Genomic DNA, 105,117 nt, shown 5'->3' with positions numbered 1-105,117 from the left:
TAACATCTCCTGTACCTCTTGGGAGAAGATTAGGTGTCGGGACGTGCTCTTTAGTTTATTGAGTTTGCACTAAAGTCTGTCATTTAGTACACTCCAAGCTCTACAGTACCTGACAGAAGATTTTGCATCATCACTGCAAGCCACAGCTTGTGCCGGACTTGCACTTGTTACTTGGAAGGATAGGCTCCATCCTTCCAGCAACCCTGAATTGATTAAAGTGGTTAGAAAATGGATGGATGGAATACTCAATTCTTCTTTTTCCTCGGGAGAGCAAATAATTGTAGGTGGTAACGGTTACAGTCTTTCTGTTTGATATTTATTTTTTTCCACTCAAGTGTTCTAGAAAATGGAAACAATTTAATAACATTGGAAAGGTGTAATTAAAGTAACATTTTATTGTGGAACTGACAGATTTCCAATTAAAAAAGCAACATACCTAGAAGCTATTGAGACGTGACACTTGTCTCCCCGTTTTCATGTTGAATATTAAAGCTTCGGAGAACATCAGATGACTTTTAAATGCGTATAATTTCTTTCTGTTGCTACCTGAGCTGTGTGATATATTGCCATAGATTTTCCTTCTGAGACCCAGTTGTGGCTCCCTTTGATTTTATTATCTGCATGTATTGAATCATTTATCAAGTACCAAAATCATTTTATTTTCCCATCCATCATAATTGTCTTCACAAAAACATGCAGAATTTTTTATCCAAGCTTTTTCATTGCCCCACATTTCGCTCTGTATCTGACTGTGCACAGACAGCACATACCTGCTGATTTGGGAACTTTCCCTTAAGTCATTTTTCACCCTGGAAATTGAAAGCCAAGGCAATGATGTTCACCCTTGTTAAAAAAAAAAGATTAAATAAATGTTGTGTATTTTTAAGGATCTGCTTTGAACCAAGAATACAGGCAGAATTTATGAAAAAAGAACAATTATTTTCACCCTATAAAACTATGGAGAACAGCCTTGGGGGTGATTTAATCACTGATACAGTGCAGTGTTAACAATACAAGGCTGGTAAGAGAGTATCAAAGGCCCTTGATGTTTGGATTTCAGATGTGTCGTATTCCTTTGGATAAAAGTGATCTCCCATCATAAGATAAAGTCCCTGAACATAATTCTTTTAGTCCAAGGTAACTCTCAGCCATCTGAATGATAAAACCTGGACATGGACATTAAAAGACAAAGATATGCTTAAAACTTTGAAGTAGGCCACACAATGACTATCACATTTAGAGACACCTTAACTAAATTCCTGTTAGCTGCATCATCCAGTTAGAACAGTATATACATTTCAGAATGTTTTTCCATGACCAATTGGGAAGAGTTGAGAACTTTCTGACCTTCTCAGGACAGGGATATAGTTAAGATAGTTGGTTAATTACTCAGAACATTTTTGGATGTATCTATTATCTACTGTGGATCATTCAAACTCGATATTATCAGATGTGTGTCTATAACGATTTCCATCCACTCATTTTCTAATCTCTTCTTCCAATTTAGGGTCCCAGGGGAGCCAGAGCCTATCCTGGCAAACAATGGACACACGGAAGGGTACAACCTAGACAGGATTCCAGTCCATCGCTGGGCAGACGCACAAAAACACACACTCACACCTAAGGCCAGTTTCCCTAGAAGCCAAGTATGTACTACCATGTTTGAGAACTGTGGAAGGAAACGGGAGAAAAAACATACAAACCCCACACAGACAACATCTCAGGTCCAGAATTTATCTCAGAATTGAACAAGTGCTCCAAGGCCGTAATCCTAAACAAGCCACGGCCATGCTGACTTCTAAGAAGACTTTTGACAGTTCATTATGTAAAAGAAGCATTTAATTCAAGGCAATGCATTTACAATATTATTGATTAGGACTGAAAACTGGAATGGAAACTTAACCAAATAATTTGATTAACCAAATAATTATGTCATTATTATTGGGTAGAATAACAACCAACAGACCTAGCATCTCTCTATATACAGTACACATACCTCCTTTTGTACATACAATATTCAGAATTTGTGACTTGAGAATTCAAGAATTTACCATTTTTGTTGTCTATTTACCAGTAATTTACCAGTTTTGTTGTTTGTAAGTGGCTTAATGTACAATAAAATGAATACTCTTAAGTAAAAACAGGCTTTGCGGGCAAATGAGGCTCAAACAGCAAAGTTCTGAAGTCATTCTCTAATCTTCTCTATTTTAACACAAATAGCACAGAATTCATGGCAGGAGAGGTAAAAACTGTTCATGTTGGGTTTTTGTGTCTCTCTGTGATGGTACTTGTTAAGAAGCTTATCTTGGGACATGCACTAGTTAAGCTAATTCACCTAGAATCCACAAGGGTCTGTATGCTGCTTTTCTCACACAGGCTTTAATGTGGTGCCTCTTCCCAACAGTCCTAGATCAAGAACTTTCTTTTCTTTTGCCAATTAACAGTGGGGAACAGACCATCAATGTTGTGTTTGTCAAATCCTGCGTTTCTGACAACCCTGCTCAGTATGAAAAGCCGGCACACTTCATTTCATTTGAGTTTAACTTTACTGTTCTTTCTCCAAGCCCTTTTCCCTGAAGATCTTAAACAAAGCACATACAATTACCAGACTTAAAAAAATAAAATATATTTGGTGAAAAGACATTGAGGTCTAAGTCTTTAGTGTACAAAGAGCTTTGCTGTGCTGGTGTGATGAGCTCGTCTCATTTCTATGTGGTTTTAGCAGATTTGTGTTTATATACAGTAGAAAAGACAGTGCTATCATGGCACACTGGGAATTGCCTTTTTAGGTCATTTTATGCCTTTAAATAGATTATATGTACAAACACAACCAGGAGTGAAGTAAGACCACTAGTGTCTTGCTACAAACGGAGCTCATTTTAAACAGGACTAAATAGTATCCAAAACAGAAAAGACTTGTAAGGACACTTCCTTTCACTTGGGAATTTCTTAGGAATCCTGCTTAATCTCAGTTCATATCTTCAAAATGTGACATATGTCTCATAATCACATGATTATTGTGAGACGATGTTTCAATTTTGCCAATACTGTGTATAAACAGCTTAATTCTACATTTCATTTTTCATTATTTGTGTCTGTATGCAAAAGGAAATTATCTTCAATGACCTAAAAAATCATTAAGGTTTTTGTTTTAATGATTTTGTTTTAACTTCACCAGAGATGGTGAATCAAGAATAAGATTCTGATCCTCGTGTTCCTGAAATTATATTTGAATTAGTGTCCCCCTTGAAGGACTGTGACTTTATGATGTGTGGCTTTTTTCACCTTCTAACCCATATAAAAATATGAGCAGCAAGAATTCGAAAAAGCCCTTGAAGAAGGCTTAACAATTTATTAAACTGTGGAAGAACCTCAGGAGTACAGACACTGAATAAGAATCATTTTCCATTTGCCCCTTAAATAAAAGTAATTTGCCATGATCTTCCTTCAAATCAACTTCCAGCTCACATTCCCCTCTGCCCAAGCCCTGCAATTACAAAATTCTTGGAAGACATTTCTTTATTATGATTACAAAATTCAGTTTTCATATCCATTTTGGTTGGTAAATTCTAAAATGACTTTTTTTTTACAAAAAGAAAACTGAAGCATAAAAGAAGCAAAGAGAATGTAACTCCTCAGGACACGCTTTGTTCAGAAGCCCTCTGTGAAGACACACTGCTCATCAGTGCTTGTAAATCCAGCTGATGTAACTGGGTGCCAAACAGCAAGATGCGTGTTATAAATAATAACAATGCATTGAATTGAAAGATATTTAGAACTATTCAACACTGTTAAATTGAATTAAGTGTCATTGTCCCAGTTGCAGCACTCTGCCAAACACTACAGCAAGTGTCCAACAAAACGTTTACTTTTGTGAATGTCTTGTTGCATCATTGTAACCCATATTGCCAGCCACACTGCCATTGCCACATCAGGGATGTGTGGTTGCTGTCAATTTTAAGGAGGGCAGTTATCCCTTAGCAACCCATTTAGGAAAGTATGTAGTCTGGCAGTGAAATGTGGGTTCAGACCTCTGATTCCAGGCTGGATATCCTTGTCCAGGGCTTTGGCACATATGGACTGTTCACTCTTCGAGCCACGAGTACCTGCCTTCTGTCTCTCCTGCTCACTCCAGGCACGTGGACTTCCTCTCGCACCCGGCTGCTGCCTCCATATCCTCCGTAAATATTGTCCTGGTAGACTATCTGCCGGTCACTGCACCTAGGAACCAGGGCATTCTCTTCTGGGCAATGGCCAACACAAGGGAATATGTCGCACATCTCCTTGGAGTGCTCATAAAATTGAGCAGGGCCCTGTGCTAGAGGCCCCATGTACACTGGTAAATCAGTGTATGAATTCAGGTAGGTGGAGTAGTGTCTGTGGACCACTGTGGAGGATCTCCGCAGGGCAGCAGCGTTCTGCAGGACAGCCTCCCTGTAAGAGGGCAGCCGGGTGGACTGTGAGTACTTCAGCTTCTGTGCTTTGTATGGGTTGATGGGTCCAGGGTACTGGTAAGCACGCTCTACTGCCACAGGGTAACATAAACTGTTCCCTGTAGTGCTATACAGCTTAGATTTGGGGTGTGCCACTACACGGGGAAACAAGTCTGGCATGTCTATTCTGGTAGAAGAGGAGGTGGAGGGCTTCTCATCCAAAGGCCTGATCTTTTCGCTACCCCAGGTGGCCTTGATGAAAGAAGCCCGGCGGTTGAGCTTCTCCTTTCCCAAGAGGGGGAGGTCCTCCGGCTCTGGCTCCACGTATGGTTTGATGCAGGAGTTACAGGTGGGTTTGACTCTGGGGTAGTGGTTGTTCATGCAGGAAACAGCTGGGACATGGTTCTCCATGAGGTGGTTAGCCCTGAGTTCAGCAAAACATGTCGGTGGCGCTTCAAATTCATGCCTGTGCCTGGGCTCCGGAGACTCCACCAGGTAACTGTGGGACTTCTTCCGCGCCAATCCGTCTGGACACAGCTTTCGACAAACAGGGTCCTTGTGTTCCACGTAAATATCTGGCACCTGTAGCTCCCTATAAGGGACAAAAGGAGAGCTGGGATGCCGGAGCTGGTTCTCCACATACAGCCTGTTGCTGTGGTGAGGGTTGGTAGCAGAGGGAGGATCTCTCATGGCTATATGGGGGCTGCTGAGGCTGGAGATGGGCAGCATCTTGTCATAGAGGTGGCTGCCTCGAGCCGGCAGGGTGTACCTGACGGGAGTGGGTCGTGCCATGCCTCTCTGCTTCTCTAGCAGTGGCTGGCTGGCATTCTCTGCATAGTGTACCGTGAGCGTGGGGGTGAGAGCCCGCTGGGAGAAAGGGGAGTGGTTGTCTGTAATGCTCGAGATGTAAGGGTGGCGGCCAATGCCCACAGATGTATCAGACGTGGCTACTTGGGGAACCCGGGTGGGGATGCCCCCCTTGATGTGTTCACTGCGTCTGGTCCAATTCTCAATGGTCTTGGTGGCATTCTCTAGAGAGTTTTCCACCTTGGCAGAGGAGACAATGTCTTTGGCTGTTTGAAGCATTTTCAGCATATTGGCTTGGGCATAGTTGGTGGTTACATCTGGGCTCTGAATATTAATGGACCTGTCAGACTCCTCCACACCACTGAAGCAGCTGTATATGCCCTGCAATGAAACAGCAATAAGAGGCAAAACATTTCAACTGTGGATCATTTTCAGTTTGTTTATACCTTTTCTAATTTTTTATTTAATCAATTACATTACTTTAAAAAAAATAGTTGGGTAAACTGTTTGGTATAGCTCCAGTTTGAAACATTAATAGATTTCTTCTTTTTTTTCCTGAGCAGTAATGGACTCTTAATAGAAAATGCTCTACAAACATTTAACTATTTCACCAAAGCAGTCATCTAGATCAATTAAACCAAAGACTGACTCAATTAAGCTATCATGGCTTCAGAATGAATGAAAACCAGTAGGCGCCTCCTGCACCAGGAGTGAATTTGACTGTTGTGGAATTGTGAGATAAGCCTTAATTAATGCTGTGGCTTATCTCTGAATATTTTTTAAGTCCTAGATGGAAGAGTGAGAGATGAACTTAAGATGCCTCCTCAAGACTCCACTTGACTTTATGGACTATTTCAGTCCCACAACTATTGATTGCTTTTTTTGCTCTGCTGTGCTCCCTCTGCTTTTTGTGTTTTGTGTTATTTTTGCCTTCCACTTATTGTACTTCCTCATTGTGCCCTACTATCTAAAAACATCTGCGCACTATTAAGTAAATATTCTGTAGTTAATTTTGAAAAGCCTGGTTTTACAACTGTTTACAGATACTATTACTGCTCTTTCTACTACTACTAGTAATAACAATGTAGAGGATATGCGGTACTTGCCCTGCTGATGGCTAACAGGAAGTCAAGGCGGTCTGACTTGCGCACGGTGTGTCTCAGTTTCCAGTACAGCAAATGCTCCCAGGCAAACACCAGCAAGCTGAGACCCATGGCTACCAGTAGCATGTAGAAGACTCCTGCCATGTTGTCGATGTCCAGCTTACTGCTCATCACCTCATTCTTCTCATTTTGGCAGATTCCAGACAGCCACACGGTCTCCAGCCTTTGGGTGTCACCTAAGGGGAGCGTGCACGGAGGCATTACTCAATGGAGGACTGCATCACTGCATTCAAAGACATTTATCATCATCAATTACTCAGATTGCTTTAGCAAAACGACCTAGTGGTACAAATGGCTTCACATGTACGTCACTTTGGATAAGAGCATCAGCCAAATAAAATGAGCAATAAAATAAATGCACCCATGGGAAAAAGACAGAGATGGAAAAAACTAGTGTACTGATACTATACAGTATGTGTGACCTTCTCTCCTAAACTAGCTTAATCAAGTTATTTTTGCTGTGTGGAATTTTATACTTTCAGACACACTATGAAAATTATTCAAAGGATACATTATCAGCATTTGTACATTTGTAATGTTGCAGAATTTGTCAGGTACAGTACAGGTACAACATCATTGCCTGTTTAGAAAAACCTCTCTATTTGAGGACCCTGTCATAGCATTTGATCCCTACCTACTGTATCAGTTAACTGAAAAACAGTTTTCTTTGTATTTCTAAACAGCCAACTTAGAGTATTATATTAAATGGTTGACTCATCTATATTTATGTGAAAATTTTCCTTACATCCTTATATAAGCTCAGGGCCTTTTCTACATACTATCTCATCCATGAAACATCGTGGAAACCAAGATAAGCCCTGTCCTGATGTGGTTTGGATATAGAAATGACCTAGTAATGTACTCCTAGTGTTCAATTGTAACTGCTTGTTTGCCTATTTTACTACATTATTTCACTTCTGTTTTAATGCCCTGGGTAACACTACTGTCCTTTGACTCACATTCACTACTTTCACTACCACTTCCAATAAAAATCGGTATAGCTCATATTGTGCAACAGCAATGTACACTGTGAGGTAAACACTTAAGTCAAAAAGGACGCAAGTACAGTTAATTCGTCTTTTGCTACTCAAAAATTTGGAGACCAAGTGCTGGGAAATGTATATTGGAACTTTCTGCATTAGAACCAGAAGATAGGTATCTCACCTAATTTGGAAGCTGCCGCTTTCTCATATTTTGCAATGTCGTGTATAAATGGATTTGTTTGCTCTTATCTCTTGGTATTCACAAGACGGATATAGAGACATAGATATAGAGATTTTTTCCTTATTTTCTTATTTACCAGGATTTCTGTGTCTCGGATTGTTTTCCTATCAGTAACCTCAGGACTCTCACTGCTGTCATAAGAATGCTACCTGTTGAATTATGCAGGGTAAAGCATGTCATTAGGACAAACAATGAGCTTTAAATATGATTTAAACACTGTTGTGAAGGCCACATATGCTTCAGGACAGAAATTTGTTTTTCTTCTCTTGGTTTCACACAACTATGAATCCATCCATGTTAACTGAATTACAAGAACAGAGTCCCCTTGATTTATATCCTACTTTGCCAGCCCAGCAGTAACTGCATCATACATACTGTATGACAAATAAGCACAAATACTGCAGGTCAAGCAAAAGTTTGGGGATCTTGTCAGAGAAAACATAAAGAATTCTTGTCTTGTGTAAGACTTGTGTAAATGAGATGCAAAGAAGAAGAGACAGGCTGTTTAATGTTGTCTCTGTAAAGGACTCAGTTACTGCCAGGAGAGCAGGCTGATGGTTTTCTAGTATTGATTTACCATCCCCCAGGAACTGGAGAAGAGCCAGGTCGATTGGTCGCTTCCACCTGGAGTCCTTCTGCAGAGCGATGCCATAGCCGGTGGTAGCAAACACTTTCCCACTCCCAATCGTCACCAGCTTGCAGCCCTCGTCCTTCCCCGCCATGTAGTTCAGGACAGCGGCATCATAAATAAAGGCATCCAGCTTCCTGTAATACAACGATCACCATGACTGAAAGCAAAGACATCAGTTCCTGTTAGCTCGATGTCTCTTTACAGTTTTAAACAGAACCTACACAAGGCCTCTTTTACTCTTTTCTTGTAGCATGATCTTTGAAGAACTTGTGATATGAACATAAGAAAGGTTACAAAAATGATAAGGCCATTCGGCCCATCTATTACCACTTGTGGCCCATTAATTAAATTTGGCTCATTTGGTTGCTAGGAGCTAATTGATCTAAGGATCTCATTAACATGACTCTTTAAAAAAGCCAGGGTAATTCAGCTTCAGCAATATGGCTGTAGCTTGCTCTATGCTCCAACAAACCGTTGTGTAGAGCAGTGTGTCTGTTTTCAATTTTGAATGCACTTTCCAACACTATAGTGAGTAGTGATTAGCATTTGTAGTGTAGATCAGTGTAATGGAACGGTACAGTTTTATATGAAACGATCAAGACTCTGGCTGACTAAGATTTTGTGAGTCTGTGAAGTCTTCTGGACCTACAGTACAAGCTGCAGGAGAAAACGTTGTATTAAAGGGTGACTTTGCTTTCATGAGGTGTTTCACACAATCTACTGTACATTGTGGATTTATTTCACTTCTTGTTGCACATACTGTACCTCATAACCTTACTGATATACATTTCTATTTGGCTGTTTGGCTTCAATTTATATTGACCATGTTAACTACAGTATGTACTGTAGGTACATGCTAAACTTTCCAAGGAAAACTAGGTTGATCTCGTAAGTGGAACAGTAGGTGGTGCTCCTCTGTCTGGACCAGAATTTTCCAACAAATTCCCCAGAATGGTAATTGGAAACACTACGTTATATGTGATACTATCTTTTAGGTGAGCTATTAAACCAAGGTTCTCATTATTTGTTAATGAAATAATCCATTGCAGTGTTGTGATGAGTGAGTGAGAATGTTATCTTCGGTGTCTTGAGTAAATTTCTTGCACTTCCTCTCTCCTTCCTCTTCTACCACATGTCCGTAACCCAGCTTTATTTTTTCCAGCTCCCCTCCCACCACCCCAACTTCACCCTTGCAGCTGCCTCCCTGCTTTATTCCTCATATGTTAAGGGGTTTAGATAGCACTGGCTGTCAACCAGGGCTGTCATTTCCTGAGCCAGGCGAGTTAGCACCAGACTATAGAGTATTAAGTAGCTTATCACTTTAAATTCATCATAATTATTTTGTCATAATTACTAGTAATTACATAATTAATTTTTGAAGTAGTAACTGGGGAATCTTGTGTGATCCATTTCTTTAAATGCTGCATACAATATCGGTATAGCTGGAACAACCGGGGTCCTTGAATTAAATTGAGAACATATTTATCACAACTGTGACAACAGCAGATAGGTGCTGTGTTAATCCCTGGTCCCTCCAGGGGGATTTGTCAAGGAGCCTATTACTGTATATGAGAGGCCTCCGTGAAATTTAACTGGCCTGGCTACAGCAAGTAAGGCGAACATATATTCATCTGCTTGTTTCGTTGTAATTAGAATTTGACCAAACTACTGAAATGGCTGCTGTACATCACCATATAGATGAAGTATATAAAGCACGTTGTATCAGATAAATAGCTCTACATAAATGCAATTAATTAACTTGCTGCTCAACAGAAATCTTAAAAATAAAATTGTCACCTTGAAATGCTGCTTTGGAAGGCACTGACAATTCTGATTCTGTTTGAATAGTTGTGTACAGTATAACTGGCACGGTAAAGATCCCATTAGCAAATAAACCAATTTCTTTCAATGTTACTGAAAGACCAACATACAGTATACTGTATGTTCTTGTGTTTGCCTCCAGGTTAGCATAATGTAGTAACCAAATTACTGAATCATATCTATCTGTACACCAGAAGGCATTAAAAAAATACTAAGGGCTTGGTGCTGTTATAATGATATGTAAAATGTTAAAAAAATACCATAAGAATAAATATTAAATTTAGCTGTTTAAACAACTGCACTAGGACACTGAAAGTTTGGTAATCCTCTCTACTTAACATTTGACTGTTGGACATACAGAAACCTGTGAGTATCTGATGTTGCATTACACTTAATGGAATTGAATGATTAACTAAGTCACCTTGGACAAAGACATCAGGCAAATCAATTATTAATCAAGAGTCTGCTGGGCCATGACGCCAGGAGTGGAGACTACAGGTAAACAGAAGATACCCTGTTTTGAGGCTGTTGAGTGCGTCCTCCACTCCGCGCTGGTTGTATTTGATCATGTGGGTGTGCATGTCAGGATAGTTGCTCCGTATGTTTCTCTCCGTGCTGCCGTTCGGGACCGTGCCAAAGCGGAAGGGGGGATACTGCTCCTGAGGCTTCTGGAACTGTGAAAGAGAGGCAAGAGAAGGCAAATCAACCACTGCACCAGCTGGGCTGTGAAGATCAGTGTTCGCAACAAAGCCAACAAGGCACGTTCAGTGCCACACTCAAAGCCCCAGGTAGTCTCACCTTCTGCAGCCTTTGGAGTTCACAGTTTGGGCATTTACATTAACTTGTTAAAGGATTCACAGGTGCATCCCAGAGGCTACTGTTCAACCTGGGCAATGGATTTCTGTATTGGGAATTCAGCAGTTGTAAAAGAATAGCAAAATCTGCAGTCATCTCATCATGGGTGCAAATTAGAAAGTGTAAGGGCAGTAATGATGCAAAAACTGGACAGGAATATAAATTATTTAATTAGCCTTTTGTTTCTTAAGTCTTCCTACCACCTTTCCCTATTTCCTGTATAAATTAATGTTATAAAGTACTCAGTGCAGTCTTGACCTCATATATGTGAACTCTGGTCTTGTGTGGGTCAAGTGTAGTAAAACTCAGTGAATACTGAAATAACAGTAAAGCATGGATAGACATGCTAAACCACAATGAGGCAAAGTATTGAAATAAATTAATGTAAACACATTTGTTGCTTGCGCTGGTTATCTTTGATCAGGATTTGTCATTATATATTCCAATCCCCAAAGTCGAAGATTAGGCCTACACTTTCTTCTATGCCAAGCAAATCTTTCATCAACAGTATCTTGCAAAAACCTAATTAAAAAATTAATTTGTTTCATATGGTGGTATAGTGGCTAGTGTTACTGCCTATGAGCTCTTAGGTTCTGGGTTCAATTCTGGTTAGGGTGTCTTCTGTAGGGAGTATGCGTGCTTTTTGGGTGCTCCAGTTTCCCCCATCTCATGAAAACATGCTGACTACATTAACTGGTATCTCCAAATTGTGTGTGCGTATTCCCTTTGATGGACTTCTGTCCCCTCCAGGGTGTCCAGTCAACTATAGTTCCTGTACAGGAGGGCTACTGTGTCAGCAGACTCTTTACAGCAGCAGAACCTGAAGTACTGGGAAAAGTTGTCAATTCATCCCCTTTCTTCATCTATAATCTAATAACAACCTGATTAAGTCAATCAAGAGCCGAGATGGAATGATAACCTTAACCCCTCAGGATCAGAATTAAAGATTGCCCACATACAGTAGCTCCCCCTTGCACCCAACGGCTCTGGGATAAACTCCAGGTTGCTGCAACCCTAACCAAGAATATGGAGCTCTCTAATAATGGATGAAATCCATTTGTGTTAGACCAGCTACAGATCTTCATACTATCAATTGCTGGTTTTATCAGGTTTAAATATGTACATGTTTTTGGATATACTCCAACTGGTACAAATTGTAATAGCTATAATTTAAGAAACACTACACTCTACATAGAGTGCACAGCGGCTCTAACTCTTGGGATAAAAACACTAACAAGTGTATGAAAGATCCTCTGTACTCCTGCCATGAATTTCAGAAACTTGTTTCGTATTAAATTTATATGACCATGAATAGCTTATCTTTTCTTTTTTAAAAGTGAGAAAGACACAATGCATTAAGACTTATCTAATGCTGGTTAAGGTAGATTCTTGTTTTAGAATCCCTCGTAATAAACCTTGACATTCGGGAAAGCCTTTGTAGTGCATAGGAAAGAGTTATGCAGAGCATAATGAGCAAATAGATAAGGAGAGTGGAATTAGAGTCTAGCTCTGGAGATTACAAATCACGGTGGACACTGAATTTTTATTAAAAAAACTCTAATATCTGAAAGTCCCAATGCAAAAGTGTGGAGGACTTTTTCTCAGTTCTAGTCTTAAAAGACAGCACTTCTTATCTGTCTTATTCTCTAATTAGATCACCTTTAGCTGTGTAATGAAGATGGGATTTAGAGCCCTGCTTTCATCTGCTCTTAATTTTAAATACAATTATTCCTAAATTCACAGAATTCATTATATAAAGTATTATTTAAATTTAATTTCACTAGTTCTTTTAAATTTACAGGAAACACAAAGAGCCAAGGTCATTGCAAAATTGTATTTCCACTTAACTTCCATTGATGAAGTTCAAAATTAAGGTAGTGGTTGAGTTATTGTTAAATGCTTTCATTCAAATAAAAACTCCCTCAAAAGCAAAACTCCAGGAAAACAAAAGATAATGTCACTTAGAAAATAAGAAAATATAATTTATAGAAAATAAAGAGTTTTTGTGGAGAAATGCCATTGTTTTTACATTCATTTATAGTTTTGGAATTATCTAATATAAGAATGTGATATTTCTAGGAGTTACCATCCATTTATTTGATTACCCACCCATTTTCGAACTGCTTATTCACAGTTGCTATGGAGCCGGAGCCTATTTCAGCAAGCAACAGGTGTAAGGCATGGTATGCCCAGTCCACCACAAGGCAGTCACACACAAACACAAACTTGCACTAGGGCAAATTTTCCCAGCAACCAGTTAATCCCAGCATTGGGGCCCAGGGTTCAATTCTGAACCAGGGGTGCTATCTGCATGGAGTTTGTATGTTTTCTGCTTCTTTGCATAGGTTTCATCCCACAGTCCAAAAACAGATCGGCAACTGTTTACTTGGAAAACTGACACTGTTGTTGTGTGTTTCTATCTTTGTGTCGCCCTGCGATGGACTGGCGTGCCTTCCAGGGTGTACCCTGCCTTATGTCCATTGCTTGCAAAGGCTCTGGCTCCTCCATGACCCTGAATTAAAAAAAAGTAATTAGGAAATGGACGGGTTGATGGATGATTTTTAAGTCCTTTGAGATACTGCACCTGAAATACACTGTATAAAATAAAGAGTGGTATAATAGAAATGCATGTTTATGGTCAGTGTTCCTTTGTGTGTCAGAAGTGATCTCCTACCTTCTTGTCACTTAGCCCAGAGACAGTGTCGATGTACTGCTCCTGGATCATGAAGGCAGCCAGGTTGGCAGTGTAGCTGGCCAGGAAGATGACAGCGAAGAACGCCCACACTAGTACCATGATCTTGCTGGTAGTGCCCTTGGGGTTCTCAATGGGGACAGAGTTGTTGAAGACAATGCCCCACAGCAACCACACCGACTTCCCGATAGTGAAAGTGGGACCACCGGGCTCTGCAGAACAAAAGGGAAAGTTTGTGAAGGTTTAGAAGAGTGAGGGTGGGACCTTTGATGAAGAATGGTGGTTCAATTAAAGATGACTTGCCCCTAATCCCAGACACCTGTAATCCAGCTACACATCTTAACAAATAAATACACTATCACATCCTAAAACATTATCAACATTGTTGATAACATTATTAACATTATCATTATTATCATTATCATTAAAAGCAACTGGGTTTATGGGAATAATGACACACATCTAATGAAAAGAATCAGATGAATCTGTTTAGGTAGTGTATATTGAGCAATTAGGTACAGTACAATGAGATTTGACTTAACCCCCCTGACTGTAGGATGAGGAGTCTGGGGCTCCCATTGAGAGTGAGTTAACCAGAGGGAAGCTGAAAGGGTGGCTGGAGGAGGGATGCATGAGACAAAATTTAATAAAAGAATGATTATGATATGTATGATATAGTGTGTACAGCTTTTGAGAAATAAGATTGGGAATTATTATGATTTACTGTAGAAGATTATCCCACATTTAACAACAACTAGAAGATCTTTATATTAAAATGTGCAATCTTCTTTATGTATGGTAGGGATTTGGACATGGAATGACTTATCTATGTGCTGATCACCTGTGTATGACCTTCACATTTAAATTAGACGTTTTTGTTAAGGCTAGTGCATTTTCTAGCAATCAAGCCCATTTAGAGATTGAAGACTGCTGAATTGGGAGGAACATAAAATTAATAGCCTCTGCTCCCACGTTAGTAAATAAATAAATGGCACAAACACTGATACCGTTGTTGGGAGAAAACAGCACAAACAACTCAAGTGAGCAGAGCTGTTGTTGCTGTAATGACTTATCTATCACTTGTTACAGATTTGCAGGGTTTTCTTTGAATCTCTGTCTGTAAAAAAGTTTAGCACAGAGTCAATGTCAGCTTTGTGAAGTCACAAGCATTAATTAAACACAGAGGCACAGCAGGCACAGCAGGGTTTTGGAATTCCTGGATTAAATAAGTAAGTGCTGCTGACTTGCTTTTCACTTTGGGTTTCATTGTTTTACATCTACAAGTTATCAAATAAAGGTGCTGTCTTTCTGAACCTCAAGGCTTGCATTCTTTTCTAGGTGTTCCGTGTGCAAGCCCAGTGTATTGCAGACAAGCACACGATCCTTACCTTTCGCACTGACGAGACTGCGGTTGTAACCAACTGGACTGAAGTACTCAAAGACGAAGACTGTTATGGCGACCACAGTGAGGCACATGACAAACATCATTACCCAGACTGCTGGACTATATGGCTCTAGTGGGGAGGGAAAAAGTAAATATATCATTGGATGACCTTGGCTCTCAGCTGAAGATATCTAAGTAGAATTCGCAAAAATAAAAATTTAAGTTGCTTTTTGTAGTATTTTTATGCAACCTGTTAATGTGCAAGATATTTGCCCGTTAGCTTTACTGCCTCAAAACTCTTGTTCCCTTGGTTTGATTCCAGGCTGAGGCACTTACAGTATGTACGGAGTTTGCATGTTCTCCCATGTTCACAAGGGTTCACAAGGGTTTTCTTGAAACAAAGTCATTACTAAATTAATGTTAGTTAATATCTAATGAAAATGCTGAAAAGGGAGATATATTCTATGTTTGGAATGTTGTACTTTATGATACCTTACTGTAGCATTTTCTGAGCTTTAGTTTTAATATAGCACTGATTTTGAAGATGCTGATGACAACAATTATTCATTTATTGGCTACTTTTCTCATACATTTTTCCCAAAGGTGATGTACAATTTTACTTTGCAATTACAGCAAAAATAAGGGTTCAGAGTTCCACAAGCAAGGTATGTTGCCAACAAACAATTGTTGCATGTGTTTCATTGCAATAATTCCTAACCACTGTAATGATGGCAGTTGAAGGTAAGGAGAGTGATAAGACCAATTGGATGCTACCAGGGTAATCTTGCTACCCTGTTTAAAGCAAGCAGTGTTTAAGACTCCTCCATTTCCTGCACTCAAAAAAGTTCAAATTATTCTGGTGTCACTTTGCATCTTAAAACAGAAAATTTAAAATATGCATTTGCAATTGCATGGTAAAAGACATCATTAACCAGCTGCAGGCACTGCTACGGTATATCATGCAGTATGTTATGTGAATTTCATTAACATGCCATTTAAATGGCTGGGTGGACTGCTGCAACTGGGGTAAAGTAACTTACTCAAGGTACAACAGCAGTATCTGCACTAAGGACCTGAATCCACAAACCACCAGTTCTGAGTTCAGCGAATTAACAGATATAATTGTATTGTACACTAATTGTGCCCCGTTTTAAAATCTGTTTGAGATGGCAAGTCCTGAAAAGGCAGAACAAAATGATTTTTGTGCTGTACAACACCTGTCTGTGTGGTGCTTGCATGTCCTCTCAGTGTTTCTCAAGAGTTTTCTCCCAGCCCTCAAAGACATGCTAGCTACTGTATATGGCGTGGCCTGGTCCACCTCCAGGCAGAGAGCAGCCGTGTTTTCTCAGTCATGCATTGCTCCCTTTGCTTCCACAATAGGTTGTTGCTTGCCATGACGCTCACCAGGATAAGAAAGGTTGTGATAATGGATGGTTAAAAGAGTGAATCTTACCTAAAAAGGCAGAGGGTGACACTGTGCCATTGCTCCTGGCCACCATCACACTGATTCCAGTCTCAACAAAGGGCACAGAGAAGTCAATGATCTCTGATCTTTCCTCATTAATGGTAAGGGAACCAATTGCCATGTCTGCCCGCTTGTAGAAAACCTACAGATATAGGAATATAATTTACAAATAAGATCTTCATCTCTGTGTTTTCTCATTACAGTATTAGAAAAGTAGGCCCAGAGAACAGCAAAACCTTCTCAAATCACAAACCCATACATGCACAACTACTTTTCCGGTCAAAGATTTCAATTAACTGGAAAAGTTAAAGGGGAACTGCAGTCCCAAGTTCTCAGATTGTTTTTTAAACCTTGGTAATAAAATAAATTAATTGATGCTACTGAAAAAATGTACACATTTTAAATTAAGCACAAAATCATGAGCTTTGTGAAAGTACTGTAAATCGCCATGTTGTTGCAAACAAGTTTCCACAAATTGCGACACTAGTTCCCATAATGACTAGCATAATGTGATGTACACGCAAGTAAGTACAGGTTGTGCAGCAGAACTTTCACAGCAGAATCCAATGTGATATGCATGCAGAGTTCACAAGTAGTATTTGTTGGCAAAACCATCTCAAAATCGAGAGCAATATTCCTATTGGATTAAAAGTGAGGTATACACAATCCTGCTTATTTACAATGTAATAAAGCTGCATCATGGCACAGGAAGTTTTGTTGTCTTGTTCAGAATCGCAGAACATTTTGTGATGTAAATTGTAGGTTTTACAAGTTACTGTGTACATTTCACTTTTATTGTGGTTTGAAATGCACTCATCAATGATGATTCTTTCTAACCCCGAAATATAAAAATAGCGTTGCAATTCCACTTTAAGCATCTAAATGTTTAATTGGTACTGTTTCTTGGATTAAGTGCATCCTTTAAATCACCAGCTAGATTAGACCCTGAACATCGTTTAAGTAGTGCCCATCAATTTAGGAAGTAATCTACATCGATTAAGCAATTTGAAGCAGATGCAACTGAAACAAAGTGATTTTGTGATTCGCAAGGACTGCATTTTATGAACTGCACTCATGTTTATGGAAAAAAATGTACTGTCTTGGTCTACCCTTACGTAGGTCTAGAATTCTATGTCCTGCATTCATTAGTGTTGTTTTTGTAATTCCTGGAGTATATTTACAGTACCCATTTCTTCACAGAAATGGCAAAGGGAGGGGACAAGTGTCAAGTAGTCTGGGATAAAGCACTGGGTTTGAGATTGCATCTAGAGTGGCAAATAACTGCATCTGATGTGACGTGTGAGGATAAGTACAGTACATTAGGTTGTTGTGCCAGTTTATCCTGAAAACAAGGAGACATCCCTTTTCAATAATAATAATAATAATAATAATAATAATAATAATAATAATAATAAGGTCTGAAGCAGATGGTGATGATGAAGGGTGAAAACTACCACAGACAGGCAAGTATTGGAAACTTCCATCATTTTACTTATTTGTGAATACAATGCAGTATATGTAGTATACTAAGGACTGGATTTTTACTATTTTGAACTCATATCTTTGCTGCTTGTACATTCAGTGATTTTAAATAGCAGCTGAATATCTAACTTATAAACCCAGACAGAAGGCATCTGTTAGTGTGATTGAAAAAGTCCCACAGACAAGAAGACTTTTTTTTCCAATAAGTGTCACAAATCGTATTATTTTTCTAATATCTCTTATTGTCGTGCATCTACATAGACAGATTTAGCACTGGTACTGCATTGCGCCTTGGTTTTTCACCCTACATTGAATGGCTCATTGAGCTGAATTGTGCCTCTGTATCTTGCACTGCCAAGGAATGCAGCATTAGATTGAATGTACTAACCCCCATTGTAACAGACCTGGAAAAATGTATTAATTTGATGGTGCAGATTGTTTACAAGGACGTACAGTTTACCGTCTTCTGTTCCAACTTCAAATCTCTTCTCTATTCTCTCACCTCATTAATTTATAAGAGTCCCTCACTCTTCCTTCATGGAAGCTTTATTTTGTTACATTTTTTACTGTCTCATGTTAACCTTAAAGGCGAAGCTTACCTAATCTGTAAAGTTTGAATAATAATGTACAGTATATCGGTCACGTGTTGCACATCTCATGATTTAAGGGTATTGCAGTCACAAGATACCAGTGTAAGGGATTCCTTTTGCAAAAAATGTTTTAATAAAACCTTTAAAAATAAATTGGTTACAGTGATCTATGCAGTATATTGATTCACTAATTAATTTATTTTATGTAATTAATTAATATTTAAAATATAACATTACCTCTTAAATATACCCCCCCCCCATGTCTTAATTGTGATTAGAAAAAAAGGTAACCCCTTATACCAATAATTTGTATAAGCAATGGTAATGGACAACATTTTAAAAGTATTTTTACCAACATTGTGTATATACAGGACAGTATAAACTGAAACAACCAGATCACCATATTCTACATCTACAGTACATTCATGGCTTCAAAGGTTCATGTTATAACCAGATATTCAGCAGTCATTCTAAACCTTCGGGGATTTACTACGTATACTGTATGTATTCAGACTGTAGCGGGAGCAGCAGGCAGCAGTCCATGATAACTTAATTGACTTGCCTGCTTTGCGAAATATTAAAATTCAGTGCAAATTGAAAGCATACACTGGGGTTCTCTGCAGTGCCCCTGTGCTCACACAAAAACCTGCACTCACTCTGTCTTATTGTTATGCCCACCTGTTCATTTTACAATCAGCCTCTCCTACTAGACTCACAGAATAGTAAGGGTTGCTCACTTCAGGGCTTCCCTTTGCTGACTTCTAGATTGTTTTAAAGTAATAGAAAAGGTCAAGCAAACAAATCAGTATGAGTCCTGTCAGAGTACAGTAATTCCTTCTTCTCAGGCAGTTATGGCAGGGTGTTCATGATTGGTGATGCTGTGTGTGTGATACTCCTGAGTAAACGGAGTGCATAATGAAGGCATGGGAGATAAACGCTGTCCCAGTTCCTACCAATCACCTGCTCATGGGATTTTGCATATTCCATCTCACCACCCCTTCACCAGTGCTGCAGCTCTGTGGCTCATGTTATACTGGGGTTTGGACTGCCTTCTGGTCAGGCTGCTTTCCCTCAACCAAGTCGTCAGAACCAAAACATGTTCTTACATTTTCCTTTCAAGCAAATGCCTGACTTTGTTGAGATATTGCATACATCTGCTTAATGCTTAATGAAATGTTATACAGTACTTAAATTGTGACAGATACGGAAGTGCTGTTTGCTTGTCAGTTTTTTTCTTCACTGGCTGTGACTGAAGCATATCGTACACCTATCAATGGTTTACCATCAATGGGATTCTTCCCCAGATTGGATTAGATCACTGTCCCAACATTCTCCCAGTCCCCAAGACACAGAGTACCCTCTGACACTGATAAATTCCACTATGCCAAAAGGTCAGCCTACTGCCAAGGGTGAGTTTTAGAGGATCACATCATCAAAACAGTCTCATGTTAATTAGAGACATTTTCTAAATGATCTGAGTCACTGCATAACTGTGGCATTCATAGGTCATACTGTGCTGGGATGTGGTGTGCCTCAGGCATACTCCCAGTTTATATCTGGGACACCTGTCTGTAACAGCCATGAATTCCACTGTATCAAAAGCCTAGCCTCCTGACATACAGTACAGTTAGTCAATTTAACGTTAATGAGAATCTTAGAGGATTATGTTAGTATATGTTATTGAGATCTGTAAAACATTAAACGACAAAAAAGAAAACAAGATTACATTGCATTACAAATTACAAAAAAATACACACTTCCAGGATTTGTTAATTGTTAAAAAAGAATGTATTTTCTAAATGAACTGCTGTTATTTTACTTGGTCCTTCAGTGTTGGCTTGCTGTATTTTTTAAATATATTAAGCATGGCAAATGTCATCAGATACACAACATACAACATGATATTTGTGTTATCATGATATACTATGTTATTGAGACACAATATAAAGTCCTAATGTACTGTAAATTGTGATAAAATTAGAAGCTCTATTAGAAAAAAGTTTCAGAAATACAAAAGTCACCATCTGCCCACCATCACATTCCTATGATCTTCTGAACGGGGTATTTCTTTACTTTTGCATGTAGGCCGTAAGGAATGCTATATATTAGAAAAGTAATCACAAAAAACGTCTAAAGCTTTCAGAAGGAAACAACCATATATTGAACCTAAAAACATTCAATAACACTATAATGCTTCATTTAGGAAACTCAGGCACACTTTTGGTTTGGAAAAAAAGATAACAGCCTTTTAATCAAATGAGCGCAAATGGCATGGAAATATGACTAATAGACTAATTTCTGGGCTTAGCGTTCTTGTAGCATTGTAGTATCTGCGTCATTTTCAGCCTTTCTGTGAAGGATACAACAGCTAAGAGAGAGCACATTTCTTAAAGAAACAGGACATCACAGCCATGAGGTTGGCAGGGAAGTGCCCACTCACCTCTCCAATCATGCCATTCCAAATGCCACGGACCTTCTTGCCATGTTTCCCATTGGTGACCAGGTAGAGGTCGTAGGAGAATTTGATGGTTCGGGACAGCTTCTTCAGGATGTCGATGCAGAACCCTTTGCAGCACAGTTTGGTGTAGGGTTCTGTGTGCCCAACGAACCTGCAGGACACAGATTTACTGTAAATGCAAAAGGACTAAGTTATCCTTTATTCCCAAGGCTATTTACCGGATTAATTTGGACAACTGATTATATTTTTCACTGCATTTATTTTTCATCATGCATTTGTCTTCTGTATCTATTTCACATACTGGTGACCCAGCTTCTTTGTTGGTCTTTCTGAATTGTGAGGATCAGTTAAAGCCGCTAACTTGTTTTTGTGATCTTATGCATGCCTGTTTCTTATTCGTAAATGAGTTTATGCTGTGTTAACTGTATTGTGTACTATCCTATGTCTTTTACCTGCCTGCACAGCAAAGTTCCCATGTGGGACAATAAAGGAAGTACAGTAAGTACTGTAAGTAGGGGGCTCTCTGTTTCTAAATGGGACATGCTTGTCACTTTTGACTTTACAATATTCATCAGCAACAGCTGGTCTGTACCCTGGGCTGTGTTTAAAAACTGATTGAGTGAGTCCCTGGCTATACCTTACATTTGTCATTGCTTTTGACTGCAGTTGATCTGCAAGTAGAAAGTTTATACAGTATTTCCATCACATGGCTTCATTAATAAAGTAAAGTGGTATGTTTGGGTACTATTAACTTGCTCCTTTGCAAGGAAAAGAAAAATAAATAAATTAACTTTAATTCTTTATATTTCAGTGATCATTTTCTTTTCCCAAATCTAGTATTTTCCAGGCATCACATGTCAAAAACTCTGATTGCTCTACAAAAGCTTTTCTATTAACATGAATGAGTTATGATATTGTGAGATGTGGTCAGTCTGGACCTGCAGTTGCACTATCATGCATTTTATTGATCTTTTAGAGGTTTTATGATGTAGATTCCTAAGAAACCCAATTCTGTTCCCAACAGCTCAGAAAAATGAAATAGTCTGGGCACATCAGAAACTGTCAAGTATGGTTTAACTATTTTTTTAACATTCTATTATGGAGTTTTCTGTGGCCTTTCTAATAACCTTGCTCCTGTACTGCTAAATGTTAGTTAGCTCAGCTCTGACTTCCAAGGTATTCCAACTCTGTCATATCCTTACCATAATTTGCTGTTATCTACCCATGAACGTGCACAGCAAGTTTCAATCAAGCAGTAAAATTTGATTAGACGTGCCCAACAATGGTTTCTCATTTTTTATCAATTGTTCAAAACATGAAAGCCTTCTACAAGCACGGCAAAGTAGATATGGAGTCGAATTCACTTTCTTACAGATTAAGAGACGTCCACAATCATTACTATACAGAGAACATGATTGTCGCTGAGAGGGATGGGGGAGGAAAGAGGCTCCGATCTCACATTTGGGAAGGAACACATCAAAATAAGATTCCAAACAGAATCTTGTAAGGGCTGAATAACTAGCAATTCTTAGAGTACTACTATTAAGAACAGAACTGGTCTTACTTTTCTCATCAGTTTTTGATTTACTGTAGTTATAGTCTCAGTCATATCACCTTAAATGCCTATTAGATATAGTCACATTTTAGTCACACTTTTAAGTAGACTAAAATGTCACTCTTTCAGAAGTCAAAAACTGAATTAGTTTTTGTCATATTTCAGTTGCAAAGCTTAATTAACTGTACTGATATAAAATGTTAAAGTTTTAGTTAAATTAATTTTCAGTCTTTTCAATATCAAGGAACTTAAGATTCCACGTTAAGGAATGAGTGCATAAAACAGATTAGGAACCTTAACTGTTACTTGACGATAGGAGAGCCCTGAACTAATTTACATTTAAACAGTGACTTAAACCATTAAACAAATCTTAAAATGCAATTTTAAGGTTTTATTTCGCTCTTCAGGGGTCTGTAATGAGTTGAAAAAGTGGACTTTTGTTCCTTTGTTCTGTTATAGAGCAATGAAAAACTCTCTGACATAACAGTTGAGCTCTTTTGAATACTGCGATTTAAGGGTGCAACACGGCTGCTTGTCCTGCTTTAGGTCCTTTTAAAAAATAGACCGCTTCCCCGTGCTCTCCGAGACAACTCAAAGCGGCAGCCCTCGTGCCAGAAATCGAGTCAAATCAAAGGACTCCTCGATGCTGCCACGCTGACGTCAAGAATCAGAGAGGACAGGGCAGCTCGGCAGGCCTCCGGTATTATGTCACGGGGCTGACAGATGGAGTGACAGCCGGGGCTGACCAAAACAAATCCGACAAGCAAAACAAAGGGAGGAATAAGACACATCGCTGGATTACTCGTGCAGCTAACGAACAGCTCACCCGCAACTGATCAGCACTGCACAACCTTTTAAACAACATCACGGAGTCTGAGCACAAAACAGTTCCCCAACCTCGTTTCCTTACTGTTAAATTTAATTGAACTGAACAAAACGCTGTTAATAACTAATAAGGCCTTCTTGTAGAGAGAGAGAGAGACAGGATGCCATTGCCTTGCTCGAGGATAAATGTCAGTTATTATGAGCTACAGCCCCTTGTAGTTTTACATGATGAAATATTAGTTTGCCCATACATACCCATCATTAGTTAACAAGCCTTAAATTCATAAACCGAGTTCAAGCAGGCAGCTGCGTCAGCATGCGTAGGCTGCAAAGGAACCGGTAAAGGTTTATTCTGTGCTGAAAAGAAAAGAACACGTTTTGGCTGTGGAGCCTTCTGCAGATGTGGCTCCATAGCCGAAACATTGTGTCTTTTCTTTTCAGCATGGAATAAACCCATTCCTGTTCCATATATAAACCAACACCAACTGCTGTATTTTGGAAACTGGATTGCAGGTTGTAAAATCTGAAATGTGAAAGAGGGCTTTGTTTTTTTTCTCTCTGGATTTTCAATCAGCCGTATGTACTGTAGGAGACATACGCTGTGGTTCAGTGCAGTACTTGAAGGGTCTTGATACACAACTCACACTACTCTAATTAAGTTAAAAAGGGATAAATTGGTTGTATTTACAGCTCAGCAGGGAAACACAGAGAGGTAAAATCGATAGTAGTAAGTTATCAGACAGATTCGCGCAAATGTGATCACTGGAATGTCTTTTGGTAACACACTAAATGGATTAAAGGGTTGTAGAGAAGAGAGGGATACAGTATATTACTAGTGACATTCATTTTATGGTGCAGTTTTTTTATTTATGGGCTAAGAATTCAATATTTAAAAATTGGATATGTTTATTATCAACACTATTCCAGGAAAAGCAAATTTTACTTTCAATGTGTTATATCTTGCAGTTCCTGTTTTCAGACTGTGGAGGTGTCATCTTTCACACAAATGATAACAGATGCATTCCTTGTGCTGCAGCCAGACGGGGAAAGATCTTGTGAAGTGCAATCAAACCAATACTGCTTGACGCGAGAAAGAAATGTTTCACTACTGTAGGTCAATTTATTGCAAAGCAAAGTGAGGTGAGAGAAAAATGATAAGAGAATGTTGTGGGGCTTTAAACTTGTGATGTGAAAGAACACTTGAACAAGGTGAAGAGCAGATGTTTTTAATTTTAGGCTTTGAATTACAATCACGTGAATCTATTTCAAATGAACACTGGTGTGGCAGTTAACCTTGCAAATCTTGGGTCCTGGGATTGAATTCTGAATGGGATGAATTCTTTGTGGGGTTTGCATGCTCTTGGGTGAGGGGGATCTTCTCTTGTCATGTTTTTGGGGTTCGGGAGCTCCTCTGTGGGTTAACGTGCTAGCTAAGTTGTGTCTTTACATTGTGTACTGTATGTACTGTATGTGACCAGTGATGAACTCGAGTGTCCCTCTGTTGTGCTTTGCGCTTCTGTGATGCACTCTACACTGCACATTTCCTTTCTAGAAATATGTGGTTTTATGACAGAGGATGGATAAATATAATGGCAATTATGACCTTTTGGACCTTTATGTACTAGTTTATATTATCTGATGCAAGCTGGAATAAGAAATAGCTTCCTGATGTTAAACTACAGAGCCCTGCTATTAATGAAATGAAATGTCCAGATAAAATGAAAATGTACAGTGTACAGTATGACACAACACCAAGCACAAAATGGAGTAGTTACATGCACAGTAAGTATCTGTTAGCTCATCCTTGACAAAAGATGGAAACCCATACTGATACTATTGTACAAAAGGCTGGTGTTAATGCAGTAGGCATTAAAGTGTTTTTGTAAAACTGGAAATTTCTGTTATGTTCTGGAGTCTGTTTGGTAGCAGTAGTGAGGGTTCTGTTGTGTGCAGCTCAAATCAGAGGTGAAGCACAGATGCTGTACACATGCTCCAGGAAGATATCCAGCTGTAAAAATGGGTACAATTGTAAGTAAGATAGAAGTGTCAGCCCAATAAATCAGTTGTAAACAGTTAGCTTTACATTTTCATTACTCATGATAATCTGCGCTCAGGTCTGCAATTATTTGAAGCTCCATCAAACAAGTAGAGTATGTCTTTCTCCCTTTAGGGTCTGTATGCACATGTGAACAGAGGCTGACACATCCTGGATTTGTTGCAATGCACTTTTGATTGGTTAAGTGGTTTGCCTGTTAGGAGAAACTACTTTCTCCAGCTGGGAAAAGCTAAGGCAAAAAGCAAACAATAGTACCTCCATGGCAAGAACTGTTGGTTAATAAAGCTGTGAACTCTCACAGATATTGTCTGTCAAATGAAAACGAATTTGAAAGATTTGAAATCAGTCCTCTTTGGTTGATTTTAGCTGACAGTGTTCTTGTTGCTTGTGTTGAGCATTGAAGTGAAAAAATAAAAGAATGTGTTTAGATAATCCATTTCATACAATCGGTCCTACTGTACAGGTGTACCCTGGAAAGATTTTGCTCATGAATTAATCTCTCGCAAAAACTACACTCAAAAAGTTACTAGTACAATGTCCGACCTTACTTCCGCGCTCATGCCTTAAGGAATGCTATTCTGAATTTGCAGTTTTTGCTTTTCTACTAATTAGCTGGTAGTGGGTTTTGGTACTGTATGCCTCCTGAGTGCTGACAGATCTTGCCAGCATCAAAGAGACTGAGCACTAGTGGGCTGGAAGGTTATTCCTTGATAGGGACCTTTTAATGCTATTTAATTTTGTGTGACTCTTATCAGAAAATGAGCTGCATCTTAGATTCTCCAAATCTGGAAAGTGAATTGACACAAGTTTTTTTTTATGCAAAGGACTGTGGGAGTCTGGAACAAGATAACCAGACAAGCCTGATATACAGTACTTGTTTGTTTGAAGAAACATCTGGACGAGATCCTTAACCCCTAAATTAAAAGCCCCATGAGTGGTGCTTCTGCTGTTTTATTTATTTTACACTACTGTCCAAAGAATGGCATTATTGTCTTGTATTCATACCTTTTACCATCAAAAATGGAGTTCATAACAAAAATTTGGGAGATAGTTTAGATCCTAATTTTGTACTTTGTGTTCACCTACTGTAAGTACAGCAATATACTGTATAAGTCTTGTACCCAGGACATCCCGTCGCCCATCTATCCTCAGTCAGGTGTTATACCAAATACACTATACATACAGTATCTTGTCTCTATTTCACATTCATTAGGATGTAACCAGACTTCTCATTAAGTTAGTTTTGGGAAATTTAAGACTTTGTTAGAGCCCATCTGAGCTTTTATGAGCAGCAGTCTTGTACAAAATGTTCCAATGGAGCAGAAAAGCAATATTTTATAGGAGTAATTAGTCTTTAAGCAGACACTGTTATTCAAGGCTGCATAAAGAGACTAGTAATTGAACTGTGCATCAGCAGCTGCAGCAGTATCCCTTATAATGGCAGGACCTTAGTCATTCCACTTAGCAGAAAGATCAGTATTTTATTCAGATTGACATGCAGTGAATCGCCAGATTTGATCTCAGAACCTGCTTATAGTAAAGCCTTTCCTTTAACCTCTAGACCACCTGGCCTCCATCATTTCAACTGTGCAACTGACCGTGCCACTTTACCGAATTTAAAGCAATGAGCTTGACGTATGCTGCACCTGGTGATGGCTTATAAACAGTAAGTGCTTGAAGTGATTCAAAATGCAATGCAATAGACATCTTATTCAATTATTTGCAGTGGCATTTATTCCTAGAGGACCACTGTTTTCTGCTATAAAATCTGTAGTGGCTTTGTATCCTTCTGAATGTTTAGCAGTTTAATGTGTGGTTAGTCTGCTCATATCCGTAATTCACTTCACATTAATAAACAGATCAAAGACCAGTATGAAGAACTTAATGTGTCTGGAGAGGAAGATAATTTTGCTTCCCTAGAAGGCTCATAAAATATGGTGACTGGTGATCTAACCACAATCATGAGATGCACTGCAGAGAAATACTGTATTTCTACACATGCATTGAAAAGGTGAAGGATGGTCATGATACAGTTTGTACTTGAACTTTCTTTGGATGGTAGCTGTTCAAATGATTCATTTCAAAAATGAATTTACATCTGCTTTCTCATTGGAAAGTCACACTTCCCTCAAACATTCCTCAAATTCTTACTAATATATGTGTATTACTAGGCGACTAAACAAGTGAGCTGGAGGCTGTACTATATTTTTTATGCAAGAAACCCATTACTGTCACAGTGCCAGGAGCATGGAGATCAGTAGCAGTTCAACTACTTTGGATTAGTGTTATTAATCAAGGTAACTCTGTCGTATGTTTTTCCTCTTTAAAGAGTTTAAAGTTAATGAAATTACTACTATGGTTCTTTTTCAGCAGTATAGTGGAACATTTGACATTTGCTCCTTTTATGTGATACTTCTGAACAGGGGAAATAACTTATCCAAAAGAGCATTGCATTTATAATATTTTGATATTGCTTTACATCATGTTAGTATCATGCAAAAACAAAACATCCCTTCATTTTCTTCATACCTTGAAATGACAATTATTTTTTACCATTATTAAAAAATGATTGTTATCCTTCTAATATTACAAATATGCCTTGCTTTTCATGATAATTGTCATGTGACTGCGTGGATAATATCCACAACAACAATGCACTTCTGGAATTAACACATTAGCATAATAGTTCTTAAAAATACCAGGGACAGTTTAAAAAGGGTAACTGTGTGACTGAAATACTGTATATAGTTTATACGTTTAATTTGTATGTGGTTTCCATTTCAAAGTCATGAAAGTCACAGCTTCTCATCCTGTAAATTTGTCTCAAGTTCTGTACAACACCCTTCAGGGATGCTGAAGACTGTTACACATGTTCTCCTTGAGAGTAAGTGCAGAGTCAACTGCTCTGCAGCATGAATGTTGTGAATTAAAGTGTCAGCTTACTTTTGCGTCAATCACCCAATTAAGCAGTAAATTACATACAGAGACCTGATGCCAACCTCTATTTTAGTTCCAGTGCCTAAATCGCACTAGGCCCATCTGTGATTCTGTCTGAGGGTGGCCAAAACTGCCGAAACCCGGCTTGATGGCTGTTTAGAGGAATCTTTCAAATTAGAGACACCGATCACAAGGAGAAAAAAGGAGCCATTCCAAAGCACTATGAACACCAGACATAGCGGGAACACTTCTGCATTTATTGTGTAAATATCAGTCATTGCATGATTCACATCACAAAATGTCTATAGGTCTTTGTGTTTTTGTCCGCTCCTGTTTCAGCTTTGTGTTGTGTCCTTTTCTAAAACCTTCCCATTTAATGTAACAGGGTTCTATGTTGGAAACAAGCATGTTTTTAAAGCAATTGGCATGAATTTTGTGGCTTACTTATAGTGGACATTTTTTTGTATATATTTTGTAAAAAGTACAAAAAGTCACAACAAAACACAATTACCTGAAAGGACAACATTTATTCTCGTAATTGAGGAGCTTGAAGTGGAGGGCAGTAGTGAACTAAACCACAAAGCAGAGGACGCAAGGAGGGAGCACAGAGTGGGAGGAAAACTAGTCCATTACAGGGGGTCCCAAAGCACCTTCCCTGAGCACTTTAAAATAAACTTTTAAATAAAAAATCAAAATGTTCCTCTTTAGCAGGGCTTTTATTTAATCTACCTGTATTCCAAACCCTTGTTGTATTTGTTAAATTCTCCTGTTTCCTCTCATTCTGTGCTTATTTATAGTTAATTTTTACTAGTTTATTATATTCTGTCAGTTTCATAGAATTACAGAATTCACAGAAATGCAGACTCTATTTACTAAATGTAAATGACTAAATGTTGAGCAGAATTTGTTGTGCAGCGATCAGGATGCTAGATTCCCAACTGTAAAGACTGTAGAGCCATGTGCTCAAAATATAAATGGTAAAACCAAGCAAGAAAACTTACCCCCCAGAATTACTCCTGCAATCCAAGTTGTGACTATTTCTGTTGAAATTAATACTAGACAAATAGGCAATTATACCCTTGGTAAGATGCTTTAAAAGTGTCAACCTCAAGAATATATGATTACGCTTTTTGTTTCAGACACATGTATTGCAGCAGTGTCTTAAACCACTGTGTGCTGAAATATTATTAAACTGTTCAATGTGAGGAAGGCATGGTGGCAGAGTGGATAGCATTACTGCTTCACAGTGCTGGGGCCCTGGGGTTCTATCTGTGTGGAATTTGTATGTTCTGCCCATGTTCATGGGGTTTTTCTCCAGGTGCTCTGGTCACATCCCACAGTCCAAAAACATACTGACAAGTTAATTACCTTCTGAGAAAACTGGCCCTGATGTGACTGTGTGCGTATGTGTGTGCCCTGTGATAGAGTGGCATCCCATCCGGAGTGTACCCTGCCTTGTATTCTTTGTTTGCTGGGAAGGGCACTAACTCCCACTTGACCCTGAATCGGAAGTAGGTGGATCGATGAATGTTTAATGTGAGAGTTGCTGCCATTTTTAAAGGGCTAACTGAATTAGATCGAGAGATGAAAAGTCTTTCTGCAGGAGAACCAGCTGGTGGAAGAGGGAGGGGCAGGAAGCTGGTTTTGCACAGGTGACAGCCCCAATCTCTCTCTGACTCCCATCATGCCTCTTGGCTGGTGATTTGCAAAGCAACTGTATACTGTGTAACCACTGCTGCAGACAATCATCCTCCTCAGCCAGAGTTTCCCTAATAAAGCTCACTATTGGAACCACGGCCTTTTCACTGCCATAATAAATCAGGCCGAGCTGATGAATAAAATGGAAATGGAAAGGTTAGTCTTTATATTTTAAATTTTATAACAATCGTAAGAATGTCAGAAAAGTACAGAGGACAAATTCAGTGAGGTGAGCTCATGCACAAGCTACGACAGACAACCTTTTTTCACTCCCCAACTTAAGATGGACGCCAAACCATTTGACCACTGATTGCAAAGCAAGAGTGCAAAATGACATGTACCCAGACCCCAGCTCTCACCTTTGAACAGTGTCATATTACCTGTCCTCTCTGATATCCCTTCCTGTTGGTGCAATAGCTCCAGGCAGCAGCAAACTTTTCGCCTGTTCTAGCAGCTTTAATTAAACACTCGTCTCTGTTCCCATCTAACGGGTGTTCTCTTGGTTAGAAATCACCTTGACAGCATGAGCCACGTTAGCGAGATGCCAGGCAGGCGACATTTGGAAGGGTTTATTTTCTGCAAATGCCAGGGCTAGTGAAGGACTGATTTCATAAGTAGCAGCGGTAAATGAAATGAGATTACAGGAGGGTGGTGGATCATGTGAAGGACCCAATATTGCAGAAAATGTTCAGTTTCAGAAAGCTAGAGATTTGTAGTTTGTTAGAGTTAAATATGTCCAAAGGAAAGGTGTTTCAGGAAGAGTGGATACATAGAAAAGCTAAGCTAAAAAGTTATTAGTTTTCATCTTCATTACACTTTTCTATTTTTCCGTGATTAATTGTCTTTAAACTGTCTCTTTATCTCCACATTAATCTTGGCAACAGTGACCATAAAATTAGACCATATTTCAGCAAATGGCTCTTAAGTTATAACACTGCTGAAATTGCTAGACTAGCATGGAAGAGAACTAAAAGGTTTTAAAAAAAAACAGTGCCTCTTATTGATTTTATGTCATATTGATTTTTCTTGCATTCTCTTTCAGCTTTTCTGAAATGCAATTATTTCCCTGTTATTGGATAAACAGCACTTTATCTTTATTGAAGCATTGTTGTGGGATTTCAGCTAAAAAGCTGTATTTTTAAGCCTCACTTATGTCTCTTAAGATGAGTACTTAAGATAATTGTACTTTAAGCCAGAGTAAACATCACAAAGTATAAGATGAATTTTCTTTGGTGATGTTAGTTGCAAGAGATTTGAATATATATCCAGAATATGAGTCAGGCTTATATACGAACTATGTATAGTACAAATAACATCGATAGCATTATGCTTTGTAAGAGCAAACACAAATCATCCATTACACCAAACAAAGCAAGCAATGATGTTCACACCTGTCTTTAGTTTTTTTTTTATTTTACAGTAGATGTTGCAGAAATATTTTATTTTCTGCTTGTAGTGTTCAGAAACAATCTGAGCAACTTCATCTTTACATTCGCAAAAAATACTGTTAATATATAATGTACTGTATATAGGGTTTGATATGCTACAGAAAACTGCAAAAAAATACAGGATAGTAAAATCACAAGGGATGTTAAAGAATCACTAAAATTGTCTCAGCTGAACTGAGAATGATTATTGTTGCTTTGAGCTGCTGTTAAAGGCACAATATAAAATAAAGAGTAATTTTTAATTAAAACAATCATTTTTTTCTGCTATGACTACTGATGGTATTGAAGTTCCATTGAAACTAGAAACTCTGGAATATGATGATCCTGACTGACAAAGCAGTTCCCTGCAAAAATTCAGAGTTATCTTGTCGTTTTTGCTTCTATTTGGAGAGTTCCAACTGATCTTCTGCTCTACAAAAATATTATTTCAAGAAATGAAAACAGAATTGCAGAATGAAGATCAGACCAAAAACCAAAGAACATAGGGAAGGCAAACCACAATGAGGTACTAAAGAGGCAGTATGTGTACAGCAATACAAATGACCATACTAATGCCCTGTTCCAGATCTACCTTCAAGGGAAAGCCAACCAGCAACTCGACAGTGCTGTGTTATTTAAACAGACATGTAGTATTCTCTTTCCCAGAGAAGTGGAAAATAATACCATCCACCACACCCAAGAATCTCTCAGTTGCTTCCATTGATAATTTATTTAAACAGACTCCCAAAACAGAGACTGGACAGTTGCCCTACTGTATATCTCCTATGCACCTGTGTATTTCGCAACACACATTTTCTATGGAGAATGTAATATCACACATACCTGAAAAGAGTCTCAACCTTAAAATGTCACTGGCATATAAAATCTGAACTTCACAATTGTACTGTTCTAGGATTTTGACACATGAATGAGCTCTTTAAAGTTTGATTAGATGCTAATTAAATTCACATGCATAATTAAGGAGTAGATCATTCCAGTGGAATTCGTTAGAAGCTCTCGTAATTAACTGCAACAACTATAGGTTGTTGTTATCATTGCAGCTGAAGCAGTTAAAGAAGCATATGTTGATTGCACAGCATGTTGGAAGTAAATGTTTGAATAAAGATTTAAAAATAACTAGGGAAAGTCACTTTTCTATAGAATAAAAATGTATAGAAGCTGCTTTCATTGTTTTTGCTTTATTCTCTGTGTTCATGCCGACTAAAAGTATGCAGTCATGCCAGAAAAATGCATATTCTTTCATTAGGGAGTGCACGCTGAAATAAATTAGATCCACCAATTCTATTTACAGAGAATGCATACTGCATATAGTACTGTATATACTTTTGAACCTGTCTCAAGAAATGAAAATTTCTTTTACATTATAATGTAAACCTACAGTATGACAATATTCAGATATGCTCAGTAACACTTTCTTTACTTCAGATACTGTAACCTTCAGCTACTGTAATTCTCTAAAACTGTGTCTAAGAAAGCAAGGATTTCTTTAGCATACTGAAGACATCTCTTGCTAGATTATACCTTTATACATTTACAGCTGCCTTGGGTAAAACCTTTGAAAATCAGCCCCTGAACTGGTAATACTGAGAATTCTTTGCAATTTTATGGTGCCTTTCATTCAAAAGGATCCCACAGCAATTTTCAAATAGGACACCAGCTTTATCTACTAAAATGAGGAGCTTCTCAGACATGGGTGATACAATATTATCACACAGCATGCAGCCATTATACCCAAGCTAATCCACTGCACAGCAAATCAGGAGAAAAAGAGAGAAATTGCTTCACTAATTACAATAAGGGAAGACAATGGTCTATGAGCCCACGTGGAATTCAGGGATTCATAGGATCTTTAAAGTCCAGGCAAAGACCATGCAGATAGAATCTCCATTTAATATAGACCCCCAGGTACTGTAGTTATATTCACCTAAACGTGTATTTGCTTTCAACACTACATTTTACATTACCAAAAACAACATTTTTTAATCATTTCTGAACATATCACAAATGCAGGTGATCTCCAATATCTTTTAAGCACAACCATTAAGTTTGTTTTCACTGCAATGATACTATTAATAAACAAATTAATAATGTAATGCTGAGAAGGGCACTTGAGACAAACTACACAACGGGTGAATAATATATATATATATTTTTACCAGCAAAATCGAAACACAACACAACAGACTATACACTATATCACAAGACAGCATTTTTTTTTCAGAAATGTGTTTAATAACTAGATACTTCAGCATAAAGCAAATTTACATTTTTTTCGTAAGAATATTCATCTTGCGTTTCAGTATAGAGAAGCGCGAAAGTAAATCGCTAATTTAACAGTTCTCCAGCAAAATGCAAGCGTAAAGGCAAAAACTCGCTAAAATACGTAAAGAAGTTTTTCCTTAATTTGAAAAAATGCTTTGATTTTACTCTGGAAATTCACAAGTTTATAAAATCAAAACATATTCCAACAAAGATGGCTACCGAAACCCCCCTTCATGTTCAAATCGACCAGTGATAGAAAAAACTACTTAAACTCAAACTAGCAGTCTTTCAGCGAATTCTGACCGTTCAGAGACATACTGTAACACCCTGCTCTCTAGGGCATGCATCCTAATTTTTTTTTTTATTTTACAAACCTGTTTCTTATGAGTACTGTTAAGCTCATAAATATCAGAAAAGTGCAAAAAAGTAAAATAAAGAAGCGTAAAAACACTTTTAACTGTAAACATTATAAGAAACTTTTCTAGGACCAGCAATATTAAAATACAACAGTAAAAATAGTAAATAATTTATTTTTCTTATTTATTTTACATTTTTTGAAAGGCTGATAAAACTCATCTTCATAAAAATATTGCAGATTTTTAAAACTTTAAATTCACATTTTTTATCCAAAGTAGTAGACGTATCAGAGAAGACAGAGAAAAATCCTAGGTACTACTGTAGGTGTACCACAATCTGAGAAATTGATTTCTGAAGAAAGACAATAAAATGCATTTTTTTCCTGTTTTTGTTCTGGATATTTCTTTCTTATGTGTGTACGAAAAAAATCTGAAGGTTTAGACAGGATACCGAAAGGCTTCTCTTTAATTTAAGAACCTTGCCAGGCATTTACTGTGTATGCTTTCCAAGATAATTCAAAATACAGTATTAGTGGATACATCCTTTCCATGAGGACATTGACCTTAACTTCCATTTGGGGGAGGAGCTAATGAGGTTATTAATTGAAAGAATGACACCTCCTACAGCACCCAGTCACCATATTAGGACAACTGAATAATTCTGTTTCGAAAATAAAATGTTCACTTACTGGCCACCAATACCACTTGAGGCAGCAGAGCTTGAACATAAGAATATCAGGTCAATGTAGGTAACCAGGTGGCATGGTGGTGCTGTGGTTAGCCTTGCTGCCTCACAGCACTGGGGCCCTAGGTTCAATTTTGGCTACCTGTGTGGAGTTTGTATGTTCTCCCTGTGTTCGTGTGGGTTTCCTGCGGGTGCTCTGGTTTCCTTCCCCCAGTCCAAAGACATTCTGGTAGGTGAAATGGCTTCTGGGAGAATTAGCCCTGGTGTGAGTTGTGCGTGTTCGTGTCTATGTGTGTGCCCTGTGACAGACTGGTGTCCCATCCAGGGTGTATCTCGCCCTGTGCCAATTGCTTGCTGAGGTGACCCCCCCATGACTCTGAATTGGAAGAAGCTGGAAGAAAATGGAGGGAGCCAGTTTCCCAGTGCCATCCCACAACTCTCGGGTACTCACAGATCTGTCTTGTTGGACTGTTTCCGGCACGGCACAGTGTTGCGGACGCAGGTGCCTGTGAGGGGGTCCACACTCTCCACAATGACAAAAGGGCGCTCCTCCAGAGTGGCTACTGTCAGGTGCCTGTTGTCAGACACGGGTTCCATCAAAGAGCCGTACCGCGGCCACACCGGGTACCTCGCCTGGAGAATCCCCATCTCGTAGTTCCCGACCTGGATTGGGAAATAAAAGGAGACAGCTCAAAGGTCAATTCATCAGTGAATTGATTAGCATTTGTATTTGTGATGCTCTTAATTTCATGAGACTGACAATAATCCTTTAATTTGGAGAATGCATTACGGCTTAAGTATTTACTATTTCAAAAACCAAAGAACTGACCAAGGCACACAGGAAACACTGGACCGGGGAAAGGACACTAAATGAGAGCATTTATAATGAACACCTTTTACAAGCTGCCATGAAAATTGCTTGTGTTTCCTTGTAAATTAAATCCTCAGAATGAAATGCTGACAAGACTGATCAAGCGCAATAATTTAAGCAGGCTACAGAGCTGCTTTCTAGTGCATACCACTGCATGAAAACCCCAGTGAATGACCTTATGGACTATTTTCTAGACAGAGAAACATACTCTTGTACTCCTGTACTTGTACTTCTGTAAGTATGGGTCCGTATTCCAAGCAGCTAGAAAGAAGGTAAAAATAAAAAAAAAAATCAGTATCTGGACACTTCATTCTGTGGATGTGTGTATGTACAGTACACACAACTTTGATGGATTTAAGAACTTTTCAGAGAAAGGGCACTTTTTCTGTCAGTGACAGCAAGATGTATTGTTAGAAGGATTTGCTTAGGATTTCATGAGGAATATCAACATCCAACATCAGGTGCTTCTTAAATATTTATTAAGTATTTTAAGTACTATAGTTTTAGCTTATTGGTTAAAGGGCAGCTCCTGGTCACAGGACGAGCAGGTTTCTATAGAAGAAGTGCGGAATTTAAAACATGATTAGCAACTTGCTTCACATTACCCATCACCCACTTCAAAAATGTCATACACCGAAGGGAGAAAAAATATCCTTGAGCACTTATATTGATAATCAGGAAGAAGCAAGGTGATTTTAATGCAAGTGAAGTCTATTCTGCCAGTTATGTACAGTAAAGTACAAACAATATTTACTAAAATCAAGCTTTAAAACTTAATTAAAATCAAATATGAGAGTAACAGGTAGATGCCACCAATGCAAGTTTTGGCATATTTTTAGATTTCTAAATCTTTTAAAATTGTGCTGTAAAATGCAGTAGAGACACACAATATTAATTTTAATGAGGACACAGAGGTTTGTGTTAATATTTGAAGATATACAGTAGTGCTCTCAATGACAATCACCAGCAAACTAAAGGTAAATGGATATATAGATGAATATAGTTCCTTGTTTCCCTTTAAGGCAGTGAAGGTTAAGGTTTATTTTCATCTTTATCATCTGAGCCACAGTGCTCATTAACATATGATTCAAGGGCTGCATAGTGTGTTGAAAATTAATTTCACAGTTCTTTTCCTCTGTGACCTCTTATATATCCTACAATCTAATTGCAGCATTTTCATAATGTAAAACACTATTTCAAAGACAATTACATTATATTAATACTGAGAAAGAGACAGATTTAAATGAAACCATTTTGGAAATACCATATGCTTATGCGTAAAAATGGCAAGTTTATGATTCTTGTCTATTACAATTATGCATGAGTGAAAAATGAGGAAAAACTCCATCCTGAGATAATTAGCTATTCTTGATTTAAAGTCACAACAAATGTGTGATTTTGAATCATCACTGGAAATATAACACTGCTTTCAATTGCTACACAGTAATTATAAAACACTTTCAGTTCCTGCTTTAATGTAAATATTTTACAGAAGGAGAAGCATAATCAATAGCTCTTTGTGTTAATGAGTTTTCAGAACATTGGATCCAGGAGCAAATGAACCTAATGTACAATTTAATCTCACAACGTCAGTGCCAACCAGGAAAACTGTGCCGTTGGTCTAATGCACTCAAATGATACATGCCCCTCTTGCCACTGAAATGAATGCTTTTTTATTATTTTAAGACTTTGAAAGTTATGAGAAACTTGTGCATATACAAGTATGACCAATTACCCAAAATCTGAATCAGTTAGACAATAACTTTAGAAAAAGTCATAAAGGTAATTGAGCATAAACCCCATCAAAACAGTTTATATGGCTACACCAGAGTAAAAGAGACCTTAAAAAAAAGAGATACAGACTCTGCTGGCTTTTCAAGGAAGTGAGCTTGTCTAAATTTAATGTCTTAAATTTAGAAGGAGTTTTCAATGAATAGTTTAGCTTGGGATGGTGTTTGCAAAAATAGACTGCATTCTGCTTGTGCATACTGTAGGTTGCTTGAAGTGCTTAATGATTCAACTAGAAATCTCTGCCATTTAGATCACAGACTGATCCCAGCAGTCCGACTTTTTGGTCTGATTCTGGTCGTTAGCCGAATGTGACCAAGATAACTCAAGTGATGGAGAACAATCTGTCACCTAAAGAATTGCCAGTTTGCGGCTCAGTAGAAACAATTGTGACTTACTGTACAAAACAAGTGTGCTCTTGCAGTGCTGTCACCTGGAGTCATTGCACTCTCACTGTATGGGAATTGCAGGACATGCGTCTTGCTGCACATTGTCATCTTCCCTCTGTTGGTGTATTTTCCTACATTTTGTTTAAAAGCCGTACTGCAGTATTAAATACTCAGTATCCAACTAGTAAGCAGGCTTAATACTATACAATGTGTTAATGCTATAAATGAAATTGATTGGTTAAAATGAGGTTTTAGAAAGTGGATTCTAGGAATTTCTTGGGAATCAAGTAGACTTCCCTGTAAAATATTTGTTCATATTGTAAAAAAATGTGCATCTCAAATTGACAGTACAGCTTTGGAACAAGGAAATTATAGTTCTTTGTTTCTGAACACACAGGAGAGCAGTGATTCTCAATGATCATGATCATCTCCTCTGTATATGTGTTTCATCTGTCTTTATAATTCCATCCTTTTTGCTGGTTCAGCTTTTGCACATCGTACCAGTACAAAATCCTGTCTTGTTCTGTTACTGATTAAGCTGCATTTGAAGTCTCCAAACTCCTGATTGAGAGCTACTGTAATTCTGCTCTTGAGCAGAATCATTTGAAAATAATAATAATAAGTGCAGAAGAGAAAATAAAACATATAAAAGCTGTACCTTCTGAATTAAGGCTTATTGTTAGGTACTACAGTACAAGAAACCTATAGTTAATTCAGTTTTAATGTATTGTTCAACACAAATTGTTGTAATTATTTAAGCAATAAGTACCAATACTGTAAATGCAGTCAATGTTTTGTCTTACTAAACTGCCTTGCACATTGTTTTATTATAAACCGTGGTGTTAATTACACAGTGCATGTTTTAGTAGATGCCTCGGTATTTATGTTATAAATATTGCAATGATAAAAGTATACATTCCTCATAAAAACTCTGGGGGAAGTTACAGGACCCTGTCTTTTTCCCCTGGGTGCTCGGTTGTGTAAAATTAGACAGTTGAAAAATTACCAAACAATAATGTCTATGATTCTCAGTTGGAAGGGATGTACAGTAAACTTAGGGTGAAATAACAATATTCTCCTCTTGTTTATCGCTAAGAGGTCTCTAGTTCGAAGGCTCTATACAGACCGGCAGGTAAATTAATTTTGACTCAGGGACAACTATTTATGAAAACATATTGTTAAGGGACATTTTGCAGAACAAGTCTTTTTTTCCCTCAAAAATTAAAAACAGTACAGCAATGGCAGCTGCAGGATTTAGTTCATTGGAAACCTTTCATGCAGCCTTTATTTACTGTCCTGCTGAAAAAAGGTCCTTGTGCAGCCATTTGTGAGAGTCAAGAATGATTTGGGGCTGTGATTGTTCTGCTCTTGGAATATCTTTTGAAGATATTCCAATGGAAACTGAACTGCATATTGTTTTCTTACCCTGTACAAGTTTTCACAGTGATGAAACCACAATTACTTATATATCGAAAGTCATGTCTGATTATTTTTGTTGGTACGGCATTTGTATAAAACACAATGAGAAGCCATCTACATAAATTATATCAGTACCTGAAGAAAAAGACTTCAAGATCAAATAGATGAATTAATCTTTTTTCTTCCATACACTTACAACACCGAAGCACTAGAAGTTTCCCCAACTGTTACAGTGGAAGCATTGTCCCTTTCTGTGTGGTGTCTGTCTCTAAAGATACAGTAGCTGTGATTTGCTATACAAACACTTGCACACAGAACCTTCACCTTTCTGTTTGGAAAATAACGGGTGCATGCTTTGTGATAGAGAAGTGGGAAATAGTGGAGTGATCGGGGTACAGTATTCTACTTTGCTCAAGGATACAACAGCAGTGTCTACAGCAGGTACTTGGACTCACAACCTTTCACCTGGAAGTCCTAAACATCATTCTTCACCTGCAATTTCCCTCACGGGATCAAAAAATTATCTATCTTTCACTGCCCACTCTTAATAAATAAAACATCAATACCTAGACACAACATAAAAAAATAAGAAAAACTATTTGCGAAATTATGTGAAAACTTTACTTTGGCAAAGTTGTGAACACTCTTTGAAATAATTTTTAAGCAATCTAGGACATGCTTTTAGAAGGGTGTAAAAGTTATCATGAAAGTGCCATCTGAACAGATGCTGAAGTTGTGCCACAAAGATGAAACCCACGAAGCTCAGATTGACATAACACAGAGCAAATGTCTAAGAAAAGTTTACTGGGATGAAATTGCATGGTAATATCCTCTTACCGCAATCCTCATGTAAAATGTAAAATCCAATAAGATCTAAAATAGAAAATGTTCTGTTGAATTTTGGCCATCACATTATGAAAAGGACATTGCTGTAGTGAGAAGGATGACCATAATTTCTATCTCAAAGGCAGGTCATTTATAGATATATACAGTGTCTTCCAAAAGTATTCATTGTCATCCCCCCATTCAGATTAATGATATATGAGATGAAAAAATGATAGCAGACATTTTCTCTCTTTTATTAAATTGGCACTATAAAAAATAATAGACCCACTATATTATGTCATTACTATATTATGCAATTTAAATGAAATGTTAAATTTTCTTTTTTACATTCTGACTAATGCACTTTATTCCTTCCAGTATTTAGGTACAGTAGTCCAGTTTCCTCCTACTGTCCAAAAACATACTGGTAAGTTAACTGGTTTCTGGGAAAATCAGCACTGGTGTGAGTGTGTGCATGTCTGTGTGTGCCCTGCGATAGACTGGTATCCCATTCAGGGTGTAGCCTGCCTGCCTCCTGTTACATGCCAGGATGTTCCTGCCTGGCTCCCCCTTGACTCTGTATTGGATAAAGTGGTTAAAGGAAGTTACGATAGACACAAAAGTTTTACTGAAAAACTTTTCCTTTATCCTAGCTCCCAGCGCTGTCTTTTTTAATGAACATTTAATAATTGTTTCATGGGAGGCAGTCGTGTTTTTTTAAAAGAAAATGTCATTAACATTTGGAAGGAAATGTTCCGGAAAACAGGAACAGCAGTGTTTCAGGAAAATCATTGGAGATTTTAATTTCAGGCGTTTTGTTATTGTCACTTAAAATGAGATGCAGTATATTGATTTTTCGGGGTCAGCTACTGTGTACGGCACACTTCAGCAATAAAAAGTGTTCCCATATGAAACATTTGTCTAGTACTCGCATATCCTAGGTACAGTTTGACTGCAGTACTATCTGCTTTCACCAATTTGTATTTCTCAGATAATGTAAGATTCCTGCTTCTCTGGTTTTAATTGAAGAAAATAGATGTTTTAAATGTTACAAAGTCAATTATGCTAAACCTTTCAGGACCATTGGTTGACTCAAACCTCTTAAAATACATTTTGGAGGTGAAGGAGGCATTAGTCTATGGCTCAAGCAGCAGAGACACTTCTTAGGAATACGGGTTGTGCATTATTGTCCAGATTTTCTTGTTCAATGTCTCAGCCATGGCTAGGGTTAACTGAAGACAAAACATCTGGCCTGAGTATCTGAAAAAGCAGCATAATGCAGATATTGCTTCTCTACTTTGCTGTGGTGTATTGCTGTGAAGAACAAAAGCACAAAGCAATCCCAAGCTATTGGGGAATTGCACGAGGATCACGAGAGGGTGGTAGTTTCCCTTCTGTTCATGCAACGTTATGTCTCCATCGCTTTCAGTATCATTGGGATTTTCCATTGTCTTTCAAGATTGAGACAAGGTTCCTCCTGGCATTGAAATTCATCTAAACAAGCAAAACCCCAAAAATCAATTCAAATTAATGCCAAATACAGTGACAAGGGACACTGTGCTGATTGGCTGCATGGTGGTGCAGTGGTTAGCATTGCTGCCTCACAATGCTGGGGCCCTGGGTTATACTGTACTTCTGGGTGTGCTATCTGGATGGAGTTTATATGCTCTGGTTTCCACCCAAAGTCCTGAGGCATACTAGTAGGTTAATTGGCTTCTAGGAAAATCGGCCCTGGTGTGAGTGTGGGCATTTTTTGTCTGTGTGTGCCCTATGATAAACTGGCATCCCATCCAGGGGGTATCCTACCTTGCACCAGTTGCTTGCAGGGAGGCACCCCTGCAACCCTGAGTTAGAAAATGGACGGATGTACACTGTGCAGATGGAGGTGCCATCCTTTGAATGAGATGTTAAACCAAAACTTTTCGTAGAGTAGAGATGTTATGTTCTACCCACTGTGGGCTTGTAGAGTATTTCCTACCTATTATAACATTAGTGAAGCTGCTTGCTGGTGCATAATTGTTGCAGCACACGCTGATGCCATAGGTTTTCTTCTATACGTGAGTTGCTTCGAAATCCTCTGTGATGAAACATGCTCTCTATATTTTAACTTTTAATTAATATTTCACTGTTCTTTCCATGAACATATGCCAAAATCCACATGTAGTATCTGAATTTAGCAACTCTGAATGTTGTGATTGCGGGGAGCTGTAGTCTGCTTTACTACCCTCCCAAACCACTACTGTTTATATTTGTGACATCTAATATATTCTAAAAGCAAACAGTTAAAAGTGGTAAAACGTTGCCATGCCCTAAATATTGAAATCCTTGCTGACACATGGTTATTAGGGAGACAAGAAATGCAGTTTTGTGAAATAGCACCTGCTGTGAGTCATTTAATTTTGAATTTGAATGTATTTAGTGGAACACTGTAGTTCCAAATATCTATACTATTTTATAGTTATTTGCAATTCATGTTTTTAATAATTTAGCTAATTAATATAACCAAACTTTTTTAACTCAATAAATCTATATGCTCAGCCAAAAGCCCCAAGACAACATATAGTATCTAGTAATACACTGTAGTAATATAGTAATCCCCAAAACAACATATTGTATAGTATCTTCAACATATCTTTCAGCCATTGTACATGGCTCTGATAAAAAATGTTTTCTAACAAAATAATCATTATGAGGGTTGAATCCAAAGTGTGAAGGTGGCAGACTTAAATTTGAGAGCTTTAAAAAGCTGCTTTATGTGGATTTCTGATGTAGAGAATTATGAATTATGACTGAAAAAAAAGACATCTTCGCAATATTTTACTTCACAAAAATGTTCCTCTCCCCTGTTCATGCTGTGCTATTTGGAAAATGTATCCTGTCTATGAAAAACAGAAAAAATGACACTTTCCCAGACAGCATAAAAACCCCAGTTCACCAGCTGTCAGGGAAGCAGTATTTGAACAGCTCAAGTCAGTGATTTATACCTGTAATAAATTAGTGACATGTCATATGTAATGTGCTGGCTGTGTTGGAAAGACATTGGATTAAGCCTGCTATCACAAAAAGGAGGTTATTGAATTTGTTGAATAGTAAAAGACACAAAGCTGAATAGCTAATGTATCTATTGATATTCTTTCTTTTACATTGAAGGGGTTCTCACTGAAACAATTATTGTTACTAACATACAGTAAACGGCTTATGCTCAAAGAACAATTAACATGGAACTTTATCTTGGACAGTTAACCTATTTGCAAATTATTTGATATTTGCAGAAGTTTTAGATATATACAAAATGGTTTTAGCTGTGCCTCATAATGAGAGGAATGAAAAGATTTCCAAAACAAAGTAATCCAATACATTGAGGCTAATTTGGTAACTCCATCATTAATATTTTTTAGCTGCCATATTTCATTTTTTAACAGATAACCAAATTCTACTCAGTTGTCTTATATCAAGATATACAATACCCAGCATTGTATTATTTGTTTCACTTAAATCCTACACAGTTCTTAATTTAAGCTATAACAACAGTCTAGTTTATCCATGCTTCAAACATGGTTATTTTTGCACATGGAAATGCTTTGGTATGTTAGGGTTACTGGCTTACTTCTTCATGGATCTCTGTTCAGGACTCACAAAGGAAGAAACAGGGTTCTTCTCTTTCTGATGGCATTTAATCTCCATATAATGTAGCACTAGACTACTGTTTTACACTTAACAAACCAGCTTGCTTAGAATTTAAAATTCATTGGAACAAAAATCATAATTGTACAGTTTAAAATTTTGTAGTTGAAGTAAAATCTATTTCATACTAGAACCCTAGTAAACATAATGCCACTTTTATAATACTTTTTCTACTTTTCATTCATATTTTTAATTGATCATAATTAAATTGTTCTAAGGGTTTAGAAATTGGTACTTTTAATGGTTAACTAGAAAGCATATTGTACTGTGTCTGTACAGGACAAAGTTCAAGTATATATGTCATCCTAAATTTTGTAAATAAGATCAGATTGCTTAATTTTTCTTCTCAACCAAAATTCATTTTTTTGTCAACAAAAATAAAACATTTACAAAGTAGGAGAACAACATTATCTTTATACTCACCAGTTAGCTTTTTTTTCAATGGCACTGTTTTCTTGAAAGTAAGAATCTGCAATATTTCCTGATATTAGCCTTGCAAGTAAAACATTTTTCTCCCTTCAGGCAACTGACAATCTTTTAAGAAAATGCAAGGAAGACTTCTGCTATTTGCATAAAAAATCAGAAGTGTGACTGTACTGTTAGTGCTCTATAGCAAACAAACTAAACCACATTGATGCAGTCAGAAATTACTTTAGCAAAAATCAATTATACTTTGTTTGAATGTAATTGCCTGTCAGGCAGTGTAGACAGATAACTAATTCGGTACAAATATCAGCAAATGATTTACTATGGAAATAAAACCATTGCCCTGAGTTTGTATTGAATAAGGGCACCATGCAAAGCACACTCTCAGGTCCTGAAGTTCTTTTCTGTTGACAATGATAACCTGCCAGGATTGGGTTATGGCATTTTATCATCGCACTGGGTACTCCTGAATGACATTTTGAAGGGTCCTGTACAGTATATCCTTGTCAGACAGAACTAGTGTCATCAGATTTTTATCATCTGAGAGGGATATTACTAGCCATTAAAGAAGCTCAACTGCATATGTCAAATCATGTCAACACAACCAACCTCTCTATACTTTCACCACAGCTTTTTACCCACAATTGCAACTGAGCTTGAACCGTGAAATAACGTGGGCACCAGACACATGCAAATCCAACTAACAACAGACACTTGACAACCGCATTGGACAGCATGACAGCATGGGGACCAGCCCCATCAGGTCTGATTGCAATGGAAGTCGCTGGGAAAATGCCAAGCAAGGTGATTCCATCCCATAAAGGCTTAAAAAAAAACTTTCTCTAGGAACCTTCATCAACATCAATCAACGACAACATCAAGGCTGCCTGCCCATAAGCCAATTTCAAGAAAGTGGTGGGCTTAGAATTCAAATCTGAACAAGAGATGAAAAGTATGAACTTGTTAATTGACAGGTACAGAAACACAGAGTAATAGAATAATAGATCACGTGTCATTTATGGGTGGCGCAGTGGCTAGCATTGCTGACTCGTAGCACTGTGGTCCTGGGTTCCATTCCAGTACCTGTGAGGAGTTTGTATGTTCCCACCGAGTTCACATGGGTGTGTGGTTTCTGAGTGTTCTGGCTTCTTCCCATAGTTCAAAGACATACTGGCAGGTTACTGGTTTCTGAGAAAACTGGTGTGAGAGTGTGCATGTTTGTGCCTGAAAATGGATGGTGTTATGTTTGCGAGAAGATTCCTTCCTGAAATGGGCATCAGACCTAGCTAGAGTGAAAGCAGTTTGTGTGCAGGGGTGTACTTACCCTATCCCATTGGTGCTCTCTGTCCAAAGTGATAATCACCAGAGCTGGGTTCACCAGGTATCCATTGCTGTTGAATGAGAAATCCTTGTGCTCCCAGGTTACGTTCAGCATGTGCCTGAAACAGTGAGAGTTGTGTTGTAATAACATATTTGATAAAGATGTCCAATAAAGTGTGTTTCATTCGCAGTATTAAACTCTTTCTGTCTCTGTTCTCTGTTACAAGAAAGTAGGTTGATAGGTGAGGACATACTGTACATAGGATGCAAAGTTTAGAAATGTATGCCCTGTGTAATATTGTATGGACATTTTAGTCTCAAAGCTCAATGCCCACCTAAAAAAAAGAAACACAAGAAATATATAAAAATACAGTATGTACTGCTGGAGTGTGATTCTATAGAACAATCTTTTTATAGACTTTCTACTTTCCCACCAAAATGATAACAAAATTGGGAACTGTTTTAGTTTTTCATACAGAAAGTACAGTATGAAATTTCATACAGCAAATACTCTGTGTCAAAACTTAAAAGCACACAAACCATTTCTTGTAGAGGGGTTAATTAGCTAAGGGTGTTACCCTGGTGTCCTGGCCAAATGTTTCCCCTTGGCATTTATCAATCATGGCCTCCTAATAATCCCCATCTATGAATTGGCTTCATTACTCTGTTCTCTTCCCCATTGATAGCTGATGTGTGGTGAGTGTACTGGTACACTTTGGCTGCCATCACATCTTCCAGGTGGGTGCAATACAATTGTGGTGGTGGAGGGAAGTCTCCATTATTAAAGCGTTTTAAGTGAATTCAGTAAAATGCTTTTCTGTCTCAGACAAATTGATTAATATTTCACATTTGCCATTTACCATTGAGTCATCCAACAAGCACCAACAAGGATACTTTCAGTTCAACAACACCATAATTTATTTTTAGAGTTTCGGTGGAAAATAATTTTAGTAATAGCATAAAAAAAGTAAATCAGGAAACTTCTAAACACAAAACTTGGCTCTTTATTGCTGCTGCACTTTTTGTTGTGGGCTTTCAGTCTTTTCTAGGATAAGAATTATTTTCCTACTGTATCATTCTCAGTCTTTCCTCTGAGATGACACACTAAATAGGAAGCACAAAAAAGTGTTTATTGAATTTATCAGTTCAAATTAGTTCAAACTAATAACAATTTGTTTATTGTTAGTGAATTTTTACAGTTTGAATTTACAATTCAAAATGTAAAAACAGATGTAACGAAACAGATTGAATTACATCATTTTTGCTGTCTATCCTATCTAAATCTGTCTCTATCTTTCAAGAAGTGCATTATTAATAATATTTTAGTCTCATCACTCTCTTGTTACCACTTCTCCTTTTTCTATGGAAGAAAACTCATCAATAGGAGCCATGCTTCAAACACACTGTGACCTGTACAGAAGCACATTGAACTGTGTTTTTCATCTTTAGGTTTTACTATGAAGAAAGAAGAAACTAAATCCTTACTTCATTTGAGACTGTTTTAGTTTAATCTGTGTACTGAACTGATAATAAATTATGATAACTCATAATTTATTTTTTCAAACAAAAACTATTTTGAAACCCTGCAATGGACTGGCGCCCTGTCCAGGGTGTACCCTGCCTTGCACTTAATGCTTGCCAGGTAGGCTCCTGCTTCCCCTGATGGTATAAAGCGGTTTGGCAAATGACATACTGTAACTATTTTGAAGCATCATGTACAGAACACAGTAGTATTAGAGCAAAAAATAATCTATAGTAGTTATGTCAAATAAAATGTATAACAATATTTTCTCTTATAAATATCAATGTTATTACTACTAATAATAATAGTGGATGTCTGGCAATGATACACATAATCTGCAGGTATGCATTTGTATTCTGTATAAACCTATGCCAATATTAACTCTATGAAAGAAACATGGGTGCCTTTTTAAAGAATATAACATATAGAGACCAGACCTCATGTACAGAACTGCAGCATAGCCTTTCCCTTCACAACTTGCTGGTTGTTACAGCCGACCACAGCCGAACAGCCCGCTCCTAAACACTCTTAGCAATGAAGAACAAGGCTTCATGCGAAAAGCTGATTTAACCTGGTAATCACTGTAATCTTATTAGCAGGTGAAATGAATGGCAGACATCGAGTCTTGTTAAAAAAATCTAATTTATGGATCTATACATGAAGGATAAAGCAACTCAATGGGATTTGCTTGGCTCTGAGGGATTGGTGATTGATGAGAGGAAAGCAGATACAGTAAGCAGCCATTTCTTCTGTTAGGCCAGTCCCCTACAGAATTCTCCCAACTTTATTCAGATTATTGTCATGCTACACCATTCAGTACTCTACTTCTTTGATATGCCCCAACTTTGCCTGTAGGTCAGGGCGCCCTGAGCTAAATAAATGACTAAGCTTGAGTATATACTGTATGTATACTGCAGAAAAATATTACATTTTCAAGGCACATGATTTGGAGATGAGCTGTATTTTAGTGTATTTCTCTTGAAGGATCAACTGATTAGTAGAGTCATCTAGACTAAGATGATCCCACAAAGTCATTTTTACCGGGACACTTTGACATACAGTAGAAAAAAAACTGCCTTTACAATTGAAAAACATTGATTTGTAAATTCAGCATTATGCCTTTGCTCAGATGTAAATCGGTGCTTAGAGCCCATGCATATTAAATGGGTAATACAGATCAGCTGTTCACTATAAATTCTAATCCACAATGACACTTTGTAACAAATCAGTAACATTGTTCAGCTGTTCTCAAGGTCTGATTGCTGGCAGGAATGCTGAACAGATGACCAGTATTACACATTTACAGTACTATGCAAGGGCATTGAGCACCAATTTTCATCTCAGCGAGGCCGTAAACTGCTGAATTTACAAATCTCTCACTTTAAGGACAGTTTATAAATCTCACTCTGTTTTAAAGTATCCCTCATTAACTTGCTTTGTATAAATGTGCATTTCACACTTTTAAGTTAGTTGGATGCAGGTATGTGAGCAGGAAGAAAGGAACAGCTTTGTGTCAAAATTACAAAAAGATTAAAAGTTTCCCGCTGAAAATGAGTAACTTGCGACTATTTAATTAAACCCTTGATGTCCAGCTCTCTATTTAATCAAGGCTTGGCTCAGAAGGAGTAATTACAGCAGTGGGATGCAACAGAAAGTTCTTCATTAGTCAATAACAAAATTAATTTGTCTCATCAACGCGAATATTGCTAATGCTAGCGTCCACAACTTTCCAAATGAAATTAGTCCGGCTCTAAGTAAATAAGTTCCACTGTAATGTCATTATCTGCATTCCAAGCATTGTGTTAACTGCAATAATATTGTATCTGACTCCTCCAGTGGCAAACTGCTATCAGCCCAATGGTGTTGTCACAGAGGGTGCGTGCCCTCCCTTCACAGAAGCTGGTAGTGCTCATTGCCAAAGAGTCTGATTCATCTTTCTGAGTTCAGCTTCCCTGGTGATTATTATTTTTTTTCTCTTGATCAAATAGGACTTACTCCTCCCTGGCACAGATGACAACAGATTGCTCTTTCAGCCTCAGCTGTTGGGCTGACACTGTGGTGTTTTCTCCCTCTGAGGCCAAGAACGGGTGGCAATGGGCAAACAGCTGGTGTGTGTGGAGCTGAGAGGGTGAGAGAACCAAATGCCCTGCAGGTTGTTTTGCAGGTATTCTAATACGAATGGCCATTACTGAGGGAAAGAATTCAAGAGTTTAGACATTTACAGTACAGTATGTCCAATATATGTGAAATGTAATAATACCTGCATAGATTATGGGAAGTCAGATTGTGCCATTAACAATTCAGTCCACCTGTCTCCATGCCACCCCATCTTTTTGATGTAACTTACACATTTTGTGTAAAGCAGTAGCTGTGTTCATTCCTGCATTTTGTCTATGATTATAATACAGCTTGAGCAGTTTTATGTGATTGTTATTAAAATGGAACAAATGTTCCAAACATACAGTACTTCTGGTATTGTGGTATTCCCTGACATTTTACAGTTTTTAAATAGCAAAACAGCCATACTTTAATTTATGTAAGTGTTAAATATTCAGCGAACATCATGTTTCTCCTTTTTAATCCCAGGCTATCAGAAGAACACTGCCGTCAAACTGCAGTGAAGCACCCTTTATTGGTGAACTGTCTGTGGTTTGAAGAACACAACTTGCTTCAATGCAGGTTCAACATACAGTAAAATTAAACACACAGCAAGCGAGGCACTAACAGTTACTTTGCATTAAGGTGATTTGCTTGATAATGTTCTCATTACTGAGGTAATGACTGAATTCAACATTGCTCTTGAAAGGCCTATGCAGGGCCTGGGGAATAGTCAACTATCAAGGGCCTAATGGCTTGTTGGTTTCACCTTATGAGAACATTTGAAAGAAGGTTATTTTGTGTTTCACTGGACCATTTGGTCTTATAGACAAAAGCCCGTAGCTGCAGAAGGGAGCTGTTGGAAGCCTGCTTGCTCACCTAAACAGTGTGTTGTTGGTGGTTGGGCCAATAGGGTTGTGGCAGTCTGTGTGGCCCTCAGGAATGTAGCCATGGTGTCTACGAAAGCTCTGCACCCCCTTCACCACTATGGCCACCCCATCTCTCACTCGCTGGCGCAGACTCATCTTCCAGCGGTCAGTGGTGATGCTGATTAGCCCCACAGGGAAGTTCTCTGGAGGAGGAATGTCCAAGTTGCCCACCACCAGACTGGGGACGAGCCAGATGTAGCCAGGGCTGATGAGGCCCACCTCTGAGGCCATGGAGAAGAGGTACTGGGCCTCCTCGTGAGAGCAGTAGACCATCAGCACCTGGGCGTCCACCTGCTGCAGCAGCCGCCGCGACCGGATGTCGTTGGCTCCCTCGGACATTTCGAAGGTGACCACTTCCTGGAGCTCCCACAGAAAGTAGCTGGTGTCCGTGAAGGATCTGATGTAATCAACGAAGTGCTCATAGCCCGGGTACAGGCTGGTGATGACGGCGAAGTTGCCCCAGTCGTACTCCTCCATCACCTTGAACATGGCATTGATCTGCTGTTCGATGGAAGACCCCAGCTGCAGGAAGGTGGAGCCATCCCCCTGGATATGGAAATGATCAATCGGTCACTCAGCCAATCAATATTCCATCTTTATTACTGGAAATAATGATGTGACAAAATAAAATTGTGGGAATAAAATGCACATTCCACAATATTGTGTAATGGCTTATGTGTAAAAATAAATCTTGTCCAATATCGTATGATATTGAGACACTGTAATGTCTTTGGTGTCACGCTAACCACCAGAAAGTGCCAAACTGTCGTAAGGAAAGAGTAGACAGGGATACCATTGCAGAGTTTTAAATATTCAATGAATCCTATGACTCTCGCATGACAACAGCATAGAAATCAAAGTTATAGACTGAAAAGGGGATTTCAATCATCAGATAGCAGCCTATTTGTATGTTTCACCCAGTGTGGTACACTATGCGAGACTCTGAGGGGTCAGATTCTGTTGACAATGGAAGAGATTGAAGAAGAAAAGCTATGTTTTCCAAAATAGATGACAAAATCCTCACTATGTTTTCTGTGTGATAGCTGAAGATCCAGTAGAGATCTTGAGATTACCTTTGTTACAAGCTCCAGACTTCTTTAAGAGCAGATAAATACAGACATTCACACAAAACACTCTCAATACTGTTCAGAAACCTTTTCTCCATCTTCACCCTTTGTGTTGTTTTACTTTCCCTCTTCAGCATGTTAGCAAAGGTTTCAGCAGCCTTGTGAAAGAAGACATTTAATCTGTCTATCAGAGTTAAGACCTTCCACAACTGAGAAGAGTATCAGAAAGCTTTCAATTGTTAAATTAAACAAAATAAAGAATTAAAGATGGAGACACACACATGCAATTTGATTTCCTATCCAAATAATTAAAATTAAGTGATAAAGGTTACTGCTGGAAAAAATGCCCGACAACACATGGACTGGATTCACCCTTTCATGATCTAGAGATTCACGCCTCCACTGTCTTTCTGTTGCAAATTAGTTTTCATTTAGCTTATTTACCCCTTTATTGAACATACTAGTGCTTCTAGCTCTAGTCCACTCTGACTCAATGCTGGTCTTATAGAACCAATGAAAGGAGAAACTAAGAACACAGACATGAAATCAATAAAAATCAAGTCCTATAAACATTAAAGATGTGTTTAGCACCTTGTCAAAAATGACAGTGTTTGTTCAATTAACCTTGAGCCAACTATTAGCATAGTGTATCACCAGCAGTGCACGACTAAACCACTGTACAACTGGGTCTCTATCTGACTTTTTAAGTCAGCCTCTCCTGTCTTAGAATTAACAATAACAACATGAAATGTAGTCTTACTATAAAGATATTCTGTAATTTAATGAATTAAAAGGATTTTTATTGTACCAGAGAACCGATTCTGAGAAATAGTGTGTACGCTTGGACTCTGAAAAGGCAGGAATCATTTAAACAGCGAAAGTGCATCCAGCATTTCACTGCTTTCCTCCATGCTGATAGTGAGGTGAAGAAAGATTATGTGAATGGCAATGCAGGGGAAAATAATGATGATGATGATGATGATGATGATCACAGCAACATTGGTGCATTTATGGGGCAGCACTAATTACTATGATTAAATGTAAAAATTCCAGACAGTTCAGTGGCGGATGCTGTTTAAGGTATACGAGTGCACAAGTTTGTATGACAGTAGCAAAAACAGACCAAAAAAACAAATTGGGAAATGCTGAGACAGAAGAAAATGCTCATGAAAAAAAGATGTGGGTGCTAATTTTCACCCATCACACCAATCCTCTGACTTCTTTCAAGACATGACTGGTTGTGATCCCTTGAAAAAATTGGCTACTAAATACCAAATGGGCTGGATGGCCAAATTATCTCTTCTCATTTAGTAATGTTCTTATGTTGTTAAAATCATTGTTGAAATGAATCCGATTTATAATAGTGGATGTGCAGCAGTGCAGAAATCTGGTACAGTGCTCTCTGGGGGAGGTCAGACTGGAGCTTATGTAACATTCTTAAGCGATTTTGCTTGAGCTGCAAATGACAAAGTGTCAGGGTGCACTTTGTAGCACAGACTCGTGTTGGAAACAACACTGGGCAAGGCTTGCTATCAGAAGCATTGGGGGCATGGATTACTGAAACAGCTGAATAATTTCCTTTTACCCTTTCCAAGGCTGCAAGAAAGGCTGGCATTCAGTATTCTAATGCAAGGTGCAGGAAAGCCATTGTCCAGTTAACTTTTGTTTCTGTCTTCGTTGGGCTCAGAACCTAATGTCTCCTGACTTTGGCAAAGCCAGTTCAACAATGTTGGAACATCAGTTGTCCTGCTGATTGCTTCAAGACTGTTGTCACTCCCGTGGGAAAATAAAATATACAGAATATTATAATTATTGCTGTAGCACTTAATTAATACTACCTTAAAAATAATATTAATAATTTGTATTGGTTTTGTCATATACATTGTCTCTTAAGTAAGAAGTGGTCAAGACAGAAAGGTATACGTGATTTTCCAAAACAATAGTAACACAAGTTTAATAAATACACATGATATTCTAGACAGTTTTTTGCTCCTTTCTCTTTTCTTTTCTCTCTTCTAACATATTCTAATTCAATTGCGAAAGCTGCTATACCTTCATTTCTAGGCGGAAGACTAGGCTGATACTCTACTTGAAGATTTCAGTACTGTTAAGATTCCTACAGTGGAAAAATATTGTTGGACAAAGGAGTTCAAGTGTTTTCCTTCATAGTGGGGTTTCTAGTCTACTGAAGGAGGTTAGGTTTTAACCTATGAAAGTAAGGGCTGAATGTTACCTTGAATGTTGCACTGACACCATTGTTTAAAACAGTTTCTGAGATAAGATAAAGATCTGCAATTGTAGAAGTACTGTAGGCAGGCTTTGTTCTATGATTCAGTGGGAGACAAGGAGGTGGAAGAAAAAGTGGGTTTAAAATTTCTCTAGAGCATCATTAACAACCAATGGGTTAAGAAGCCGTCTGAGACTGAAAACTATATTCTGTAAATCAAGAATATTAAAAGGAGTGAGAAACAATGGAAGGTGCAATAGGAGGATGTAAGAATAATAATGTTTGAATGCTAAGTGCTTTCTGTGGTAAAACATGTTGAGTATAAATGGAGCACAAGCCCACATAGAGAGAAAGGACAGTCCTGAGATACACAAAAAATCAATTTACATCTCTTCAGGAGTAGTACTTATTTAGTTCTTTCTTTTAAAATGTTTATTAGTTTATTGCTTTCTGTGACTGGTAGCTCTAAAATCACAGTTAAACAGAAATGAATGCAGAGTGATGCTTTGTTATGGGTACATCCAGGTTCTAAAATGTTTATTCATTAATTACTGTCTCTTTGCTGTCTTTGGCATAATGTCTGTTCATCTGGCTTAGTACCAGTGAGCCACTGATGCATCAGAGACTAGAAATATAACTCCATTGTACTTGTGTAGGTAGGTCACACAAGGGGTTGAAAAGATAATATAAATCTACTTTTTTCACTGCCTGCAGCATATCTGTCCAAGTTATTGCCTTTTCTTGCACACCACATGTTCTGGTGCTCTCCAGAAAACATTGCCTGGTGTGAGGCTCTCAGTTCTGATTTAACTTCCTAGATTATTACAAAAGCATCTAAACAAGCAGCTGCATTCATTTTGCCATCACATTGCATAATTCCAATTATGTTTAAATTGAAAGCAAGACTAATCAAAGTCTTCACATTATTTCTCTAAATTCATTTCCACAAAATGGAAAACTGTGCCTGAAAACCTTCAAAGCCATCATTTGCATACATGAATTATTTTTCCTCTAAGAAACTTTATGTATTCTTTCAAATGTCCTTTCATGAGGTTGTATACATCTTAAACAGTATGTGTACAGGAAACTTGTGTTTCTCAGTCTTGAAAAGGGCACAGTTAATTTCAGATTTCTACATGAAAAAGTAAAATCTCTCAATTACAGTCTATCTCTACAGTACCTTATATCTTGAATCTGAAAATCACAGACAATGGTATGGTGTTGTTAAAATACTGTACAGTATATACCTGACTTTCAACATCTGGCATAGAACAATGTCCTGTCAACATGTCAATGCTTCAGTCATGAGTACTATATACAGTACAAAATGGCACTCTTAATATTTCCACTAATGTCTTTATTTCTACAAATAATGTTTTTTACTTAAGTTATAAAGTAAATATTTAACAATGCTATCTTTTATACTGTATGTATATAGAATAATCATTAATCATAGGAAGTGGCAAATAAGATAACTTGTGGTTTAACTGCTTTAACACACAAGATGTGAACACTGATTTCTACAGCTCCAGAGTCATCCATAGAGAAACATTTACACTCTGTGTGGTTTCTGCTCCTGGGTCCTGTGGGGCAAGATGAGATGACAAAAAAACAAGCATTTTGTTCCCTTGAGTTTCCATTACAGTTTTTCTGTGGTTCTCTGCTGTTTTGACACGCCTTCACTGTGTTTTTTTACAGCAGACTGTAGCAATCTCAGAAACATGATACTTAAATGTGTCAAGACAATTCATAGGAAACAACAAGAGATTAATGATAAAATCACTAAGAATGAAAGTGAAAATATGATGGTCATGTTACTAATGTGAACCTCTAAGCTAAAGCAAATCATTTATGATTAAACTCATTAGTATGCCAATGCTGGAGTTGTTCAATCTCACACAATTATCTCCTTTTACATTTATTAATCCCACCTCAAAAACCCAGTGGAATCCATCCATCCATTTCCTAACCACTTCATCTATTTCACGGATGTACAGGAGCTGGAGCCCATTCCAGAAGTGTAAGGCAGGATACACCCTGGATGGGACACCAGTCCACCACAAGACAGATAGACAGACACTCTTGCCAGGGTCAGTTCTCCCAGAAGCCAATTCACTTACCAGTATGTCTTTCGACTGAGTGAGGAAACAAGAAAACCTGGAGTAAACACATACAAACATGGGGACAGCATAGACAGCATTATTTGTTATCATACAGATAACAAATAACACCCCAGGAGTTGACCCCATGGCCCCTGTGCTGTGAGGCAGCAATGCTAACCACTGCGATACAGTGCCGCCCCCTGTGGAATCATAGTTCCCTTTCATTGTAAATGGAACACAGTATAATAGAAAACTTTTCTAAAAACTTTTTTTCTTGCAATTGCAGGGGTATGATATCTAACATTATTTTATTTTATTGCTGTGCCACTAATATTTATTGCCACTTAATATTTACTGCCATAATTTAACATCATGTAAATGATGGAATTCGTGTTGTAATAAATGGCATCAACCATTCACCCCAATGCTCAATTGGGTAATATGACTCCTCTTTAAAAATATTTAACTCATGGAGGTGAGATTGAGTGTATTGTGGGAGGAAGAATGAGAGTTCTCTGGCATTCATTCCAGCTGAAGCTCTGCATTTAATGTATTCAAATAATCTTTGAGTCCACTGGGTATGTTTGATTTGTGAAGCTTTTTAATGTTTATGGTATAAAACATGCGCTTTGTGCATGACACAATAGCTGTCATCCTTTTCCACCCTGTAGAGTTTTAACAGTTAGACTGCTTTACATAATTAAATAGTTAGACCAATCATAATAAATGAGAGGAGACCTTGTGGCCACCCAGCAACTTGTTGTACACTCCTGACTTAACCCTTCTAAAAATAAATAAAATCTGTTTTTTTACTATTAAGGTATCATGAAATTAGCCATTGTCAGTCATTAATCTTAACCACTATCTTGGCAAGCACTGGGAATATAAAATTGATATTAAAAATCATGAAAGTTTCAAATCTAACTTATGATGGATAATGAGCCAGCCAGGGCATAATAATGAGATGATGATGTCTTATTCTGAAGATCTTCAATATAGTGCAATGTAAATGCATATGATTTTAATTTTTAGATATATAGTGCATCTTCTTAAATACTCTTTCTTTTGGAACCAAACCCTCACTGTATAGTGATAGTGAGCATGGCATCAAACAGTGCCATAAGAAATCCTGTATAATTGAATAGGAACAGAGATGTTCCAGTAATGGGCACCATGGTGGTGCAATGGTTAGCATTGCTGCCTTACAGCACTGGGTCCCTGGATTCAATTACTGTGTGGTATTTGCATACAGTTTGTATGTTCTCCCTGTGTTCACAAGGGTTTCCTTTTGGTGTTCTGGTCTCCTTCCACCGTCTGAAGACATACTGGTACAGTAGGTTAATTGGCTTCTGTGTCAATTGTGAAAATTAGTGTAAGTGTCTGTGTGTGCCCTGCAATGGACTGACATCCCATTCAGGGTGTATCATGCCCTGCGTGGGACTTGTTTGTGGATATTGCACATTAGTGGTAGTGGAGGGGAGTCCCCTTTACCTGTAGAGCGCTTTGAGTGGAATGTCCAGAAAAGCGCTACAGTATATAAGTGTAAGGAATTATTATTATTATTATTATTATTATTATTAATTATTATTATTATTATTATTATCATTAAAAGGCTCTGGATTCCCTAAGAGGTTTGAAAATGGATGGATGAAGAAGGCTGAAGAAGGATCCACAGCCAAAACATCGTGTTGCTTTTCTTCTTTTTTCGGCATGGAATAAACCTTTACTTGTTCTTTTGCATTCTACATTCAGACACAGCTACAGTACCTACTTGAACTACTGTATTTAAAAAATAATTTGCCTAGGATGGAAATGAGTGCTGTCCAAGGTTCTGAAACAGATGCAACAGCAGTGAGGCATCAGATGACACACGGATACGTAACTCTTCCTAAGCAGTTTAGATAGCAAATATTGAGGCAAGCATTTAAACAAAGATACAGTATAGTGAAGTAAATACTTTGCTACTATGTGATATGAGAAAATTACGGATATTGTATTTTATTTCTTTTAATTTACAGACAGTTACATACAGTACTATTCATGGGAGCTAACTGATACTGTATGTTAAGCATCTACTATATCTGCGGTAAAATGTTTTGCTTGGCAGTGATTACATAGCATTGTAAATTAAGCTGTTTTGTTTTAAGTAGCATAAAAGACGATCAATACAGCAGCATAATCAATTAAGCATGTTAGTAAGGAATTATTTTATTTTTAACTCAGGGAAATGGTTGCCTTGGAACAGTTGAAGAGTTTTTATTGGTGTGATTCTGGTTTCTAGCATGCACTTTATCCGAATGAATCTCAGATGCTTTTGATGGGTTTGTGTTAATCATTTGGAAATGCTCAGGCTTCAGAGAAGGCTGGCAACAGGTACATTATTTCAAAACCTGCATGCAGCTCTATGAATGTCAGAGGCCAGAGTATTACATTTCTTTCATTGGTTTCATGATGAGGCATACAGTGTTGTGGGACCTATTTACAGCATATACTGTGCAGTATGTATGGATGCTTGTATAATTCAAATCTAGTAAGTAATTAAGCTTTTTAAATGCTATACAGTTACTTGATTAATGCCAAAATAACTCTCTGCAAAACAGCATGAATTGGGCTGAGAAATATTTAAGAACTAATTTTATCACTAACACAAAATATCAAGAACTGTAGTACTTTAATAATTGGGGGAGGTAAAGGCAACACTATTTAAGGTCTGCAGTTAAGGGGGCAATCAATATTTCTTCTGAAATTAAAGGCTTCCAGCTTCTTGGCATTAAAAGTATGAAATTTCATCTGTTCAAAATATAGTTGCTCGAAGGACCTTCACAAAGCTAATAACTTTGCCAGTAATTATTAATAGAAATGGAGCACAGTCTACTCAGTCTCATGCACATTGCCCTGATGTCTGTGGCATGCAATGAAGTATAAATGACACCCGTATAAAATCCATGGACTAAAAACCCTGGGGCATGCTTGGCTGGCAAGCTAAAATGTGGAATTGTGCACAGTGTTCTTAAATGATTCACAATGGGCAACAAAATATTTTATTGAGTGCATCTGGCTTATTTCAGTCTGAAACTCTAGCAATAATGTCAGGAAAGGAAATATCGCAGTGAACACTGGAGCCATGCGAGAGTTCACCTCCTGCATCATGCTACGTAAATCAGGGCACATTTCTATACACGCATTGGCTAACAAAACCATTTTCTCCCTGGATCACTGTTAGAGATGCCTGGACAAATGTAAAGCCTTGTATCTCTCATTTGGTGTTACTGTACATAAAAGACTAATTAATTAACTACACTTGAAGCTTAAAATAATTACATCTTTGTTTTAAACATATTCACTTCATGCCTAAGGCATTCAGAAGCAAAGCGTGGATTAAAAAACAGGATGGCTTAACCTCCCAAATGTAGAACAAGATACATTTCAGTTCAGCCTAAAAGGACCTAGAATTTCTAGCCTTTCTAATGTCACATTAAGAGAACAATGTTCTAAAGGCTCTGCTCCAAGCATTAAGATGATGCCTTGAAACAACCAAGAAGCCAGCATTTTGTGATCTTGGGGAACAATTTGGAACATGTGGCGTAAAAATGCTGAAGACTTTAATGTGGATGTTATTTCACAGATGCTCTGTTTGTACTTCCCTTTTGATTGGAAGCCAGTGCATCTGCCTGACAAAGTCACTACAGTTTACATTCCCTTGTTCCTTAGAGTGTCTAATCCCTTAAGACTTTAATGAGGGGACTTTGCTTCCACCAAAATGGTGTATAAGATGGCATTGCTGGATAGAATCTTGTTTTTCCATTTGATCTTATGTACAGTACTAGTGTAAACAAGTGCAATATGTTGACCTCTCTTTTACAATCCTCAGTGTGGCACTGTGTGAAGGTAACTAGATCAGAGTGAAATGAAGAAATAAAATATTGTAAAACAGCTTGCCAGGGACTTTGGAGTCCAGTATGCTAAAACACAATTGCTTAGGATGCAATGAAAATTATGCTACCCGTGAATTATGTAACAGTCAACTTTGAGAGACTGTAAATACTTAAAATTAAAATTGCCATTGTTGTCCCTGTGCAGTATATGCTGTATCTGGTGTGAGAATCCGGTGATTCCGGTTAGGGATGCATGCCTGGAAGCAGGTGTTTACAGAGATTTCATCCCATTCAGTGCAAATAAAGCTGTGTCTTTTGCCTTTTAATTTCTAGTCACTGGGTGGCGCCACCTCTAGGGGCTGTGAGCTTTAATGTTTTTGCACAGATACCTCAGACACTCAGACACTCAGACACACAGACACAAGATAAAATCACATAAAATGATTTTGCTGGTTTGTTTATTACTGTAATCCTCCTTGTGTATTATAGTAATAAGCAATATATATATATGTAATTAATTCTAATTATTAATTGATATAATAATCTTGCTAACAATGTACAATAACTTAGGAGATAATTATAACTAAGTAGTTTAATGAAGTAGCATGGAAGTTGCACAAGCTGACTAATCTTTTGGCCTAATTATGCTAATGTCTCAGCAGCTCCCAACGGTACGAGATACTTCTATGTGAGTCTGCCTTTTATTGAGAGAATTCTGACAAATATTAACAAGTGAGCTTATACTATATCACAAATAGAATATTAGGTAGTGCAAATAATTTACTGAACTCAACATACATTGAGTGAGAACTGTATCAAAATAATCTGGGGAAATTACCCTGGACTTTTATTCTTCCCTGTGTCTAAAAGTCCATATACATGTACAGTAAATGACCTTCGTCAAGGCATTTGCTCATTAAACAAGCACAATAAATGTCTGCAACAGATCCTGTCTCACTCTTCTGTCACACTATGAATGCTGAATCAATTGAAAGCTCCAAGGGTTTTTTTTTTCATGTGAACTTTTAAGGCCCGCATCTTTTCTAAGCCAGATATAACAACATACTGTAGGTATTCTGTCCTGCAGGGTTAGTGTTGTGCCTTGTGTGATTGAATAATGGAAAATAACTAAAGACAGGTTTCAAATCAAACTTTCTATTCTGCCACCAGTCATGACAAAGGATCCCAAAGTCCCTTACTTACAAAAGTGGATCCACTTCATTCACCACTATCTGTGTGGCACATTCAAGACATTCTGTGCCAGCAGCCCAACTGTACAACAGATCCAATCTAATCAAGGGTGGGCTTTAGCCAGGACACCAGTTAATGTTGCAATTAAGGTGATAGAAGGACCATGAAGGACCTAGTATTGAAAACCCCTACACTAGGATACTGCAAGTTCTATGCAAGTTTTATTTTTATGTGAGCTGAATACATAATCAATTGCAAGTCAAGAGTGGTTGCATCTTTGAATTTCTAAGTTGTGTCACGTTTTGCGGTACATCGTGGTCTGCTGGCTTGCTTGGCACCCTTCCACTAGCACATTGCAAGCATCATTTATCTGCACAAAGGAAAGAAGGGGATGTGGAAGATGTCAGCTGTGAAGGCAGCTATCTGGTTTTAAATATTGCATCAGAGAACCTTATTATTTCTGCAGACAGCAAAAACCCCCATAAGGTTTCTTGAGATGTTTTTTTTCCATTATCAGTTTATGGTCTAACTAGTTTTTCATTTTGATTGCAATTCAAGTATATATAGCTAGTGATGACACATACTGAGCATAGGAATAGGGCTCCTATAGCACAGTACTCTGAGTCCTTTATTAAACTGGAGACCTTGGTACATAAGCCAACATCTGGAGCTAGATATTTAATATTTATGAACAAATGTCCTACCACATAATCTACAAACTGAAAGTATGCGTCCACTCTCCTTGTTCCATATACTGTACATATGTTTTCCAGCAGTACAATATGTAAAATATTCTGGAGCTTTTAAAAGCTGAAAAAGATTAAAACGCAATGCAAATGAAATCCTATTTCCACTCCATTGTAGGTGAATAATAGTAGTAGAGTAATAGGGTCACAAATAAAAAAAAAGACATAAGCCATTTAATGTAACTGGAATCACTGAAACATCACTAACAGAAAAGTGATGATGCAAATTACAGCACTAGGGGATGTGCAGAATTATGGAGAGACTGGAAAGATGAAAGAGAAAAACAAAAACACTAGGATCATAAGGAATCTATATGCAGTAGGTTAGACGATAAGTTCCAGAACACTGAAATCAAAATTGCTATTTTTGCAGGATAGTCAATCAATTTGGATTTGCAATTTGCGATGGAAAAAGATGAATGTGAGTCAAAAGTACAGAATGTCACCTTTTATTATTTGTGGGTATTTCTATGCTTATACAGTATGTTGTTTTATTCCATCCTCCCAATATACAGGACTGCACTGCATAAAAATAGACAATCAAAAGTCATAATGAAAATTGTGGACAGACCACCAAATTACATATTGCCTATCACATATTGAAATCAGTAATGTCTTTAAGAAGAAAGAAATGGTTATCATGGGAGATTTTCCTTTTCCTCACATGTATTAAGAAAATATCTGATATAATAATCTTACTGATGTCAGAAGCTAAAACTGAAACAAAGTTATCTTATATAGTTTTTCATCAACTACTGGAGATTGTTCAGGTTTTTTTTAAAAATCAGAAGACTGAAGAAAACAGACAATCAGCTACGATTGTAGTCTACAATTAGTCTACAATTTTGGGTAAGCAGGCTCAGAACTTTGCTTGTAAACTCTGAGTACGTTTAAGAGAAATGGAATGACATACACTATTATAGAATACTATTATATCTATAAATTATTATAGAATGAGCATAGCATGGCTGGCAGAAAGCTTTTAGAGATATTCTGCTTGAAAAACAGAATGGATCAATCCCTTAACTAAGTTAATCAAGGACCCAGGAAGCAGTGGCCCTAACTGTTTAGTAAAGTAATTAAGAAAAATTGAAAGAGAAAGAAAGCAGCTTGAATGATTTGAATCAGAATGACTAATAAAGCACATCCAGTTATGGATGAGGAGTGCAATGACTCGTGAGCCAAAAAGATATCATGCAATCATGCTGTTGAGTCCTAATGAACTTGGTAGCCTCTCTCATCCAAAGATTGAATTTGACATCTACACACTGTAGTAATAGCTTTGCCGATGTGGTAGTGAAGCACAACCTCCAATATCCTCTCTAGCCCTAATTTTCTTTCTCTGACTTTGTACACACATCTCACAAAGGTGCAGCAGTGTACTGTACAAGCAGATTTAGGGCACACGGTAAAGCTGCTCCAGTTTTGCAATTGCTCCAGGCCATTCTTGCTTTTTAAAATTAGGTCTGCTTTGCTGAAAAAAATCGGGGCTCTGAGGCCACAGGAAGATAGCTGAAGCCTCAGCAGACACTACAGAAGACGAGGTGTGTCTAAAAGACCAGCCAGGAGGGCAGAGCTGTCAGACTTGCAGTCCCTCAGCTTGAGAAGCAGACATCCTCGCTGAAGCCTCTGTTGTCCAGTGGTTTGACTTTTTTCTGCAGGTATCCCATTTGGGATTGCAATATCAGCCATAAAAATAGAAACTACTACCAGTAGGTTATACCATCTGAATTACTTAATTTTTTTCCTTTTGGAAAATCTTTACAGTTCCCACTTGTTGCTTTATCTTAAATTTACTTACCTAACTTTGTAGGCAATGTTGATTCAAAGTTTACAATTAAAATAATTTTGAGAGCTTTTTTGTAATTACTCCGTAACATTATATCCCTGAGCCTGTGAATTTGAAGTGATGAGCAGAATAATTCCACTGTCTTTATTCTAAAATAATTTAGTGTGGAAACTGCATCTACAGCTAAGAAGTGAGTAGTCTGCCATTCAGAAAACCACTAATATTGAATTCAAGATTAAATTAATGAGGAGTTATTTAAAAATAATTAAACACCATTCAGAAATGCTTAGTTCAATCAATTCTGCTTTTGAACTCAGTGTATTAAAATGTATGGCCAAACCTTGTATGTCCAAAAATAAACTAACTCCAGTCAGTGCAGAAATATCTCTAATAACACAACAAAGTACTGTATGTTCTGTTTTATTCTAAAGTGGACAGCGGCATAAAACATACTGTTATTAATAATTACATTTATTGATTTATTCATGACATACTTAATAAACAAGGCTGAGAGACTTTTCAGCTCTTATGTGATTGATAGCTTGTAGTGAATCACATTTGAGTTTCAGTCAAACAGGACTTTTTACATGATGGATTGCCAGGCTGCATGTACTGTAGCTTTGCAAATTTGGAGAACAAATTATGAAATGGCTTGGAACTGCTGTTACCGGCAAGGATTGTACCTAAATACTTGGCAGTCCTCTCAAAACAAGTCTTCAAAACAAGTACTCTTGCACTCCTAAGTGAATTTTGTGAAAGTTATGAACAAAACATCTATGTTTTAAGGCATTAAGGCATAAAACCTGATAGTCCATAGATAGGTCAAATGGATGAATTCAGAATTAACACCCCATCTTTCATTCTTCAGTTTTTGAGCAGAGACAAATTTTGCCACATTATTTTGTGAAAATTAGTAAATCTTAGCATCACATAAAAATATGTAAATGTGGAGACTGGATGGAGAAACAATGTGACTGCAAGACTAACATGCCAATTAAACTTTTAAGTGTCAGCAGGTTATTGCTTAAACAAATATTGACCAACAACAGAGAAAACCACAATATGGCTCACCATACTGTATCACAAGGCGCTCATTTAACTCTTATGTTAAAACAGTATCTAAAACATGCTTCCTACAGTTAAGAAATATTGCAAAACTAAGGCGATTTCTCTCCACTCAAGACACAGATAAATTCATACATGCTCTTGTATACAGCAGGTTAGACAACTGCAATGGCCTACTATCAGGGAGCACCCACCACTCTTTCAACACCTTATAGCGAATTCAGAATGCAGCAGCTAGAATTCTTACTAGGAGTAGAAAGTACGACTATACAGTATAACCCCCATACTTAGCTCTCTTCATTGGCTTCCTGTCAGGTACAGGGCGGACTTCAAAATCCTTCTACTTACTTACAAGGCTCTCAGAGGTCAGGCACCTGTCTATCTAATGGAACTTATTAATGTTTACCATCCAAGACGCCTGCTTAGATCACAGAATGCAGGTCTTCAAACCTTGTTGTGAAAGGCGCTAAATAAAAATAAATTGAATTTAATTGACTCTTACTATGCTTAATATGAGTCAGAAAACTAGCATGTTATGCACAGAAAGATATCCAAAGACCATTACCACAAAAGGGTGCAATTTGAGCAAATTGCAATAAGAATAATTTACCTTATGTATAATATTTTCTAGAGAAAAAAAAATTGCTAAATGTGAATATTTAGTGGATACTAATCACACCCGACACAGAAATGAAATATTTTATTATCTTTGACGTAGAGCAGCTCTACTCCATTACTATCATTTACATTACTCCAAAACAGAATGGAGACCTGAAGTCATCCAGTCATCCAAACCAAAAGAGATTTAATAAGGGCTAGGTCACCATGGTACCATTATTCTGTAAAGATACATTTAGTTAAGACATTTAATCTAAATGATAACCAACCATACCAGACAAAGCCAACATCACAAATTTAATCATAATGGAATGTTTATTTGGTTAATTCAATAGAGGCCCTTTAAACAGTTTAGTGAATGATCCAATTTCATTCTAGTATATACAGGTTATTAATATTTACAGTATATGCTTATGTACAGTATATACCGTAAATTATTAATCATTACTTCAATTAGCTACTGCCAAACCTTCAGGCATTGAATCTTTCCAGGATCATTTTTATCCTTATCCTTACAGAGATTTTTGTTTTTCTCCCCTTCATGCCAAATGGTGACACTGTTACTCCATGATTCACTTTACATCCACTTACGCTAATTTCCCTCTGACCTATTGTATTTTATAACCTTTTTTGTATAGTCTGTATAAATAACCATGAAAGCACAATGAGACAATGTGTTGTGAAGGGCACTATACAAAGAATAAAACAGAACTAAACATTTGCAGGTCACCACAGTAGTGCAGCGGTTAACATTGCTGCCTTGCAGCACCAGGGACCTGGGTTCAATTCCTGGGGTGCTATCTGCAAGTAGTTTGTACGCTCTCCCTATGTGCATTTGGGTTTCACAACAGCAAGCTGAAAAGACATAAGTGGAATAGCATCCTGTAACTTGGTCTAGCCTGTCATTGTGTTCATTAAGATATACAGTACACTGTATGTACAGTAAATAAACTAGGTTCATAAGTGTGGGAAAACAGGACAAGGCTGATATACAGTATTGGAGTGTGCTAATTTTCTGTCAGGACTTCATTGTCTATTTCAGTACGGTCCAACAGCTGTAGTGAAGAGCCCATGGTAATTTTCTTCTTTTTTTAAATTTTATTCTCCGGTGAGTCATGTCAATTGCTCTAGGATGATGTTCTAACCTCAATCTTATTGAGCGGCAGATGGGCTGCTGCCCAAGTCTTCACAGGGTTCACACCAGATTCCCACAGCTCAGCGCTGCTGCTCCAACAGCAAGATCGCTGCCCACACAGCTGCATGCTCATACAGTAGCTCACCCTTCCATTTGCTAAAGGAATGCATCAACTGCCCGATGCACCAGCAGGTTGATTATTAGAACGAAGATCCATTCCTGAGCTGAAGGTCATCAAGTACTTCATCCACAGTCGGTTTTCTACACTGTGTGAAGCCAAACCATATTGTTTCTATGCTTTAGTTCCATTTATTTTGTGGTCATCTGCTTTAACCGACGCTGATAAGAATTGACTTTCACTTACGGTGTCCAACATTTTGGAGGTCACTGATTTTTTTTTTCTAATTTACTGTTTGCCTGCTCAGTATCGGGAAGGGGAGTTGAAATAGCTTTTGTTGAATTAAGTGCAAGAACTGTGCAATACGTCTTCCTAATAAACAGCTTTAGACTACTTGGATTGATTCAGTTTTTCTTAGGTGCACAAAATTGTAAAGCTCATGGGAGCTGGCTGAATTGCCTCCTCCGGCACTGTTGTTTTTAAGAGTATTAAAAAAAACGTATCTATTTTGTCAATTAATAGCTGCTCATTAACTATTTCTGCATGCTTATGAGTAGTCTGTGCAGACAGCAATGGATTTGATTAATTTCCTTTTTATCACCTCGGATGGCCCAAACAATCAGCAGGCAAGGCAAGTGTCCCCGCACTTTTGGGAATCCAGAAAATGATGTCACAATAGTGACACTATTATGACCTATTACAGTACTTACACTTTTATGACCTCATGCCAGTCAGCCTCTTTAGGTTATGCTAGACAACTTCATTCTGTTTGATTCCAGGACTCAGCATATAACTTTAGTCTTCTTCATAACTAGTAATGAATAAATACATCACTTCATTTTTGTCTTTGATGATGTCTGGAAGATCCTTTCATCACAGCAAAGTAATTTTAGGAATTGCAGACACTTAAATGACTCTTGGCGAGACATCTCTTCAGTAATACGTATCTATACTTCAGTTTCCTGAAATTTGTCATAGTATCCATTTCCAATAATGTCTCATCTGGTAAAGCAATCTAATCATAGTGCATATTTTATTTGTACAAATATACAACTCAGATTATACAAGTGTAATCTATGTTTAATCACAGCGTAGGGTCCAATCTGAGCATGGCAAGCCTGTCCAATCGATAGAGAACTCTTTGTAGATAATCATCAGATTACAAGAAATCTTCATATGTATAAATCAGCTTGGTAGCTCTTGAAGTACAAGTCAGATCTTAATAAAAGACTGAGGGATTGACCTCGACTAGTGGTACATTTAAGGTTTAACATTGAATTTAAATCACCAAAATAAATGTATTATAACCATCACCATATTCAGCACATTTTGAAAAATGGTGTCATGTTTTTTTCACCATCTTTAAATGTCTGGAATAAATACTGTATGTACAGTCTTCGCCTACCTACTGTATTTACCTATTACAACAAAATAGTCTTAGAAAACGCAGGTATTTAAAGGACGTTCAGTAATATGTGGCATATTGATAACTTTTTTTAAATATTGAAACTTGTGTCCTTTCATTTCGCACTGACAGACAGATCTTTCCCACACTCAACTTCAGTCACCACCTGCCACAATACACACCATACCCCAATTACAGCTTTACGATCACTCTGAGACTCAATGAAGACTTCTCTTAGGTTGTTGCTGAATTTTACTTGTAGTTGAAGTTCTATAACAAAAGATGAAGTTAAAATTTTATAGTACTCTGCATTCCAGTGAGTTTTCATAATGGCAGTCACATAATGGCACTAGTATTTACTGATTTCATCTTTCATTGGAACAGGGGCCTGCAACTCCAGTCTTTAGGCTCTAGCAACTGTTTTTAATCCAGCTAGTGTGTAAATGATTTAGTTGGATCAATCTCACTTATTTGGCTTAATTAAGGTCAAATGTGATTTTCAGATCCTACCTACTGTATTTGCTATTCACTACTGCCTGTAAAAACTGCAAAACTTCAGTGCTCCATAATCTGAGATGCAGAGCCCTGCTTCAAATTGTTAACTCATTCCACTCCTTTTCCCAACTAGATAGCAATCCTAGTGCAACCGCTTTACAAACAGCGGGGTCACTGAATGGAACCAATACAAATTTACAGCACAAACACGATTCCCTCACATACAGTACACACCCCCAGAAAAAAGACAGGGCTTAGAACTTTGAAATCAGATGTATTCTTACTTAACTTTTTTGATCTTGTCTTCAGAAAGACACCAGGTGTTTAACTTTGAATTATTCAAAAATCCTTCTCTTTTTTTCTCTCCGCCCTCTCACTTATAGGAGGTCCAAACACTCCAGTAAGATTCTTTTCTCCTTTTCATTTTGCATCACGAAAAGTTAAAGCCCCAGCTGGAGCAGTGAGAGGGATTAGAATATATTAAAATTCAGTGGTGATCATGACAGTGCTTCATCAGTTTCTTTTTTGATCTATTTTTACTGCTGTGCGTTTTGCTGTGCATCAGATAGTGCCAGGGCTGTTCATCCTGGTGTACAATTATTCTTCAAGTTTCAGGTGTGGGAAATTATATTTTAATGTTCACCACACATACCAACGATCTGATAAGAATGGAAAGTGACAGGCTTCATATTTTCCACTTCTCAAAACTCTAAGTTGGCCCTTTTAACAAACGACGGTTTCTATTAGATAACTAGTGGTATTGATTAACAGTAAAATTCAGGATTTTTCCAATATTTCCTGAGGTCAGCAATCTAATTATTATTTCTCATTTTCAAGGCCATAACCTTCATTTTTATCATTAATGGACTGCAAAGCATGATGGGTTATATTCATTTCTCTTGCTTGTATTTAGATACATTAGATACTGTACATTCTGGAAAACAAACAGAAGGAGTTACATTCCTGCTCTTCTCATAGGTACAGTATATTGCTCTCAGAGATTACAGCTGAATGTTTTAATTTAAATTAGGGCCTTTCTGTCCAATCTGTTGCTCACATAATTTGCTTTACTATTGCACTCAATCTGGAATTGCTTTTTACAGTGCAATTCTGAACTTTGACTAACAAGCAAATTTAACATTCTGCTACTCTGTAGCCTAGATACAGTAACTTGCAGAAGCTAGTTCCTTAATGTTCCACTATAAATGTGCTCATTCTGTTTGTCCCCATTACCTATCACTCAATGCACAGATGAACAGATTTTTCTGGAAAATGTTAACCACAAGGCAACTCTGCTGTCTGTTCTGGCTAACCTTCCTTGTATAAATGAAAATACACACATCCCACAGGAAATATACTGTATTGCTGAACTTTTCCCTGAAGCTTTCTTTCAAAGAACTCCTAATGCAGGAACATGTTTTATACCAGCTCTGCTAAAATATGACCAAATAAAGCTTTTAAGTCGCGAGCCCCTCTGGCTCCTTCCCTCACCAATTCCATCACACCAGCCACATCCTCACCTTGTGTGGAATGACCACAGCAGACCCCCCACTGACCCCGATAATAGGCATTGAGGTCTGGGTAGAGATGAAGTCCAGGATCTGGGCCACTGCCTCTGAGCCGACGTTGTCCTCGAAGACCACGCCGTGGACGCGGTTAGTGTCCAGCGTGTCACAAATGCGAGTGAGCAGGGCGCGGGGGTTGGTGTCATTGACCAGCACGGTAATGGGGTTCACCTCGATAGGCAGGTCCGCAAAGTTCTCGCGGCTCAGGCGCCCCTTAATCTCTGTCTGGTAGGTGGAGCCGCTGAACACCACCGCCACGTTTACTGTGGGAGGTCCGAACGGGCGCCCGAGGCTGCTGCGGGCACCCCAGAGCAGCAGCCAGAGGGAGGCGCTCAACCAGCCTAGAGGCATGCCCATCTCAGCCGCCTACTGCCTGCAAGAGAAATGGAGAGGTGAAATCAGATACAGATTCAAGGATACAAAATCCTGGATATCTATTAATCCATTTTTTGACTGCTTCTTCTGACTCAGTTTTAGGAGGAGCCAGAACCAATCCCAGCAAGCAATGGGCTCAAGGCAGGATAAAACCTGGAAGAGACACCAGTTCATCACAGAGCAGACATAGACACACTCACTCATACCTTAGGTCAATTTTCCAAGGAGCCAATTAACCTACCCATATGTGTTTGGAATGTGGGAGGAAAGCAGAGCACCCAGAGGTAAACGACAAGAACACTGGGAGCCCCCCAGGTCTAGAGTTTAACCCAGAATCCTAATGCTGTGAGACAGCAATGCTAACTACAGGAACTCCATGCCACACAAACCTGAACAGAAACAGGCAAAAAATACTGACTTTACAGGACTAAATAACACATACTGTACTGTATGCATCATCCTAACACCCGAAGAAGGCTCCACAGCCGCAACGTATCTTTTCTTCTCTTTTCAGCATGGAATAAACCTTTCCTGTTCCTTTTTCAGCCTACGCATGCTGACACAGCTACCTACAGTACTTCAACTACTTCCTCCTAACACGTCCGCAGTGACAGTGTAGAGTGAAAGGTTTTGCCAATGAAAGATCAATCAATGAAAGAAGCACCTGCAAGATGCAGATGGAAATTAAGTCCTGGTATGTTAAGTACCAGAAATAGGAGGTTGCTCTTAATTCAATGTATTCTCTGTTTGTGTCACAGAACACCCACTCCTGTCACTGAAACAACTGAAGAAATGACTGGACTAAATTCTGAGCTCAATACTCCACTAACTTGCAGATGAACCAGATGGGCTTAATCTCAATTGCAGTCTTTCTTATGTAATGTAAAGTTCCTTTGCTTAAACAGCATGGAGTAGTGGCTCTGGACTTACCCCTGCATGGATGAGACCCATTCCTGGGAGGAACACTACTATCCCTTTAACATACTTAAAGCACATTACTAGATTACCATATTTCACTAGTAAAATACTCTGTTGTACAATTTATAAATAAGAATTTGCTTTCAAGAGAAAAAATCTGGTTTGATTAAATAAATGTTTATTTTTTGTTATTATAATTAATAACAATAGCCCTTATCAGTAGCACACACTGAGGAGCTGGGTATCTAACTGAGAATACCTATATTGCAAGCTGTTACATTTTTCAGTGTTTGTCCAGCAGGCAGACAACGTGATGCAACTAATGGTAAAGTGTGAGGGAGTGATGAAAGGACATGTCACTTTTCTTCAATACATGCACATTTCACAGTGTCCCTCGACAGACATGCTCCCTTCTGTGTCAAATATACACTAATAACCATGATTAACTTACAAATATTGTGACTCTCAGTGAATGAAACCTCCCAAGCAAACCTCAGAGGATATGTTTTGTTGTGCGCTTGGCCTTTGGCTCTACTACAATCTCTGATGGACAGCCATGATTGGATTACAACTGTGATTGAATCTGCCTCTTCTCACAACACATTCACACATTACTCCTAAGGTGATAGCAATAAACAGCATTCGGTCTTAAATTTGGACCAAAGGGATCGGTAATATTTGCTGTGAATTTCTAATGTTTTTCATGGAATTTAGACCAAGACACTTTGGAAGTCTGGAACAAAATATACCATAGGGAAATTCCTTTGTCTGCCTTGCAAATGCAAAACTAAATTAATATTAGAAAGACAAGGAAAGAGTACAAATAATCGCTTTGTCTTTAATTTTAAGCATTTTAAAAGCACATTTCAAAATAATTGTGCAGGAGCAAGCATGACAGGTTGCATTTTCTGTTTGCATAGCAATTTAACTGAAAGATTTTTGTTCAGCATCTTAAAAAAGAAAAAATAATTTTGACATGTGATAATAAAAATGCTGCATTTCAAATGCTCTAAAGCAAGAATTATATAAGAAATATAATTTAATATTTCAGAATGGCATTATTTTATTTTTTCTTTAATCAAATGGTATTTGGGTACCGTAAAAGTAAATTACCTACTGTATAGAGTAAGATCTGCATCGAGTACAGTACTTTCTATAAAACACAAATATCTGTAAATACAGATAGATCAATACTAAAAATAAGGTGACAATTGTATTTGAAAGAGCAAATACAACTGAACCTAAAGGTGCTATTTATGAACAACATACTTTGTTGTCAATATCAATGATGACAAAATGTCTGAAAAATTTAGTGGCTGAATAGTCTGGTCATTCCTGTATATCTCAATAGTAAAGGCAATTTGAGAAATGATACCAGGAGTTTTTTTTTGTCACAATCCCCAGGTGGATTTCACTGAAGGCAACAGGTTGAAACATATTGTCTCAAGTGTTTACCTCTGCCATTAAGCAGATGGTTGGCACTGTAAAGCTCCATCTTACTTGCCTTTCCTGAATTCAGAATGAAGAGATTTATGAGCCCTGGAGCATGTCTCTTTGTGTCACAAGCCTCTGTGTCTTGGTATCTCATACCTGTACTAAATAATACTGAAACACTGACATGACAGATTCCTTCGAGAATTGAGCATTAATAAAAAGCAGTGATTTAGATTTCTGATCTGCATTATGGGTTGAAAACATTCTGTGCCCTTCAATGATCTCGATTCAGCAGGGGAATTGCAGCAGAGGGGCTGGTGCGCTCTGTGTAGAATTACTGGATTCTCCTCGTGTTTGCATTGTTTTTCTCTTTGTCCATATGTTTCCCCCCAACCTCCAAAAACATGCAGGGTAGGTTTGATTGGCTATTTTAGCTGGTCCATATCAGATGTGCGGATTTCAACTCTTGGGTATTTCCTGCCTTATCAAGAGTGGTATATCTGCCCATTCATTCAGGTTTGTGATATCCACTGCATGTGATTTATAGCCAACCTAGATCAAGATAATTTCATTTTACATTTCAGAAGTGCTTTCTAAGGATGATTTTTTGAATATATTAGCCCCCCCCCCCTCATTATTATTCAAAACAAACAGAAACTTGATTTAACATATAAATCGATGCTGAGATGAAAGAAAACAAATAGAAAGTGAAATCAAAAGAAAAAACTGTCTTTGAAGGACGTGGCAATTAACTGTATCTCCAACATTTTTTGTCTGTTGGCAAAAATAAATGGCCACAGTAAGAGACCATAACTCATGTTTCAGGCTAGAGAAATGGCACATACATGTACATGATGATGTTGTCAGGAACAGTTCTTTCCGGGCCCTATGCGGACGACACGATCCAAAAGGTGAAGAAACAATAGGGAAAAATATCATGCAGGAGTCGGTCAGGAGACAGGGGGGTGTGTCCATGCAGTGCTAGTGTCCGGGGGGGAGTGAATCCAGGACGAACAATCCAAGGGTAAATCCAGAGGGGGAATCCAAGACGGGAGGTTTAGTCCAAGACCAGGGGATCCATCCGTAGTTAAAACCAGAACCGGGTCGGGACCGGTGGGGCAGGGAATCAGGAACAGGAAACTAAAACCATAACGGAGCCAGACGCGGCAAGACCCCGGGCTCTCACGACACGGAAATCATTGAGAAGCCCCGAGCAATCGCCTGCGTCTGGCTTTAAAGGTGGAACTAAAGAGGGGCTGGAATAAGGAACAGGTGTGGGGAATGGGACAGAACGAGGAAGGGCTGGAGCGCCCTTAAGAGGAGGAGTAACGATCGTGACAGATGTCTTGGCTGATCATTTCAATCATGGTTAATAACCTTTGGTATTAAATATCCTAGGTGACAAAACCTCTGCACCTCAAGTTCTTCAGTTGCACTTTTGTTGTTGATGTTCTGCTGCACTATCTTGGCAGCTACAGATTCACTGGTTTCATTCTGAGTTTTTTTAAAAGATTGCTTTTAACAAGCATTTTAGTTATACACCTCCTATCCCTGTGAGCCCCACAAGGGGAGCTGAAGAAGGTCTTCTTGAATAATAACTAGCCCCACATGATTCACTAAACATTCCCATCTGCTTACTCGTTTTTCATTCCATATGCATGGGGATTGACTGATACAGTCCTCCTCAAATGCAATTTTAGAATGGGCATCAACCCTAATTATACATTGTTCTGGATTCAGTTTCCGCTGGACTGCGACCATATTCAATGTAAACACTGAAGTGCTCAAACAGGAAACATTTTCACTTCCATTATCTGTTATTGTGGGTATGTGTATTTTCTCTTCATGATGACCAGATTTGCTGTGCATTTAAATAGAAAAAAAGAAATGGTAATCCCTGACAATCTCTTTGGTGCCCTGACCTTGGTATTACTATAATCACCTTATCATCTTCAGCTTTTGGGGAAACCAACCCACTGATCTGCAGTTTTGAGGCCCATCTACTATAGTGACAGATCGTGCACACCAGAGAAGTCTGATCTCCATTTTGATGTGGAGGAAGTTCAGTACGGTGGTATTTAGCTTGCAGAGATTTAACTTTGGACCAAGTGAGTGACTGGTTTTATTCTATATTTGACAATGGTGCCAATGTACAACCAAAGTAGCATGCAATAATGTACAATGAGTCCTTGGCAAATTGTGGTACTGGACAAACTGGGAAATCAAGGCAAACATACAGTAAGAATTGTATAAGAATAGGAAACGTCTGAATTCCCAGGCACACTAACCATAATAAACGGAAGCAACTGCTTCAACCCTCATCTGATCTTTTATGTTTAGTTTCTTAATTTGTAATGTTTGCTTAATCATTCATTTGTGCTGAAAAGCCTTTACTAATTAGACACAGGGGCAGATCTTGTAAATTGCACTTGGGCGAATTTATGTCCAAACAGAATAATTAATACTGTAAATTATAAAGTAATAAAATGATTCTGTGACTTCAAGCCTTGCAGATATTAGGATCCTTGCTCTCATTCTAGAAAAGCATGTCTTCAGAAGAAGTACCCATGCCTGTTATATTAAAATGTGGTTTTCCCCAGTACATTAGAGGCCACAGTACAATTAGCAGTTTTCTGCATGGCTATCTATATTAGGCCCAGCAGAATGCACAATGCTCTGTCACCAGATATGCATATGCTTGTGTCCGTTCTGTTTCTAGCCTACACAGTTTGATTTGGCAAGGATCTACAGGTTTTTCTTTTTTGTTCTCAGTTTTTCATATAGAAATTTCACAGATTGCAAAAACGACAGCTTTTTACTTATAAAACCAAACATGGTCAATACATATGTTATACATTAAAGTATCTACTGTATATAATGCTACTATATCCATTCTCCACTACACTGTATAATTGTCTAAGCAATTAATGACAAGATAAAATGTCTATTGACTACTCTTAAAAAGCTGATTTATTTGTTTAACACTAGGGAACATCTACAGTATAAGTCACATTACATTGTTACATTGATACATTGTCATTCAAGTCATTCTATTAGAGTCGTAGTTACTGTATACCAATAATTAAACTCCTTTCTAAAGTTAGAGAAAACTGCAACACACAGAAAATAACTTTGGAACCCTTGTTCAAATACAAAAAAAACTCAATTTTACACAGAAAAAGAGTCACAAATGTTATTTATCTTGACTGATGCAGGACATAATTTTCCTTTCTGCAAAATGATACATCTAATCTCAAACCTCCACTACATATTACTTGGGGTCGACAGATGGCCAAAGCAGCATACATATCTGCACTGAATTTCCTCTGCCAATTAAAGCTTCAAGACATTGCCAAGTGGTATCAAAAAATTGCACTGAAATTTGGTTGTAGTGGCCCTCAAGATTATTGAAAACACCAACTCATTATGAGAGACTGTATACATTATTTAAGCAGTGTCCCTTGTTATTTACGTTTTGGTACAGCTGTAATTAAGCTAAAATGCATGTCCTTTTCTAATTGTAGCTTTGCGGTATGCATACATTTTATTGAATACAACAAAGTAAGGGGAGGAGGTTCCAGTTTTCATTGAGTCCCAAAGATTTCTGAATTTTAAAACACAGAATCAGTAATTTTTCAATCACATCAACCAAGACTTCCTTGTTTCTTGGCTTGTGAATTGTGTTAATTATGCATTGTTCTCAGATCATGTTGAAATAAGAGGTAGTGTATGTACTGTATATGAAGAGCAGTATATTGTTGATTTGAGAAAGTTAAGAAATTCAGAATTGATGCATTTTTCTGTCTTTCATAACTCTGAAATAAAGCATTTTTAATCACCTTGGCTTTACTCTTTAGATGATCAACCTGAAGTTTGTAAAAAAACTTCAAGGTTCTCAACACACCTTTAACAGCAGAATTACCAGAAACATCAAATCCATGAGCATGTTATTTAAAAACTTCATTTGAATCAAAATCAGTAAATTACAAAATCTTCAAAATTTAAGAATCTTATACCCACCTGGGCGGATACAGATGCTCTGATTCATGCTTCTTCAGAGACATCATCATATTTTCTTTTTTTCTCCATGAACTCTATAGCACCTTACAGCAGAGTCGGAACATAGACGGCACGGCAAATTCACAGGTGCAAGGTAAACTACTGTAGGTGGCTGCTATGTGGCAAACTCTTGTAAACCTAAGCAAACTCATCTCCAGTTGGGAGAAACCTCTTTGGAAATCCCAGCTATAGCTGGCTATGGAGAAAACACTGGACTTTGGACTGTAGGATTCATCAGGCTTTACCCATCAAATCACTTTCATTAACAGCTTATCCATTTAGGGGTCATGGTGAGGAAGCAATCGGGAACAAGGCAAAATACACCCTAGATGGGACACCAGTCCATCAGAGGGCACACATACTCCCACCATTGCTAATTTCACACAAGCCAATGTGTAAACTATTAGCATGTCTTTGGACTGTAAAGGAGAAACCAGAGTACCCACAGGAAACCCAAATGATCACAAGGAGACCGTGCAAATCCCACTCCACAGGTCCAAATTTGAGCCAAGTGCCCCAGTGCTCCAAAGCAACAGTGGTAAACACTGTGCTACAGTGCTGTCCATCCTTTCCCAATGAGGTCCTCAAATCTATATTAGTGACTAGAAGTAGTCTTTCCCCATTTGTCACCTTTTTCTTATCCCCACATGAAAATCACACCCTTTGCCATTTTCCGGTAGCAAAAGACTATGTTTTGTGAAATTAAATATCTTTCAGAAAAAAATGAAATTTCTTATTCTACTGACACTTTTAAAGCCATTTCTTTATAATTTATAACCTTGCAATGGTACTATATTCTCCTTGGTCCTATATTCCCTGCCATATTCCTGTTTAAATTAATCCTGTGTGCAAACCTTTGGGGGACTGAGTTAGAGTTCTGTTTCAAAGCCATTTAAAAGCCTTCTCTGAAGCACACATCTGTCTATTAAAATGGATACTGGGACTGATGTGAGTCTACCGTGTGTTTTTGTGTTGGAGGATTCATTGCTTTCTGCTATATTCTGTATGGTTGTATGATGTTTGTTAGTTGATTATTGGTTTCAGTTGCAACAGAAACTGCTCAATGGACCACATGCCCTTCACTCATTTGAAGCTTTTCTTATTGTGTAACATACAAGATAATTGCAAGTGTTTCTTTTGTGTTGTTTCATGATTTGTTTTATTAAATTACATTTAAAACTGAGAAAAAGTGTTTTTGTGGAAAAGCTTCACTGCAGTGGTATCAGTGTCAGTCAGTGTCCTAGCTTCTTTCAAGAAGCCAGATGAGTTCCTTTCAATCAGTTAGCTACAATCTACCAAATAGGCTAGATGGGCTCAATGGCTTCCTGCTGTTTGTAAGCTTTTACATGTTCTTATCATTCATTACTTAATGTGGGCAATCAAGATCAGAGAAGACCAGCAGATCATTAACCTGGCATACCTATAGAACTGTTGAATACGCATTATCTCTATCTTTTACTCTAGTATCATAACAATTATCATTGGATTAGCTATTAAAATAATTCATTTATAAAGGACATTTTGATTAATAGTGAACATGGAATGATGAATGGATGAATAGATCCTGTAGATTTCACCACATACTCAACATTTACAAGCAGAAGCTGTGTTCTCAATAACGTGAAGGTGCACAGTTTTTATGAGCTGGTCCATGCCAGGTTTTGTAATATACTCCTCTTGTGTCCAGGGCTCCTGTATTTCAGTGAGGCAGTCTTGTGCAGTACAAATACTGTATAACATACATGTCAATAATTCAAATTTTAGATTTTGAAACAATTAGGTCACAAAATTGAAGGGCCATTCGCTATGCAGAAAATTACCATATTTTAACACATTTCTTTTTGTTTTTTTTTAATTAAACATGTAAAGATTGATTTAGATAGCCTCTCCACAACAATCAATACCATATTGTTCCTCTCTGAATTCTACTTCCCAGTAACACTGCAATGTGTTTGCTCAGCACTTCCCTCTTGGCAGCGATAGTAGAGTACAGAATAAAGAAGAGTCTTGAGCTTGGCTTGACTGGTAGCATCAAATCCATATCTAACTCACTGAAGCTGTGTTGTTTATGACTTGGACATTAGAGGCCAAAAATGTCACAAGAAACTTTTTTTAATTGAATATTAATATTAGCAGATGGCTTTATTGGCCGTTATTTTTAGCTTGCTCTACATGAATTAGCACTTTGACAATTTCCTGGGCTAATAAATTCATAAAGTGTAGTGAAAATCAAATTTACAGATTTCTTCACTGCTGAAAACAGGATACCTTTCAATACAGTGGAAAATACAGTGGAACCCTGCCTTTCCTTTTTATGTATTGCAGACTTACAGTACAATCAGTAAGCCTTGCCTGTTTTGTTAGTTTACTTTGGAACTTGTGCAGTGTTCATTCTACCTAAATACCTGGAGGACTTAAAATATTCTCTCTTCTAAAACATGCATTTTACCTTGCCCTGTGACAGAAAAAGCTTAATTTAAGTTTAATTGGTTTAAGTGGTTATTTGCATTCTTGTCATGGATTAGAGACAGGTTTCTTTGTGTTCATGTTTAAAATATAAAAAACAGTAGAAATTATTGCAGGTTCCTTCTGGCAATGGTAATTGTCAATGACTGTAAGTGATTTGCTATAAATACCTGTTTCTCAAATTACATACTGTACGTTTTCTGTAGACTGTGAATTCATATTGACTTAATCTCGAATTTTGTACCTCAAAAAGCTTTTCCTGAGTATCACACAGGGCTCTGGTGATGTAATCCACTCTTTAACTGTCTGTGGAGAGACTTCTTTCCTTGTGTCAGATGAAAGTTTACTGAGCCAGACTTTATCAATGCTATCTATAGAAATTTTGCATCTTTTTCAGCTTAGCAGACCAGCTAAGCTCCCTGTTGTGCCAACTCCAGAGATCAGGCAAAATTAGGTCATGTCACAGAACATCTCTTCCTCAAAATTAAGATTTATTTATAAACACCACACCTGTTTTCATTTCTTCTCCATGAAGTCTTTTTACAATTTTTTTTAATGATTTTAAATTTCTCACAAAATGGCTAGAAAATACTAAGAAAGAAATACAAAACAGGCTTTTTGGTATAATGTGCCTTTTTTTACTATTTCTTGCAGGTAAAGTAAAAGGTGGTTTAATTCCACAGACTAGTCTTTTACTGTACATCCCTACCTTACAAGTAACACATAACTAGTATTAAAAAGTGTTGACCACCCTCTAGTGGAAATGAGTGCACAGCAGAAGAAAGAAGTATTTTCACACTAGGTTTACAACCTTTGTAACTTCAAGAAATGAAGCTTCAATCACGAGATTGAGAAGTAACTTATAGCTCCACAATGTTTAGAAAATAAAAAGCAAACAGAAAAACTGTGTATCCCATACTAACTTCTGATTGATGTATCATGATCTACAGTATCTATAGTCACCTGCACCTGTCGGTGTCTTTTTGGATTCCTACTTCCTACTGTCAGAGCTTTTTGGACTCCTTTCTTTTAAAGAAATCCAGCCTGATCTTCATGCAACATTTATGACATGCTTTTACATGTTTTACCGTACATGTTGAAACGATCGTAGTCAATGCCAAACACATTACTTTTCCAGTTGTTCATAAAATAAGTATGAACTAACTGGGGCAGAAGACAGGGGACATTAAATTCAGATGAAATCTCAACACAAGCCTGCCGATCCATTGTACTAAATCTCTAAAATCAAGTCTTGCTGAAATCAGAAGAAAACCTACACTAAATTGCACTGAACGCACTGTGTGGCTCTACACACAATATATGCTTTGCCATGAGATTTTTAACTATAAGAATGTTCTTTAAAGGGCCTACTCTAAACAGCATGCATCCAGAAATTCTTGGAAGATTTTGAACTTGCAGGTCCTACTCTGAAATAATGTCTTTCCATGTTCTTGTTGCTGTCTTGTTGGATTATTTGTGAGACTTCTATCATTCCTATGCATCTTTCTTGCCTTCTGGTTCAGCATTACTTGCATTGGCTTGTGATTAAGAAGCCAGCCATTGTGACTGGGAATTTTACACTGTCCTCCATTCCTCATCCCTAAATTAGAACATAATTTCTACTCTAAAAATGCATTGCTAAATCTCTTGTTTATGCAAACCCAAGTAAACAATTTCCAATTTATATAATCCTCAATAGTGAAATGCCATTTTTGTTTTTAAAACTAGATTTACTGCAGTATTGTGGCATATTACAAAACCTTTTAATGAAGATTTTAAAATGACTACTTTTTTTATAAATAAAAAAAACAGCTTAATATGACTACTCAAAGCCTCAGACCTTTTCAGAAAACAATGTCAACCCAAAACCATATAATGTGCAGCTACAATAGGATTTCCCAGTTAAAAAGTTGAACATTTTTAAGACGTTGGTCTTAAAAAGAGTTGTTTTCACTTAGTTGTGGTTAAAAGATTAATTAGAAATTCTCAGTGTTTAAAGTTGAGGTTTTAATAAAATACCATTTTACTGTATATACTTGCAGGTAATAAATGTTATTAAAGCATTTACAGTACAGTAGTTCTTACTACTGTTTAGAATTCTGTTTCCATGACATAACATACATCATTATTTTTTAACTAATTTGTGGTGTATTTGTGGTGTATTTGCAAAATCTTTACCAAGTTAATTACAATAGTTTTGGTCCATATCCTCATCATGTGTTCACCTCCAAAAAGTCACTCTCTTTGGACTTTTGTACGGTGTACTGTATAGATTAATCTGTTGGTGGTTTTGTATGTCTTACCTGTTGCTTCTAGATGGTCTGTATGAGCAATAAGCTGCTCTTTACATTCAATAGGTGGAGCTTGCAATGCATGTACCATATTTCTGATCTTTCTCGTCTTTTATAGTTTCAAACCCAGTACTGTGACAGAATGGCTGTTCAGCCCCCTGCTGTATTTGTCATTCCAAAATGCTGATTGATCTTTTGCATCACAGTGGATATAGATATAGATCCCCAGATCTCTTATGCGTCAGTCATATCTTTTTTTTTTCAGATGTTCTCACATCATGATGGGCATCATTAAGGAACACCTGGTTATGGGAAACCCTTATCTTTTTTCTGTTTTCTTACTGTTTTTATCATTTCACTTTCACTCTGAACTGAAACACTTGAGAAGTGGTTACCTGTGTACAGAAGTGTGAAGTGGAGGTTCTCTGCATCTTTTCCATTTAACAGCCAAATTTGTGCATTATCTCTCAAGCACAGAGCCTACTGGGATGTAGCCTAACAAATTGTGATAACACAGCTTATTAGTCTCAGCCCTCTGCAGCGATATGTCTAAACATTATTGCTTGTTCAAGGTTAAATATCATGCTGGGAAACTTTGATTATAAATGGTGGAAATGCAGACAATAGGTGTGTTCTGTTCACTCAATTTACCTTGTGAGTAGCACAGCATGATTTTAAAGTCATGAGGTAAATTTGCTGAAACTATCGGCAAAAGCTCAAAGATACTAATTTAGCAAGAGAGAAGGTAGGTTTGTAATACATGTTTTGCAATAGAGTTTGTAATTTATTTAAGTTGGAGCTTATTTGTCACTAAAATCTTGCACTGGTTTATTTTTTTTTACTTACTTTAATTTCTTTATCAGAAAGAAGTTTAGTATCTCATTTGTTTTAACAGTGACATACACTGTGTATACATTTAATCAGATAAAATATAATCAATGTACTTATCACATCAAAAGTCACCTGTTTCCCTGGTAAAAGATAAATTTTGAAGTTCAGTACAGTATGTTGCCTTTAATTGATTGGTCAGCACCTGCATCTTTCTTTTTCAAATCTACCCAAAACTTCAACAAAGATTTAATATCGACTCAACAAATCATAGTTATTTCCTAAATTTACAAGTGCAGTGTCTGGGGTGCCATTATATTGACAAATGTCCCAAAATTTTGTGCTCCAAAAAATTAAGTTAAGAAAGTTTACTCAAGGAATACAAACAATTTTCTGATACATCATGACACATGAAACATTTTCTGTCAATTTTGACTTTTTTCATTGTAGCCCCAGAAAGTTCTGAGTTATTAACGGGAAAAAGCATTGCATCAAGCTCCTCTTACATAACAATAAGTACAAGACAATGAACTCCCAAACTAACCCAAATATATTTTTCACCGCCTCCCCCGTTACATTACCTCATTGGCCTACATGGTAACTTAACAGACTCCTCAAAATGGCAGATAATAATTATTATACAGTAATTGCATTTTGCAAAATCCTTTTAAACACTTCTGTTTTAATTATCTGAATCTTGAGCGCTTATTAAAACCTAGGTCCTTAGCTGTTCTATATATTAATAATAATAATAATTGCTTACACTTATCAAGCGTTTTTCTGAACACTCCACTCAAAGCACTTTACAAGTAATAGGGACTCCCCTCCACCACCACCAATGTGCAGCATTCACCTGGATGATGCGACAACAGCCATAGTGCGCCAGAACGCTCACCACACATCAGCTATCAGTGGGGAGGAGAGCAGAGTAATGAAGCCAATTCATAGATGGGGATTATTACAAAGCCATGATTGGTAAGGGCCAATGGGAAATTTGGCCAGGGTGCCAGGTTAACACCCCTACTCTTTTCGAGAAACGCCCTGGGATTTTTAATGACCACAGACAGTCAGGATCTGGGTTTTACGTCTCATCTGAGGGACTGCGCCTTTTTACAGTATAGTGTCCCCATCACAATACTGGGGCATTAGTATAGTGCCCTAACACCTCTTCCAGCAGCAACCTTTTTGCAGCAAAGTTTTTCCCAGGAGGTCTCCCATCCAGGTACTGACCAGGCTCACACTTGCTTGATTTCAGTGGGTTGAATATTAAGCTATTCATTAATTTATTAAATTAGGTGTACTGCAACTCAATAATAGGAAAACTGCCTTTTTTGAAATGATCAACAAGCTACGCAGCCATGGCTGGATGAGATTCTCAAATCAATTACTGTACAGTAGCTACTGTACTAACTACCAGATCAGCAAGAAAGAACATAAAGGCCTCCTGTTTTCTGAACTATTCCAGTGATGGAGGGCAAAGGATGCCAATATTTATGCTTCCATCAATGGTATCATTTAAGATGACATGTGAACAGGGTCATGAAGATGTTTTCCTAGCCATATCTGTTCCTAAGTGATACAGTAGTATGGCAGTGACAGTGTCTCTGTAACAGACCATCCCAGTTTAAGAACTGGAATCAGGGCAGGGGCACCGGGGTGGAAAGGAGACATTTCATGTGTTACATTCGCACGAGGGAATTGGAAAATTAGCTGCACCTTTGCACACCCTCTCATATAAAGGGTATGCAGAGACGCAAAAGGGTGTCTTGCAAGAGTGCACAATACAGTATATTCATTAGGAGAGTGAGTTATGCGAATCTCAGGGCGAGATTTATACATAAAAAGAAACAAATTGTCTTCTTAGTAACATCCTCAGTCGTAGCCATGCCAGCCACTGGTAATTTGAAGACATGTGAACAGGGACATGAAGATGTTTTCCTAGCCATATCTGTTCCTAAGTGATACAGTAGTATGGCAGTGACAGTGTCTCTGTAACAGACCATCCCAGTTTAAGAACTGGAATCAGGGCAGGGGCACCGGGGTGGAAAGGAGACATTTCATGTGTTACATTCGCACGAGGGAATTGGAAAATTAGCTGCACCTTTGCACACCCTCTCATATAAAGGGTATGCAGAGACGCAAGAGGGTGTCTTGCAAGAGTGCACAATACAGTATATTCATTAGGAGAGTGAGTTATGCGAATCTCAGGGCGAGATTTATACATAAAAAGAAACAAATTGTCTTCTTAGTAACATCCTCAGTCGTAGCCATGCCAGCCACTGGTAATTTGAAGAAGGTATTTGGTGGTTTGGCCAAACAGGATCGACCTGGTGAGGGATTTTCCACTGATACTAAAGGGATTAAAGCAGGATCCAAGTTGAGTCTTCTTTGGGGCCTGCAATTTGCTGGGGAGATCACCAAATTGCATGTTCTTAACTCGACCCCTACATATAGATATACAGATGTACAGTATAGAGATAATACATGTACAGATTTCCCTGCCACACTACCTAATGAAAGGAAGTCTGTTACAATCTCATAAGTATGGGCATGGGACACCTCTCAGGAGTTGTGTTGATCAATTGGTAGGTGTCACTATTTCCTCAACAAGCATTACAAAACCCCATGAGGGGACATTGTGCTGTACAAGATGTTTTCTAGAGGTGGAGACATTAAACAGGGATTCTGATTATCCTGTTGACTTGAAGTGCTAGTTCAGACTAAAGTGCAGTGCATGCTTATTCATTAACCAGAGTATGACCAGGATTGTCTGAGAGTGCACAATAGGATGAGTGCTGCCAAGGCTAAGTGTGCTAGAGTCAACCAGAGTGTATGTGGAAATCATCTGTGACTGGCCTGGTGCTTTAGTCTTTCAGTTTTCTTAGTAAGAGGAGTACTGCTCCGTAGTAATGCTAACCCTCCTGTTGGACCTGAACTTGTCCAGAGATGCATTGGATGAGCATGTACTTTCCTTCCCAGCTATTTAAGAGGCTGTAAGCCATGTCACATGGCAATTACTTATTCCAATTTGGATACATGCAAAAATAGAAAAAACATGTAATTGTAAGAAAAGCTTGACCCACTGCTTATCAGTGTAAATCTAGTTTTTACAATCATGAACTGCCTTCCGTCTAATAAATGTCTTACATAATTCAGCAGTGTTTTTATTTTTGGGCCGGTAAGGTACATTTAAACATTATCTCCAGATGTGACACAGATCAGCCCTGCTAATGTTTGATCAGAGATCAGCCTGTGAAGTGAACTATAAGCCCCTTGTGGTCAATGAGATATTCATCTGTCATATGGAAGAGTCAAGCCCTACAGTGCAGACTGATTTTAAAATCTTAGTGCTGAGTTCCCAGCTGTCCGGTCTTGACATAGTGAATTGCCAGCTTTGAACCCAGACAGGTGACAGTCATAGTTCTGCTCTGCATGGGTCACTGTGTGCGCCAGTACTCTTCACTGTGCGCAGATGAGTGTACACTAAAAATTGTTCTCCGTCCACTTTTTATTCCAGCCTACTGTATGTGCTACAAAAGGGAAACAGATCAGATTACCATTACATGGCAATCTTGACCTCTTTCAGATTTTCCAAGCTCTCAGGCTGTTATTCAAATTGTACTGATGAAGCTAAAATGCAATTTTACTGGGGAGATCACCAAATTGGCATGTTCGGGTTCTTAAATCGACACCTACAGTACATATAGATACATACTGTAGGCATAGAGAAATAATACAATACAGATTTCCCTGCCACATTAGCTAACGAAGGGAAGTCTGTTGTAATCTCATAAGTATAGGGATGGGAGACCTCTCAGGAGTTGTGTTGATGGATGGGTAGGTATCACTATTTCCTCAACAAGCATTAAACTAATGCTCCAGCATACCATGAGGGGACATAATGCTAAAGAAGATGCTTTCTAGAGGTGAAGACATTAAATGGAGATTCTGACTATTCTGAATTGTCTTTGTATGGGAGTCTGATATGTTTCCTAGTATAAAGAAACAATGCCCATACTGGACTTAACTGTCCTCATTTCTTCAGTGGACTCCATTAACATTTAGTATTAACTAATAATTAATAGCTGACAGTATTTTATATTGAGAAGGTGGGCAGAGACAACTCATGCCTGGGCAGAGACAGCTCATGCCTTTGTGATTGTGTACAGTCAGAATAACATGCTGAAAATGTGAAAGATCAAGCTAAGACCCATTTAAGCTCCCAGCAATAGAGGCCGCAGCAGAATCCTTTGGCCAGATGTCACTCTACATGGTGCCATCTGAGAGTGCTGGCTGCCTGTTTTCCTACCAGCCCCTCCTAGAAAACTCTTTAGTAAAGTTGCATAGAAAAGAATGACATTAATCATTTAATGTCTGTGCTTAGTCCATACAAATATGCACTGCCTGCTTTAACAGATTCACCTTATGCAGAAGTGTGCCATGCTATCCAACATTCACAGTGGATATCAAATGCATAGCATGTTTTTTGACTTTCGTTTAAATCAACAGATCATATTGTACTGCCTTCCCTAAAGGGTACCAACATGGGAGGGATGAGAACATTGTACTCTTTCGTCCAAAACATTATGTGTATCACAGCTATATCCATCATTCACACATCAAGTCCTGTACTACAAATATCTGTCACGGATGTCTGAAGGGACGAACCGTGGAGAGGCAGGAGAGCGGAAAAAGACCCATATGCGTAGCGGCAGAACAGGGGATTAGCCAGGGCTCAGCAGTTCAGGTGTTGTATACTGTAGAAACCAATGCCCTCAGGCAGCGGACAAGGGGCGACCTGGATGCTAGGCAGGTCTCAGGACATCTGAACGTCAATGCTGAGCGAAGGTGAATGAGTGACCTGCAAATATATACTGTAGCCCCAGAGAGAGAGACACCGGAAGGACTGCAAAGCAAAGGAAACTAGGGACAGGATAGAGTAGGAGTGCCTACGCAGAGGGCGTGACAATATCAATGACTGGATTTGCTTTCAATGCCAGCGATGTAAGCTCTCAGGTGCAATAAATCACAGCAATTGTAAGTTTACTAAACACCAAGTCAGTCAGTTGCTACTGCATTTTTTACTCAATACAAGCTCTTCAAATCAATAATACCTTGTTGCTTTAAATATCAGGATCTTTGGGTCACCCTAGGCACATGTATTATCCTTTTTGTAAAAGCTTTGATGTGCTTGTTTCACCGAGTTCCAGCTCAACAATTAGTCATTCAATTGAATAAATAGTGTGAGAATAATCTACTGATTTTTCAGGTCATAACCTGTTGCTAAAATCTTCAGGATGCAGCCCTTGAAGAAAGGAGCTGAACTGCCACTCCCAAACACATGGTTTGCATTTACTGTCCCAGAGGGCATTGACTTTAGAGCCACATGCAAGCTTATTTAATCTTTTGTGGGATGTACTTAGTGATACATGTCTCACTTACAGAAAGAATGTCAATGTGACATGTTTTTCGGGGGTTTCTAGACTCTATACCAAAGTATAGCACAATAAGTGTTCTGATTTTTACATTAATCAGTCTAGGAAATTTAAATTAATGACACAAATGTATGTATTTATTTAATTCCCTCCTTTATCCTTCTGTTCTTCCTCCGTTGGTCCCTGAATCTGCCAGGCTACAAAGTGGACTTCATTTCTACCTTATCTGTCCTCTCCCTCTTGACAGTCTAGGTCTCATAGAAACATGAATCTCCTGCTTTTGTTCCTCAGTTGTACAGTAGATGTGTCACATCTTGTTGAATCCTATAGGAGTTCTTTACATCTAAAATATTTTATATGTTGTTACAATACAAGTTAGTGTACATTCATGTTTTTTCTTTGTATTAACTAATGTTATTCAGGTAATTGTACATACTGTTTGATTTTGTACTGTATACACTTATAATATGGTGTGTCCTCACATGTATTAGGGTTAATTCAGGTATTACTCCATAAAAGCAAATATCTAGTTCTACTACCACCGCTAACAATCCTAATAATTCTGGATCTGAACTGAATCAGAAACGGATCGAGATCTGCATCAGAAACATAGACGTCCTATTGAAAACTCCCAGTTTCGGTCGTGTGCCGGTATTTGTGGCACATAGTTTAATCTGTGGACAGAATGTTTGAAGAAGATAAATCCTTTTTTTGATCAATACAAAAAGGAGGAGTGTGCTTGTTCGCATACAGTATAAATACATTAACCTTTGAAACTACTGCCTTGTTTCGAAAACTGCAAACATGCATACTGTACACATCCAGTGGTCAGAGATTCTTCTGCTGTAAAGGACATGAAGTGTTGAGGGATCGCAGAAGAACTGAGCCACAGAAGTCCCTGGGAGTGTACGATTGCTTTTAGTATGACCTTGGAGACTGAGCTTCTGCCAAGAATAGATTTTATAGTGTGTGCTTCATTGCCACCCTGTCTCCCAGTCTCTTTGCTTGATGCAAATTAAAAGTGGTGTCCCTCGATATGACAGTTGAGCACGGAACAGAAACCTCCCTCTGTCTTGTGTTGATGCGAACAGTATCAAAACTCAGTGTGAAGCTGGCAACACATGTTGTGACCCCAGGGTCTGTTTTGGGGGTGTGTGAGATGGGAACACTGTATAATTGTGCCGTAACTTTGTTTTTCTATGTGTAATGCACTCTCACTGTCAATTCCTCAGAAGAAGGAATCACTCTCTGCCAGCCTGCTGCCCTTGAGCTTCTCTAATAGCATTGTTGGTGTTGTTTACTCAATTAATGAGCAAAGCCTGTTAATCACCATACACTTTCAACCTTTTCTCTTTCAATCTGGCACATTTCTCTGCCTGGACAGGTGTATTAGCAGCTGTGTCCAGTTCTACAATTTACACTACAGTAGAATAGCATTGCTGCCCAGCACAAAAACAGTTTGATCTATATATTTTTATTTAGCTATTAGACTGCAATCACCAAGTATGATATGCTTTTTAGAATGTGAGAGCATTCTGTTGACTAAAAACAAACACAGGAATTTTGCAATATGGATAGCAATAAAACATGACCATTGTAATGCTTTCTAGCTGCATAGTCAAGATCCCACTTCTTCTGGCGTTCTCAAAATTCAAAAACTCTTTTAAGTCTTGCTGAATTTTTCTAGCTTCAGAAATATCTTGAAATCTAAAATGGTGTAACTAAAGCCTTGACGTACCTTGTATTTGTTGATAACTTCATGTTTTTGCACCTGAAACTCAGTTGGATGTGAAACTGCATTTTATAATACGCACTGCAAGTTATTTTAGAGGAAGTATTACTAATAAAGTGTTGGCTGTAATGAGATGAATGCTTTTGTCCTGGTTGTATTCTAACTTCTAATTGTATCTTACTAACAAGCGTAGTTTGTATATACTGTTTGAGTGCTTTGGAAATGTATCATATTTTATTTGTAGCATATTATGTACTTCTAAACAGCCAAATCTAAACAGCTAAATTTAAGTGTCGTTTTTTCATACTATTGTACAGTATTATACTGTATAATTTACTCTGGTCCTTTGATTGTAGCAATGATTTCAGGGATCACCTTCTATACATTGAAGTATGAAAGGTATCCCAGATTTTCCTTGATTCTGCACTTTGCTATGAGTATGGCATTCTAAAAGCGCCCACAGGCTGTTTTCAGCAAAAAGCATTTTATCAGTGCCACTGTTTACACTCAGAACAGCACCAATGAAGAACATATGCAAGCGGATGAAAGCTGAAGCACTTGTTACCATAAACAGTTATTGAACTGTGACTGGCACATTCCCAGATTCTATCTACTACCTCTCCATACCACTAAACACATGTCCTCGCCACTTGAAAAGCATCAGTCCAACAGCAAACTCATCTGGGCGAAGTCTCGCCAGATTAAACCATGTGGTACTTCAAGTACATACTCTACACACAGGACCTGACTCGGTTGTTATCTATAACTCACTTCTTTCATAGAAAAGGAACAGAAAAATTCCACACTGATCTTGTAAAAATGCACGGGGGTAAAAAAGAAAAACAGTACCATTTGAGGTATTTCAGATTTGAGCTGCTGCAGATCCTGTATATGGTTTGACAGAAGATAATAGATGTGAACCTTAGGTAATATCGTATGTGAACCTACAGGTACTTATGTATTGTAACTCCTGATTGTGTTTAAATGTTTAAGACTTCTACACAGCAGCATAAAGAAAATAAATATTTTTCTTGAGCTTGAGGAGTGCATACCTCATTTGACACACAAGGATGTTTGTAAAATGCATAACTTCCATATAAAGACATTTCTAATGCACAATCATCCACTTTCAGCAGTCAAGCAGACTAACGCAGATGCCACTAACTCGCCCTATTGATACTCAAGTACTGCACCTTCTGTATAGGTAAGCAGCTGATTTATACATAAAGTATTAATATTGCAGCAACTGTTCAATAGAACTCTCATTTCACAGCGGTTTGATTAATTGTAGGTTTCCAAACTGCAATTTCATGCACAAATTATGAGGCATCATATTTGGAATTGCATAAGAACAACACTGCCAGTTTTCTATGTTTTATTTCCAACATGCTCTATGTCATAACTGTTATGTGATCATGGATTTTCTATAGTGTCTGTGGAAATAAATGTTTTCAGTACAATGGTATGCTCTAGTATTCCCATTGTAAAGTCGGGAAAGCACAGTGAACAACAGTAACATTCACATGTGATGGCTTACAGAAATGATAAATCTGGAATGGATGAGACAGCCATGTAAGTAGAGTCTGATAAACTTTTACTAATACAATATGAAAGTGCTAAAAACCTCACAATGCAAAAAAAACGAGTGTGAAGTGATTTAATTAATAGAATCCATTCTGGATTAACAGGTCTTTTTAAAAGATCATTTGACTAGGTAGAGTTCAGATTGTTTTTGAAAGACAGAGAGATAAACCATGAATATCATCAGTCTCCAGATGTCGCGCTAAAGGCTAAGTGCAGCGGACTTCTCTTCAGTCAGATCAGGAAACACGAAACTTTGAAAAGGAGCAGAGACAAACAAAAGAGTAGCAGGCAGAAATGCTGCTGAGGGGAGCCAAGGGAAAATCCACTGAATAAAACAGGGAGAGGGAGAATTAAAAAAGGAAAATGCCCCTTAGCTTTTGCAAGGCAATTACAGCCCCCATCTCTTTCATGGCAGGACTGACGGTCACACATTCCTGTCACATTCCCAGCATACAGTATATCTAGTCATCTGCTTCACAATTTACTCTCTTGCAGTGGGCAGTTCATTTGTCCCTTTTTTTCCAGAGACAGACTGGCTGTATCTCTTCACAAAGCCTAAGTGCAGCATCTTTAACTGAGAGCAAAGGCACTGTTTACTCAACTCCTTCTCTCTGCTCGCTGCAACAGTTGGAGCAGTCTCGCATCTCTGATAGAGTAATGAAAAATGTCCATTACAGTGCATCCTGCAGCAACAGATAAACAGGACAAATCTCCATTTACATAAGACACGAACTGCTAGTGAAAGAACTTGAGAAAAAGACTCAAGTACTATATGTATACTATAATTTTTACTATACTATATACTATATGTACAGTATGCTTGTGCGTAGAAATATGTACATTGACTACAAGTATGTTTGTGATATGGGAACAAAAATAAAAAAGCAATTTCACAGCAGCTGTATCAGTTGCATGCTTTACTCTTTTACTCTTGCAAACTGAAGACTCTTATGCAAACTGTACTGCACAAAAGCACAGAGATTAATATTTCATTCTCACATGTTGGTCACATTAAAGGGAAAATACCAACACCTGGATTCAGCAGTTTATAAAACCAGAAATGTATCAACCTGCTAAACAATATGATTCGTATTTCTTATTCTGTATAACAGCACGATATGTAGTGTATTTATTAAACACAAACACTCATAGCCATCTCCTGTTTTGTTTGATTACAATACTAAAGTGAAAAAATAATAGCTAATCGATGCTTCATGATCTAATCCTTTTTAACAGGGAAACTTACATCACAAGGCTGCAACAGTTCAAAGCAAACCCTCCTGTATGTTATTCAACAAAACATGTCTTTCAGGCAAAAGGAATTCACAGTGAGCTAAATCTGTTACACGGTGCCGTGAAAATCTATAACCAGCTAGACAGATGTTTGCCTCTCGTCACATTCCTTGAAGCAAACCTGTGCAGATTAGTTGCACGGCTTTGATCCATACTTAGCATCACCTGTTTAAAACTGAATGCAACTCTGCTGTGAAACCAAGGTGAGACTGAATTCTCTTGTCTCTTCCCTAATTCCCTAGGCAGAAAAAATAAGATTTAAAGCTGCATGAAGGCAGCTGTGCCTAAAAAGAATAATATTTATAGTGATATGAACTGTCATGTCCTCAAATCCTAGAAACTCAACATCAAGATTTGGAAAAAGGAAACAAAAGTGTTACCTTTCCTGGAAAGATGCAAAAGTATAAATACATGAAGGGAAGCACAGAGTCTTTCGGGATTTGAGGTGCGGTTCGTACCTGTGTTGGCAATCCACATCCAGCCCAGACTCCTGAAGGCTCATCCCCTGGTGGTGCTCACCTGCCTCAGGTTCGTTCTCAGCACTTGTTTGAGTCTATTTCTGTGTCAGCGGTGCCCGCTGTGAGGGTGGCATGCTGTCCAGCACTTGGCAGAAGGTCACATTATCCCCTTTGCTGTTTGCCGGAGAGCTGCTGCTGCTGGGGAGAGTGAATGTTTGATGGTGGGGAGGAAGGAGAAAGTACCAGCAAGCCCTTCGTAAATTTCCTGTTTGACGGCTTCTAGGGGAGAATTAAAGTTGCGATATCCGCCTGGGGTAGGTGAGAGCAGGTAGGCAGCCGAGACGCTGTGTGTGACAGTCAGAATAGAGAGCGAGTGAGAGCAGGAGAGTGTGTGTGTGTACGTGAGTCTCTGTGTGTCGGAATGCAGCTCCCTTACAGGGACCAGACCAGCCTTTTCACCTTCAATCAGCTGTCTAATCTATAACCCTCCACAAACCTCTATTCAAAAAGAAAGAAGAGAAAAGTGGACTGACTTTTACGCAAGCAACAAATACATTCCGTTCTGTGTCTCATCTCTTTTGACCCTCTTTTCCTTTTTATTTTTGCCCCTATAAAGTCTCGTTGGCAAACTCTCTGCCCATCCTCTTGGCTCTGAGGGGTCCAGTGTGATGCAGCTGGCTCCAGCGTTCTTCCATTAAATATCTCCCAGCTCTCCAGATGCAGGAGTTAAACTGCCAGGCAGGCGGGCTCATCCGTGCAGATGGCAAAAGGCAGTACGAACAGCAAAGTGCTTTCTGGAAGTTGGGAGAGCTATCTCAGCCAGGTTGTGCACAGATTCCTGCACAACCCCTCCCCCTTTTCTTGCTTATTCTATTCAGTTGTAATCCTGGTCTCTACTCTTCATGTCATGTGAAGGGCTTGTGAGCCCTAATCATTATGTTGCAAGGATTTATCCTACGTCTCTCCCTCTCTCTTTTCCTCCACCCCCTCCCCTCTCTCTCTCTCCCCCTCCCTCTCTTTCACTCAGCCCTCTGCTCTCTGACTCAACATAATCCATGTCCTATCTTTCCCCTACAGGTTGTTGTACAGTCTCTGCCTTTTTTTGCTTCCACCCATGACTTGCACAGCTTGTTTTGCTCTCCCCTGCTCCTCGTCTTTAATTCTCTATTTTCTGCCTCTTCTCCCTGGCAGGTGAAGACACATCAACAGGTTCTGAGATACAGTATTCTCCAAGGAGTGAGGCTGTCTGGCAGGGATTTAGTTCTCTGTTTCTACTTTCTCTGCCCTCTGCTTGCCTGACACTTGATATCTTTGGACTTCCTCTAGAAGGAGACTGCTGGAGGTGTTTCAGGGAAAAGCCACTAGAGTGAAGTAACTGAAGAGCGCAGCATGGAGTTTCATTTTACATATTTTGCTACTGTACTGTACGGTGCAAGTGTTTTTTTTTTAACAAAATGCAGTAGTCATTTTCAGTAGTCAGTGGTTCTTCAGTTATCTTTTGGAGTAGGAAGAAAATGTTTTAAGTATGAGAATTTATGTTTTCTGCAGAAGCCTTCTGTAGGAAGTTTTTCAAAGCTTTTTAGGGCTGAAAGGTAAAATTACTGTAGTTTGAAAGGGAGAGCAATAGGTTCTGCAAGTCTAAGAAAACACCAGATAGTGACAGAAAAAGTGCCATGATTGTGTATACGTGTAGATTTTTCATTTAAAGAAGAGTTTAATTAGGAAAGCAATAGAGAAAATTTATGACAGTTTCATCGGAAAATCTTGTTTTTCCTTTGTTCTAGAATGAAATGTTTTGAAAGATCCCATGCCTTTGTAATTAATAATGTGGAGTGTGGAGTGATTGTGGTAACTTGCTGCTGTGAATCTGCCTTTAATCTCTGGTAACTTCTTTTTACTGTATTTTGGTGCTTATTTAAATCTAACTGTGAATCTTAACTATGTGGCTGTTACTGTTACTTAGCCTAGATGCGTGTCACATTCCAATTCCTCTGAAGTCCCTGTCTCTGTGCCTGTACAATCGACATTAACAATAATCCCCTGTGTTTTTCTTGTGTGAGAAAGTCTGATACCCCTTTCATAACCTTTTGTGTTGATTTCCTTACTGCACTGTTAGACGGTCTTCCAACAATTTAAAGAGCTTTGGTCTAATTTAAAAAAATAACACCAAAATAACATTTTTAAATTTTTCACATTTTTGGCAGGTTAGTTTTATTGTGAAGTTATAGTAGGTCACTGAGAGCACATTAGTTATTCTAGAAACCTGCCTTTTTGAGCAGTTCTAAGGTCTGCTACGGTCATAAAGTCGTTTAATTATTAATAATCACTGCTAACATAATATTCATAATATTAATATTCACTGCTATCATGGAGTTATTAGAATAAAGGCCAAACCTTTTAATTTTCAGATAACTTAAATAATGTACCTGAATTTGCTTGAAGTCCAAAGCTCACAGGGTCTTTTGGCATAACAGTGGTCTTTGGCTGAAAACTGTTGTGCTGGCAGAATAAGTCAATTATATTGACAAAAACATAATTCATCCTAACAGGAGAAGCTCTGTCGTTCTCATCTCTCTTGTATTTTTCCTGTTTCCAACCAGTGCTATTTAGTTGTGAGTTTTGGTTTCACATCTTTCAGCCTCCTCATTTCTTTTCACTGCCATTTTTAATTACTTGTTTTGCCATTCCTTTTTTCACACTGTTGGACCTGCAATGAATACTGTATGTTTAAAGTATGATTAAAGCAAAAATTTGGGAAGAACAAATGATCAAGCCTGCTAAGCCCATCATTCTGATACTTAATGTTTTTAGCTCTACAGTATGTAAAGAATATGAAAAATGTTATATTTTAAAAGTCTATCTTCTAGAAATCAGAATCAATCATACAAATCCTTGCAATATATTTATAGCAGCTTTCATCCGAAAGAATCCCAAAGAGAATGGTATTACATTTAGAAGAGAACCCGGTTCATCCAGCATAAGGAGCCCAACTCGAAGGTCAGGGCTGGAGAGAGAAATTGCTTCACTAAGTGAATTGAGGGGAAAAATTAGGAAGGTCAGATTTTACAAATAGTACAGTATACAGTACTATACAACCCAGTAAGTGTACAATCAAAATTGAAAAAATGAATCTATTTATACTGTCCCAGTTTGGAGATGTTCCTTTTAAGTAAAATAGCTAGTCTAGTTTTTCTTCATTTTTCTTTTTATTAAATCAAAGCACATAAGCGTCTCTTATAATTCCCTCTCACATAAATGGAGTGTTTTTGTCAGCTTATTAGGTCACTTTCACTCAATTAACTAGTAAATACTGAGGGTATAAACATGCCAGAAAAAAATCTGTACTTATTATCTAAATCCTCAAAACTGTATATTATTTCAAGGCTGTCTTTCAGCAGTTAAATATTTTTTATTGCTGCAGACATTTAATAGCACTTTAGAAGAGGATAAATGTGTTCAAAGAAATTACTCTCCAATTTTTGATTAACTTAGAAATTTATATTGTCCTACAAAATAACGTCTGTACCGCACTGTTAAATCCAAAATTCTCAGAACCTTCCAGTTTTTAACATGTTTATTTCTTGTGAGAGTTCTGTTGTTTTATATCAATTTTTTAGCACAGCGTAATTAATTAATCACTTTGAAGAATGGGAACACTGTGATGGTGCTATAATATAGCTGTGAATTAGATGATTTGTATAAAAATACCAGAATGATTCTCTCTTTAGTACTAATTTATTAATTTGTTCTCTGTTGATGGTAATTTTCAGAATTTGAAAACTCTTTTCTTGGCACTAACCAAATGACACTGAAGTGAATAGCTAATGTGTTTTTTAGACTGTGGTACAAAAAAAAACATTAATACTAAGAAAATCCAAGAATACTTAATATATTTTTTCACAAGAAAGGCAAAATCATGCTGCATTACTAACATTGACCAGTGTAAAGAGAATGTGAACTTGGGCAATCAAGACAAAAAAAGAAGCCCTCTGATAAGACAACAGCCAGACCTGTTTATCAGGACTTTGGGTTTGTTCTGCACAGCATCTGAATTTCATTTAGGAGCTCTGAGAGCTTTTTTATTGTGTTAAAGATACTGTAGGACAGACCTGAAAGCCAGGATGGGATAGCTATACCCCTACACCATTATTTAGAAAATCCAACTAAAACCCACCAAAAACTAGAAGAACACTTTGGTTGTATTCCTAAGTGTATTGCAATTAATTGACTGGGCCAGCAAATTTTAAATTACTGACAGATCTAATTTGGGAAATAAAGTTAACATTAATGCATTGTACAGAGCCGTGCCATGTTAAATCTATTGCAGCAACACACCAGACACAAAACAGAGTGCACAAACACAATACAGTCCAGTTATTTGTCTTTGTGGCTCGTGCCAGGCCCAATGCAAAAAGTCTTTATACAGCAGGGATAGAGGTGTTGAGGCAAAACTGGGAAACTGTTTTGGGGATCTGTCAATTTAATGGCAGGGCTCTTTACAATGTATAATTGTAAACAAGCATTGCATATACCACATTAAAGCTATACTATGTCTAATACAACGTTATGTTCATTTACCCATTCATTGCAGTCAAGCACGCCTGCTTTCCATTTTGTATGAAATGGTTGCTGTTGCAAGATGAGGACCAGAGCGATGGCTACAATATGGCTCAGGGCCATTGGACCCTAGGAGTTCATTTTCACTTTGTTCAGAAAGCATACCTCCATACAACACTGAACACTCCCCTGCTGTCTGGACCTGGGCTTCTTCCAAGACATACAGGCTGACTGCATCACCACCTGCTCCCCACAGTCTGGCAAGACCTTCAGGTCCACTTTGAGTGATAAGAGAGACCTGAAGAAAAGTCAGCAACACTTCATCTTGCAGGGTTAACATACCATGCTTACACTTTTAGATTAAATATGCAGTAAACATTTCAACAGAGCACTAATAGTGTTTGAGACCTCTAAAAGTGATCAGTTCCATGTTACAAGCAAAACATTGTCTGTTACTATATACAAATGTTTTATAAATCTACTGTATGAATACATTTTACATAATGTATAGAAAGACAACTGCAGCTTCCAGATTAAAATGTTAAAGAAGTATTGATTCACAATGGTTAAGAATATGGGACAATAACTGTTAGAATTTCATGTGGCCAAATAATGTCACATTATTTCTAATATTTATGCTTGATAGACTACGAGAGAACAGAATATGAACTTCAACTGATATTTGTCTGTTTTGTGCAAATGTTTTGCTTGAAAGCTTTCCTTGCTATACAATTATTTCAAAACATTGTATAGTGTCACATAGGCTTTACCCAGGAAAGGATGTGCATTTTGGCAAAACCGTTACAATCAACAATACTTTGCAATACACAGGAGAGCATCACAAGACAATTCAACATGATTCATGTTTATTCTCTCTTCTGTTTCTGAGTCAATACAGTCACCAACTTAAAGAAGTTTTGGAGATAAAACTGGAACTTTCAGTGAAATCAGTAAATGTGCATATTATAGAATGTACTGTATATTGATATGTGTGAGTTATGTAATATTAATGTGATTCTATTTGTGAAATGGGATATTTCACCTTCTCTCTTTCCCTTTCTAAGAATTTCAGCTTCATCCACTCTACAGTTCTATACATGCATCTTAAACTGTTTGATGCTAGCTATTTTGTGTCCCTTCAACTAGCCCACCTCTTTTGATCTCTCTTCTAGTCTTAATTAAAACAGGCGAATGCTGTTACTGTCAGAATACTTCAAACTCATTTTATTATTCAGACATACAGAATGCAATAAAAATCAATTGAGCACACCACAGAGACATCGTAATTGGCCAGTCCTAATCCTTTTTGCTATTTCTAATTAATTCACTTTCTTATGAAGGGAATATCAGTATCAGCAGCTCAATGAAAGAGTTCTGGACAATTAATGGAATGACCTTGTTTCCAATTGGATTTTTAATTGTGCCCCAGTAATGTTTTGTCTTCTCTCAAAAATTAGATTAATTTTGTAATTTTTTTGTTCTTACATATTCACACACACATTATACAGTATATACAGGTGATCTATAGTATGTATGTTATATACTGTATGTATGAGTAACCATAAATGTGTAATTTATTTTATATAAACCTTTTATACAAGTGACTAAATGGCTTTTTTCCCTTCCCCTGAATTGCAAATTGCACCATTATGTGTGACTATCATTCAGGCCGGGATATTGCCTGAGAGTGCCACACTTGCCTCTTGTAAAATGGTTGATTATTCAACCCCCCAAACCTGTTAAAAAAAGCCCAGCTCTGTGCCGTCTGTCAATGCTGACACCTGGCGGGTAATTGTTATCAGTGGAGCTAATTTGCTCTTCTGGATGAGGTTTGTAAAGTGCAGGTGTTACCACTCTGCTGACAAGAGGAGATGTACTCCAGTCTCAGTCACAGGTGGAGGTGAGCAGGAGGGCTTATATTACTCAGACATATATTTCAGCACAGAGGTGCTCAACCCAGGGTAATTAACTGGGTCCCCAGTGAGACACTTAGAACCGGCACAGAAATTGATTTCTTGTCCCTTCTCTAACTAAGGTTAATAGCAGTAATATAAAGTACTAACCTAGGAAGTGCTTTTAACCAAAGTGCTGTCAGAGACGAGACTATAAGAATACACGAATGATTACAAACAAGAGAAGGCCATTTAGCCCATTTGTTTGAACAAGTCATTTTCCTTCACTCCCAGAGCTACTAGCTGCCATATGAGGAGCTGGTAACAGTTCATCAGTGAGGTTTTGTTTACGGAATCTTGTACTTTGAGCTTGTTTCATTCATAGAAAATGACTACATGCGGACAAGCACACGATTCTAGGTTTTTAGACTGGATTGTTTTACTAAGGAGGCATGTCGTAAGATGCTTAAAAAGCCTTGAGATGGTATCAGATTTGAAATAATGTGTTTGTGGATTTGCTTGTATTGAGATTCAGTTTGGATAAAAAAAAACACATCACCTTGAAATAGCTCAAGAGAGTTAGTGTTGAGAGAGCTATTTTCAGTTGTGAAAAGGAATTTGTCAAAAGACTTGCTGTGATGAAAGGTTCAATCTTCTCGTTTCTTTGGCGGAGAGATTGAAAGTGCCTCAGCCTGTGAACAAATCAGCTGTGTTGTCTTATTTCATTTGGTGAATTGGCAAAAAGCAACCTGTCACATCTTTGCATATTATATTTTTATAACAGATTTTGAGCCTGAGTGGTTTCTCAATTAAAATATTAATTCACATTCAGTTATTTTTAGTCAGTAGCTTCAATGAGTACTTCTTTAATGAATCACAGAAAAAAAGACATTCACGTGATGCCAAGTAGGTATTTCAGTACACCGCAGACATTCAGTGATAATATTGGATATACTGTATATACAGCATGGAATGGACCCCTCCCTGGAAAACATCCTCCCCTCTCTCTAGGATTTACTAGTAAAGTATCAATCAGAATATTGTGTTCAGGTTTGGAAGCTATATCATAATATTATTATAACCTTAGTTATAGAGCTCATGGAAGAGCACAAGAATGATTCCTAGTCTTGTGACAGTCTTGTAAAAGGAGGTGAATCTCTTTATTCTCGAACTATGGAGATTTGATCCAAGTATATGAAATGCTACTGTATGAGGTATAGAAAGACTTGACTCAAGTAATTTGAAGAAATATATTTGGGATTAAGACTAAATAACAAGCTCTTTCTATCTAGAACCAACTTTCCATCCAGGCAGTTGACACCCTCGATCTGTGCATCACTGGATGAAATTTTAGGTGTACTGTACTTGGCACCAAACATGCCAAGTGCCAAAAGAGCATGATGGGATGAATGGCCTCCTCTTGTTTACAGCACATCTTATGTTCATCTGAACCCATCCAGCTCTGTTGGCAGCAAGTTGTAGCCTGACGTATGTAAAGTCATGATCACAGTCATTTACTGTAGTCGCACTTCCAGTAATGTTTGGACAAGCCCCTTTACTGGTTGAGCCACTTATGAGCCAATTCACATGACTCTTATGTTATCATGATGATATACTGTAGCTTCTCTTTTGGTTTGTTTAATAGCTGTCATAGAAGCACTGAGGTTTCCTTTGCTATTAATAAACACTGATATGTTAAACAGGAAATATAGTGGCTTAGGTATTGTAGATAGACTGGCAAAAAAGTAACCCCAAAAGCAAAGAGCCCTAATTATACTGGCTGCAGTTATTTTGGGGTGATGGAAATTGGGTAAATTATGTGGCCAACCTGTTCAGAAAAGCAGTCTAGAACAGACAGTAGAAATGGGATTCAAGCAACAACGACCACACATCATACAGTACATCTGAAAGTAATTCACATTGTTATTACAGTAATTTAATATAGTAATAGAATGAAATATTACAGAACCCTCAAGCAGCTTTTACAGAGCTACATTTACAAGGGTGCTTCAGTAAACAAGGTAACAAAATGAACAAGTAAAGGTTTATTCTATGCTGAAAAGAGAAGAAAAGAAGGCTCCACAGCCAAAATGTTTTGTTTTTCTTCTCTTTTCAGAATAAACCTTCACTTGTTCCTTTGCAGCCTATGCATACAGACACAGCTACAGTACCTGCTTGAAGGTAACAATGTTTTATCACAATGTTCTCATATTCTTATATTAAAACTACCTTCTATACTTAAACTACAGTGGATTTAAGTAGTCAGTTTGACCATTAAGCTCTGCCACATTCCTTATTCATAAATTTTTGATTTTGAATCAATCTACACAGTTTCAAAATGTAGTTACAAGCACAAATTATTATGATCTGAGTTCCCTAATGGTTCACTCACCTTTGTTTGTTTGAAAAGACAAGGTCAATGCAAGCATTTCCTTTAGTACGTGCTCCAACACCTGCTAAGTACAACACCTTATCTGAGCATGCAGAAAAAAGTCATTAGCCATTACTGTTGCAACCCTCATACTCTGACCCTCGTAGATTCAGAAACTCCCAATTCCTCTAGCTTCAGTTCCTGATTCTGTATACTCTTTGTGATATAAACAGTGGTGCTACACTCTCCACTCTTCTGTCTTTCTTGTCTGTCTGGAAGAGTGTGTATCCACTCATGTTACATTCATCTCCATTGCTTTTGTTTAATCTGTGATCCCAATTATCTAACGATTGTCTGCTAATTTGGAACCTTCTAATTCATGTGTTTTGTCTTAGATACTCTTTTTAGTTTAATTACCTGGTGGTCAGTTTTGTTTTGATTTCCTGATTGGCTCACTTTACAGTACAGTATGTCTTTGCTCCCCATGCATTGTCCTCTTACATTTTCTTTGGCTTTCCCCCATCCTTTTTTGTTTAAATTCTACTGGATTTCTTTGTTATAATAATAATAATTACAATTACAAAGTCTTATTATAGTTTTTGCTGGTAGCTGTGTGCAAATATTGCTACTATGGAAACTCTGGTTACTTTTATTTATTGAAGCACCTTTGAATATTGCTTTATTGCTCAAAATGAAAAGAAAAAATGGGAAAAAAAACAAATGATTTAATGATGCCTGTTAACTCTACTGGACAATGGTTCTCCAGGACAGGAGCTGGCTATCATTGACTTCCTGTACTGTATGTTTCTATGCCATTTAAATACTTCATATGCCCGTGAGTCTTTGTACTGTATCTGTGTACTCCAGTCATTCACCTCAACCATAGATCTCAACCATTTACTTCTAAATAAAGCATTTTAAACCATCTCCTCCTTTCCAGGTTATTAATAGCTGAGCTCCTCTGACAGAAGCAGAATGGAGCCAAACTTACCATCACCATTCCTTGGGGAGCAATGGAACAAACACAGGCAGCTCTGCAATTGACCAGCGAGGGCTCACTTTACATGCTGAAATTCTCACCTCTCCATGCAGTTCATATCTTCAGCTTTTCTGTGCACTGAGTGTGGCATTCCCTCTCTCTGTGTCTCATTATGCATTTCAGTCTTTATGCCTAGTCTTACCATTTCCAGCTTATTTTGCCATCTTGTCATGTGAAACAATGAAGAAAACATGACCTTTTTTATTAATTTTGGCAGCACTGAAGCCTTCTGCATAAGAACATTTCAGTTCTCTCTCAGTGTAGCTCATTATCCAAACTTCTGCCATGTATTCAAAGTATTCATGCTTAATACTATGGGATGATAAGGCAGAAATGTAATGATTTGTTTAAACTACATCTCAAATCAGTTAATCTTTATTTCATTATAGTCTATACATTTTGCTATATTAGTTAAAAATCGCAGAGAACTTCCTAGATCTTCATAAAGGTCTCACTTAAAAGATAATTACAACCCGATTAAATATACACTATTTCAAAAAAATATAAGATAAAGTTGGAGATTGGGCTAGCTTCATGTTCTGTGTTTCCTGCCTGGAGGATAGTGAATGTGTAGAAGGGGATCAATCTGAAAAGAGAAAACAAATGTTTATAGGGATGATATGGACATGGAAAAACTCAGAATGGTGGTGACCTTTGGCCAGAACTAAAGTACTATGATTTATGGCTATTTTGTACTTTATTATGGTAGTGCGTGTAGTATTTCAATGTAATTGCTTGCTGGTTATGTTCATGCTTAAATATTATTTTACCATATATCACACATTCAATGAAATAAGCAAGAAATCATGTGCATAAAGCTTGGCAGAATTATGTCATGGTGGATTGTGCTGTTGCTTCACAGTTTCTGGAGGCACCTTCTGTGTGAGTGAGAGTTTTAAAGACCCCCTTCCCACATGCGTTTTCTCTGGGTGCTCTGATTTTCTCCCACCTCTCAAAGATGTTGGCTTGATCAATTGATGTCTCTAAATTGTTTCCTTGTGCTCTGTGCTTCCACAATAAGTTATACAGTAGGTTGCTTTGATCCTCAAAATGAATGAAGTAAATTCTGATAGATGAATGAATAGACAAAACCTTACTAGTTGAGGTGGCTTTTAAAGAATTGTAGGATTATTCTTTATTCTTACTCACACAGGATTCACACCATACTTTCTGATTCACACTTTCTGTCACTGGAAATGTATGAACTGATGGCCAATTTGTCTTTTATTCCTGGAACTCCTCTTCTTTAAACTTAGAAATTTCCTGAAAAGTCTTCAAAAAGCTTGTGCTTGTCATTGCTTATCACGATTTATAAAACTTCTACTGTCTATTGAAACTCATAAAAGCTAATGTTGCAAATAAGAGGATCATTATGGCGGTGTTGCTTATTTGTTTGTAGCCTCCAGGTTTAATAAACTCTTTGAGACATTACCCAACAGTCCCAGTTGTAGTTTGATGTAAACAAGCACTTCTCTGTAAAAAGGAAATCCTAAACTAGATTTCCATGTACAGTAAATTCAATTTTTCATACAAATAAAAGCTTTCAGCAGACAACCCCCCTTCATTTAACCAACCATCTATTACCTCCATCCAATAAGAAACAAGATAAAAAACATTGCTCTTTTCTTCCCAGCATTCTTTGCTTAACAGCCCTCCATTAATCTATCTTTACTACACATGCAGCAGCTTCTTGTCTCATCTCACTCAAGGACCTACTGTACAATCTCATCCATATGGCCAGTTCATCACCTCTTTAGCCAGTAGGTTAAAGTCAAATACTCTTAAGCATCTTAAGTTACTCCATGGGGTCTCCTGACCTGACAAATTGAACGGTTATCACCAGTATGATTAAAAACAGTGTTTTGTTGACAGTCATACAGTTGGATTGTTTTAAATCCAGCAGCTGCTAACATCTCATCTCAGTCAAACTCCAAACAGTTCATTGGTAATTTATTAACCTAAAAGATCATTTTTGAGGTCCATTATTTTCAATATCATCGTTTTTATTTACTATGATTGGTGCAAAGCCATTGTCAGCCCTATGGACATGGGTCTTGTTACTCATGTTATGAAACACCGACACTGGTGGCATTTTAAATTCTAGCCACAACTTTTACTTAATAGCTCCAAATTGTGGGTGTAAACAGGTGTAAATCATTCAGCATGTAAATGATTGCTAGCCCTAAAGAGGACTCTTTGGCCTGTTTCCTAATGAAAAAAAAAAATTAAGAAGCACACAAGAAAGTTAATTGTCTGATTTGTAATTGCTTGTGAATGAGCACTGTTAACTCTGTCTGGAGATAGGAAACAAAAAAAAAAACAGCACTTGGCAATATTTTACTTCAATGAAGTGCTCAAGAAAGTATTTTTAACTGTAAATGCTTTTATGTGCAGCAATGTTAATTTCTGTCTAGCTGGGTGTTTTATGGGTGTAATCTGAGTGAAGCACATTGTTTAAGGGTACAACAGCAGTGCGCCCAGCAATGAAATAAACCCACAACCCTCCAGCTACAACCAGAGCCAGAGCCCTGATCACTACTTTACACTGCTGCCTTATGTGACTTTTGGATCGGCAGCTTCTTTTAAATATCAAGATAGAGTTAATTCCATATGTATGTTAATCCCATGAAAATCTGAAGATCTTTGCATTTTTTAACATACTGTAGCTGCAACATAACCTTTCCTCATTATCATTAACCACCAAAACATTTTTCAGATGAAAGTACAGTAGTTGTGTACTTCTGCTGTTTTTGGCTAATGTTTCCTGTGGTTTTAATATGCCTTGTCTGTGCTTTACTATATTGGACAATAAGAATTACATGATGTGTCATAATTGATGCTTGTAAGGTGTATTTAATTACAGGATTTTATCCAGCTATTTAGTAAGTAC

The 105,117-nt window shown here is 37.9% G+C and overlaps 1 protein-coding gene across 1 annotated transcript; it reads right to left on the bottom strand.

Annotated features, from left to right (window-relative positions):
• Nucleotides 1–1,528: 1,528 nt before the first annotated feature.
• grin2cb (glutamate receptor, ionotropic, N-methyl D-aspartate 2Cb) lies at nt 1,529–93,283 on the bottom strand. Its single transcript, XM_006635094.3, has 13 exons — nt 92,369–93,283; nt 69,451–69,868; nt 50,048–50,643; nt 45,554–45,668; nt 35,279–35,490; nt 20,988–21,156; nt 16,464–16,617; nt 15,015–15,140; nt 13,609–13,838; nt 10,593–10,753; nt 8,205–8,392; nt 6,347–6,579; nt 1,529–5,621 (listed from the first exon to the last, which is right to left on the bottom strand). Exons 2-13 carry the CDS (start codon nt 69,850–69,852, stop codon nt 4,026–4,028), a joined length of 4,182 nt encoding a protein of 1,393 aa, XP_006635157.1. The 5' UTR covers nt 69,853–69,868; nt 92,369–93,283; the 3' UTR covers nt 1,529–4,025.
• Between the last annotated feature and the right edge of the window lie 11,834 nt (nt 93,284–105,117).

Source organism: Lepisosteus oculatus, chromosome 9, assembly GCF_040954835.1.
Source record: "Lepisosteus oculatus isolate fLepOcu1 chromosome 9, fLepOcu1.hap2, whole genome shotgun sequence".
NCBI lineage: Eukaryota > Metazoa > Chordata > Actinopteri > Semionotiformes > Lepisosteidae > Lepisosteus > Lepisosteus oculatus.
Note: the sequence above shows the minus strand (reverse complement) of the source record. Positions and strands in the feature narration are given on the sequence as shown.

What these genes read in the sequence shown, in the direction of transcription:
- grin2cb (XM_006635094.3), bottom strand. Translation starts at nt 69,852, where the DNA reads ATGGGCATGCCTCTAGGCTGGTTGAGCGCCTCCCTCTGGCTGCTGCTC. An exon ending in CAGTCTCGTCAGTGCGAAAG is followed by an intron (nt 13,839 to 15,014) that starts GTAAGGATCGTG and finishes TTTGTTCTGCAG; the next exon opens with AGCCCGGTGGTCCCACTTTC. An exon ending in CTCAACAGCCTCAAAACAGG is followed by an intron (nt 8,393 to 10,592) that starts GTATCTTCTGTT and finishes GTTGTATTACAG; the next exon opens with GAAGCTGGATGCCTTTATTT.